This window comes from Leiobunum rupestre, chromosome 4 (assembly GCF_980474605.1).
Source record: "Leiobunum rupestre chromosome 4, qqLeiRupe1.1.hap1, whole genome shotgun sequence".
Classification (NCBI taxonomy): Eukaryota; Metazoa; Arthropoda; class Arachnida; order Opiliones; family Sclerosomatidae; genus Leiobunum; species Leiobunum rupestre.
The window spans coordinates 9264730-9372822 of record NC_143387.1 but is presented as its reverse complement, the minus strand read 5'-3'; the positions used below and the strand labels follow the sequence as shown (position 1 = coordinate 9372822).

General features: G+C 37.1%; 2 protein-coding genes across 2 annotated transcripts; one reads left to right on the top strand and one right to left on the bottom strand.

Annotated features, from left to right (window-relative positions):
* The first annotated feature begins 1556 nt into the window (after positions 1–1556).
* On the top strand, positions 1557–66981 carry LOC149946020 (ATP-binding cassette sub-family C member 1-like). The gene is made up of 25 exons (XM_090171603.1): positions 1557–1646; positions 6269–6445; positions 7847–7960; positions 8509–8646; positions 12669–12812; positions 13144–13202; positions 13537–13665; positions 14624–14815; positions 15599–15773; positions 17309–17563; positions 19323–19526; positions 21017–21163; positions 34479–34566; positions 35213–35400; positions 35487–35663; positions 42427–42594; positions 42666–42868; positions 43136–43241; positions 43307–43831; positions 45156–45355; positions 46338–46464; positions 46593–46841; positions 48921–49246; positions 60681–60875; positions 66384–66981. The coding sequence occupies exons 1-25, from the start codon at positions 1605–1607 to the stop codon at positions 66502–66504; spliced, it is 4449 nt and encodes a 1482-aa protein (XP_090027729.1). The 5' UTR covers positions 1557–1604; the 3' UTR covers positions 66505–66981.
* A 28968-nt stretch (positions 66982–95949) lies between these two features.
* LOC149946019 (uncharacterized) lies at positions 95950–98800 on the bottom strand. The gene is made up of 5 exons (XM_090170708.1): positions 98432–98800; positions 97407–98375; positions 96978–97361; positions 96362–96857; positions 95950–96098 (listed from the first exon to the last, which is right to left on the bottom strand). The coding sequence occupies exons 1-5, from the start codon at positions 98798–98800 to the stop codon at positions 95950–95952; spliced, it is 2367 nt and encodes a 788-aa protein (XP_090026834.1).
* Positions 98801–108093: the final 9293 nt, after the last annotated feature.

The window sequence follows — 108093 nt, the reverse complement described above, 5'->3', positions numbered from 1 at the left end:
AAATGTTATTCCTCAAACCTGTGTTCCAAGGCTTTTGCTATATAGCGTTACATATACATTGCCACTTGTAGTACTTTTATAGCAAATACCTGTATATCTTGGCGATAATTCTTGTACGTTCTGACGCATGTGGCACTTTTTCGGTACTGATAGAATTTAATCTCACTGGAAACTATAATAATTTCAGGTCAGCCGTTTCAAAACAATAATTTATTACTAATTAATTAATTAACTAATTAACCAATTACTTGTCCTTAACCACTTTGTGGTTTTATTTTAAGTAAATCGCCATAGACACGGTTTAAGCTTATTTATTGCAATTATTTATTCATAATCTACAATCAAAGATTATGAAGATACGCACTGCGGTTTTAAGTAATGGCTTAACTAACTGCACTCGATGACCTCTTTTTGTGTTAGGTAAAAGGACTAGAAGTTCACGAATCGGTCATGAGTAGGTTATCAATATGTATATGTATATAAATATATCGTTATAAATAAATATATCAATCGAGTTGGGTTGATGCGTGAATGATTTTTATGCAAAGAGTTTGTATTTTTGAACTTTCCTACAATCTAGAACGTTACTATAGGGCTCGGCGTTCGGATAAGAAATTTTTCGTTCATTTCTTATATATCCATATCCAAAAATTATCCGAATAAAAACTTATTCTTGTCGCGAATAATATCCATAAATAAACAGTCAATCGATTTTTTTTATGATTAATTGAAATTTTGGCGGCTACTTTATCCGAGCTCTGAGAACGTAAGTTTTCTGTAACAGCAGATGTGAATTTTTAAAACGACAAGTTTAATATATTTGTTCCCAAAAGAGCTTAGCTTAAGTATTAAAAAAAATCAATAACAGCCTAGATAGCGTTGCACTAATACATGTTAAATAAAAACTTGTCGAGGTTAACGGTAATAGTTATGATGTAGGGAGCTGTTGGCTCGCGTGGTATGAAGGGCTTGCTTCATAAATATTGTTATAATTTCTTATTAAAGTAAAATTGATCTTAAAAACTATCCGTTTACTTTTCTTTAATAAATGTTTGCGTTTTTTTAACAACATCTATCACTGAATGTCATTGGGCAAAGCCTGATATGATAAGAGAAGTGGTTATGTACTTGAAAATGACTGCATTTGTTGAAAATGGATAAGAAATCAACTAAAAAATAGAAAGATCTAATTCAACATTATGCGACTCACTTTCAATAACCCTGATTGTGTAATTGAAATAACCGTTGATAGCTATAGGTTTTCTATTTACTGCGAATTCTAAGCTTTCAAATAAATATCGGAAGATAACTTCACTGATCCCTTGAAGTTCCCTCTACACGGATATCGTGGAAACACGTACAATACATGTGTTGTTTACAGGATAATGAATTGGCACTTCGACAAGTTCTCCGTCGACGCTTTCGCAAGGCTTGCGCTAGAGTGATCGCTATGTTAACCGTTGTATGAAAAAAATTGGCAAAATATTTGTCTAATCGTTATACTAACGTATTTTGGATTTTAAGCAGATGTAATGCCAAATAATACTTAATTTAAATACTTGATTTGATCATTTTCTGAATATAAGCACGTGCGAAATAAAATAATGTTGGATACTTTGAACAGTTGGTGTGAATCACCATTTTGGGTAAGTTCTCAATTGTTTTCTTCAGCGTTTATTCGTAAAGATTTCATATGTATTAAGGCACAAAATAATATTGAGGATGAACAAATAATTCAGAAAGTATTTTTTTTTAATTTGTGTTGGTGGTGATCTGCTTCTTACGTGTTAAGATCGTTACATCATCTGGATTATGAAGACCCCTTTAAATAATAAATCTGAAATTTAATTGGCAATCAGTAGATCTTTTTAAAACGGACATTATTATTAAAACGCCAAACCGCCCGAAGAAATAATCTAAACCGATTTGGTGTTTTAGAAAGTACATTCACGCGCCAGACGGCGATGAAATAAATTATCCATACAGATGGACGGTTAAGATAGCCATTCACAAAGATATTAAAAATAAGTGATCCGTGTATTTGTGGTTTTAATTAGAAAATAATTGGATTTACTTTGAGTAAGTTACCGAATTGAAAATTTTTCCAGAATTTAAATCCAAATATATAGTTGATTAAGGTGATCTTAAAAGGTAATGTTAACAAGAAGAAACCACTAACGGATTTTGAATTATGATGGTAATAGAACCGTGAATTTTAATAAGAAAAAACGCAGTACTTCATCGGTAACAAAATCTATCTTTCAGCTCTAAAATAAATTAGTATCTGGAAAAAAACCTGAAGGTTAAAATTCGCAAGGTCCTCTGCCCAACACTGCGTCCTAAAATCTCAGCCCATGAACGTAGTGAAATCTAACCATGGGTTCAATAATAATTTTGAATATTCAAATTATTCAGCTAAATAAAAATAACATTGAATATGTATTCAGATTATTCAGCTAAATAAAAATAATATTGAATATGTATTCAGATTATTCAGCTAAATAAAAATAACATTGAATATGTATTCAAATTATTCAGCTAAATAAATATAGTGGGAGTTATGACAAGCTTTTCTTATTTTATGAGAATGTATAGAGTGTTGTCGTCTGAAACCCTGCGACGTTACCATCGTAATTTGCCTATTGATAAAAAACGGTAACTGTCATGGCGGCCACTATTAACAATACAGCTGTGACGTTACAAGTTTTCAAAATCGTATCAGACGACAACACTCTATATTAAATAAAAATCGAAAATACTATTTTAAATTGAAACGTGACGAAGCGTTCTATGGTTTAGGTCTAAATCGTGATGATAAAACATTTGTAGATATAGCGGATACACGAAACCACGGAAAAAACAGGTTCTGTTTGGACGCAATTAAAATATTTGATAAAATATTGTGGTGGGGCTAAAGTTTTTAATCGTCAACTCGACGACGGTTAGACACTGAGACTTATCCTTTGGAACGCCACAATAGGAAGCAAGTGGAAGGTGGTCACCAATTTTTATGCAAATCGAATAAGTAGTTTTTGCTCTAGAGCGGTCTGCAAGAAGAAGAAAGAAGCAGATGAAAGTTTTTTTGACATTTTGGCTATTTTTGAACTACGTCGCATTATTAGCATAACAGCCTTAGATTTATTGTTTTATTGTATGTTTGTCGTATGCACCTGGTTTTTCCAACGGTATATTGCTTGTCTAACTACTGTGAGTGGTTGAGGAGATACAAGGGGCTGAAATTGTCCCTTAGTTGCTTCGGAATAATACTAGCTTGGTCTCGAATAGCTAGTCACTTTCCCGGACCTGACTGTGGGGACTACCGTCCCCTCTGATTTTGATTTTAAAAACAGACGCAAAAAGTTGGGTGCATTACTATTGTCATGGAATTTAATTATTTGGCTGTATCAAGAATTCAATAGTTAATGGAGAAGTTAAGTTAATAGGATTAAGAAACCTGTATTATAAACGGGAAAACGCTGTTATTCGAAAAACTGTCCTAATATTAGTTATAGAATTTCAGACTTTAATTAAAATTATTTGAGAATATTAAACACCATTTCCTAAATATCTTTACACCGCTGAATTTAAATCGAATAGCAAATCACTTACTGACCAAGCAAATGTCGTGTACACCATTTACTGGACGTGATCAGCCCTCGAGCCAAAGACCCAAAATAAAATATTTGCGAATTTCAATTTTTTTTAAAGAAGGGGAAATCAGATATGATAGATGGCGTTGTTTATCGCCCAATTATTCAAAATGGCAGAACAGACTTATGGTAAACCACACTTAAAACAAGAAATTTAGGTCCAGATTAAGATTGTCGTCATTTAAAGCGATTTCTTTCTTAAGGCCTTTGCAAGTCTTAATATAGCCCTATACAGGGTGTTTCAAAAGGTTATGCAAAATTTTAAGGAGTTGTAGAGGGTGAGTTGAGAAGTATGCCTGTTTTTTTCCAAATTACCCTACGATGAGTTAAAAGAGCGCCAGAGATCTTCAAAGTGTGGCCTACTAGCCCCCGGGAGGTTGGCTGCAGCAAGCCTAAAACCAAGCAGCAGGAAAATGCGAACATTAAGGTTTGGGTTCGTGTGATAGGTAAAAAAGGACTTTGTAAATAAATCGACGTAAGCAGCGTAAAAAAGTAAACTTGAACAGTATTTAAAGTCCCTGCTGCTTAGTTTTGCGCTTGAGGTGGCCTACTTCCAGGGGCTAGTAGGCCACACTTGGAACCTCACGGTCGCGCTCTTTAAACTCATCGTAGGAATGGGGGGAAAACACAGGCATACTTCACCCCCTACAACTCCTTAAATCTTTGCATTATCTTTTGTAACACCCTGTATATTCTTCAGGCTAGTCTTAAATCATACACGCTAAGATGGAAATTAAATAATATCTAATAAAGTATTTCCCTAAATTTAACGGAGAAAATAGACAAAGGAGGTTCAGTTATTAACAAGTTGGCAAGCCAAAATATACCTCTCCTCGGTAGAATTGTCCCTAGTGGTATTAATTTCTCGAGATAACCCTTAAAGATATATCTCCGCAATTTAGAGTTATTTGTTAAAAATATTAACCCATTTCTATCCCGCCCGGTATAAAATTTTAATTATAATTAAAATAATTGAGACGAAACGACCAATTTTAATTTATTCAGAATATCATAAGTTAAGTAGTTACAACAGTAAGTTAGACGTACTATAACAATGCACAATTGAATTAAACCCTTTTACAGAACAAGTTTATCAGTTAAATATAATACGAAGCAAATTTTAATGAAAGAAATATCTACAGAGGCTTTTTGGAATTACTCGCTTACGAAATACTTGCCGCATCTTTAACGCTAATTTTATTTCAACACTCGCCCTTGATGAAGATACCGTAGATATCTGGTAGTGGACGACTCGTTCACTTCCTGTTGACGTTGTGACGCATACCACATGAAAAAGACCAATGCCGTCCAATTTCCAATATCATATAATGACTCGCACACCCAAGAAATCATTGACTGCGTTAGAAATCGTAGATATCCAAATATCCACACCAAATGTATTTACAAGAAGCAAAAACCTTACCATCAACAAAGCACAGAGAGCCACTTGACTAACCGCCACCTCTTAAAGCAATTAACGTTAAATTATCTCCTTTGAATTAACAGAACTATATATAGGTCGTTAAGAAAGTGGACCACCCACAGGGTCTACCCTTTAACCCTCTAATCTCGGCTGACTGCGCTAAAACAAGATTTAACCTTTAAAAAATACCAGATTAGGCCTTCATAAATTCATTAATAAAAAAAGACTTTATTACCTATTATGCTTACGATGACTGTCTTAATTTCAGTGAATCTAAGCAGCTATCGGTGGTTCTGTGGTAGAGCGCTCGACTGCCAAGCCGAATGGTCTGGGTTCGAAACTTGGGTGGCGCATTTGTTTTTAATCAATAGAGAAACGCTAAATTAGAATTTCTTCGATGCAATAATTTCAATTTCAATTCTATTTCAATTAAACCAAAATTTCGTACTCTATTAAATACGCTTCCGATAAAGCTGAAGGTCTAATTTTCAATAAGGCGTAACAAGTGTCGGTGGTTCTGTGGTAGAACGTCCGCCTGTCAATCAGGAGGTCTCGGGTTCAAATCCCACCCGATGCGATCGCAAACTGATACTAAGACGAATACCGTGTACAACTAGTGGAAACCCTGCCATTGGACGTTGAGAGGTAGCATTACACTCAGCACTCGGTCCGTCCCAAAGTCATTAAGAAGAAGTTGGAGAGAAAACGCCCATATAAACACAACAGACTCAACATGCACATCCATCAGAACACAAACACAACAAATTCAACACTCACAACCTACGCATAAACATTACAAAAACCGTAATACACCAAACCGTCACGACGGTGAGCGAAAAAACACCAACCAAACCGCAAATGCATCCGTTAACGCTCACCGTCACACGGTGGTTTTGCCAACCCTTTGAGAAACTGCGTAAGCAGTGATTACACTTTGCACTTAAAATGCGAACGCGTTCGCAGTCCTGACAGACAGACCCACCCACAGACCCACCCACAGACCCACAGACAGACACGGTCGTTGTATAACCCCTCCTAGGGGACTTTGTCCCCTCGGAGAGGTAAAAAGGACCTAACTTGTAAACGCCATCTTACAGCTCTTAAAAAATTGAATATGTTGATTTTAAGAAACCGGCGCTAAAAATTCCGTGTTACATATTGATGCTAACCGACATTTTTATATTATCTTATGAAGGATTCGAATTTGACATGGTATACGGATAGTCCAGAATTTACGCCGTGTTTTCTTAACACAGTGTTGGTGTGGATCCCCTGCGCCGTTGTCTTGCTGTTTGCGCCGATACAAATCATTCTCTTATTGCAGTCAAAAGCACGTACCATCAGCTGGACAAAATTATACTCGGCAAAAATTGTATGTATGCAGTTTTTTTTAAATACCCATTTATAGATTTAAACAATCATGCAGAAATATCTTTCATTACAGTACAATTTATAGTTTGGACGTTAAATTATTTTTTCGTAGAAAATCAGAATAGATCCTAAGACTGTGAAAATAAAAAGAAAGGGGATTAAAGAGGTTCTCCCCAGAGTTCTTTGGCTTACTCTTCCATGAGAAAGTGTTGAAGTTAACGGTAATAGCATAAGTAACATAATAACAATAAGTATGACAAATAACGAGATTTACAACCAACCTGATTTTCAAAGTTGTTGCGTAATCAAGATGTTTTCTCAGCACAGAGCCCTCTAGTGTCTAAAATACGCGAGACTTCCGCTAAGCCAAAATATCCGGTTTCCGATAGATAGGCGTAATATTTGGCTAAAATGATAAAAATTTAAACGTTTTTCTCGGCACCACGAGCCCATGTTTTTTTATCACGCATGATTCGCACGTGGGCTTCAAAACAAGCCTCTCGCGACTCCAGAACGTGCTCTCCGATATTAGCTTAAATTTTAATCAAAAATTAGTCATCCAAAACGGTAAGTCGCGAGTCCAAGTCACAGCTTGAAGAGAGTATCAGTGCCGGAAAAAGGTTCGGTTAGAAAACTAGCATTAAAGCAATAGGAAGTGTCATACTTATTGTATTATGTTACTTATGGTAATAGAAAGCGTAGGAAGTTATCTGCTCATGTGTCGTGAAGGGCTAGCAATGATTAAAAGGTATTAAAACTGAGCTAGATGACTTGATGGTGCCTAGCTGTTTATTATTAAAGGGAAAATAACCTTCAATGCAATCCCCTTCATTTTTTTAAATTACCCTGTACAGTGGCGCCAAACATTTTTAAAGTAAAAGGCAAGAACGGCCAGAGCTGCAAACGTTGGTGTTCCACACCAAATACGTGAGGTTATATTCCCTTTAATGAAGAGTAAGTCAATTTCTTCTAATACAATTGAGATAATTTAACACAACTTTTATAATTGAAACTTTATCTTCAAATCTTCTGTTAGCTTTTCTAAGCTTTTAGTATACTGGACCATATTTTGAAAACACCCAACTTGAAACACGTTTTAAATACCTTTTACACTCCAAAAAGCCTTGCTGTTGAATGTTTTAAATAGCTTAGTTATTTTCATGATATTTGAATCTTCGTTGTAAACAGAAAAAAGTCTTTTCTAGGAATCATATTTTTTTATATTTTTAAAATTTTTGTTTAACGCGTATTAGTAATTTATAGTTCAATCACCAAAGGCACTAGTAATATAACGCTATATACACCAATCGAAATGCGGGCTTTTTTCAAACATATATACTGTCCATAAATGAATGATTTTTTTGAGAATATTTATTTTACCGTTTTTTCTTTGGAATTTCAGATAATCGTTTTTATTTTGAACGTTCTATGTTCAGTGGATTTCGTAAACTCTTTATATGAAGGGACTGGTTCTTACATCCGAACATTTGGATCTATTTTAAAATTTGGAACATACGTAAGTTTAAATAAAAAATATCACAAGCGTTCTCATTCTTAAGTTGAATAAAAATAGCAGTCTGCGAAGGTTTTGTCATTAGGAATCTTAAATTAATCGTAACAGGACTTTTGAGAATAACATCATATTCTAGGACTGAATAACAAGCGTTTGTGAAAACGAATGAAAAACGATTTTTAATTTGGGAAATTACAGTTTTTTTTCACGTAGCCTACATGTAATTGTGTTTCGGAAAATGTATTCGTTTATTCTCAAATTTGAAGAGTCAGAAGTTTCTTTGTCATTTTGCATTTGAGTAGTCGTTGATTCTAAAAATAACAAAATAGGACATTTTTTATTAGATAAAAAATGAGGGAAATGATTTATAACATGCAAATTCAAACAATAGAGTATCGGATATGCAAGTTGTTCAAATAAAAACAAATTAAAATCAATTTTGAAAGCAGAAAAATTCATAAACAAACCACCCAATCACTTACAAGGGCTGGAAACCACTTATTGGGAATTTTTTTTTGTTCATTTGATCCGATTCTATTTTTGTCATTAAGGTACTGGTCATTTTGTATTTATTGCTGGAGAGAAGCCGTTCTCTTCAACCTTCCAGTTTGCTCCTCTTTTATTGGTTTATTTCGACAATTTCGGAAACTGTCACCATCAGATGGCGCATAAAAAGCGCGATTGCAGAGGTGAGTTCTTAATCTCTTTTGGAAATAACGATATTTGATTGGTTAATAACATTTGATTATCTTATAAAACTGTTCAAAATATTATATTTAAACTATTATCATTTCTCGAATCAAGGTCATCACTGCGCATGTGTTCGCATTCGATTGACTAGGAAAAACCAGTTCACCTTTAGTAAGAATCGTTTCCTGCGCCCTTTGCGTCACTTTCCACTACTATCGATCTGATTCGATTATTTTCGGCAGGTTACATTTATCCCGTTATCACTATGGTGTCAAAATATTGCTCTATTGATTAGGGAAATTTCCTACTGTAACTGTTCAAAATATCTTCGGTCGTTAGGAATTTTGCCAGAATTTATTTTTCTCGTGACCGCTTCATATTTAAGAATTGTAATCGCTCTACGTCAAACGATTCTGTAACTACTTATTTTTTTAAATTCGGGTCGAATTTGATAAACCGGCTCTTGTAACCCATAAGGGTGGTGGTGCACTGGGAGATGTTAGCTCTGCTCAAGTGGTCCTATCTCCACCTCCGACTTCAGTCAGGTATGGGCTGGAAAATGGGTTTCGGCTCAGGCTAACGGAGAGGATCCGGGAAAACTGGCTGCCTCGGAGGATTGGGTAGCCTACTGTGGGGCGGCGGGTCTCCGTATGAGGGCACGTTGGTCCTGTTTCCCGGCTTTTTGGGGCAACACCGGGTGTCCGGTGCCAGCTGTGCCGGGTTCTGTGGACAGCTGTGTGCCCGTCGTTCCCCTTTAGGAGCTCGTTCTGAAGGGTGTGACTCTCTACCTACGTAGGTAGGGTGTCAGCTGGAGTTGCTATAGCATCCACTCTCTACATCACAGCTGTGCACGAAGTGGAAGCTGGTCGCCCCATTGTTGCACCTCTTGTCTTGAAGAGTGGCTTGCATAGAGCTTGGAGGAGAGAAGTATTCTGGAGTGGAAAAGTCGGGCGCCACCTGCGGCTTTGTAAAATTCCCATCATGCTCTTTTTGGTCGGACGTCATCAAGCCAGAATGATGGCAGATAAAGCTGACGTCCGACCAAAAACCGGTTTAACCGGGGTAGTCTGGGTAATTCTAACAGCAATAGGTGGGAAAGGACGTTAATGCTATGGGATTTTCCACTCCAGAATACTTCCCTCCTCCAAGCATAGAGGGTGAGACCATCAGTAGTAGGGTACTACTACCCATGCTTGATTAGTCATCTGTCCGGGCTTGAGGCATTCTGATGAGACCACCGGTGTCGTAGGCTGTTGATTCGCTTGGAGTACCGATATACAGGGTCTTTTTTTTTTGCTCGGAAAAGTGTTTTTTTTCAAAAACTATTTATAGTACCGATTTCAAATTTGGAAGGTCAATTCTCTATACCGGGGGACATCAGTTTGAGAAATTTGAGCGTTTTCGGAAAACTTTGGGAGATTATTATCAGTGTTAGATAATATTTCGAACAATGCCTCGTTATTCAGTAGCTGAGCGTACCGAGATAGTTGCCATTTACTATGGAGAAGCAGCGCAAAACCTTAGAAGAGTGACTGAAATCTTCGCAGAAAGACATCCAAATGGAGCACCATCTGTAAATACAGTAAGACGAGCAATTCACGATTTGTATCAATTTGGTAACTTGCAACCTAGGTTTCGCGGATTGGGTCAACCGGATTTAGACTTCGAGAACAATGTACTCGCGTACTTTGTGGCATATCCTCGTCACAGTTGCGCGTAAGAATCGCTATCACCCATACAGAGCTACGCTCCACCAAGGACTAATTGACGGAGACCATCAAAGACGTTATGAATTTAGCAACTGGTTACTAAATGCTGTCCAAGAAGATAGACAATTTTTGCGCCATGTTTTGTTCTCCGACGAAGCGTCATTTTCTAGAGATGGGCCCTTTGATCATCAAAACAGCCATCTTTGGTCTGACATCAACCCACATTGGGGTTTTGAATATCATCACCAGGTTCAATTTGAACGGGTCAATGTTTGGGTTGGACTTGTTGGAAACCGTTTGATTGGTCCCTTTTTCCTGCCGACGAACCTCAACGGCCAAAGGTATTTACATTTTCTACAGAACGAACTGAGTGACGCAATCGACGACCTTCCATTGGCTGAAAGACGTCAGTTGTGGTTTCAGCAAGATGGCGCCCCTCCGCATTTTTCCCGGCAAGTAACTGAGCACCTCAACAACGAGTTTCCTGAAAGGTGGATAGGGAGAAATGGTCCAGTGCATTGGGCAGCAAGGTCACCTGACCTAACACCGCTGGATTATTTTCTCTGGGGATTCGTTAAAGCAAAGGTATACGCCACGCCCATTGAAACTAGGGAGGAACTCATTAGACGAATAATCAGTGCTTGCCGAGACGTCACACCAGAAATGGTAGAGAAAGCGTTTGAGAACTTAATTGTCCGCGCACAAACCTGTGTTGCAGCCAATGGTGATATTATTGAAAATGTTTTGTAAAAATTTATGTGAATAAATATCTGCATTTAAAAACCAAACGTGTACATTTTTTCAAGTGTGAAAACTCTACTACGTTTGTATTAGACTTGTTCCCTTTTCAATTATCGTTTCAAACAATCGTAATTTGGCTTCACCAACTTGTAAATTTTTCAAGCTCGAATTTTCACTGATAAATAAGTTGTTTTTCGTCGAGTGAACAATTTTTAAGGGTTTTCGATGACGGCCTACAACTTTATAATAGAAATTTTTTATCTCGCACCTAGTGGTCGTAAAATAATTTTTCAAAATTGCTGAAAAACATTACCGAAAACGCTCAAATTTCTCAAACTGATGTCCCCCGGTATAGAGAATTGACCTTCCAAATTTGAAATCGGTACTATAAATAGTTATTGAAAAAAAACACTTTTCCGAGCAAAAAAAAAGACCCTGTATAACTTTCTGACCACATGCCCGCCCGTTGAAAAGAGATTCAAGAAGATTAATAATAATAATAAGCTCGGCTAATACCCAAGGCACCACCCTAGGCCTAAGTCTTCGAGCGACTTTTAAAGCCTTTAATTCAGGTGGCCGGGTTAAAATGCGTAGGAGGGTGGTGGCAAGCCCTGCAAGCCACGCGAGCCAACAGCTCCCTACACTAACTATTACCGTTAACCTAAACAAGTTTTTATGGAAGGGAAACCGTAGATCTCGGAGGAAAACCCCTTAAACCAGTGGGGAGAGAACTTGCAAACTCAACGCGGAAGGAGTTCTTCCGAGTTTTCACCCAGTGCCACAAGTTGGGATCGAACGCGGCTCCTCTTGCTGCGAGGCGAAAGTGTCAATTATAGGTGGTTTCTTTTCGCTTGCTACAGGATTTCGGAGTAGGGTAAGAAGAGTAAGGTTATGACGTCATTTTACTCCGGTTTTGTGGTGGCGAATAGTTCGAGTCGGAGTAAAAACTTTTTCCAAAATGGCTGCCTGTGGCCTTTTTTCTTTTAAAATTTTTTAAGCGAACCTCATAATTGACAATCTAATAATCAAATCGAGGATTTGGCCAATAGGGGAGATTAATTAAGCCCATGCCACTTGATACTAATAATTGCTGTTATTTTTTCAATCTGTTTTCGTAAAACTAAAATTAGATCAGACAATTTCTTTAGACTTAATATATCTAACTTATAAAACTGCTCAACATTTATGTACTTTTGTACTACTGTAAAAGACATTCAGGTGCTTTCAGGGCCGTGCAGAGGGGGCGCAAGGGGAGAAAAATCCCCAGGCCCGGGCCATATGGGCCCATGAGGGACTGGTAGGGGCCCGTAGCAGTAGGGCCCTTCGAAGAAGTTCAAGGGGGGGGGGGGTGCAAATCAAGATAACACTTGGGAAACGTTCTCAGGGCTAATGGGGGGTGCAATTTGAAGGGGCCCACGAGTAACTTTGACCTCGGTGCCCAGGATACCTAGTTAAATGAGTTATCAATACAATATTACTTCACTTTTGTGGGTATTACGCAATTTGAAATTGATGGAGTTGAAGGATTTTCACAATTCTTGCATAAAGCTTTTACTGGTTTTGTATTTCAGATCGGGACTCGAGATGACATAGCCTTGACACTTCATACGATTCACTTTCCTTTAATTGTTATCATGTTTGTACTTTCTTGTCTTAACGACAAAGAGGCTGATTACATCTACATGAAACAAGAAAATGGTCAAAACGTATTAAAGGTAGTGGTTTCTCTTAAATAAGTTTAATTTTAATCGCGATTTGTTTAACAAGTCCTTTTTACCTATCTCACGAACCCAAACATTAATGTTCGCATTTCCCTGCTGCTTGGTTTTGTGAATGTTGCAGCCTACTCCCATGGGGTAGTAAGCCTAACTTTTTAAGCTCTCAGGCGCTCTTTTAACTCATCGTAGGGAAATGGGGGGAAAAACTGGCATACTTATCAACTCATCCCCTTAAAAATCCTCTAAATTTTTGCATAACTTTTGAAACACCTTTATTAGATTTATTAAAAGCGTTACATTAACTTTTTGATATACATTATCCCTGTAGCAATCGCCGGAAATAACAGCCTCAGCTTTGTCAAGATTGACCTTTTCGTGGCTTACCGAGTAAGTTCATTCTAATTAAATAAATAAATCTATCAATATTCCACATATTTATACTTTGGAATAATATCTATGTTGAGATGATGCATAGGCATTATGGTCGAATTTAAGCCCGGCACGAGATGCCGGGGTTGAATGTTCCCGCGGGGGTTTCAATCGCGACGGAAGATGATTTGGGATGATTTCATTTCCTTAGCGGGAAGGAGCTAACTCTTCGGGCTTGAGAAGGATGGGCAGCTGCGCTTAGAACCGATTCAACGTAGCAATTAACCCTATGTTTAAAAATACGCGTAATTTAAATAAATATCCCGTTCTCTATTTTATATTCCGGTTTCAGATTTATTTGGAGAGGCTATAAATTGCCCATGGCGTCATCCGAGGTATTCGAACTACTTCACTCGGAGAAAACGCTCACAGTGAGTGAGAAATTTGCGAAATGTTGGAAGTATTCCCCAAACGATCACAGGTATGTACATGTTTATAAATCTATAACTATAAGTCTTAAAGTTTGTCATTTTATTTATTTGTTTGTCATGTTCGTTAAAACTCGAGAACGGTTAGCTCTAGAGTCTAGAGCTTTGAAATTTAAACTCAATGTTCAGGGCGGATTAACAACTTAACGCGCTTAATACCTGACATGGTTATTAATCTAATTCAATTTTATTATTTTACTCATAATTCAATTTTATTTTACTCGACTTTGGACTTTCGCCTCTTTGCTTCCCTTATCCAATTTCCGGCTGGTCTCGGCTTTCATTTTTTTTCCTCGACTTCCACCCCTTTGCTTCCCTTATCTAAATCCGGACCTTTTATATATATTTTTGAAACTCCTCTTTTGAAATCCTTGCGCCCGTCCCGACCTTTAAGTTTTTTGAACGGGTTAGTGTGAAATTCGTAGAAGGGGAGTTAGCGTGAAAGAAAGGGACTTTGTAGAAGGGGAGGTTTAGTTGCGATTTTTAAGTAGTTCGCGTGGTACGTATGTTACGTTTTTGCAACGAGGACTTTTTGCTACCCGTTTTACGATTTTGCTACGCGTGTTGCGTTTTTGCTGCAGCGTTTACCTTTCTTACGTACAAATCAGATCTAATTCATTAAAACTAAGACCCCGGGTGAAGCCGGCTATTAAAGCTAGTATTGAATAAATAAAACCTAAATTACAAAAAGGTGACGGAAGAAACATACTTTTGCGTGATCGTTTGAAATGAGGAAATTTCAAGAGCTACAAGAGTTTTGCCACCTGTAGCCTAATAAGAATGATGTACCGAATGAAATGTTTTAAAACGAAAAACCAAGTGGGAGAAGTGTTTTAATTAAGGTTTAACGGTATTTTGTATCACAAAACAAATCCTTATTAATAAAAAAAATTACTTCATATATTATAAACTGCTAGAATAATTAATATTCATTTATATTAAACGTTTCAGTAGGACTCGTTTAGAAAACGAAATGAAAGATTTGCGTTCTCAAACTAATAACGAGAAAGAAGTCGTTTCAACAGAAACTTATAGTACATTATCATCTTCGTTGTTACGAGCCTTTGGATTTCAGCTTTTTCAAACCATCTTTCTCAGAGTGCTCGCCGTTGCACTGCTTCTTATGAATCCACAATTTATTAGGTATGCCATTATTCTTCATAGATTTAAATAAATATAAATAGTAGAAACGTTTATGAGCTATTAAATTTATCACATATAATTTTTTAATTAAAGCTAGATGATATTTATTAACACTCCTTGAATAGGTTTACAACCAGTACACATAAGGTTAAGTAAAGCACTGCTATATTATCTATGACACGTCATAAGCTTTTGCCGTTTCCTAATTGATGCAGTTTGATAAAAGTTCAGTACGATTAGTGAAGATTTCAGTTTGATATTACTGTCTTAAAATATTTGGGCACAATTGAAAAGTGTTGCAAAAAATTAAGGTTTAAAATATTAATATTTTAAGTGACTTCTTCACCCATCGCTAGCCTATATGGAAGCGGAAACATTAACTGAGAAAAAGAAGTAATTTTAATCAATTTTTTAACATGGTAAAATTAGACCAAGTATATGTTAGGTAACGTAGATTTGAAAATTCAAACTGAAACCTAACATTGACCTAACATGTTTAGCTTTACTATCAAATAATTCAGGCACGAATCAAATGTAAAATTGCAGAATTTACCTCAATAGGTCCTTTAATCTCTTGTTATGAATGGTTGTGTTTAAATAATGTTGAACACTTTCATTTCAAAGTAGTAGTTAGTTGCTTTGGTGGAAACAAGTTGAATATGTTACTGTAATACCTCAAAGCAATTTGTTGGAGTTTCCTCTTTACAGTCACCCAACAAATCGGACACATTCCCAGCTAGCCCATTAAGCTGCTGTGAATTATATATTCTTCCTATTTAACAGAATATTGATCGAGTTCGCATCTAGTGACGATCCTATGTGGAAAGGAATCTTCTACGCTTCTCTCATGTTCCTCGTCAATGTCATCCAGTGTATCATTTCCGAGGCCAGTGTGAAAATAACCACTAAATTAGGATTGCAGTTGAAGTCGGCATTGATGTACACTCTCTACCAAAAGGTAAAAGTGTAATTGAATTTTGTGAAGTAAAGTTCCTTTAATTTATTGCTTGAAGATCTCATTTAATGATAAGAGTAACATAATTTGCTCCATTAATTTATTAAAAACTATAGTAACACATCTAATGAAATTTCAGAAAACAAATCACAACCTCAACATTGTTAAAAATTTAATGAAGTGTAAATTATTTAAATTTAACATTTAGAGGAGAAAATTGCAAACATCAGTAACTAACGAAATACATTCACGAAACAACTAAATAAAACGATGTGTTCGCTTTTCCGTTAAGGAAAGCGACTGCTCCAAGTAAAACATAACCTAATTTCTAGAATTTTTCACGACATTTGAAAGAAGAACATTTCTTTTCTATTTTTAATCTGGATAAATTATAGATCAATGAAATTATGATAAATAAAGTTTGACCGTTATTTTTAAATTTAAGAAAAACTGTGTCAATTGGACAGTGAAAAATAATTTATTTCCCAGAAATAAGTACATTTTATTCCTTAACAAAAAAATTGTATTTTGCTTTAGCTTTTCTTTTTTGGAACCTTTTTTTAGGAGAAAGCTATAGGCATATTTGGTTTGTTGGTTATTGGTTAATTCCATAGGGACTGGAACCGTTTGGTCCTTGGAATTTGGCTTAATCTAAAATGGTTTTTACCACAAAACCGAGATCCTTATTTTTGAAAAAATCTATATATACAGTAAGGAAAACTTTTAAGAAAATTCATCTCGACATACATTGAATGATTAGAAGGTTTTACACTCAAATCAAATTTATTTCAAAAGGTTAGAAAAGTTGAGCTCGGAATTATCATCAAAAACCTAAATGTTTTTGAAATTCCTATACATGATTCGGATTCTACGGCTATAAAGATTTCATCTAGGCGCCATTACAAAACCTGTTATTGAATTTCAAGTACAACTCCAACCTTTAATCAATATACAAGAGGTGATAAACAGTTATGCATATATCGTTGATAGATATTTTAAGTAAAAAAACCATCAGAATCTAAGAAAGAATTGTCAAATAAAAGAGCCGTTTATCAAAATTTGTTATGTACTAAGAACAATAGACCTTTCTAAAAGTAACATTGGCCTTCTTGTTTAGATGTATCAGGCGCGTCACTCGTGACGTAGAAGTGACGTTTCACTATGATAGCCTTTAGACGCTAGCATAATCTCTATTAATTTTGTCTTATTCAACTTGTTAAAAAGTTCCACGCGCGTCTTGATATTTTAGCGTAAATGGGTTCGAGCGATTTCGCGCGTGCCCCCTGAAATAAAAAAAAAATGCGCGAGCCTTTTACGCTAAAATATTAAAGAGCGCGTGAAACATTTTAACAAGTTGAACAAGATACGAATTAAAATTCGACGAGTCGCTCTTTTTATAAAGATCTAACCGTCAAAACTGAACTGAACTCCGAAGTATCTCGTGACGAAAGCGATACTTTAAAACAAGTTCAGCAAGCGTAATGACTTTATAGAAAGGCTAATTCATTCATTTGGAAAATTAATTTTAATGCTTGTAGGTACTTCGTATATCGTATACAAATCAAAGAGATCTAACGACGGGCGAAATATTGAACAGCATGACCTTGGACACATCTAAACTAGACCTGCTTGTGAAAAAACTGAACCAAGTTTGGTCCGCGCCTTTTCAAATAGTCTTCGCCTTCTACTTTTTATGGACTGAGATCGGGATGGCGACCGTAGCCGGGTTTTTTATAATGGCCATTTCTTTATCTCTCAATACGGTAATCGGCAAGAAAATTAAACTTTTGCAGGTAAGTTAATTATAGTTTTAACATGAGAATTCAAATATTTGGTTAGAGACCGTATTAGTGGTGTTGGACATAAGGATATTTTTTGTCTTCAGCCTGACTAGTGAGCCTCTTATCTTAATTTAATTTAGAATTCACTGACTAGTGGGAAGTGGGGATAAAAGTGGGGGTATAAAACAAGAAGGACAGCCAACCTTTTGCTTTACGAGTCTGAATTAAAATATTATTATCTCTTTATTATGACTTTGGCCGATCACAATTTTTCCACGACTTAGAGTTTTTGACTATTTTAAAATATTTTCATTGATAATATCATCAAATGATGCCTTAATTGGAGATAGAAATTTTGAATCAGAACTTGTATGAGGTGCAGTGGACTCTCGCGACTCTTAATTTTCTACAAGCATGTTGTGATTTTTTTAAATAACATGGGATTGATGAATGCTGAATTTATTAGTGTTCGGAATTGTTTATTCATTATCCACAAATTTTCCGATTTATTTAAAAAACGTTGGTAAAAATAATATTATTTTAAATTATTTAATTATGTTTTTTACGCAACCAAGCATTTATTTGAATACAAGTGGTATTTATTTAAATAATTGTTTGTTTTATTTAAATAATAGGCTTATTCACTTTCGATTATTTAAACATTTTACAATTTTTATTCAACTATTGGTTATTTAAATAAATATTATTTAAATATAGCCGAGCTTATTTTATTCATGGATAAAAATTAATCGACTGCCGAGCACTAGAATTTATGATATGCGACATTCGCCATTGTTTATGAATATTTAAGTAAATTTTTGACTAGTCAAATTCACTAGTGAGCCCCCAGATTTCAATTAATTTTAGTATTCAGAGCATTTATTTTACTAGCTAAATGCCGTGACTATTGCCTTATGCCCTACTCTGGTTGTGGAGTACTTTCACCTCGCAGAAAAACCAGCCGGGTTCGATCTCAGCATTCGGCACAGACTGAAAATTTGGAATAACACCTTCTGCGTTGAGTTTGCTAGTTATCTCTTTAAAGGTTACAGGGGTTTTTACCTGAGTTCCTCGGTTTTCACTATCCATAATAACTTTTTGAGGTTAACGGTAATAATTAGTGTAGGGAGCTGCGCGATCACAAAGCATGAAGAGCTTGCCACCACTCTCATTGTAGCCACTTGATTTAAAATTCGCTCGATAACCTTGGCTTTATATGATGCCTCGGGTAATTAGCCTAGCTGATAACATTTTTAAAAGGTCTATACTCAAAGAAAATGGGTCCATCTATTAATGAGATTTCTAACTTATTACAAATATTGTTAAGTCTTTGGTAGAAAAAGCCCCTGTTAATCTTTTATATTTATTTGTTACGAATTATTTTATTAAACTTTCTTTTTCCTTTTTATAAACGGCGTTCAATTTAGAGATTACCCGCTTAATGTTTTAAAATATTTTCTCAGTAAACAAATGATACTTACATTTGTTCGAAACAAATTAGTTTCTTAAATTTCACGAATTGGTTTTACCATAAGTGGTATTAGTTAAATGTTCTAAAATTCCTGAACATTTTACTGTACAAATAATTTAAGATAGATATACCGTTTTAATTATATTTCCATGTAAGAAAATTGTGGAGTCAAATTTATATACACTTATAAAAAAAAACATTAAAGATCCTACAGATTTTTTATGAAACACAATATTTACGTGGGTATTATGTTTATGGACTTGTGTTTTGCCGGAATTTAATGAAACTGTTAATTTCTAGCAAGATTTGATGAAAGTCAAAGACAAACGGATAAAAATATTGAGCGAGGTTCTGAATGGAATCCGGGTCTTGAAAATGTACGCTTGGGAGAAATCATTCGAAGACATCATTTTGGAGTTTCGTCGGAAAGAAACTGTTCTACTGCGGAAACTTTTAAACATTACAGCGGGATTTAAGTCAATCTCCATGTTAACGCCAACATTGGTTTGTATATTTCTTTGAAAATCTTTTAAGAGTAGTTAATTCTTATTTTACTACAGACCAACGATGTCTTTCGTTGTTCTTGTAAAAAACTGGTAAACTTGCTTGATATGTGGAGTAGGATTAGTTGCCCTTCAAATTTTAAAATAATTAAAGTGTCCATAATTAAGTAATCATAATACTTTTTTATGCAAATTGAGTCTGGTTATATACGTATATTTCGCGTTTCCTCAATATCTGATGACGGTAGAACAGTCTGACTTAAACGAGCGATAGTGATCTAGCGAAACAGAAAGTTCAAAGTTGAGGAATATTATAGAATTTGACAGTTTCCCTTTAAAGCTGTCGGGATAGCCAGGACTTATTCTTTAATAATATTAAGAATAATCAGAACTGCATTGTCATCAAATTGTAACAAACGTATCTTCGATTATAAAAGGCCTGCCCGCCTGCAATAATCAAATCTTTACGACCAGGACAGCAATGGCTAAAAAGCTTACCTCTTTCACAACTTTTGCGAGTTTGAGTTACCAGTCACAAAAATATATGATTAAAATAAAGCATTGATCTTTTTAATTAGCATGTTCATTAAGTTTGTGACTCCAGTCAAACTTGAAGTTTTATATTTGGCGAAAGGATCATGCAATGTTATCTAGAATGGCGGAAACCGAGTTAAAATACAATTATCGAATATTAAAGTAGTTAAATGAAGTTCGGATGTATTGAGGCAAACAACGACTAGCGTCCTCCTATTCTCTTTCGGCGCCATGAAAACCGACCTAAAGCACGCGCCAGACGCGCGCCACTCCAATTTAATCTGTACAGGGTGTTTCAAAAGGTTATGCAAAAAATTTAAGGAGTTGTAGGGTGTGAGTTGAGAAGTTTGCCTGTTTTTTCCACATTTTTCTACGATGAGTTAAAAGAGCGCCAGAGAGCTTCGAAATGTGGCCTACTAGCCCCTGGAAGTAGGCTGCAACCAGCACAAATCAAGGAGCAGGGAAATGCGATTTCAGGGGTACGATGAATTTGCGAGAAATCGCGGTTAATCACAACTTTAAATACATTTAAGTTTACTTTTTAAATCTGGTTAACTCGATTTTTTTACAAAGTCCTTTTTTACCAATTAAACGAACGTAAACCTTAATGTTCGCATTTCGCTGCTGCTTGGTTTTGCGCTTGTTTAACTCATCGTAGGAAAATGGGGAAAAAAAAGGCATACTTCTCAACTCACCCCCAACAACTCCTTAAAATTTTTGCTTAACGATTTGAAACACCCTGTATAGCTTGTTTTTGCGCCTTCGGTCGTGTGTTTCTGTGGCTGGGGGAGGTATAAGTGCACCGTTCTAAAAGAAATTCTGGTCAATTTTATAAGGTATAAATATTATTAATGTTAAATCGATACTTGTGAACTTTGTAATCGAAGTGATAATTTAATTAGCGTGGCACTGGTCCTTAACTAAGAAATAATAATTTCAATCTTCTTTTTCTTGTAGGTTAGTGTGTCAAGCTTTGCAATTTACTTACTTACAGATGAGACACATTTCCTGACACCTTCCAAAGCATTTGTGTGTCTCCTTTACTTTTCAATGTTGAAAAAACCATTATCAAATTTGCCAGACGTTATAAGCCAATTTATGATTGTAAGTTTATTCAATATGCAGACTACAATAACCAAATAGGCTACTACCCAAGGCACCACCTTAGGTCTAAGTCATCAAGCGAATTTTAAAGCACCATCTCTCTCCAACTATTTTATCTTTGACCTTGACAACCTCTACGAGCTGTGTCCATTTTTATGGAACCGCGTTTGATATTTTGGTGAAATATACACTTAGGTTGTAATAGTGCGCGTATTCCTATAATCTACAGGTAATTGAAGTATAGTCAATAATTAATGGTCAAGGTGATTAATAAAGCCTGGCAATGGCTTTTTATTTGAGGTAAAATTATTCCTTGGTTGTTAATGTTTAGTGGGTTAAATATGTTAAACGATGGGGTGATTGAGATTAAGATTAATATATACAGCGTGATTGAGACATTGATTAATATATACAGGGTGGTTGAGACAATGACTAATATATACAGTGTGGTTGCGAAAACGCTCTTTTTTGACAAAATTCCTCTGGGGTTATTATAGAAAGTTTATAATGTTAATGTACAAGATTTTTCAAAATGTATTACTGGCCTGTTTTCCAGCGACTTATTATCATGGTGGCGATACATTTTCGTTGTGAAATAAATAATTTAGAACGAAAAATGCATGGCAACCCTGTTAAAATAGCATCTGCTTCACGAAATCTTCCGAAAACCACCGCTTGGGGGAAATAGGACTAACGTCAATTAAAGGAAAAGTCCAGGATAAAATAAACTTAATTTAAAATTAAAGGCCCAGTTTTAATTTTTTTTAAATAATTTTCATTTTGTTTAAAAACTTTCAAATAAAATATATTTACGCTTCTAAAATATATAAAAACAACTAGTACGGTGGCGCCATTTTCGTTTAGAGAGCCGGCTGTGACGAAAGTCCTGAATTTGCTTCTCATTGGCTCCGAAAGTTAGAGTTGACGTCAATTTAAAATTCAATTGCATTGGCTCTGAGCCTCTGAATGGTAGAGTTGCAGCAGACGGCTTTTCAATTAGCGAGTGAGTGTATTTGTTACAATTTTATATGGTACTATTTACAATTAACTCGTTTAATAATTATTATAAAGAGCATTGGAATTATGTGCGCTCACCAATTAAGACGTAGAAGAGTATACAGCTGGTTACGAATCAGAATTTTTCACGCCAATTGAGAGGAAAAGGAGCCTAATTGTTGGTTTTCGGAATATCTGGCATTCTCAAACACGATCGCGAGCAGAGCGCACGCGGAGCGAGCGCGTGCATTGGGCCGTGGTTCTAAATAGGTTTATGGTTGATTGGTCAGCTGATATAATATAGCCAATCGCGTAGTGATTTCGGAAACACGTCATACTACATTAAAAACGACTAATAGGTTCGGAAGTATGTCTGTCCACACAAACGGCATAATAATTTAATTTAATTTTAATTTTTGTATTTAAATTGGCATTTAATTGTATCATATATTATTTTTATCGCTGTTTTAAACGATGCTTTTTCACTATAAATAATAATTTAAGCAAGTTGGACTTTTCCTTTAAGAACCATCTATTATTCTGAACCATAGAACATTACTACACGGAGGGAATATTTAAATAAGCCGCTGTTAATATACTGACGTAACAATGAAAAACAACCTCACTGTACAATAGCATACATGTATTAACTATACAGTACTACGGAAAATTGACCTTAGTTAGTATAGTTCAATCAATAGTGGTACTTGATTTCGGGCCATATTATGCTTTCTGCTACATCTAAAACTTTCAACTTAAAATGGTGGAAGAATAATAATATAGTAAAGCAAAGTACATGAAAGTAAATAATATAGTTTGAACAGTTGGACTTAATTAAATATAATATGCGAATAGGATATTTTTTATTGATTTTTTTTACTTACTTGGATATTTTTCTAGGGACCTTTTGAGAGGGCTCGATGGGGCACTCTCTGATTTTTTTGAGGGGCCCAAATTATTTTTGAAGGGGCTGGGCCCCCTCAGACCCCTTGAATTTCATTGTTATTTCTATCATATAGTGATATATAGTTTTAAAATGAATTTGCGGTACAAGATTGAAATGTACATAACGTTTTTATTCAATATTTCGACATTTAAGTATACATAGATTACTGCATTTAATAAGCTAATCTATACTACTTGTTTTTAAGTTTTTAAAAATATTTAAATAGTCCTCCAAAGTCCAAAGAGTCCAAACCACCTGTGGCAATATAAATGTAGCGTATTAAAACATAAAATTTATTATTTAAAGAGTAAATATTTCTAAAAACCTTACTTTTAAATTAATATTTCTGAAGATAAATTCCACTATTTTATTTTAAATTTAACTTTTTTAAAATGTTAGAAAACAAATTCCATTCGCGAGCAAGCAATGAATCCTTCTTTCTTAAGTGGGTTAATAATATATTGAAATATTATGAATAAAAGATATTTCTTACTGAAAGATAACAAGTTGGCAAGCCAAAAAATACCTCTCCTCGGAAGAATTGTCCCTAGTGGTATTAATTTCTCGAGATAACCCTTAAAGATATATCTCCGCAATTTAGAGTTATTTGTTAAAAATGTTATCCCAGTCTATCCCGCCCGATATAAAATTTAGTTATAATTAGAATAATTGAGACGAAACGACCAATTTTAATTTATTCAGAATATCATAAGTTAAGTAGTTACAACAGTGAGTTACACGTACTATAACAATGCACAATTGAATTAAACCCTTTTTACATTACTAGCAAATTTTAATGAAAGAAATAGCTACAGAGGGTATTATAACGACCGTTCGCTTTTTGGTTTATAATTTTAACGGAATCGGGCCGATTTTAATTAAACGATAGATTATCGAAATTTTGTTAAAAGAATATTCCCTAAGGCCGCGCGATAAATTTACGAGAATAATTTCCCGTCGCCGTTATATCGCAAATTTAGTTGATTCGGGATTGCCAGAACTTGCGTGATTAGAAATAAAATGGCAACCAGAATTATGCAAAATTATAAATGTTTATTTTTATTCAGAACAGTGTATGTAACGTTCTAGATTTAACTTTCATCAATAACCCAACAATATATATCCCTCCTACGTAATTGTGCAGAACTGGTACTCAAGTGTGCAAGACTAGATTTGTCTTAGTTCATCGTGATTGAAAAATAAACCAAAACACACTTACACTTAAGTAAATATCATAAATTATACTGAGTAATTTTAACTAAATTCAAACTACCTTACTGTAAACTGTCTTAATTAACAGCTGAGAGCTGTTCGCTACTAATATCTTCCAATCTACTTAATTAGCCTCACAGGTTGAGTTGATAATTTCAAGGGTATAATTAGGTTATTGCAATTCAAAAAATAAAAACAATCAATTTTATCTTACAGCTGACTTGAGTTAGTTCACAATTACTTTAACACTTTCAGTCTTAAACACGCACTGTTCATACACTTAAGTCCATTCGCTCACGTTCCAAACGCGAAACACAATTTAACTCTTTCCTTGACCGAACATACTAATTAAAACCGCAGAGTTACCTCATAACTTTTGACCGACACCAGGACCCCGTCCTGTAGTAGTTCGTCTGACCGCCAAGAACTAAGAAAGACTAAATCTTCTAAATTGGCGGCAACGGCTTTATATACTTCTATTTGGTGTTTTTACACCCGTCAAGATTTGACTAAAGTTCGAAAAATTGAAGAGATTATATTTTTTACCCGGTTTGATTGATAGTTCTCCACACGGTGGCGCTATATTATTACTTTTATATAGTTTCCGCGGGAGTTTTGAATAATTATCCTTTTTCTAAGCGTTATTAAAAGGTAAAAAACCCGCCTTATCATAATGGTTTCTTTACTTTTTAATTTCCTAAAGGAAGCCAATGGCTCGGTGGTAAACTATCTGCATTGTAACGATGCGACCCGAGTTCAATTCCTGAACGCGATCAAATAAAGTAAAATACTCAGATACTTAATTAAATATAATATTAATATAATTTATAAATATTTAATTAAATATAAGATTAATATAATTTATTAATATTTAATTTAATATAAGATTAATATAATTTATAAATATTTCATTAAATATAAGATTAATATAATTTATAAATATTTCATTAAATATAAGATTAATATAATTTATAAATATTTCATTAAATATAAGATTAATATAATTTATAAATATTTCATTAAATATAAGATTAATATAATTTATAAATATTTAAAATGATGTAGAATAAATTATAGTACCTAACGTTATAACTTTGTAAATGACATTCGCCAAAGCTGTTTTTTAGAAAAACATCGTAACTTAACAAGCGTTGGTGGCTGAGTGGTTAGAGTAAATCTCTTGCATGAGGCAGACCCGGGTTCAATTCCCGGCCGGCGCCAAGAAATCGCAAATTGTTACTAAAATGAATACCGTGAACAATTGGTGGAAACCCTGCCATTGGACGTTGAGAGGTTGCATAACACTCACCATTCGGTCCGTCCCAAAGTCATTAAGTAGAAGCTGGAGAGAAAACGCCCGTACAAACACAACATACTCAACATGTGTTTCTTGGTGTCTCGAATACCGGGTTACTGCAAAGCGACGTGGACGACTTTATTTCTCGATAAAGAAGGGGACGAAACCCAGGAATGTCCTTTGCCAGTGGGATGATACTTCGACGACAGGTGGTTTTGGAGGAGGGCCTTTAGTTGACTCGATCTGCTGATAGTTTTTCCATCACGGGGAAAACGTTCTTTGATTTAGGGATGAATTTGGAAATTATACGTGATGGGCATTTCGCCTCTTTTGGGTTGACCGTTAATTATGGGCATTATGCATCTTTTATTTTACTACGTTCTTGGGACATCGCGGACTGAGTCTGGACTGGGTTGGGGGTTCCGTTCCTTGGATCTCTCCTAGTTCCGATTCTGTTCGAACTGTTCTCTCCCTGTTTACTTTTGCGTTCTCTGGTTTGGTTGTTCTTTCATTTAGAGGGGTTGGAAAAGTCCGGTGTCAGAATTGTAGGCTTGGTAGTTGATTTTACTTGCGGTTATACTTTCTCGGGGGTTTGGAATGCGGCGCTATTTTCTATTGGAGGGGTCTCTGTTTCTACCCCTTTGGTTGACTTTCTAGTTTTCGTCCTTGGCAACGAAGTTGGAGGGATTTTTCCATAGCTGAATATAACCTTTCACACTGTCAGCCGTCACATAGTTGGCGTGGAGAAAGAGGGAAATTTCGGATGCTCTTTCTTGTTTAGAACTTCTCGCCTCATGGTGCAATCTGACCTTCTGGGTCGATTTTCTATTTTTTCTTGGCGCCGGATTGTCTATCAGGGGGAAGGTAACACTAAGGTGGGACAATGAATGGATTCGCTAAATTATGGTTTTAAATAAACTTTTCTATTGGATGGGTTTTTTCTGGGACTTTTAAGTGTATTAAAGGATTTTAATTAGTTGGGGATTTTTGATTATATTTGATGTATAGGAAATTACCAAATATATGATTATGGGATACACAAATGAAAAAAAATCTTAATTCTACATTCAACATTCACTAGTGGGATACACAAAATGAAAAACACAAACTTTACATTAATAAACGAAACCAACAATATTTATGCTTACGATTGTATATGTTTTTTTAACTAATGGTTTTAAATGGTTCATATTATTTATTTTATTTATATTTAGGTATATATTTATATAGGCTTGGTTTTTAACTAGATTTAATTTTAATTTTATTGTCGGCTTACTTATTACTATTTACTTATGTGGCTATGATAAAGTGATTTTCGTTATTTTTACCCGTTATGCGGGGCGAATAAATTTAATTGAAGGTTATGAGGATAAAAAAAAAGATCAATGACATCTAAACAATCAGGATTTTTCATCCTCGTCGGATGGCATTTAAAAGTTAAAAAAATATAATATATAAAAAAAACTCATCGCCATATGGCGCCACAGGGTAACTTTCTATATGGAAAACAAGATGTCACTGGCATTTAGGAACACACAATCCTTCCGATGAATTAACTTAATTTTAAATATTTAATTTGATCAAAGGACACCACACACGGCCTATGGAAAAAAACTTTCGGACAATTTTGTTGAAAAATTGAAATTTAAAAATGATGTACTACCGACCTCGGTGAACTAATATACGTTTGGATCATTGAACAAAAATATTTTTTTACCGCTAGGTACCTTCGAAAAAACCGATTTTGCCATTAAAAAACATACTGTTAAGTTTCCAAGATTAGTATCATCTAGTTTAAAAAAATCTATCTTCGCGAGTCCGACGTTACAATATATTGATTAAAACGTTACACAGCCTATAATATTAACTATTTTTCAAACCACTTTTGAATGACACATCCAAAATGAATTTTAAGGCTAAAGCTAGATACGTGACAATTGTGTAAATGAAAAGAAGTTAGTAAACTGTCTAACTGTAGTATTTCTTCTCGTCATTATATTAAATGATTTATAGCTACAGAAATATTTAGGATTTTACCTTTGAAAAAAGGGGTCCGCAAACTACATTACATTGGTGGAGCATTAATTAAAATTATCTAAGCGATAGCTATGACCATGGTTTATCTACATAACTTAGAATTCAAAAGCGATGTATGGGGACCGTTACGAACTGCAAGCCCGCGACCCAAGATAATTATGGCGCTCGACGCCCTATCTATTTATGAATTGTTGAATTTTTTTCTTAAAAATTCGCACTATTTGCGCCTTGGCAGTAGAGCCCATTAGTAGCGCCATCTGCATTCTAATTTTAAGTATTGATAATTAATATATAATTTTTAAAGTACGAAAATATTTTATAACAGCTTTAGTGATGATTAAATTATATTTACATTTAAAATAACAATAATAATTTTTATTAATTAGTTACAACATTTAATTGAAACAAAACACGCGACGATGAAACTCTGATTAGACTAGAGTGAAGCCAGAAATCTTTCAGGGGGTGAACTGAACTGAAGCCAATGATTAGGGGGAAGAAAAGGGGGATGGCAGCTACTATTAAGTAAAAGACTAAATCTAAATAGGAAAATAATAATTAAAAGAAATACTACAATTAAACTCTTTACTAACGTCTAATCACTTAAACAATTGTCACGTACCCAGCTTTAGCCTTAAAATTCATTTTGGATGTGTTTTTCAAAAATGGTCTGAAAAATAGTCAATATCATAGGCTGTGTAACGTTTTAATCATTATATTGTAACGTCGGACTCGCGAAGATAAGATTGTTTTAAATTGGATGAAACTAACCGTGGACAACTTAACAGTATATTTTCAATAGCAAAATCGGTTTCTTCGAAGGTACCTAGCGGAAAAACATATAATTTTTGTTCAATAATCCAAACGTATATTAGTTCACCGTGGTCAGTAGTACATAATTTGTAAATTTAGACAAAATTGGCTGAAAGTTTTTTTTCATAGGCCGTGTGCGGGGTTCTTTCCAATCATCATTGTCCATAAACTTAATAATCCCAAGAGGAATTTTATCGAAAAAGAATTTTTCGACTTACCTGATTTTGGAAATAAAGTAGCGAAACGCGTACACCTCAATTTAAATAAATTTTTCAATAAACCAAATTTTCCGAGTTACCTGGTTTTGGAAATAAAGTACCCAGGTAGCAAAAACACGTGTATTTAAAGTGGAATTTTCGTATTTTTCGTGGATAATACGTGTTTGAAAATTACACACGTGTAGAAAACGTGGAGTCTAGGGTTAATAGCTCACGAAATACAGTTCGTGTAATTTCACACGTGATCTCCTGAGGTCTTAAAGGTTTTTAACTCACGATGGTTTTTTGGTGTGAATTTACACGTGCCCTGAAGGTATGACACTGATCGACCTAGTCTTTGGCGTATGACCAGAAGTAATAAGTGTGACACTCAACGTAACAAATAAGTGTGATCAGAAGTAACAAATAAGTATGATTAGAAGTAACAAATAAGTATTATTAGAAGTAACAAATAGGTATGAAACTGATCGAACTAGTTTTTGTCGTATAACCAGAAGAAATAAGTGTGACACTCAACGGCTGACTAGTAGTAACAAAAAAGTGTGATCAGAAGTAAAATATAAGAGTGATACTGATCGAAGGAATCTTCGATGCTTTCAAAGTATGATTAGGATTAACAAATACGTGTAAATATGTATATATGTGTGACCGTGGATATATTTTGGTTGTGATACCGGCGTTGCAGGTTGCTGTGAATAGCCCAAACAAACTTATCACGTTAGAAAAATTGTGTGTATTCTGACCGTCGTACGTCTTGTTCTTGTCTACTGTTGGAAGCTCTGACCTTTGATATAAATATCTTAACGTTGGAATTCAACGGAAGCCCGAGCGTAAAAGATGTCTGCTGAATAGCGACCGCCATGCAATCATTGGTGAAGAATTTCACTATAAGTTGCAATGGACTGCTCACTTATAGGGCACTGATTGTTTATTAGTTATACTGATATCGGCAGATTTCCAAGGATAGCCAGAGTTCCTACACAGCACTGTTGAGCCCAAAAGGGCGGAACCGGTCTACTGTTGGAAACTCTGGCCTAAAAATTTTGACTTTTATTGAAAAATTCATTTCATTAAAAAATTATTGTGTATAAATATTGGACTAAAATTTATTAATCGCATTTAATATTTAATTTTAGGCGGGTATGTTAAAAAATTTTAAAATGAAAAAGTTGTGGGTGGTTTTAATTAACAATAATGCAATATTTTCATTTATGAATGTAGGAGAATTCCTAGGGTTAAAGAATGGAAGTTCGATGTTCGTTTAATGTTACTACGGTGTTTGAACACGTACAATTAAAGGTGTTATACAGGAACAAATTGTGTGTTCGAACACGTGTATTGAATGGTACCCTAAACGTAATTACGTAAATAACCTGTGTTCAAACACGTGGACGATCAGTATATGATCACGTGAACGATTCGTGTTTAAACACGTAAAAATGGGTGTGTAAGCACGTGCATGGTTCGATTTTAAACACGTGCAAGGTACGTATTTACACACGTAGCGATTGATGAATATACACGTGGACGGTTGGTTTATGTACACGTGGACGGTCGGTGAATACACACGTGGACGGTCGGTGTATGCACACATGCAAAAAACGTTATCAAATCGTGCTGAAACACGTGTTTGAGGGTGACAGGCTCGCCGTTTTCCCCACGTGAACTCCAAACGTGTACCGCACTATCATATTACTCGTGTTTAACACGGGTTTTTTGCTACCTGGGTAACGAAATACGAATTCGTCTTGGGCACAAGCGTTTTTAAATTTTTCTAATAATAAAATTTTTACTCGGGTTTCGGTAACCTTCATGGTACCATTATCAAGAGTGAACCTGGTTTACAACTTTAAAGAGTTTATAAATATTTGTAAAAAGTTTCTTTATATAAGAAGTAAAGTAAGGGGTGTTTAAAAAAATTCCCAACTAGTATGCATAGTCTATTTACATTTATGATTTATTTCATTTTGGCTTTATTAATAAAATAGGATTCAGATTTATTAAGTTTTAAGTGGTTCGAACATTCTTTTTTAAGGGGGACGGCCTTCCATTTGACATTGTGGTGAGTTACAGTTGCGTGGTCTGCTAAGCCGTATAAATGTTTGTTCCGATAAATTTAGTGTAAACGAAGAACTACAGTATCTACGTCTATTGGCAAAAGAAAGAGGCTTTTACCACACCATGGTCGACAAAGCTTTCAGAAAATTTAAACAAAAACCAAATTATCCCAACTCACAACTTTAGAACCCATAACTGAGGATTAAAAATTTTATTCGTTTATCATACTACCTCATTATAACAAGCAGAATAGGATAAATCTTAGAGAATAAACTAAAATGCATAATCGCGTATCAACCCTTAAAGACTTAAAGTTCCCATCTATCTAAAAGACAGTTGCGCAATTAATGAAGCAAATAATTTGTAGATCAAACCGAAAGAAGACTGGAAGAAGTCTAGGAACATATGGCGGAAGTCAAGCACGGTAGGAAAGCGAAATCCGGCTTAGCAGACCATAACCACTAGGCCTATAACTCACCACTATGACAAATGAAAGGACGTCACCCTTAAAAATGAATGTTGGAACCACTTAGGACTTAAAATATCTAAATCATATTTTATTAATAAAGACAAAATGTAAATAAATACATAAAAGTAAATATAGGTCCGGGAATGGACTATGTAAATAATTGAAAGTTGGCAAGCCAAAATATACCTCTCCTCGGAAGAGTTTTTAATTTTCAGTGAAGCGTAACTGTATCCGTGGTTCTGTGGTAGAACGCTCACCTGTCTTGCAAGAGGGCTCGGGTTCAAATCCCAGCCGATTAAAAAATTATACTACACCCAATTACAAAAAGAGGGCGCTTTTGGAAAAACCTTTTCCCTGATTCTAAGAAACTGGGTACGCAGTGATTACCCTTTGCCCCGAAAATGCGAACGCGTTCACAGGCCTGACAGACAGACCCACAGACAGACTGACACGGTGGTTTCATAACCCCTCCTATGGTACAGGGTCCCCTCGGAGAGGTAAAAATGGATTTTTAAACCCCTCACCCCCTACTATACTTAAGTAATCACTTATGTTAAAAAACTTTTCCAAATGTATATAAACTTTATAATGTGGTAAAAGTTTTTTATTATTAAAATTTTTAAAAACGCTTGTGCACAAGACCAATTCGTTGTCTTCATTTTCTATTATAATATATGCGCAAGAAAATGTTAGTTAGTTTAAAACCATTACGAACACGCTAATTTATATTAAGTTTTTGACAAACCAAAATTTTTGAGTTACCTGATTTTGGAAATAAGGCAACCATGTTTTGCCTTGATGGTGCCAGTATCAATTGGTACGAAATTAAAACATCACAATAGTGCGTACGCGGGCTATGAGGCCCCGCGAATTGTTCAGAAATGTAACTTAAAATTAAAATTTCTTAATGAAACCGAAATGATAATTACTAACTAAACATATAATTTTCAACCAAGTCGGTCTTAATTTAAAAAACACGTATGTAGATTTAAAGTGGAAATACGCTCAAAAGGAAAAATTAAAATATTTTGGGCTCTTGATTTAAAAAATTTATAACGGGCTACCGAGGGCATGATATTTCCTTTCGATTGAGATACCCCTGGCCATACTAAGCCTAATTCTTGGCGAGTTATGTGGAACACGGAGTCATCGTCTCTGGATTGTGTGTAAAAACAATATACAAATAGTATAGGTTTCTTTTATACAAATCGTTGTAAAGTTCGTTAAGCATTGGATTAACTCAAGAATGAATATTACACTTCTAAACTTTATTGGAAAACCTTTGAAAATAAAAAGACAAAGCTTTTCTAACTGTCATCTAGGAGGAGCAAACACAACACCCCACACAAGGAGAACGCAACCCGTCAAAAGTCGTGGATTTTATTGTGTACATTTTTCATTGGCTAAACGCTTTAGCGCCTGCTGCCGTTGGAAGGGGAAAATTCGGAAATTGTCTCCCCCCACCCGTAAAACGTTCAGCGTAAAGGCACGTGACGCTCGTCCAATGAAATTCGTACACAACACTGCAAAAAAAGGTTCACTAGTAAATCACTAAAAGTGCGCAACAAAATCGGATCACTATACACCAAGAGATCATATTTGGAATTTAGTACTTCGTGTGTGTAACTAGTGTACTATAGTGATCTACAAGCGTGAATAAAACGTTCTTTAAGCAATTCAAAAAAGTGTACAGGTGAATCACTAAAAGATCACCTGCGCAACAAAATTGGCTCACTTGCTCACTTAAAGCACACGTAGGAAACACATAAGAGAACACTACTGTTTAAGTGTTCTTAGTTGTGTTTTTAGTGTTCCTGAATGATCTTGTAGTGCTTTTTTGGTATTCTGAAAGTGTTTCAGAAATAGTTCGAAATAGAGCACTAAAAGATCACGTGCGCAACAAAATTGGCTCACTTGTTCAATTAAAGAACACACAGGAAACACAGTAGAACACTTAAACAGCAGTGTTCCCTTATTTCTTTAAGTGAACAGGTGAGCCAATTTTGTTGCGCAGGTGATCTTTTAGTGCTCTAATATTGAACGCCACTTCTACAAAGGGGCTGATGTAGTGCATTATTTTGGTCAAGCACGAAAAGAGCTGTTATAGATTCTAATTTTCAGTGTTCAGTAAAATTTATCAACGTGAAGGTTTAGTTTTAGTTAAATGTAAAACTTTATTACATTTTGACAATTGTTTAAAAAAAACTAGGTTTTACCGATATTGTCCCCTACTCACCGTGTAAGGAAATAAATATGTAATAGCAATAGGCCCCTGGCGTAGATTAGATATCTGGCAGCATTATAGCTATCCTCAGTGAGGAAAAATACCACATGTGGCTCTCCTTTTCGTCTACTTTATTAAGTTTACACTATAGTCCTTGGATAAACTAAAAGTTAAGCAGACGATTTTGAATTTACTTGTATCTACTCTTTTCATGCACGGGGCCTATAGACGCCGTGCGTAGAAAAACAGGAATAAGAGTCAGCGCCTACTGTCCGTGTTTGAAAATAAGTGTGTTAGCCATACTGAAACGAACCTAGGTGGCGCCAGCGACGCAGAAGCTTTAGCTTATCTTCTGCTAAGTGGGATCACCGTGTATCTATCGTCTGCTAAGCCCCCTGCTCTCGTAGCTTTGACTTCATTACGTATTTGTATCCTCTACATGTTTTGGATGGCCGCCGAAAGGGGGCATAACGAAAGTTTTCAGTAGCGAATGGGGATAAAACAAAAGTATGAAATTTCAATTCGCTACCGAAATGAGACTAGGTGGCGCAGCCACACTCAAGCTTTAGCGTCTGCTAAGAGGATATATAAACCATTAGATGTTACGCATAGATATAAATTTGAAGTGTTCGAAAAGAGATTATGTGGTGTAGAAAATTTTACAACGTGGTGTTCTCAAAGTGATAATTTAGTGTACCAAACCATTGCTACTAGTGTTCTAAATGTGTTATGCGTTCTTTAAGTGCACCCTGATCACTTTAAGATCACGGATAGGTGAACCGAGATCATTTATAAGCGATATTTTCAAAAGAGTGAACACTCAGAGATCGTAAAAGCACACATGGGAACACTTTGTAGAACATATACAGATCACATGTATGTGCTCCCAATGTGTACAATAGTGATCTAAAGGTGAACGATTTATTTGCAATGAACCCTTCTTTAGCGTGTTTTAAGGCTAGCTGCGTTCTCCTTGTGTTTGTTGCTCCTAGCTGTCATGATGCTTGGAGCCATATTTCTGATACCTAATATCTAAATTTTCAAGGCCCGAGTATCTATTCAAAGGATAAGTAAAGTCTTAAACTGCGAGGAATTTGAAGATTACACATTAAAAAGGACCACCAACCAGAACGGTAGGATTATTATTTACCATGTGCTCAAATTTTATTAGTCCTATTTTCAAATGATGGCATTACACTAATCCAAAACAGATGTCCAAAAAAGAGTTTTTAAGGCCACAATTATGAAACCCTACCATTGGTGGCGTCAGAGAAAGGCTACGCAAACCTTATTTTTATTTTACTGAAGGACCACAAATCGACTTATATCTACTCTAGTAAATGTTTGAGGTACTAACCAAAGCAATTTAATTTTTTATAAAATGAATACAAATCCAAAAGTGGCCTAAAATTAAAAAAGTAGACCACGCATGCTGGTCACGTGAGTCCAGATTTGTTGTTAATTTAAACTCTTCTGGAATCTTTATTTTAATCTGCACGAGTATACTTAAAGTCTGAACTTTATTCATACGAATTTAAATTAATGTTGCGAATAAAGCCCTGGTTACAATGGCGTTTTAATTTCATTGCTTACCGCGAGCGTCTCTTGAAGGAGGCCTCGAAAATGAGGGATTGAGATTCGGTAGATCTGTTATCGCGAGGTTATGAAGATCATGTTTGGCTCAATTTTGGAAAAGAAATTTCAACATCTAGCGTGGCCCTTCAAGTACTTAATCGGGTAAAGTCCCAACAAATGTAATTAAATATATATTTAAATTAGATATTGTCGTTGAAGAAGCTAGCTTTAGATGGAAAAGGGGAATGAAACCCACGTTGAACGAAATCAGCTTTTCCATTCCGAAAGGATCGTTGGTGGCAGTTGTTGGGCCTGTTGGCTGCGGCAAATCCTCCCTTCTAGCGTCTCTACTTTGCGAGATGGACAAAGTTCAGGGACAACTCACAATTGAGGTAAGACTTCAAAATGATTAGGAACATTTATAATAACTAGGGGAGTGCTAAAACTTTATTTTAATGGAGTTACTTATCGTTTTAAGGGAACCGTTGCATACGTGCCTCAACAGCCGTGGATTTTAAACACTTCGTTCAGAGAAAACATATTGTTTCTGAAGCCTTTGGATAAGAAAAGATACCAGGAAGTGATCAAGGCCTGCGCGTTGGAAGTCGACTTGGAAATGATGCCAGCCTACGATAGCACTGAAATAGGCGAAAAAGTAATCCACTCCAGCTAGGCTAGTGCACAAGGTGCCAACATACGTTTACGTCAAATAGCGGCCATGTAATGCCATTCATCCAGGTGAACGGGGTATATTGCGAAGAAGGGTGCTAGACAGACCTTCATGCTGCCCCCACTAAGAGTTCTTCCTGCCTGATAAATGAAAAGATTCGACTGGTAAGGTCAAACGCCAGAACCAAGGAGAATGAGTACAGTGTCCCGACGTCCCTTATACAGGGTGTCCACTAAAAAGCGATCCAGGGAGAATAACTTAAAATTGGTTTTAGTTAGGATTTTGAATTTTTCGGGTCACATAGCACGCCCAGGGGCCCATTGAACGATGAAAAATTCAATGACCTTGAACCATGTCCTCAAGGTCATTCAAAATATATCTCGAGAACCATTGGGTTTAGGGATTTAGTTCCAATTAGAAAAGTGTGCGCTACCACAATTTACATCTAATAAACTTTGACCCGATGTAAATTGACCAATTAGAAGCCGATAAAACGAAGAAAGAAAACAAGTTAGTCATCATGTTCATAATGCTAAGCTGACTACGCGAAAGTGATTATGAATCGGACAGAACTTATACTATGTTCACGAAATTTTAAACTTAAGGGTACTTTTCTTTGGCAATTTTAATAAAAAAATTATTGACCTTGAAGACACGGTTCAAGGTCATTGAAAAATCATCTAGAGAACCGTTAGATTTAGAAACTTGGTTCCAATTAGAACAAGTTGGCAAGCCAAAATATACCACTCCTCGGAAGCATTGTCCCTAGTGGTATTAATCCCTCGAGTTAACCCTTAAAGATATATATCCGCAATTTAGAGTTATTTACTAAAAACGTAATTACAGTTCAATCCCCCCGGTATAAAATTTTAATTATAATTAAAATAATTGAGACGAAACGACCGATTTTAATTTATTAAGAATATCGTAAGTTAAGTAGTTACAACAGTGAGTTAGACGTACTATAACAATGCACAATTGAATTAAACCCTTTTTACAGTAAAAGTTTATCAGTTGAATATAATACGAAGCAAATTTTAATGAAAGAAATATCTAACGACCGTTCGCTTTTTGAATTATAATTTTAACGAAATCGGGCCGATTTTAATTAAACGATAGCTTATCGAAATTTTGTTAAAAGAATATTCCCTGAGGCCGCGCGATAAATTTACGAGAATAATTTCCCGTCGCCGTTATATCGCAAAGTTAGTTGATTCGGGATTGCCAGAACTTTAATGTTGTGGGCGAGTGATTAGAAAATTAAATGGCAACCAGAATTATGCAAAATTATAAATGTTTATTTTTATTCAGAACATTCTATGGAACGTTCTAGATTTAACTTTCTTCAATAACCCAACAATATATATCCCTCCTACATAATTCTACAGAACTGGTACTCAAGTGTCTAAGACTAGATTTGTCTTAGTTCATCGTGATTGAAAAATAAACCAAAACATACTTACACTTAAGTAAATATCATAAATTATACTGAGTAATTTTAACTAAATTCAAACTACCTTACTATAAATTCTTGTCTTAATTAACAGCTGAGAGCTGTTCGCTACTAATTACTTCCAATCTACTTAATTAGCCTCACAGGTTGAGTTGATAATTTCAAGGGTATAATTATGTTATTCCAATTCAAAAAATAAAAACAATCAATTTTATCTTACAGCTGACTTGAGTTAGTTCACAATTACTTTAACACTTTCAGTCTTAAACACGCACTGTTCATACACTTAAGTCCATTCACTCACGTTCCAAACGCGAAACACAATTTAACTTTTTTCTTGACCGAAGACCGAACATCCTAATTAAAACCGCAAAGTTACCTCATAACTTTTGACCGACACCAGGACCCCGTCCTGTAGTAGTTCGTCTGACAGCCAAGAACTAAGAAAGACTAAATCTTCTTTAGTGACGGCAACGGCTTTATATACGTTTATTTGGCGTTTTTAGACCCATCAAGATTTGACTAAAGTTCGAAAAATTGAAGAGATTATATTTTTTACCCGGTTTGATTGATAGTTCTCCACACGGTGGCGCTATCTTATTACTTTGATATAGTTTCCGCGGGAGTTTTGATTAATTATCCTTTTTCTAAGCGTTATTAAAAGGTAAAAAACCTGCCTTATCATAATGGTTTCTTTACTTTTTAAATTCCTAAAGGAAGCCAATGGCTCGGTGGTAAACTATCTGCATTGTAACGATGCGACCCGAGTTCAATTCCTGAACGCGATCAAATTAAGTAAAATACTCAGATACTTAATTAAATATAATATTAATATAATTTATAAATATTTAATTAAATATAAGATTAATATAATTTATTAATATTTAATTTAATATAAGATTAATATAATTTATAAACAATATATACAGATATTGTATTAATCCGTTTAGTTCATAATCATAATGGTTCCTTTACGTGAATATTTTCCCTTAGGAAGTCAATGGCTCGGCGGTGAACTATCCGCATTGTAACAATGCGACCCAAGTTCAATTCCTGATCGCGATCAAATTTTACATTAAAATACTAAATTATTTAATTAAATATAAGATTAATATAATCTATAAATATTTAATTAAATATAAGATTAATAACATTTATAAATATTTAATTAAATATAAGATTAATAACATTTATAAATATTTAATTAAATATAAGATTAATATAATTTATAAATATTTAAATATTTAATTAAATATAAGATTAATATAATTTATAAATATTTAAATATTTAATTAAATATAAGATTAATATAATTTATAAATATTTAAATATTTAATTAAATATAAGATTAATATAATTTATAAATATTTAAATATTTAATTAAATATAAGATTAATATAATTTATAAATATTTAAATATTTAATTAAATATAAGATTAATATAATTTATAAATATTTAATTAAATATAAGATTAATTTAATTTATAAATATTTAAAATGATTTAGAATAGATTATAGTACCTAACGTTATATCTTTGTAAAGGACATTCGCCAAAGCTGTTTTTTAGAAAAACACCGCAAATTAACAAGCGTTGGTGGCTGAGTTGTTAGAGTACATGTCTTGCCGACGCCAAAAAATCGCAACTTGATACTAAGACGAATACCGTGTAAAATTGGTGGACACCCTGCATTGGACGTTGAGAGGTAGCATTGCACTCGGTCCGTCTCAGAGTCATTAAGAAGAAGTTGGAGAGAAAACGCCCATACAAACACAACAGACTCAACACTCACAACCATCATAACACGAACTCAACATTTACGACCTACAACATAACAATAACGAAATATCCGGTGAGCGTTGACGAAAAAAGACTAACCAAACCAAATCCAACCGCAAATCAAACCGTTAACGCTACCGTCACACAGTGGTTTTGCCAACCCTTCGAGAAACTGCGAACGCAGAAATTTCGAGAAATTGCGTACGCAATGATTAACCTTTGCACGGATTATGCGAACGCGTTCGCAGGACAGACACACGGACACACAGACAGACAGACACACAGACAGACAGACAGACGGACCGACACGGTGATTGTATAACCACTCCTACGGGACTTCGTCCCCTCGGAGAGGTAAAAAACAAAATAAACACATACGTAAGGTGTTTATAATCTTCATACCCAAACAAATATTACGTTTATTTTTATCCCGGTTTTACTAGTATTTAAACTTTAGAAATGTAAACGTCAATGGCTCATCGGTAAAACGTCCGCGTTCTAAGAATGTGCCCCGGGTTCAATTCCTGACGACTATCGTATTAACTACAAATTGATCAATTTCCACAATTGAAAATTTTATACATATCAAAAAAATAAAATGGTACAGGGAAAATTAACGTTAATAATAAACTGCTTAAAACACTTTCGCCAAAGCTGTTTTAGAAAAAAACACCGTATCTGAACAAGCGTCGGTGGCTACGTGGTTAGAGTAAATCTCTTGCACGCAGCAGACCCGGGTTCGATTCCCGGCCCGCGCTCACAAATCGCAAATTGATACTAAGACGAATACCGTGTACAATTGGTGGAAACCCTGCCATTGGACGTTGAGAGGTTGCATAACACTCAGCACTCGGTCCGTCCCAAAGTCATTAAGAAGAAGTTGGAGAGAAAACGCCCGTACAAATACAACAGACTTAACATAAACAACCATCATAACACAAACACAACAAACTCAACACCCACAACCGTCATAACACGAACTCAACGTTCACAACCTATGCATAATGATTACAATAACGAAATACCCAATAAAACTGAGTTAAAACCGTCACGACGGTGAGCGAAAAAACACCATGCAAACCAAACCAAACCGCAAATTATTCCGTTAACGCTCACGGTCACACGGTGGTTTTGAGAAGCTGCGAACGCAGATATTTTGAGAAACTGCGTACGCAATGATTAACCTTTTCACGGAAAATGCGAACGCGTTCGCAGGACAGACAGACCCACAGACAGACACGGTGATTGTAATACCCCTCCAGGGTACAAAGTCCCCTCGGAGAGGTAAAAATGTACTTCATCAAATTTTATGTCTATAGAAATTTGAACCGACTGAATTTTATCAGTTGGGAGCCTAAACATTTCACGCCGAAAGCATGTTGGTCATCATGTTCATAATGCTTAATCAGCTACTCTTTAGTTTCCATAACTCGGGCACAACTTAAGTAAAGTGCACTAAATTTTAAACACAAATTCTTTATGTTGAAGGTAATTAAGTACCATTCGGAGAAACGTAAGAGTTAGAAACTTGATTCCAATTAAAACGATGTTGACTATTGCAATTTAAATAAGTTACTTCTATCCGATTCAGTTCAAACAACGATAAGTCGAGAAAATTAACAAGAATTCAAAAACTTCACTGTACTTAATTTGAGTAGAAATTTATCCCAAATTCTACAAAATAAAATCGTTATGAATTTTATCTGTAAATACGATTATTTATTTTGTAGAATTTGGGTTAAATTTCTTCTCAAATTCAGTACAGTGAGGTTTTTGAATTCTTGTTAATTTTCCGACTTATCGTTGTTTGAACTGAATCGGATAGAAGTAACTGATTTAAATTGCAATAGTCAACATCGTTTTAATTGGAATCAAGTTTCTAACTCTTACGTTTCTCCGAATGGTACTTAATGACTTTGAAAGCATAGTTCAAGGTCAACCAAATTTAACTTTTCGATTTGCTTCAACATAAAGAATTTGTGTTTAAAATTTAGTGCACTTTACTTAAGTTGTGCCCGAGTTATGAAAACTAAAGAGTGGCTGATTAAGCATTATGAACATGATGACCAACATGTTTTCGGCGTGAAATGTTTAGGCTCCCAACTGATAAAATTCAGTCGGTTCAAATTTCTATAGACATAAAATTTGATGAAGTACATTTTTCTAATTGGAACCAAGTTTCTAAATCTAACGGTTCTCTAGATGATTTTTCAATGACCTTGAGCCATGTCTTCAAGGTCAATAATTTTTTTTATTAAAATTGCCAAAGAAAAATTCCCTTAAGTTTAAAATTTCGTGAACATAGCATAAGTTCTGTCCGATTCATAATAACTTTCGCGTAGTCAGCTTAGCATTATGAACATGATGACCAACTTGTTTTCTTTCTTCGTTTTATCGGCTTCTACTTGGTCAATTTACATCGGGTCAAAGTTTATTAGATGTAAATTGTGGTAGCGCACACTTTTATAATTGGAACTAAATCCCTAAACCCAATGGTTCTCGAGATAGATTTTGAATGACCTTGAGGACATGGTTCAAGGTCATTGAATTTTTCATCGTTCAATGGGCCCCTGGGCGTGCTATGTGACCCGAAAAATTCAAAATCCTAACTAAAACCAATTTTGAGTTATTCTCCCTGGATCGCTTTTTAGTGGACACCCTGTATAGCGGGCCCATCGGATGACGCTACCGGTCTCCAACCTAGTTGGCTGGAGAAGAAAGCCCGCCATAAAATCTTTGCAGACTCACTGTGGTGCAATAGTAAGCGTCACCGGTAACTTTATACTGCTCTTAACCCTTCGGGTCAGAGGTCGCCAATTTCGGAGAATTCCGAAAGTGGACGACGCGAGCGAGGATGAGTCATCTCAACCTTCCCCAGCAGCGTTTGCCCAAAACAACGAGATAACTCTCCGAAGTAAAGGGAAAGGCTGTTAGGGACAAAGCCTACATTTGCGAATGCAAATGCGGGCTTTACAAGACTTAAGTTTTTTTAAACGTTAAAAAGACTTTTATTATTATTTAACGAAATTAAATAAAAATACCTTTAAATGCGCTAACATTGATATTTTCGTTACAGCTTCAATCTAAATAGTTTCTTATTTTTTACGGTAGTGTTTTACTATACTTTAACGGCTTGTAATTTATTCTACTTTTACACTCAAATTATTTACTTTTCACCCTAATAAATAAATTCACTTATTTAATATACCTACCAAAATACTTTTTTGAAACCGTATTTAAATTAGACCTACCCCTAAAAAGATTTTATTTAGATAAATAGATACAAGCGATAAATGAATAAGATAAGTATAAATAGTTCGGTTTAAAGTAATGGGTTCCTAAAAGCTGCAAATATTAATTGGTATTGCCATAATTCTGCAGAAGTATGTTGTCCCACCAGATTCAAAAATGGCCCTTCTCGGTATAATATTTTTGTTTATAAATGTAGTAAGTATTTAATCTAGTATTTTGAAGGGGGTTAAAGTAGTTTAATAATTGATCCCCTAATTTAATGCAGGGAATCAACTTGAGTGGAGGACAGAAACAGAGGGTGAGTTTAGCCAGAGCAGTGTATCTGGACGACGAGATCTATTTGCTGGATGATCCTTTGGGCGCTGTGGATGCTCACGTCGGTAAACATATCTTCGACCAGGTCATAAGCCCCAATGGATTGCTCAAAGGCAAAGTGAGATTTTTTCTAAGTAGTTTGAAAACAGCGTCATAACGACTACTTGAACATTTGATATTTCTTTGTAGACTCGATTCCTCGTAACGAACAATTTGACATTTCTACCACAAGTAGATCAAATATTTTACATGGAGAGCGGAAGAATCGTCAATAAAGGAACCTTTAATCAAATTATGAACACCGACGGAGCAGCTCACGAATTCTTCAATAATCATATGGATACGAATTCAAAAAGTCCAAAAAACATTCAAAACGATGAAAAACGACATTGGTGAGTGCAATTTTAAAAATACAAAGATAGTTTCAATAGCACAAGCGACCCGCAATTTCAAATCAACCTTTGATTAGTCATAGTCAAAAAGAAATACTAATGAAGCATATAGGGGATTGGGATCAAAACTAAAAAGCGCCCCGACATTTTCATCATCTCTCAGAATAAATAAATACTTTCTTGGTCCAATTGGTGTCTTAATCATCTAAATGATGAGCCCAATTATTGTGTGATACTCTCTTTTTAAAATGTTGTTTTCAATTACAGGGTTACACAGATAAAAGATAAAGTAGCAGGTGAGGTGAAAAAATTAGAAACAGATCAGCAGGAAAAATCGAAAATTATTTGTGAGGAAAAATTAAAAAAAGGCAAAGTAAGATATAATTTCGCTTAATGTTAACGTATGGTATTTTTTAATTTCACCAAATTTATGTTTAGGTGTCCTTCGCAGTGTACCGCGATTACCTCAAAACAGTCGGTGCTTTCTGGATTTCGCTAATCCTTGCTACTGTGATTAGCGACCATTTATGTGCCGTGCTCTCTTCATATTGGTTGGCTTTGTGGAGTGAAGATGCAAACACTGGCAATGCAGTAGATACTGCCTTAAGAGATGTTCGTTTGACAGTTTACGGTGTTTTAGGTTTCGGACAAAGTTTAACTTGGGGCTTAATGAATATAATATTTACGGTAGCAACCCTGCGCGCTTCTCTGGTGTTGCATTCCCTGATGCTGAGCAGTGTCTTTCACTCACCAACAAGCTTCTTCGATACTACACCTACAGGAAGAGTGCTAAATCGTTTCTCCGAGGACATATATATTGTGGACAATGAGCTGCCATTTAATTTACGAGTGTCCCTTTACAGAGTTGTCGAATTCGTTATCTCTGTAGTGGGAGTGTGTTTAGGAATTCCAGCATTTTTTATTCCTGTTATTCTGGTTGTGCCATTATTCATCGTCTTCCAAGTAAGAATAAACACTGTTGTTCAACAAGGAAAAAAAAGTGTGTACCGGCGAACCTGAAAGCATTTCAGGCGGACGAAGAATTTACCTTTTTTGGTCTCCAGTTGCCTCCTCTACTCCCTCGTTGTCTTTCCATCTCTGGCTCCCTCTTCTACCGCTCGATGTGTTTCCCAACTTTTCCTCTCCAGTTGCCTCTATTACTTCCTCGTTGTCTTTCCATCTCCAGTTGCCTCTTCTACCCCTCTATGTATTCCCCAAATTTTCCTCTCCAGTGGCCTCTTTTACTCCTTCATTGTCTTTATCTCCCCGTTGGCCTCTTCTACCCCTCTATGTATCCCCTAATTTTTTCCTCCAGAGGCCTCTTTTCTCCCTCGTTGTCTTTCTCTCTTCGGTGGCCTCTTCTACCCCTCGAGGTCTTGCCCCAACTTTTACTCTCCAATTGCCTCTTCTACTCCCTCGTTGTCTTTCTCTCTCCAGTGCAGTGACAGCGTAAGGGGGGGGGGCGAGGGGGCGCTCTGCCCCAGGTACCAGGGTAGCCAGGGGTGCCATCGGAGAAGCTCGAGGGGATGGGTGCAAATCAGAACTATTATACTTGAAGAAGACGGACCCGTGAAAACGTCTGCATGGTCCTGGGGGGTGTCACAAAACACTGCCGCCACCCCTGGGACCCAGCGTTCTTAAGCCGCCACTGCTCCGGTGGCCTCATCTACCTCTCAATATATTCCCCAAATTTTCCTCTCCAGTTGCCTCTTTTACTTCCTCGTTGTCTTTCTCTCTCTGGTGGCCTCTTCTACCCCTCGATGTCTTTCTCTCTCTGGTGGCCTCTTCTACCCCTCGATGTCTTCCCCAACTTTTCCTCTCCAGTTGCCTCTTTTAGTCCCTCGCTTTCATTTTGTCTCCGGTGGCCTCTTCTACTCCCTCGTTGTCTTTTTTCTTGGGTTGCGGCTTCTGCCCCTTATGGTCGTTGTGACCCCCTCGTTGACTACGTTTGCTGCTAAAAAAATTGGTCTACCAAAGGACGTAGAACTTATCAGATCTCTTAATTTCATGATTTTGTAGTTAGTAATAAATCGAAAGAACATCAGATGTTGAGTGGTCGAATTTTTTAAATGTCATGAAACTCTTTATAGGTTAAATAGCATCTTCGCTAAATCAATCGAAAGTTTCAGTATCAAGTTTAAGTTAAGATCCATTCTACACATGGAAACGTACGATTAATAAAATTTAGGGTACAATGGTTTTCAGCAATTCCGAAATCATAAAATATACAAACAGACTTAAAACTATTTCGTCTTTTGTTTGTCTAATCTATAACCTCTTTTAAAAGCGATTTTACGTCGCTGTAAGTAGACAATTGAAGAGAATTACATCGACAAGACATTCCTTTGTTGTGTCTCACTTCTCGACATCTCTCAGTGGTTTGACAATCATCCGAGCCTGCAGGGCGTTTCCCAGGTTTTTCTCCGAGTGTCGCAATCTAATAGACAACGACGTTGCAGTTTACTATTTAAGGGAAATGACAGCGAGGTAACAAATATCCGAATTAAACTTTTAATATTAAATGTACAATGTGAAAGAAAAAAGAATAATTTTTAATATTTCATAACTAAACAAAATCTCATAACATTATGAAAAATTTGCCATCTTAAATTCGTACCTATTTGAGAATGTTCTAAATGTTTTGATTGATTGAAACTTTTTGTCTTCTACTGACCAATCACAAATACATATTCAAGAATCTTACAGTTTTGCGAACTTTACTCAAAATGTTTTAAAAAGTGAGTTCGAAATTAAACTCGTATACTCCGAAAATTTCGTTATTTTAGATAAAATTTTAAACATATTGAAATAATGGCCTGAGCAAGCAATTGAAACATTATGCATAAAGGGTATTCTTGAAACGGAAAAAGTATTTGCGCAAATATTTTTACACTTTTGAAAAACACGTAACCAAAGTGATGCTAATATTTTCAAATAATTTCACTTTTGATGAAACTGAACTAACAAGGAGACGACCCGAGGTGTAAAACACCGATTTTGTTGAAACTCAGGGGTTTGGTAGACCTTCATGTATCTTGTAAAACCCTAACGTGAAATGTCTCCATAGACAACCCTTTTGCCATGGCAACCAAAAATGTTTTTGACAACACAAAATGGAAATTTTCCCATTGAAAATAACATGGGAATCTGACCAATTTTAAATTTAAATTTTTAAAAATGCTTGAAATAGAAAAAGTTCGAAATTAATTAAAATTTTTAAAGGGGGTACCCTTAAAACTATTCAGATTCCCATGTTATTTTCAATGGGAAAATTTCCATTTTGTGTTGTCAAAAACATTTTTGGTTTCCATGGCAAAACGGTTACCCATTGAATAAATTCCCTTTACGGTTTTTCATGTTATATGAAGGTCTACCAAACCCCCGAGTTTGAACTAAATCGGTGCGTTACACCTCGGGTCGTCTCCTTCTAAGTGAATAAGCTTTAAATGATTTCATTTTGTGGTGACAGTTGGCTGAACATTAGACTGACCATTGTAGGAAGCTTTTTGCTCTACTGCGCAGCAATGTTTACCGTCATTGCTAAAGGAAGACTTTCTCCGGGAGTTGTTGGGTTCCTCATCTCTAACATCAGTCTTGTAAGTAAGAAGAGTAAGAATAATAGACTATAAAACTGGCTATTATCTTAATTTTGAATGCACAATTGTGGGCATGGAAAATATCAACTTAATTTTTCTTAAGAAAGCAAAATTATTTTTAATTATAGGTTATAGATTACATTCCATTATTGGTGACATCTACGATTAAATCCGAAAATGATTGTGTTTCTTTGGAGCGAATTCACGAATACTCTCATTTGTCGTCGGAAGCTCCCTGGGAAACCACCGATCTCGCACTCTCTCCGTCATGGCCAAAAGAGGGCCAAATTGTGTTCCGACATTGCAGCGCTCGATACAGAAAAGGACTGGACCTCGTCTTGAATAACATCTCCTTTGCAATACGGTCCAAGGAAAAGGTAAAATTCGTAGGCATTTTAGTGTATAAGTTTCATGTACCGTGTAGGCGATGTCGCCGTTCTTGTCATTACCCTCGAAACATATATGTAGTAAAATGGTAAGTGATGCAGCGGTCGACGACCACTGTCACTCCATTGGTGGCCCAATTGAAATCGTTGACATCGGAGCCCAAGTAGTTGGCCATCCACCCATTTTAGTGCTTTTTTGCCATTTTGGCTTGGAAACTATATTCATTTTTGAACTTCAGTTCTATTTAGAAGGAAATTCAGTTTTGAGTTAGTCATAGTTAATTGCACTATGATTATGGTTGCATCAAGAAACTTGATTGTCAATTGCCCATTTAGGCAATTCATGGGACCTTAAGTTCTTAATCTTCAATTGATATTAAATTATCTTTAAATCTCCAACCATAAAATCGTCCACAAGGAGATCTACAATCCAATTCTTGATTGTATAAATTGAAAAATGATACATCACTCTTTAGGTGATATTGAATAAATGTGGGCACACGCTGATCTAGCTAATGGCATAATCAGTCGCTTTCCTCGTAAGGGATAGTATAAAAATAATATTGCGCCCACGCGGTCACTGTAGTAATTCGGGCCCTAAAGGCCACAGAAGCTCTGTCCCTCACTCAAAATAACGAATTGAAAGAAAATGATACATCAATCGATAGATGATATCGAATCGTTGCTGACGTTGTCTTTATTTTAAGCCTTTAATGATCAGAAATTGGCCAGTTTCTGTCCCTCACACTGTTAAAGATTGATTTAAAAATGATCAATAGAAAAGTGATGTCAATTCATCACAATCACTTATCAATTTTGAACACTTAAGGCCCAACTTAAGGATCGGAAGGAAAATGATGCATCAATCGTTAGCGATATCGAACTACTACTCTTGCTATATGAAGTTGGGATCTTGCGAACCGCATGTTTAGCATTTGCTAGTGAAATAGGTTTTTGAAATTTTTAAAACATTTTGGAAATTGTATCTATTAAAGTGTCTTACTGGTAGCATTTTATTCTTGCGGTCGAACGACGATAGCCACCATTGGTCTACAAAAAGAGCTACAGATTCGTACAACGCGGTGATATAAAAATATCGGCAGCTTCGGAAATAAAATAAAATAGATGCTATTAGGCCATTCTTGGCGACCGCAATCGTGGATTAAGTAAAAGATTGAGTTGAGGAAACACTATTCGGTGGTGTTAAATATACTCGCTTGAGCTATCGATGCCATTTAACTATTACTTACGGTTTTAGATAATGGCCGCACAAAAATCCATCCCTCTTATTACAAGTCGATGACTAATTCATCTTAAATATTTGCTCGGCCCATGTCATAGGGTTATCGAGTTGCTGCCATATTAGCTGAGTAATGTTAGAAACGAGACCATCGGCTTCTGATATAATTTTTGATTTGTGATGATTTTCCATTATTAATAAATTTCAACATTGGGAGGGTACCGCGGCTACCGTAACTTCTAAGAACAGCCTGGCAATATTCCAGCGGGTACCGAGTCCGCTTCTGCAAAATAAAAGACTAACTTCAAGAGACAAATTTAATTCTGGCTATATCCACCTTACTCCTGATCATGTCGAATTGAAGGAATTCAATATTCCAATACACCTAGATGGGGCAAAGCTGGAACTAAAAGAAAAGAACGTAGTTGCCTTATTCCATCGTTGGGAATAATGCAATGATTCCTGGTGCTCATCACAAACAGGATTCACCAGATAAAACTAAAACGTCAACGTAAGGCCTCCGTTTCCGACATTGCCCAATGAAATTAACTACGCTGAATTCAAAAAGCAAATAACATTTGAAAGAACTCAATTACAATGACGACCTTTATCAATTTAACAACTCTACTCCTTTTCCAGATTATCTCAGTGTGGTCGTAATTATTTTCCACATAATTAAATATTAGAGTCCTAAAATATAACTTAATTATTCACGCAGCTAACAAATATAAAGAGATTCTTGGAGTATTTTTAGATAAATATAAACATTACAACAACCTCAATTTAAAGTTAATTACTATATTTAACTTATAAATAAATTTTACTCGTAGGTTGGCATTGTGGGGCGCACTGGGGCCGGTAAATCATCCATCACTATGGCATTGTTCAGACTGATCGAGCTCTCGTCAGGCCAAATCCTGATCGATGACGTGGACATCGCCCAAGTGGGCCTCTACGACCTCCGCTCCAGACTGACCATCATTCCTCAGGACCCCGTTCTCTTCTCCGGCCCACTAAGACTGAATCTGGATCCTTTCAACAAATACTCGGACCAAGACATCTGGTCGGCTCTGGAGCACTCGCATTTGAAGACATTCATCAAGTCACTGGAAAAAGGATTAGCCCACGAAATAACGGAAGGCGGAAGTAATTTGAGGTTTGTTAAAACGCTAAATATATTTCTGGAATATTTTATTTGTGTAAAATGTTACATATATCTTTCGAGTCAACCCGCTTGCAGAAGCCATTTAAACTGATACATATGTAGGGGTCTCATTTCAAAATGTTTAGTTTGAAACCATCTTCCAAGTACTGTGTTGTTTTGAATGAAATACTAAATTATAATAATTATGTATTTACTACTACTATTAATAATAATAATGATAATAATAATAATAATAATTTCTTGATGCCATGATTTTGTTAACTTAACTTAATTCACAATGAATATTACATCTCCCTAGCCCACATAATCCAAGCTTAAGCGTGGGAGGGACACTTTACATAATTATATATTTGTCTTTGAAGTCAGAACATGACATAAATATATATACAGGGTCTTTTTTTTTGCTCGGAAAAGTGTTTTTTTTTCAAAAACTATTTATAGTACCGATTTCAAATTTGGAAGGTCAATTCTCTATACCGGGGGACATCAGTTTGAGAAATTTGAGCGTTTTCGGTAATGTTTTTCACCCATTTTGAAAAATTATTTTTCGACCACTAGGTGCGAGATAAAAAATTTCTATTATAAAGTTGTAGGCCGTCATCGAAAACCCTTAAAAATTGTTCACTCGACGAAAAACAATTTATTTATCAGTGAAAATTCGAGCTTGAAAAATTTACAAGTTGGTGAAGCCAAATTACGATTGTTTGAAACGATAATTGAAAAGGGAACAAGTCTAATACAAACGTAGTAGAGTTTTCACACTTGAAAAAATGTACACGTTTGGTTTTTAAATGCAGATATTTTATTCACATAAATTTTTACAAAACATTTTCAATAATATCACCATTGGCTGCAACACAGGTTTGTGCGCGGACAATTAAGTTCTCAAACGCTTTCTCTACCATTTCTGGTGTGACGTCTCGGCAAGCACTGATTATTCGTCTAATGAGTTCCTCCCTAGTTTCAATGGGCGTGGCGTATACTGTAACGACATATATACCTTTACCCATTAACCTAATTAATCATTAACTACGTTCTAAAAAGGGGTAAAAAGGGGAAGTCGGTTAAACGTATGTTTACCTTCGCTACATTAATCGAACTAAAAACGACTGGCCCGGGGACTCGCGTCACTTTCACTATTGGGGTGAGCGAGGTTATTAAAATGGTCTAGGGGTATTTTTTATTAAAGTTAGTCTGTCTAGGGGTATGCTTATACTAAAAGATAACAATGGGGTTGAGGTTTGCCAAGTAAAACAAAACATTTAATAAAGATTTAAGAATAACATTGCCCAATGGGCGAAATATAACACACAAGAAAAATAAAAGGGAGGACTACGTCCAATAATGCCAAAGGCGTCATATTAAGGCGCCAGTTAGCCTGAAGCCAAATATAAATCGAAATACAAAATTGATATCATAAATGAAAATAAAAATGTTTTACGATATGGTCCAGAGACGGTGGATGCTGCAGGCTCCTTGATGGAAGAACTGGCGATGTCGGTTAATGCTATGGGATTTTCCACTCCAGAATACTTCCCTCCTCCAAGCATAGAGGGTGAGACCATCAGTAGTAGGGTACTACTACCCATGCTTGATTAGTCATCTGTCCGGGCTTGAGGCATTCTGATGAGACCACCGGTGTCGTAGGCTGTTGATTCGCTTGGAGTACCGATATACAGGGTCTTTTTTTTTGCTCGGAAAAGTGTTTTTTTTTCAAAAACTATTTATAGTACCGATTTCAAATTTGGAAGGTCAATTCTCTATACCGGGGGACATCAGTTTGAGAAATTTGAGCGTTTTCGGTAATGTTTTTCACCAATTTTGAAAAATTATTTTTCGACCACTAGGTGCGAGATAAAAAATTTATATTATAAAGTTGTAGGCCGTCATCGAAAACCCTTAAAAATTGTTCACTCGACGAAAAACAATTTATTTATCAGTGAAAATTCGAGCTTGAAAAATTTACAAGTTGGTGAAGCCAAATTACGATTGTTTGAAACGATAATTGAAACCGAATTACCTAATCCAGTTGAAACTTTGGTTAAAAAAACGACCGGATTTAAAAAACACGAGGCTATAGGTCAATCCTAAACATGCATTGGGTATTTAAAGGAAAACTTTGGGAGATTATTATCAGTGTTTGATAATATTTCGAGCAATGCCTCGTTATTCAGTAGCTGAGCGTACCGAGATAGTTGCCATTTACTATGGAGAAGCAGCGCAAAACCTTAGAAGAGTGACTGAAATCTTCGCAGAAAGACATCCAAATGGAGCACCATCTGTAAATACAGTAAGACGAGCAATTCACGATTTCAATCAATTTGGTAACTTGCAACCTAGGTTTCGCGGATTGGGTCAACCGGATTTAGACTTCGAGAACAATGTACTCGCGTACTTTGTGGCATATCCTCGTCACAGTTGCGCTAACGCCGCTGCTGATTTGGGTTGTTCTGCAAATCGTGTGTGGAAAATTCTTCGTAAGAATCGCTATCACCCATACAGAGCTACGCTCCACCAAGGACTAATTGACGGAGACCATCAAAGACGTTATGAATTTAGCAACTGGTTACTAAATGCTGTCCAAGAAGATAGACAATTTTTGCGCCATGTTTTGTTCTCCGACGAAGCGTCATTTTCTAGAGATGGGCCCTTTAATCATCAAAACAGCCATCTTTGGTCTGACATCAACCCACATTGGGGTTTTGAATATCATCACCAGGTTCAATTTGAACGGGTCAATGTTTGGGTTGGACTTGTTGAAAACCGTTTGATTGGTCCCTTTTTCCTGCCGACGAACCTCAACGGCCAAAGGTATTTACATTTTCTACAGAACGAAGTGAGTGACGCAATCGACGACCTTCCATTGGCTGAAAGACGTCAGTTGTGGTTTCAGCAAGATGGCGCCCCTACGCATTTTTCCCGGCAAGTAACTGAGCACCTCAACAACGAGTTTCCTGAAAGGTGGATAGGGAGAAATGGTCCAGTGCATTGGCCAGCAAGGTCACCTGACCTAACACCGCTGGATTATTTTCTCTGGGGATTCGTTAAAGCAAAGGTATTGTAACGCATAAAATCAATAGCCTTAATATTTAATTTAAACATTCACATTATGTATGTAAAACAATAAGATTAGTAGTATTGAATATTTAAACTTTGGCAATTTACATTTGAGTACTATGTCGTTTTTAGAGGAGAATGGTTGTTTCGCGTTTCTGTGTGTGATTTGCGTGTTTTTTTTTTTTTTTTGCTTATTGCTTTAGGTATGAGTTTTTTTTTTTGTGGTTAGAGAAGATTTGGGTTAAATGAAACTAAGTAAGTGATGATTTTGGAACTGTCTCAATATCTCCTGGGAGTCTTATGCCTTATTTTGGCTTTAACATTTTAGCGATTTTTTTTTACACCTTTTGCGTGTTTGATTTCCCTTTTCCCTTTTGTGGATTATGTTTTGACCTTGCCAGGAAGATAAAGTAATTAACTAATTTTTTTTTAGTACCCAAATCTGAAATCGTTTTGTTTTACGTTGACAGTATAAGTGAAACTGCCCTGTATATGAATATTTATAGTCGCTTTGACGACGAAGACGTATCTTTTTGCAGACAGTCCCGACAAAGACGTTACATTAACCGTACAAATAGCAATATGGTTTCGCGTAGCGCATCACCCGTCCTTAGTGACCCAAATAAGATTGGTAGTTACTCTTTCCCGGGCTTCTCTCAGAGGTCATGATTGGCCCGAATTACGGACGATCTCTAAGACCACGTTGCGACCTGGTTTATATACTCGGACTTAAACATTTTTCAACATAATAGAACTCTGGAAGTCAACCAGAGGAGACGACCTCCAGATATAAAGATCGGAAAGTCTCAAAACTAAAATTGGGACATAGTCCCAGTACGGGTCGCGAAGACCGCTCGTTTTAAAAACGCGTGAACCCGATTTGGCGATAAAGAGTCGCCATGTGTACATAATATGTGAGTGCGTGATTCTCGCTAACCGACATCGCCAGTTCTTCCATCAAGGAGCCTGCAGCATCCACCGTCTCTGGACCATATCGTAAAACATTTTTATTTTCATTTATGATATCAATTTTGTATTTCGATTTATATTTGGCTTCAGGCTAACTGGCGCCTTAATATGACGCCTTTGGCATTATTGGACGTAGTCCTCCCTTTTATTTTTCTTGTGTGTTATATTTCGCCCATTGGGCAATGTTATTCTTAAATCTTTATTAAATGTTTTGTTTTACTTGGCAAACCTCAACCCCATTGTTATCTTTTAGTATAAGCATACCCCTAGACAGACTAACTTTAATAAAAAATACCCCTAGACCATTTTAATAACCTCGCTCACCCCAATAGTGAAAGTGACGCGAGTCCCCGGGCCAGTCGTTTTTAGTTCGATTAATGTAGCGAAGGTAAACATACGTTTAACCGACTTCCCCTTTTTACCCCTTTTTAGAACGTAGTTAATGATTAATTAGGTTAATGGGTAAAGGTATATATGTCGTTACAGTATACGCCACGCCCATTGAAACTAGGGAGGAACTCATTAGACGAATAATCAGTGCTTGCCGAGACGTCACACCAGAAATGGTAGAGAAAGCGTTTGAGAACTTAATTGTCCGCGCACAAACCTGTGTTGCAGCCAATGGTGATATTATTGAAAATGTTTTGTAAAAATTTATGTGAATAAAATATCTGCATTTAAAAACCAAACGTGTACATTTTTTCAAGTGTGAAAACTCTACTACGTTTGTATTAGACTTGTTCCCTTTTCAATTATCGTTTCAAACAATCGTAATTTGGCTTCACCAACTTGTAAATTTTTCAAGCTCGAATTTCCACTGATAAATAAGTTGTTTTTCGTCGAGTGAACAATTTTTAAGGGTTTTCGATGACGGCCTACAACTTTATAATAGAAATTTTTTATCTCGCACCTAGTGGTCGAAAAATAATTTTTCAAAATTAGTGAAAAACATTACCGAAAACGCTCAAATTTCTCAAACTGATGTCCCCCGGTATAGAGAATTGACCTTCCAAATTTGAAATCGGTACTATAAATAGTTTTTGAAAAAAAACACTTTTCCGAGCAAAAAAAAAGACCCTGTATATTTATATACATGAGTATATTATGGCTAACAATCCAATACATAGAGAAAAAATAATAATAATAGCAACGAAAAGAAGAAATATGAAAAATACAATTTATTAATTTGCACATGAAATTAAACTAAACTAAACTTCAGTCACATAGAAAACCACTTGTGACAAGCCAAGCAACCACCTTATGTTTGAACCTATTTTTACTTGCACAATGTTTAATATTATGGTATAAATTATTGTATAGCTTTGGCCCCAGATATATAGCTGGTCTTTGGCCAATTGATTTTTCCATTTTTTCGATATTTAAATTTCCGTCTACAACACAGCGAGTACTATATGTATAAATTGTATACAGCGAATTCTTCTCGATTTTTTAATGTTATCACTAAAATACACTTAGCATACAATTGCCGTACTGTGAATACTTTAAAACCATTGTACAAATTAGACATATGTTCAAGTCTGTTACTCTTTAAATTATATTCCGTCCGTTGCATAATTTCCAACTTGTCTAACAAAGTCTTATTCGCGCCACCCCAGCCAACAATACCATAAGATAAAATCGACTGGACTAGCCCGTAATAGACTATTTTAATGGATGGTAATGGGAGGAAGTTTCGAATTTCATAAAATATAAATAAACACAGGCGTAACTTTTTTAACGTATTATTTATATCAATAGTCCATTTTAAATTGTTATCGATAGTAATACCTAAGTAATTGATATTCGATACCTCCTTCAGATCTTCACATCTAATACCATTATTATTACAAGTATTTATGTCTGGACAGTGATGGAGAACCAGTTTATGATTATGATTAAAAGGTAATTTCCTATTTGAGAAACAAACCTACTTAGTTTTGTCCCCATTTAGTGTAAGAAGTCTTTCATCTAAGGCTCCATGAATATGGTTTACTACAACTTGCGCCATTTTAATGGCCTCTTCCCAAGAATTTCCATGATATAATATTACGGTGTCGTCGGCAAACGATATCAAACGACCGTGAATTTGTATGTTACAAATTTCGTTCACATAAACTAGAAACAGGATAGGACCCAATATAGTTCCCTGAGGGATAACATATGATAGTTGACGTATTTTTAACTTTACAATAGTCGAACGGTCATCCAGATAGCTTTTGAACTAATTTAAAGGTTATCGACAAACTCCACAATTTTCTAATTTTTTATTATTATGGGATGTGATACCAAATCAAGCGCCTTTTTCAGGTCTAAGAAAATACCTATAGTTTTTTTAGATTTATCTGAGGAATTGTAAAGGTCTTTCGAAAGATCAAATATTGCATAATTTGTGCTTCGATTCCGTCGGAAGCCAAGTTGGTTCTTTGAGAGTACGTTATTGCTCTCTAATATATTTTAGCGACATTGGAGATCAAAGAAATTGGTCTATAACTTCCAACACGATCCCTTTTCCCATTTTTAAAAATCGGTACAATAATAGACCTCTTAAAAGCGCCAGGAAAAATACCACATCTTATGGACAAATTTAATATGTACGAAAGAGGGACCGATATTTGTTTTTTTAGCCATTTTAAAGTTTTAACTCCAATGTTATATGGGCCATTTGATTTCGTATTTTTTAGTTATGATATAATATTTTCAATATATTTGGGGGTACTTGGGGAGAGGTATAAACTATTAGAGTTTTCCACATTATTATCACTATATGTATTTAAATAAAAATTAAGGTTCTTGTGATTTTTGTCCAGAATGTTTTGTGCCAATACAGCACCGACTGTTGAAAAGTAGTTATTAAATAAATTAGCCGCTTCTTTTGGGTTATCTTTCACTGATATTGTTACATTATCGTTTTTTATTTTATCAATTGAAATTTTTTCTTTTTTATTTGATTATTTTCCAGATAGTAGTGGGGTCTCGGTTACTTTCATTCAGTTTATTTTTGAAATAGTTATGTTTTATAGTTTTTACTAAAATATTAATTTTATTTCTGTAAGTTTTGTAATTATCTATTAATAACTTATTAAAGGGCTCTTTTTACCTCTCCGAGGGGACTATGTCCCCTAGGAGGGGTTATACAACCAGGGGCGGCGATATAGGGTACGCAGGGTACGCAACTGCGTGGGGGCGCAAGAGGTTTGGGGGCGCATTTTTTCGAGGACTATAAAGTGAGTAAGTCTTATAGTTGGCGCCAAAAGTAGGTAAAGACTGGTTTAAATTTGATGTAGCTTAGTCTTTAAACACGAGTAGTTTATTTAAATGCGTTACGAGTTTTACGCTACTTTATTTTAACTTACTCTTTGAAGAATTAGTTCATAACGCAGGGTACACGCCATTGAATTGGGAATAATACTGCTAGAATTACAATTACCATTTCGGCTCCCATGGTTACGCGGGACCTGTTCTGAGAAGACGATATTCATCTTTATAATTGGGCGGTAGCGCCAAATATATTTTGTAAAGTTATATGATTCGCGCAAAAATTCAATTGCAATATAGTTGCCACCACTAGAGACAGATGCCGCCACGGTTGAACGATTTAGTTTAAAAAGTCTCCATATTGAAAGAAATTGGTCCCGCGCTAGCCGGATTTATTTGTACCTCTATTTATTCCCAACTCAATGGTACACGCCGGAGACTTTATAGATTATCTAGTCGCGTTACGAGATTTACTCTACTTTACTATAAGTTTTACTGCTTAGAGTTAGCTCATAAAGCAGGATACACGATGGACACGTTTTTACTCTATGTTACATTTCTATGTTGGAAAGCTTAAAAGGAGACGGGTTATTTAATTTTAAAAGTAACATACATAGAGATAGAAAATAAGTAGAGGCCCAATGAAATCTGAGGGTTTGTTCCGCGCTGCTATCCCCCTTCACGAGCTATGCGTTATAGGGAAGAAATACGTGGCGCCACAAACGGCCATCTAAGAAACTAAACTCCCTTTGTCGCAACCAGCTTAGCTCTACGACGTCATTGCAAAATCCACGTAACTTCTTAAGACTTGTGTATATAGTTACGTGGATTTTGCTTTCAGGTGACGATTTCTAGTCCCTCCAGAACGGTGTGGTGGCGCTACGTGCTTCTTCCCTATAACGCATGCCACGGAGGGAGATGAAATTTCCATAACAGAAAGCAGCTCTTTTTTCCCCTGTCTGGGCCTCTACTTATTTTCTATCTCTATGGTAACATATAATGTAATATTCCATCATAGTCGATGTAGTTTTGTCTAAGTACCGTCACGTACCCTACATCATTTTTGTTGAACAATGAAAAATGCTAGGAATATATATATATATATATATATATATATATATATATATATATATATATATATGCGCTTATAGAAAGGGGCGCAAAATCATACGCGGCGTGGGGGCGCTACTTACCCAAGCTCCGCCACTGTATACAACCACCGTGTCTGTCTGTGGGTCTATCTGTCAGGCCTGCGAACGCGTTCGCATTTTCGGTGCAAAGTGTAATCACTGCGTACGCAGTTTCTCGAAGGATTGGCAAAACCACCGTGTGACGGTGAGCTTTAGCGGTTGGGTTTGGTTGGTCTTCTTTCGTTAACTCGCACCAGATATTTCGTTATTGTTATGTTGTAGGTCGTTAATGTTGAGCTCGTGTTGTGACTGTTGTGGGTGTTGAGTTTGTGTTATGATTGTTGTGGATGTTGAGTTCGTGTTATGACGGTTGTGAGTGTTGGGTTTGTGTTATGATGGTTGTGGATGTTGAGTCTGTTGTGTTTGTATGGGCGTTTTCTCTCCAACTTCTTCTTAATGACTTTGGGACGGACCGAGTGCAATGCTACCTCTCAACGTCCAATGGCAGGGTTTCCACCAGTTGTACACGGTATTCGTCTTAGTATCATTTTGCGATTTTTTGGCGCCGGCCGGGAATCGAACCCGGGTCTGCCTTGTGCAAGAAACGTACTTTAACCACTCAGCCACCAACGCTTGTTAATTTACGGTGTTTTTCTAAAAAACACCTTTGGCGAATGTCCTTTACAAAGTTATAACGTTAGGTACTATAATTTATTCTACATCATTTTAAATATTTATAAATTAAATCAATCTTATATTTAATTAAATATTTATAAATTATATTAATCTTATATTTAATTAAATATTTATAAATGATATTAATCTTATATTTAATTAAATATATATAGATTATATTAATCTTATATTTAATTAAATATTTATGGATTATATTAATCTTATATTTAATTAAATATTTATAGATTATGTTAATCTTATATTTAATTAAATATTTATAGATTATATTAATCTTATATTTAATTAAATATTTATAGATTATATTAATCTTATATTTAATTAAATATTTTAGTATTTTAATGTAAAATTTGATCGCGATCAGGAATTGAACTCGGGTCGCATTGTTACAATGCGAATAGTTCACCGCCGAGCCATTGACTTCCTTAGGGAAAATATTCAAGTAAAGGAACAATTATGATAAGGCGGGTTTTTTTACTAAACGGATTAATACAATCACTGTATATATTGTTTATTGAATGATAATTATTCAAAACTCCCGCGGAAACTATATCAAAGTAATAATATAGCGCCACCGTGTGGAGAACTATCAATCAAACCGGGTAAAAAATATAATCTCTTCAATTTTTCGAACTTGAGTCAAATCTTGACGGGTCTAAAAAACGCCAAATAAACGTATATAAAGCCGTTGCCGTCAAAATGGAAGATTTAGTCTTTCTTAGTTCTTGGCTGTCTTACGAACTACTACAGGACGGGGTCCTGGGGTCGGTCAAAAGTTATGAGGTAACTTTGTGGTTTTAATTAGTATTTTCGGTCTTCGGTCAAGGAAAGAGTTAAATTGTGTTTCACGTTTGGAACGTGAGCGAATGGACTTAAGTGTATGAACAGTGCGTGTTTAAGACTGAAAGTGTTAAAGTAATTGTGAACTAACTCAAGTCACCTGTAAGATAAAATTCATTGTTTTTATTTTTTGAATTGGAATAACCTAATAATATCCTTGAAATTATCAACTCAACCTGTGAGGCTAATTAAGTAGATTGGAAGTAATTAGTAGTGAACAGCTCTCAGCTGTTAATTAAGACAAGAGTTTATAGTAAGGTAGTTTGAATTTAGTTAAAATTACTCAGTATAATTTATGATATTTACTTAAGTGTAAGTATGTTTGGGTTTATTTTTCAAACACGATGAACTAAGACCACTTCTGTACAATTACGTAGGAGGGATATATATTGTTGGGTTATTGATGAAAGTTAAATCTAGAACGTTCCATAGACTGTTCTGAATAAAAATAAACATTTATAATTTTGCATAATTCTGGTTGCCATTTGATTTTGTAATCACTCGCCCACAACATTGAAGTTCTGGCAATCCCGAATCAACTAAATTGTCGATATAACGGCGACGGGAAATAATTCTCGTAAATTTATCGCGCGGCCTTAGGGAATATTCTTTTTACAAAATTTCGATAAACTATCGTTTAATTAAAATCAGCCCGATTCCCTTAAAATTATAAACCAAAAAGCGAACGGTCGTTGTAGTACCCTCTGTAGATATATCTTTCATTAAAATTTGCTTTGTATTATATTCAACTGACAAACTTGTACCGTAAATATGGTTAAATTCAATTGTGCATTGTTATAGTACGTCTAACTCACTGTTGTAACTACTTAACTGAATATTCTGAATAAATTAAAATTGGTCATTTCGTCTCAATTATTTTAATTATAAATAAAATTTTATACCGGGCGGGATAGAACTGGTATAACATTTTTAACAAGTAACTCTAAATTGCGGAGATATATCTTTAAGGGTTATCTCAAGAAATTAATAGCACTAGGGACAATTCTTCCGAGGAGAGGTATATTTTGGCTTGCCAACTTGTTTAATTTACTATTATACTAGATGAAGTGATTCAATTGGAAACACGTAAAATTCTAGTTTAAGAAAGGAAATAAGAGAGACAATCATGCAAGTGGGCCTCGAAGGTCGCCGCTTACGTTCTTAGTGACGTCAATATGTCCTTGGCATTACCTTTATTGAGAAATGAATAGTTTAATACACAGTATAATCACGTGCTTCGAACAAGTGTACCACATTTGGGTTCCCTGTGGAACTAATACTCGTTTTCGAATGGCGGTTTCACCTGTTTAATAATTTAAAGTGAGGGTTTCAAAATAATCATTGAGACAATTTAATGAAATAAAAAGAATCAATATAAATTTACCAAACGGCAAAGTTGTCTACTACAAAGTTCATTAAGTTCACTTTTGAATCTATTGGGTGTTAATGGTATTGTTATTTGCTTTTTATCTTTGTTTTAGTGTGGGTCAACGCCAATTGGTCTGCTTGGCCCGAGCATTGTTGCGAAACACCACAATTCTCGTCTTGGACGAAGCAACCGCTTCTGTGGACCTGGAAACAGATGAACTGATTCAAATCACCATACGTCAAGAGTTTGCTAATGCCACTGTTTTGACAATTGCCCACAGACTGAACACAATCATTGACTATGACAGGTAAGGAATATTTCTCATTACATCAGAGTAGCGTCGACATATCGTCTTTTTCTATAATCATTGTCTTAATGGGAGTGTCATAAATATTTCATATTACCCCGATTGTTTTCCTTGATTTAAAAAAAATCATATGTTAGGCGTAGTAATTCAAGCACCTCGATTTCAGTTTTATTAAAAGTCTACCCTCAAATATATTTTAGTTACTTTCTAGGATGTGTTCGATTAAAATGTTTTGCAGAACCGTAGCAAGGCCTGGGCGAGGTTGTGAACGTCAAGGGCGCTGGATGTCGAGGGGCGCCATTTTGCACTCTTAAATCTAAAACTGATTGCCATTCAGATGATATCTGAGCCCTTAAATTTTTACTTTTAATTGGAAAAGGATATTAAAGTTATTTAATCAATGGATAGACCAGGCTGGCATACACTCTAAAGATATAAGTAAAAACATAAGACTATGAAAGGTTTCATAGGGACCTCCCGCGTGAGCTTCTCCCTGCCTTCCGCTTCATTACGATAAGTCTCGGAGAGAAATTCGGGGCAAACTGCAGCGCGCCTTGTAGATTTTTCTTGAAGTAAGATTTCGCGCATGCGCCGCGAAGTTTTCCGTTTCCTTATTATTATGAAAGACGTTAGTGTTAGATCAAAGACTATGAAAGCTTGGTTAGAAATGTTCATACGCTTGTCGATTAGATAGTTTTTCAATAGTTATTATTTACATACTTATAAAGTCAAATTTGTATACAACATTTAGAGCTTATTTATAACTATAAACTATAAACAATGCCGAGAAACAAAACCTGCGTACACATAAGGTGTAGAAGTGTGTTGTGCCCTTCTTATTTAATAAGACACTCTTAGTTTAACACAAATAACATTTTAATAGGAACAAACCAAAAACGACATTATTACATCAGCCCGCCGCTTGCTGGCCTGCCAGACCATATCTCCCATTATTACCCGGGGAGATGGCCTAAGATAGTAAATTAAAGTTCAATGTTGAAACCACCAAAGTGGCGCCATCTATCCATACCTGGCTGGGTATGAACATAAAACAAATATGTACAGTTTGTAATGTATATTACAAAGTGACAGTCGATATAACCTAAAAGATCATATGAAAGACATTTACTTCATCCCAATCCCTATATTCAAGAAGGATCCAAAAAAGTGTTTGAATTGGATTAAATGGCTAAATCGCCCTGGTTTTGGAGTAGAAAATGTAACTTACAATACGTTCGTGTGTTCCAAACATTTTCACGGAGGCCATGGACCAACTGAGGAATACCCGAACCCTGTGGACATTGGATAAGAAGACAGACCAAGAAGGGAACGCTTTGGAACCATCAAATATAATAAACAACAAGATAGTCGGGATTTAAATGACTTGAACGTGGGTTCCTATATCAACATATCAAATAGTGTCAGTGATTGTGAAGAATTGAACGACCTTACATTCAGTGATACCCTAGTCTTTGGTGATACAGAAATAAGTGATGATTATGATCATAACTACTCCTTGCATCCTTCAAACTACAGGGAAATTACCTGCACTGCAATGAAGGTAGGCGTAGTTGTTAGGCTAGTGTCACCGCTACCCCAACGCCACCATCGTTATTTAGAGGCAACTCTCGTCCACAAGAGAATTCGGGCTGAAAAAACGCGTTCACTTCGCGCTCCTCTCCCGACATTTTACTCGGTCGCTCCGCGAGTCGTGACCAATTTTCGCTCGTTATTTACAGCGTCAAGAGAAAAACAGCGGAAGAGTGCGCGAACCGTTGGCCTCCTAAACAAGGGGGATCAAAAAAGGGGGAGTTGCTGCATGTTTGTGGATAACTATCGCGGATTTTCTCCACTTAGTGGTTTCTTGTAGCTGACACTCTGAAATCGGAGTTATAACGTTGGCATTGTAGTCCAGGTGTAAATGGTCTTAGGTTATTATCAGAATAAAGTATGCGTATATTGTTAAATTAATCCTTCTTCTTCAATTCATCTACACGTACTGTACACATTTTGCATATTTGAGCCAGATTATCAGAACTCTTCAATGTAGTATTTCCCTCCAATTCATTTTCTAAATCATTTTCTTATAAATCATGGCTTAAATCTTGATCCGACAAATCTAAAACATCGAATTAGATAAATTCTTATATAATGGTTTTAATATTTCATCATTGTATTGTTAAATTTTATTACCATTGTATATTTCTTCATTTCCTTGATTTCCTAGCTCTTCCATTGCACTTTAGTTTGTTTACCCTTACCATGTGGAATCAAAGACTATGAAATCTTTTATAGTGTTTGGTGGAATATTATCATGTGCGCGTATTCCTATCCACCTCCATAGTAGTTGTTACTGCTCTTTGTTAACTGGTCTTTGGTTTGCCCCCAATTTTTAAACCAGCGGCGCCATCTCGCGGTGATTTTATTTTATTCCGAAATCGCTCACGCGGGATGTCCCTGTGAAACCTTTCATAGTCTTTGCATAAATACAATCTTAGCATTTATATACCGCCGTACTGTAAGTAAATATATACAAACCACCAGTGTCGTAGATAGAAAAATTGGTCCTGAATGTTAAGTAATAATTACACCACTGACAATCCACCCGTCTTTGTGGACGACCGAGCTTGTTGACCTATATAAATAACGTGGGTCCCAATACACTGCCACTGTAAACAACTAAAATTTGGTGCCAAAGAGGCTTGGAGTATATGGACTAAATAAATTTAGGATCATCTGAGTCTTCAGTTTATAACTATTGAACTAAATACAAAATATGTAAAAAGAATCATAGTATCAAAGCATCAAACAGAAGTGGAAAATTGTGTATTATTGAAGCAGCGTACACGTAAAGACTCTCCAGCCCCGAAAACTAACTATTGTTCTTGGTTTAAGCCTAAGTTGAGGCTAGAGGCGAGAGAGGGGCTGAAGATCAAGCGAAATACGATGGTGCGAGAGGGTCGGTACAAGTAAAGTCCGACACAAGTGACTTTCCGCTTGACCAAGGTACCGACAGGGCCGTGCTTAGGGGGAGCGAGCAGGGCGGTCGCCCAGGGCCGCTTAAATTTTACCATAGGGATGTATATACCGGAGGGCCGCTACACTCAGTTTCACCCATTCATTTCGCCCGGGGTCGTGAGACCTCTAAGCACGGCCCTGGGTACCAGTGACAAGCCATGTGGCCTTTTTCGGTCGTACCGCGAGAGCTCCGGATACTCAAAGACCGAGGGGTACACCCGCAGACACTAAAGCTTTTCAAAATGTTAGTCACTACCTGTGACGCGTGTGAGGCACACAGATAAGAGTGGCCATTCGTAGGAGTCGTCGCTTAAGACGGGTTCCTTACGATAGCGATGGAAGGGCATTGAGCCAAGCACCGGCCTCTTTGGAGCCCACCGTGAAGAGTCTCACCTTTTCACGATTAGATACCGCTTAAAAGAGGCTCTTCCCACGCCTTTTGATTCCACCGAAATCCGGAGCACTATGATAAATACCCATTGCTGAAGACTGAAAAATCTGGTCACCAGGAAAGGGGAGGATTTGGCTTATTAGTTCTGCTTCAACAAGAAAGCCGGAAAAGCGAGTTTCGAGGCGAATACGGGGTCACCCTTTTCCACGGAGAGCGACGACTTACAATTGTTAGTCTAGGGAACTTCATCCAATAAAGTGATGGTGTCACAACGCCACACAGAGACACTACGCGGGAGATTGGAATATTTGTTTCTGGCTGAAGAAATCTTTGATAATAACGTGCATTGTAGCAGATCTGAGGTCCTTTTAACCGCGAAACTGGGGAATTGAAACCGCATTGAACGGTTGTGGCAAGCCCTGTTACAGCTAGATAACCACTAGGGTCCCTACACGAACTTGAAAATTTACACACGCTTTTATGGAAAGAGGAAACCGAAGTATTCGATTGAATTCCCATTTCTGAAATTGAAAATACATTACTTTTGCTGGGAGTCGAAAGAGCTACCCACTAAGGTTATAGTTGCAGATAAAATTATATTTTGAATTGACGTTTTTAGTCAATTTTCGTGTTTTTACAAACCACATTCTCACTATTGTGATATTTGGATTTTTACTATTTCAATATTAAGACACCACCATCTTTGCCCAAATATTTGACCTCTGACCTTAAAACCTTTAACGATGATATCTGTCATCAACTGCACGTTATTCTGTCAGTGAGCGCCGTTATTTCGGTATCAATTTGAGTGCTCGGGAACCCAGCCATTGGGCATTAACGTTTTAGAATAAAATGTCCCACCATAAGGGGTAGATGGTAAACTAATACATAGTTCTATAAGTGGCATCGTCTCCTCACGGACTCGGTCTCAATTTGAGGCACTTGGGCGCCTAAATGTTGAACCAAAGTGGTCCACGACGTGCCGCGAATAGTAATTTCCCACGAGCTAACCTGGTGAAGTATGTGACATGCGTAACAATAAATGCGTCAGTCCCATATCTGTCGCGAGTTCGGTTTTTCTGAAAGTTATAACTAGAAGGACCGCGAGTTGGTAAAAATAAGTGCGCCAAATTTAGTTATTGTTATTTAACATATATTAAAATTCTTTATACGTGTAACCATAAAAGAGTCCAAACGAGAGATTGGCATATAACACGCCTGAGTCAGGTTTACCAGTGATAGGTGACGCCCCGCACACTAAACGGAAATTAAACTTGCCCATAAAAAAGCCACTGCCAAAATAATATTTTTTCCGAAACGTTTCTTTTCCAATTTTTTAGCCAAATTTTCCAAAAATTAAATGGAATATTTTAAAAATGCGATAATTTTTGGTCAAATAATAACTGAATATAAACAATACATTCAAAACAAGTGTAATATTTACTTTTAGCAGAATTGCGGTCTAATATTAGAGTAGTCTCGCGCAATCTTTACCTCCTGGACTTCGGCGATGGCGCTAACGCCAAGTTTTCCTACAACCTATCCAACGATTTACACATTTTGCGGTATAATTTTTCCCTAGACCGCTGGGTAGCAGCTATTTACCCAAAATCCGCCTCCGACCCAAGTCTGTTTTCCACAAAGTGCTTTGCAAAGGAACCCAATCAGCGAGAAAACAGCTCAGCGGGCAACACTGCGCCTGACTTCTTGTTTGTCTCTCACTGTATTTCCCGTGGCCCCTACCTACCCGTTGGCGTGGTCGTTACACATATCTCGCCCTGATTAATCAGATAGACGAGCAGACTGTATTACACGTTACATTCCCATAAAATTTAAAAATTAAATACAGGGTGTGTAAGGAGTTTTCTTACGATGAGTTAAAAGAGCGGCAGAGAGCTTCAAAGTGTGGCCTACTAACCCCTGGAAGTAGGTTGCAACCAGCGCAAAACCAAGGTTCTGATTTTTGCCATTTTTCATTTGGCAGTTACAAAAACGACTAATTTAAAAAAACCTTTTTCATTACTTAAACTTCACTTTAACACACTAAAATTTGCTCATTTTCTAATTCAAGCACGTTTAATTTTCACAATCTCTTCCAGAGTTTTAGTTCTTGATCATGGAACAGTTGCGGAATTTGATGATCCAAAAAATTTGTTGCAAAGGAAAGAATCAATATTCTATGATCTGGCCAAAAGTGCTAATCTTGTAAAGGAATTTTGACTTGATTTTTATAATCTAAACATCTAACTACACAATCACATTACAATTACTTTCCCGGCTTTTATGTGAAATGGTCCACATCAAGGAACAATTATTAGGGTAAAACGCATGATGGAATTAATAAGTCGATAAAAATAATGGGTTTATATTAAACTTTTGCTATATTTCTTAGTTTATATGGTTTTCGGAAGTATATATAAGAATTCAACCACTTAATTATAAACAACTGAGTATTTCGAAAGTAATAATAGCACATTCTCTTTAAAATATTTCTCTTTTTTGTTAAATTGTCTAATTAATTGAATAAAACTTCTGTGAAACCAAGGTATTTTCATTGAATTACAGCGTTGTTTGACAATTTGTAATCCAAATTATCAAACACAGAATAAATTATTTAGTAATAATGAAGCCCATCTTTGATAATTGACCTCAATTTCTTCTGCAGATTCTTTATAAAAATGTGGTTATTTAAAGTAAATATCGGCAGTGAATTTGGAAATTCTGTATATTTTGTCAAAATAAATTAAAACTGTAAATGTGTGTCTTTTTAAATAATACGAAAACAGGGACTTAAGATGGTAAATGGTTTCATTCGGAGTTATCGAAAAATAAATTGTAATTTTAAATCTACTAATCCATACAATTCCATCAGGGATATTCCATATGAAATGATAAACTCATGCAATCAAAGGCTAATTACAGATTGTATTAAAAAGTTGTTGTTTATTATTAAAATTTTGGGAGAGTGCCTAAAGTAAAAAGTGTTGATAAAAATGTGTAGAGCACTAAGCGTATCCTAATGACATTAACGTGAGTAAGGTAACACTAAAATATGGTTTATTAAGCTAGAGTTTACATGTATTGCGCTTCGCGCTAAAAACAACGAACTGCGGGTTTTCTCTCCCGACAACAAAAACAATAACACATACAAAAGAGAGGGTACAAAGTTCGCTGGTCTCACAAGTCCGGCACAAATAGGATGGTTGATGCGGTCAGTCTATCTGTCCGTACACACACACTAACACTTCCCTTATCGGAATTGTTTAATTCCACGCGTACGCCGAAACGTTCACAGTGCTCTTTCACGTGGGATGCTCCTAAAGGCTTTGTGAACATATCGGCGAGGCTGCTCTCTGTTGAGACGTACTTAAACGCGATCTTCTTTTCTTCTACCATTTTTCTCAAAAAGAAATGTCTAAGTCCAATATGATTACTTCTATCTGAACTGACTTGATTCTTCGCTAAACATATCGCTCCTTGATTATCGACGCCTAATTCGGTGAAAAAACTGTTCAACCAAATTGCTTCTTTGGTAGCTTCGCACATGGATAGGTACTCTTCTACAGTTGATAGTGCATTGGTCTTTTGCTTTCGACTGCACCAAGAAATAGCGGTACTGCCTAACACGAATAGATATCCGCTGTATGACTTTCTCTCGGTTTTGTCTCTTGCCCAATCGGCATCGCAAAATGCGATAAAACCTTCTGAATTCTTCTGAAATATCAATTTGTAGTTCTTTGTTTCTTGAAGATAGCGTAACACGTGTTTCACACGTATCCAGTGCTCTTCTTGGAGTCGTTCATTGAACTGACTGAGGTACGTTGATGCAAATGCTAAATCAGGTCTGGTGGTACTGGCCAGATATAGGATGCTTCCTACGGCTTGTCTATAAGGAATGCTCCTGCTTTTCAACTTCTCTTTTGTCCATTCTTCGTCCGAAAATTTGCTCAGTTTAACGCTGGGGTCAAGGGGTGTTTTCAACCCTCTATACTTCATCATACCAAACGTATCGAGAATTATTTCAATGTACGTCGTTTGGTTTGGAGATATAGATCCGTCTTCTTCCCTATCAATACTAATAGATAGCACGTACCCTGCTAAGCCAAGATCGTGAATTTCGAATGCTTCTTGCAACTTTTTCACAAAGCGTTCGGCAGTCTTGTCATCTTTGGCGATTAGACGGGTGTCGTCTATATAGATGCCCAATACTACATCGTCCTCTAGATTATAGTAGATGCACGGATCGGCTTTTGATCTCGTCAAGTTGGCTGCCTTCAGAAATGCGTCGAAATGACTGTTCCATTCTCGTCCAGACTATTTTAGGCCATATAAACTCTTCTGCAAGTGGCAAACCAAGTCTTCATTTCTTTCTTCAGCAAAAATTTCTGGTTGTTCCATAAAAATGTCTTCTTGGAGCGTGCCATTAAGGTAAGCGGCGGAAACATCTACGTGTCGAATTGTCCAATTCCATTTGACAGCGAGAGCAATTAGAATTCTTAAGCTTTTCATTTTCATGACTGGGGAACACGTATCAATGAAATCTATTCCAGGGGTTTGAGAAAATCCCTTGGCTACAAGCCTCGCTTTGTACCTTTCGAGTGTACTATCTTTGTTAAACTTCTTTCTAAAGACCCATTTTGACCCAATCATTGTCCTTCCTTTAGGTCGTAGTACCAATTTTCAGGTGGCGTTGTTTTTCTGCGTATTCATATCCTCGGTCATTGACTCTGTCCATTTCTCAGCGTCAACTCCAGACATAGCTTCTTTTACTGTAGTTGGATCTGGATTAATTATTTTGCAAGCTATCTTACAGTTGCTCCGTTTCTTCGCTATTCTTTCGGATCTTCTAAGTGGTACTATGTTTTTCGGAATAGTTACTGGCGTACTAGGATGAATCATTAAGTGTACTATCGAAGTTGACTGCTTCCCCTGCAGTGATTCGGTTACTTTATTCTTATCCTTCCTTTGTACTTCAATGATATTCTCTTCGTCAGTTTCCGTTTCCAATTCTTCTTTCCAAAAACGTATTTCATCTGATTTTTCATTCTCCTCAGCGATAATATTTTCTTTCAAAGGATAGACATTTTCTTCAAAAATTAAATCGCGACTAACGAATACTTTGTCCGTTGTAAAGTTCCATAATTTGTAACCTTTCACTTCTTCCGGATAACTTATGAGAACAGCTTCTTCCGGTTTTGGATCTAACTTCGTGCGTTTGTCCAGTTTACTTCTTACTGACCAAACACGACATCCAAAAGTTCTTAGGTGATCCAATTTGGCCACTATTCCGGTCCAAAGTTCTTCTGGTATTTTGTTTTTGATCGCCTTCGAGGGACAGCGATTTCTTAGGTAAGCCGCCGAACTCAGTGCATCTGAACAGAAACTTCTTGGAATTCCAGACTCAAGCAGTTAACATCTTGCCATGTCCATCAGAGTTTGATTTGCCCTTTCCGCGACTCCATTCTGTTGCGGCGTCGCTGGGATTGTTAGTTGGCGTGCTATGCCTTTATTCCTCAGGTAGTCCTCGAATTTATCACTAAGGTATTCTCCTCCGTTATCGGATCTTAAAGTCCCTATTTTAAGTCCTAGGATAGGTTCCGCTCTAGCCTTAATCGCTTTGAATTTGTCGTGAAAAATCGTCAACGAATGTAATGACATATTTGGAGCCGCCCTTCGAAGTAGGCTCTATTTTACCCAGAACATCGGAATGTATCAATTCTAGCGGCCTCGTAGCTCTCGTAGCTTGGTTGGTTGGAAATGGCTTTCTTCTTAATTTGCCTAAGATACAGATTTCGCCAATTTTATCTTCGGATTTTTTCGGATATCCTTCTTTCAGTAAAATATGCAGCGCTTCATTGTGTACATGACCCATTCTTTTGTGACAAACCTCTTGCTTTGATCCTTTTGTAAGTTTGGCTACTCGACTGAAGATTTCTTCGTTGACATTATAAAGTCTGCCTTCGCGAGTTTCAGTTAATATGACTTGGCCATGTTGTTGCTTTATGGTCGCCATTCCTTCTTTAAATTTTAAGGAATAACCAATTTCTTCAATTCTTCCTACAGAAAGGAGATTTCCATCCAAATCCGGTACGTGTAAGACGTTTTTCAATTGAATATTAAACGTTAAATTGTTTATTGTAGTGCGAAATTCCATAGTCCCTTTTACTTCTACACGTATAACGTCTTTATCCGGAACTTCAACTGATGATATAAAATCGGCGCAGAAATAAGCCATATAATCCCTCCGGGAAGACATATGATCCGTCGCTCCACTATCGACGTACCAAATGTTTACGTAAGAGCCCCTCCCTTTTTAGTTTTACATCGAATATACATTCGAAATTACACTATTGCTATGGACGGAATGTCGTTAAGTGTTGTATGTTTGTTTGTTTGTTTGTGGAAAGCGACGGCACGGTAGATGGAGCTGCGAAAAATAATTCCTAATTTTGAAGACACCGGGATTCGAACCGAAATTTCTTGCAGCGTAGTCTCCGAAACCGATGCCTTAATCAAGTGAGCCAGGGCCGGCTCAAGAAATATTTTTCACCCGGGCAAGAGGGGTTTCTGGCGCCCCTCTTGTTTTGAGACTAAATTAAACTACCCCCACCCCCCCCTGTAGTTTGCAGTTTAAAGGGAGGCAAAACAACCGTTTGACGGTGAGCGTTAAAGGATGATTTTGCGGTTGGGTTGGGTTCGGCTGTTTTTTATTTTGGTTAACGCTCACTATCGCGACGGTTTCAATTCAGTTTTATTGGAAAGTTTGTTTTTTGTAATTTTTATGTGTAGTGTGGGAATGTTGAGTTTGTGTTATGGCGGTTGTGGGTGATGTGTTTGTTGTGCATGCGTTTTGTATGCATGGGTGTTTTCCCTCCAACGTCTTCTTATCGACTTTTGGGACGGACCGAGTGCTGAGGGTTACGATAAACGTCTCAACGTCCAAATGGCACGGTTTCCACCAATTGTTTACGGTATTCGTCTTAGTGTCAATTTGCGATCGCATCGGGCGAGATTCGAACCCAAGACTTCCTGTGCGACAGGCGGACATTCTACCAAAGAACCACGGACACTTATTACGCATCATCGAAAATAAGTCATTCAGCTTTATCGGAAGGGTTTATTACAAATTAACAGAGTATTAAATTTCGGTTTTTATTAAAATAGAACGAAATTTCGTGTTCCATTTAAATTATTGAATCGAAGATATTCTAATGTAGCGTCTTCTATGTTGATTAAAAAGAATACGCCACCTAGGTTTCGAACCCGAGCCCTTCTATATGACATGCGAATGTTCTACCACAGTACCACCGATAAATGTTACGCTTCTTTGAAAATTATAAACTCAGCTTAGCGGTTGAGTATATTAATGGTTTTTAAAGTCTACATTTTTTACGTATGACATTTTTAAGGTTAAATCTTGTATTATTAGACTATTGATAGAAACTTCCAGACTGAATATGTACTTAAATGTACTGATGAAGCTTTCCCTTTATTACTAACAGAACATTTTGATGAAAAAACGAATGGAATGTCTTTAAATGATCTTGTGGAACATTGTGAAAAGATTAATATAAGATTTACCGCTGAACAAGCACTTAAGGTAGAAAAGGCCACCAGACTGCAAAGCAATAGCAAATTGTGGAATCACTTTCGAGCCGGAAGGATTACAACTTCCACAGTAATCCCGATAAACCATCACCATCATTAATCTCGGTAATATGCTACCCTAATGCGAATAAGTTTGTCTATATCTTTACAAGCCGAAGCTTGTAAAGAAGCTAAACGAAAAGGTTCCAATATCAAAGACAATATTATATTGGAGTTTGCAAATCGAGGTGGACTTGGCAAAATTAAAATTATGAAAGTTAAATAAAAAACAAATAAATCGATGGTAAACGATATTGCAACAAATCATTTAGAATTTCCCAGCAATTTACTTCCCTAAAATCTTTAACTATAGTTAATGAATATATGCTTGAGATTTCTATGTAGTTGCTTCTCCTTATGTATAACTTACAAGACCTGATTTCTATGCTAGGCAGCTAGTGTGTCGGAACTTTAGTTCAGCCTTGGGGTAAAAGCTTTTTAAATAGTCATTTTTTTACAGCACCCAGAGCTGCCAGTTGGGCTTTTTTACAGCCCAATTTGGCTTCTTTTAAGATTCGTTTTCGGGAGAAAAAAACTTTGGGCGGTTGGGCTAGTTTTGGGCTGCTTTACAAAACATTTAGTCCGTATACGAAAATCGGCTAAAAGGTGGTTGCATTTTGGGTTTTGACCATTTTTCCGAGAAAAAACACGGTCAATCGGCTTAACACGCCTCCGTGATGCCAGCAGGAGAATGGGGGCTGACAAAAAAGGGGTAAGCACTTGGTCTTTTTTTCCACGTGATGGCATCGAAAGTTCAAAACAACCAATCAGCAAATACTGTAGCTGGCGCTCTCTGTGAGTCTCTTAGGATAACGTTTTTCAAAGTATGAAATAAAACAAACAAATATAAATAAAGTAAGTGAAACTATCAAACGATTTTGCACCAGCTATACGTGTTAAGGAAATGTGTGGTAAGTTTAACTACCCTTTCACTTGAAATTAATTTAAACAATATCTAATACACTATTTTGCTATTAAAAATAAACTAAAATAAACTGAAAGAGTTTGTTCAGAAATTGATACTAGTGTTTAACTAAAAGAAATAGCGTTTAACAAAAAATTGTCTTATATATGGTAAAAATAATAGCATGTTTCTTAAATATTTTTATTATTAGTTAAAAAAAATATAAGTTATATTTACAGGTATAGTGATTCACGATTAGAATTTTGTTATCAATGATCGTTATCTAGTTATCTAATCTCATTGTATGCCATTTCTTATCTTGATAAATTTACGTTTCACGGATATTTAAAATATCAATCTGTCAAAACCCGTATAATACATTGGAACGTAAAATTGCTTAGTGCCGAAAATTCTCGATTGTGGTAGCCATTATCACATTACAACGTGGTTCTTGTTATGGAACTAATGACAATAAGCTATAAACTTGGCTTATCTTTGATAAAAACGTCTCTCATTCCAAAGAACTTGTATATTTATCGAGAATGTACTTGCCCTTTTAGATATTTTGGAGGAAAAGGCCCTCTGAAATTTATGCTTATTTACTTAAATATTCCATTTCACTCTATCCTTAACCTAAGCAGTGTTTATCCTTTATATTGAAATATAGCATATGATGTTTTTTTATATTGACAATATTCAGATTATGAATAGACTCGGTTCGAGTAAAACGTACGTGTTTGTCTCCTTTGAATATATTCCAAATGGGTCGAAACAAATATATTCAGTGTCCAAGTTGCGAGAAACGAATACGTAGCTATAGATTAAGAACCCATAAATGTAAACGTACATCGTGTACAACGTGCAATAAATCGTTTAAATTACAACTGAGTCGACATATTAGACGTTGCAGTCTAAACCCTCACAAAGTAAACTTAGGCGAAGTAGAAGCGGAAATTGATAAACAACGAGTCCGCGCAGAAGCCGTTGCTCGATCAGGACTACCATCCCATCTCACAAATGGTTGTATAAAAAAATGATAAGAAAGAATAATAAAATTGTTGATTTAAAACAGAAAAGGTATATCTGTCGATTGTTTGAGTTTTCTTAAATTTATATCATATACATTTCTACATGGTTTTTTTTTTCATTGTAATAAAGTCTCTAACACTTATGAATAGATAATTGTATAATTGATTTACACATTATTAGAGTTAGAAATTTAGTCTTAGCAATTTACACTTTGCCTGTTTCTTAGGCCCGAGGTTTGCTTTTAAAACATTAATGCAATTAAGTTAAAAATATAAACACAAAGCATCTAATTTAATTATTTTTAACTGAATTGAAAACCTTGATATACAATTTCAAATGGAGGTAACGTTTACAGTACAAATGCATAATTTAATAAAGCAATTCTAATTTTATTTTAATACTTATATTTAATGAAATAGGAAAAATGTATTTCTAAAACCCTATTTTGTAACTCAAAAGGAACTTAAAGAAACAGAAAGAGTTTCACATGTGGTGTTTGTTATGGAACCAATGACAATAAGCTATAAACTTGGCTTATCTTTGATAAAAAAAACGTCTCTTTTTCCCCAAGAACATGTTTTTTTATCGAGAATGTACTAGCTCTATTAGATATTTTGGAGGAAGGACGAACTAAAATTTATGCTTGTTTACGAAATTAATTAGCGTATTTAAAAAAACATTTATTCTTAACAAATGCATTCATGTTAGGATATGATTTATGGAAAATGTACTTTCATGGGTTATGTTTAGAAATTTAGTCCTAGCTATTTACACTTTACAGGTTTTTAGGTCTAGCTTTAATTTTTTACGTATTGGAAAATGTATTTCAGCGTATTATAAGTAAAATTTTAGTCTTAACAAAGTCCACTAGTTAGGAAATGGTTTATGGATAGGAAAATATTTATAAATACTAAAGACAGAAGCAGAAACTAGGAGATCAGAGGAAAAAGAACCAAAGCGATCGAAAATAATAATAATAATAAAGCCTTTAAATACGTTTTGTGTTCTTTATTGCATACTATTACCATAATTTAGTTTGAGCTTACAAATTAATTAATAATTTCATGTCTTTTTGTTGAAACACTTCTACAGGCGCACATAGGCCCTAAATAGGCGTAAATAGGACTAAAATAGAATAACGTACTTAAAATGAACTGGTAAAAAACCAGTAAGCATCGAATATATTTCCAAATTAATTAATATTTTCATACAATAAACTAAAAACTTGGCTTATCTTTGATAAAAACGTCTCTTATTCCCAAGAACTGGTTTATTTTTCGAGAATGTGCTAGCTCGATTAGATCTAATGGTGGTAAGACGCCCTAACATTTATGCATAGGGGCTCGTGACGTACCGATTCTCACGTGACTCGTTCATTTTTCCGTGCGCGCGTACGAATGATAAGATAACTGAACTTTGACTTAGCGAGATCATTGTTTTATTTGACGCTACAATCGGAAAGGTTTGAGTAGAATTTCTGTCTTGTTCCATGTTACATTTTCAGCCTTTTGGAGCGTTCATTGTACATACAAAGTAAATATTTTTCATGAATATTTATTGTAATAGACAGTATTTGAACTTTAAGTAGTAGTAGACTATCTATTTTAGACAATTAGTTTATTGAAAAAGCGTTTAAAATGAGAATGGTATTTTGAAAACGTTTCTACCGTAAAATTGTAGTTCGCAAAATGGTATTAATAGTATACGAATTTAATGTAAATTGCTATTAATTGTATTGTTTTCTAGGATATGATTGCATCAAAAACTCTCGAGAGGAATCTACAATGATATTTTTTTCAAGTGGGTTAATTATGTGGCGTCAAACAAAAGGTTCCACTTTAGATATTAAACTGGGTTAATTATGTGACGTCAACAACGGGTTTTTTTCAAGTGGGTAAAATTATGTGATGTCAATGGGTATCATTAGTTGCAGATTTGATCACGTGATAATTATTAGTTCGGAAATATCTCGTTAGAGGTCATCCTGATAAAGCGTCAGTGGGTTTTTTTTTTATCCTCTGGTACTTAAGATATGACGTCAGTGTTTTCCACTGGTACTTAAGATATGACGTCAGTGTAGTCATGGGTATAAACTCTTAGTTGCAGTTATCTTAAGAGTCTTATCTACACGTCACATAGCGTTCTTTCTTTCATTCAGTTCTAGGGAATTGTCATTGAAGGTTACGCAGTTTTTGCTCCGCTTTCAGCCGTTCGTCAGCTCTATTTTACGGCATAGGCTTAAGGATTTCCGACCGTCAAAGAGAAAAAAAGAAAGTTTCTATTTTCATGCATTCTTTTATATATTGAAAATATATTTTAACGAGACCGAAAATTAGACCTAAATTAGGTCCTGTAGTGGGGTAAGATTAGCGTAGAAAGTAAGTTACTATTTTTATTTTGTAGTATATATATATTAGACAATTTTCCAAACAATTTGCATATTGAAAAAGCGTTTATATTGATAATTGTAGCACAGAAAATTAACCATATTGAGAAAATTTGGTTTAGTAGGCTTAGTGATGAATTTAGGCTTAGCATGTAGGCTATAGAAACTAGCTATATGAAACTATAGAACATATTTTGTCGAGATCAGCTATGTAAAATGAAACGTATCGACTTGAACGTTTCGTCCCTGGAAAAACCCACAAGTCACTAAAGAGAAACTAGCGAAGGCTGGATTCTACTACATTCAACGTGGAGATGATGAACGATGTTACAAGTGCCATGGATTACCGTTCAAGGATTGGTGAGGGGAAAAAGGGGGAAGGAAATCTTGGCGATTATATTCCGGCGATTGGGGAGGGGGAAGGAAGCAGTGAGAAAATCTTGGATATTATATTTCGGCGATTGGGGAGGGGGGAAAAAGCAGAAAAATCTTGGCGATTATATTCCGGCGATTGGGGAGGGGGGAGCAGAGAGAATCTTGGCGATTACCGTTCAGCGATTGGTGAGGGGAAAAAAGGGGGAAGGAAATCTTGGCGATTACATTCCGGCGATTGGGGAGGGGGAAGGATGCAGAGAGAAAATCTTGGACATTATTTTTCGGCGATTGGGGAGGGGGGAAAAGCAGAAAAATCTTGGCGATTATATTCCGGCGATTGGGGAGGGGGGAGCAGAGAATCTTGGCGATTACCGTTCAGCGATTGGTGAGGGGGAAAAGGGGGAAGGAAATCTTGGCGATTACATTCCGGCGATTGGGGAGGGGGAAGGATGCAGAGAGAAAATCTTGGACATTATTTTTCGGCGATTGGGGAGGGGGGAAAAAGCAGAAAAATCTTGGCGATTATATTCCGGCGATTGGGGAGGGGGGAGCAGAGAATCTTGGCGATTACCGTTCAGCGATTGGTGAGGGGGAAAAGGGGGGAAGGAAATCTTGGCGATTACATTCCGGCGATTGGGGAGGGGGAAGGATGCAGAGATAAAATCTTGGACATTATTTTTCGGCGATTGGGGAGGGGGGAAAAAGCAGAAAAATCTTGGCGATTATATTCCGGCGATTGGGGAGGGGGAGCAGAGAATCTTGGCGATTACCGTTCAGCGATTGGTGAGGGGGAAAAGGGGGAAGGAAACCTTGGCGATTACATTCCGGCGATTGGGGAGGGGGAAGGATGCAGAGAGAAAATCTTGGGCATTATTTTTCGGCGATTGGGGAGGGGGGAAAAAGCAGAAAAATCTTGGCGATTATATTCCGGCGATTGGGGAGGGGGAAGGATGCAGAGAGAAAATCTTGGGCATTATTTTTCGGCGATTGGGGAGGGGGGAAAAAGCAGAAAAATCTTGGCGATTATATTCCGGCGATTGGGGAGGGGGAAGGATGCAGAGAGAAAATCTTGGGCATTATTTTTCGGCGATTGGGGAGGGGGGAAAAAGCAGAAAAATCTTGGCGATTATATTCCGGCGATTGGGGAGGGGGAAGGATGCAGAGAGAAAATCTTGGGCATTATTTTTCGGCGATTGGGGAGGGGGGAAAAAGCAGAAAAATCTTGGCGATTATATTCCGGCGATTGGGGAGGGGGGAGCAGAGAATCTTGGCGATTACCGTTCAGCGATTGGTGAGGGGGAAGAGGGGGAAGGAAATCTTGGCGATTACATTCCGGCGATTGGGGAGGGGGAAGGATGCAGAGAGAAAATCTTGGACATTATTTTTCGGCGATTGGGGAGGGGGGAAAAAGCAGAAAAATCTTGGCGATTATATTCCGGCGATTGGGGAGGGGGAAGGATGCAGAGAGAAAATCTTGGACATTATTTTTCGGCGATTGGGGAGGGGGGAAAAAGCAGAAAAATCTTGGCGATTATATTCCGGCGATTGGGGAGGGGGAGCAGAGAATCTTGGCGATTACCGTTCAGCGATTGGTGAGGGGGAAAAGGGGGAAGGAAATCTTGGCGATTACATTCCGGCGATTGGGGAGGGGGAAGGATGCAGAGAGAAAATCTTGGGCATTATTTTTCGGCTATTGGGGAGGGGGGAAAAAGCAGAAAAATCTTGGCGATTATATTCCGGCGATTGGGGAGGGGGAGCAGAGAATCTTGGCGATTACCGTTCAGCGATTGGTGAGGGGGAAAAGGGGGAAGGAAATCTTGGCGATTACATTCCGGCGATTGGGGAGGGGGAAGGATGCAGAGAGAAAATCTTGGGCATTATTTTTCGGCTATTGGGGAGGGGGGAAAAAGCAGAAAAATCTTGGCGATTATATTCCGGCGATTGGGGAGGGGGGAGCAGAGAATCTTGGCGATTACCGTTCAGCGATTGGTGAGGGGGAAAAGGGGGAAGGAAATCTTGGCGATTACATTCCGGCGATTGGGGAGGGGGAAGAATGCAGAGAGAAAATCTTGGACATTATTTTTCGGCGATTGGGGAGGGGGTAAAAAGCAGAAAAATCTTGGCGATTATATTCCGGCGATTGGGGAGGGGGGAGCAGATAATCTTGGCGATTACCGTTCAGCGATTGGTGAGGGGGAAAAGGGTAAGGAAATCTTGGCGATTACATTCCGGCGATTGGGGAGGGGGAAGGATGCAGAGAGAAAATCTTGGACATTATTTTTCGGCGATTGGGGAGGGGGGAAAAAGCAGAAAAATCTTGGCGATTATATACCGGCGATTGGGGAGGGGGAAGGATGCAGAGAGAAAATCTTGGACATTATTTTTCGGCGATTGGGGAGGGGGGGAAAAGCAGAAAAATCTTGGCGATTATATTCCGGCGATTGGGGAGGGGGGAGCAGAGAATCTTGGCGATTACCGTTCAGCGATTGGTGAGGGGGAAAAGGGGGAAGGAAATCTTGGCGATTACATTCCGGCGATTGGGGAGGGGGAAGGATGCAGAGAGAAAATCTTGGACATTATTTTTCGGCGATTGGGGAGGGGGGAAAAGCAGAAAAATCTTGGCGATTATATTCCGGCGGTTGGGGAGGGGGGAGCAGAGAATCTTGGCGATTACCGTTCAGCGATTGGTGAGGGGGAAAAGGGGGAAGGAAATCTTGGCGATTACATTCCGGCGATTGGGGAGGGGGAAGGATGCAGAGAGAAAATCTTGGACATTATTTTTCGGCGATTGGGGAGGGGGGAAAAAGCAGAAAAATCTTGGCGATTATATTCCGGCGATTGGGGAGGGGGGAGCAGTGAATCTTGGCGATTACCGTTCAGCGATTGGTGAGGGGGAAAAGGGGGAAGGAAATCTTGGCGATTACATTCCGGCGATTGGGGAGGGGGAAGGATGCAGAGAGAAAATCTTGGACATTATTTTTCGGCGATTGGGGAGGGGGGGAAAAGCAGAAAAATCTTGGCGATTATATTCCGGCGATTGGGGAGGGGGGAGCAGAGAATCTTGGCGATTACCGTTCAGCGATTGGTGAGGGGGAAAAGGGGGAAGGAAATCTTGGCGATTACATTCCGGCGATTGGGGAGGGGGAAGGATGCAGAGAGAAAATCTTGGACATTATTTTTCGGCGATTGGGGAGGGGGGAAAAAGCAGAAAAATCTTGGCGATTATATTCCGGCGATTGGGGAGGGGGAGCAGAGAATCTTGGCGATTACCGTTCAGCGATTGGTGAGGGGGAAAAGGGGGAAGGAAATCTTGGCGATTACATTCCGGCGATTGGGGAGGGGGAAGGATGCAGAGAGAAAATCTTGGACATTATTTTTCGGCGATTGGGGAGGGGGAAAAAGCAGAAAAATCTTGGCGATTATATTCCGGCGATTGGGGAGGGGGGAGCAGAGAATCTTGGCGATTACCGTTCAGCGATTGGTGAGGGGGAAAAGGGGGAAGGAAATCTTGGAGATTACATTCCGGCGATTGGGGAGGGGGAAGGATGCAGAGAGAAAATCTTGGACATTATTTTTCGGCGATTGGGGAGGGGGGAAAAAGCAGAAAAATCTTGGCGATTATATTCCGGCGATTGGGGAGGGGGAAGGATGCAGAGAGAAAATCTTGGACATTATTTTTCGGCGATTGGGGAGGGGGGAAAAAGCAGAAACATCTTGGCGATTATATTCCGGCGATTGGGGAGGGGGGAGCAGAGAATCTTGGCGATTACCGTTCAGCGATTGGTGAGGGGGAAAAGGGGGAAGGAAATCTTGGCGATTACATTCCGGCGATTGGGGAGGGGGAAGGATGCAGAGAGAAAATCTTGGACATTATTTTTCGGCGATTGGGGAGGGGGGAAAAAGCAGAAAAATCTTGGCGATTATATTCCGGCGATTGGGGAGGGGGGAGCAGAGAGAATCTTGGCGATTACCGTTCAGCGATTGTGATAAGATATCAGACTGGTTATCTCAAGTGCGGAACGATAATCCTTCTCTCTATCTCCTATAGAAATTAAAACTATTTTTATAAATTTTAAACAGATTACCAAATTTAACGTAGAAAATGAACACTGAAATAATAACGAACAACCGATATTCTCTATCACGCGTCTATCTGCCTTTCAATTTTATAAGGTGCTGTCAGAGCTGCCAGACATAAAATTACTTCTACATTGAATACTGCATTCTCTATTTGTTTGTTTTATTTCATACTTTGAAAAACGTTATCCTAAGAGACTCACAGAGAGAGCCAGCTACAGTAATTGCTCATTGGTTGTTTTGAACTTTCGATGCCATCACGTGGAAAAAAAGACCAAGTGCTTACCCCTTTTTGTCAGCCCCCATTCTCCTGCTGGCATCACGGAGGCGTGTTAAGCCGATTGACCGTGTTTTTTCTCGGAAAAATGGTCAAAACCCAAAATGCAACCACCTTTTAGCCGATTTTCGTATACGGACTAAATGTTTTGTAAAGCAGCCCAAAACTAGCCCAACCGCCCAAAGTTTTTTTCTCCCGAAAACGAATCTTAAAAGAAGCCAAATTGGGCTGTATAAAAGCCCAACTGGCAGCTCTGGGTGCTGTAAAAAAATGACTATTTAAAAAGCTTTTACCCCAAGGCTGAACTAAAGTTCCGACACACTAGCTGCCTAGCATAGAAATCAGGTCTTGTAAGTTATACATAAGGAGAAGCAACTACATAGAAATCTCAAGCATATATTCATTAACTATAGTTAATGATTTTAGGGAAGTAAATTGCTGGGAAATTCTAAATGATTTGTTGCAATATCGTTTACCATCGATTTATTAGTTTTTTAATTAACTTTCATAATTTTCATTTTGCCAAGTCCACCTCGATTTGCAAACTCTACAAAGCTTTGGGGGGAGCCTCCCCCCTGCCCCCCCCGAAGGTATGTCCCCGAGAGACGGGTTCTATTTCATCTTCGGGCTCGTGGTCTACGTTTAAATTCTAGACTTGAGTTTGTTTACTCGCACGCTTGTTCTTGGAGAACTCGTACCAAGCTACAATCTCAGCTAAGCAAATATTATTAAGGTCGTCAGGCCTGACCGAGTATCGCTCGATGAGGCCTGTCGCATAAATATCTGTACTATTTTCAGCGAGTTCCTCTAATTCAGAAACTGATTTTAAAATATGCACCCTTTATTCGGGGGGACTTGTGTTTACATCGATAGACGAGCGGCTAGATCTAGAAACGGGCATTTGTAAAACACCATAAGACGCTTCTTGCTCGCTTATTTCTTGGGCATTCATAGACTTATTCCCAATATAATATTGTCTTTGATATTGGAACCTTTTCGTTAAGCTTCTTTACAAGCTTCGGCCTGTAAAGATATAGACAAACTTATTCGCATTAGGGTAGCATATTACCGAGATTAATGATGGTGATGGTTTATCGGGATTACTGTGGAAGTTGTAATCCTTCCGGCTCGAAAGTGATTCCACAATTTGCTATTGCTTTGCACTCTGGTGGCCTTTTCTACCTTAAGTGCTTGTTCAGCGGTAAATCTTATATTAATCTTTTCACAATGTTCCACAAGATCATTTAAAGACATTCCATTCGTTTTTTCATCAAAATGTTCTGTTAGTAATAAAGGAAAAGCTTCATCAGTACATTTAGGTACATATTCAGTCTGGAAGTTTCTATCAATACTAAAATAATACAAGATTTAACCTTAAAAATTTCATACGTAAAAAATGTAGACTTTAAAAACCATTAATATACTCAACCGCTAAGCTGAGTTTATAATTTTCAAAGAAGCGTAACATGTATCGGTGGTAACCCCTTTGTGTTTATTTGTTAGTGGAGGTGCCAGTGTAGGGAAATCGGTGCTTATTAACGCAATTTACGAAGCAGTGTCCAAATATTTTTACAAAAAACCAGGAGTTGATAATTCCAGTGTTATTGTTTTGAAAACAGCTTATACAGGGAAAGCTGCTTTTAACATAGGCGGCACAACTTTTCACGCTGCCTTTAGCCTGCCCACGGCGCAATATAGCGGAAAAATGGCACGTTTGCAATCAGAAGCTTTGAGTAAAATGCGAGCGGTATACAATAACTTGAAATTATTGATTATTGATGAAATTTCAATGGCTGGAGTCAAAACAATTAACCAAGTTTACGACAGAGCCCAAGATATCATGGGCTCGCAACAGACTTTCGGGGGTCTTTCTGTACTAGTGGTAGGCGATTTCCGTCAGTTGCCGCCTGTAATGGACAAACCGATTTTCCAATCTCCTCGCTCCACTTACGGCGTTTCAATTGATAGTCCGTGCTGGGAAGATTTCCAATTCTTCGAATTGACTGAAATTATGCAACAGAAAAATGATAAACCGTTTGCTGAAGCTTTGAACCGAATGGCTGTTGGCGCATTGACAGTTCAGCAGTGACGCCGCCAGCAATAGGCACGAGTAGGCACGTGCCTACGTGGAAAACTAGAGGGGGCCCCAAATTTATTAAAAAAAGGGGCCCTATTTTTTCATATTGGTAAATTTTCCGTAGCCGAATTAATAGAGAAATTGCTGAAAAAAATCAAACTTGTGACTATCAACTAATGCACATATTTTATGGGTTTATATTTACTCCATTTAAAAAGGATAATACCCATTGCATATTACCAGGGGGTAAGCGCGTAAGCAAAAACGCAACGGGTGCCTTAAGCGGCCGTCACTTCTCCTACCACTGAGGGGGAGTTACGCGCGTGGCTAGACGAAACACGAAATCGCACAGGTGCGACATAGAAAAATAAACAAACAACAAGCTATCTTGTGACTAGATTTAGGGCTTGTATATAGTTCTCTTCGCTATATTTTGACGACTATTTTGAAATGACCGTCAGTGGCAGAGATGTAGACATGTAGTGTATTATTTCAAAGAAAAAAAGGGTGACTCACTTTCTCTTTTTTGTCTGTTTTTAGGTTTGTAGAGCCTATTTCAAAAATCCTTTACCATTTTCATATATCTTCATTTTCCAGTCTGTTTTCGTACGATAAAGTAGCAATTTAGAACTCGTGATCATAGTTGAATTATATACATATAAATATTGTAAAATAGTGTGGGATTAAATTAATTTTGAGACCTCGTTTAAGATAACCTAGTTTGAAATGAGTTTGAGAAAAACCCCGTCTGGTTTCCAAAAGCGGAGAAAGAGCAAAATGGAAGATACTCTAATTAAGAGCCAATCTGGATCTATTAAACGATATTTTGAGTCCACTATAATGACTAGCGATGCCGTTCAATCTCGTGATTGTTTCGAAGTTAGGTAATAAGCTCTGAAATAGTTTTTTCCCTGCTTCGTGGGTGCGTGCTTACAGCAGCCTACTTCCAGGGGGTAGTAGGTCAAACTATGAAGCCCTCTAGCGCTCTTTAAACTCGTCGCAGAGAAACGCGACAAAAACCTGCATACTTCTCAGCTCATGCCCTACAACCACCAGAAATTTCTGTACTGACTATTGAATCACCCTGTATATAAGTTGACAAAGTAACTTTGTTAGTTATAGTAGTAGTATAGTTTCAGATGGTTATTCATACCAGCGAAAACACATGTTTTAAATTCAAAAATAACTATAGCTAATGTTTAATGTTTATAATAGTTATTTTTATCTCCTTATATAATAATGCATAAATATTTTCACACATAGTAAGTTTTATTTACATTTTTGAAAGCATTTCAATTTTTAATGGGCCTTGGCTGTATCACTCGGCGATTTCCAAAGATGGTTATTAGTCTTTAGTCACGTAATAATTTACTATGGCGAAACAGACCATTATTAAAAAATTGCATTAGGTAAATAGGTAGTGTCATACTTATGTTTATTATGTTACTTAAGGTTAAAGTAAATATATTAAAAATTGGTGGGCAAGAGGGGGCCCCAAATTGTAGTGGCCACGTGGGAAACAATCCTGGCGGCGTCACTGCGCAAGGAATTTATAAAAAGAACCGCATTAAGTAATCTTCGATTGCAATAACAAAATGCACAAAGTAAATAAATGAAAATCATTTAAATAAATAGATACATAAATAAATATATAAATAAGAAAGTAAAATAAATGAAGCTTACAGGGTGAAATCTGTTGTGAGAATTACGAAAGCCAATGCCTGCGCACTGTTTTGAAAAGTGGCCATAAAATTTAGTTAAGTTACAAATTCGCATTTCACTTCCAGTCAAAACTGCATTTTGGTATGGTATGTTAGGAGTTTTCATCCCAGTTTACACAGTGAGTCCTATCAGAAATACATGAACCGAAATTATCAGCGAACAAATATTTATCGGGCGGCAATTTCCCCGTGCGACAGGGGAGGGTTAAATAGCGAGGCCTTGTTAATTTTCCGCCTCCCGCGACTACAGGGAAAATTTCGAATGCACCACGGGTAACTAGACCGCCATCTAGTGAGGCTAAGAGAAATTATTTCATCGAAGAAAATCGTGAGAAACGTGGTCTGCAAACCTAGGCTTAGCCCAAGTTAGCCATGTTTTGTTTTTGATAGCGGTCAGTGGAACTGTGGAACGCGGTAGCTGCAGCTAAAAGTAAATAAATTTAAACCTTTTTAACTATTCTTACCAGACCATTTATGTATGAAAGAACAGAGAAATACTTAGTTTTATTAGAATTAGAAAATATACAAATTACTTAATGGAGCTACTTAAGATATATGAAACTCAGATAAAAATATTTAGGCCTGCAGTAGCAAAGAATATGGGAAGACCAAAGAAACAGAAGGCTACGGAAGAAGAAGAAACTGAAATAAACCACGATAAAAGAGCTAGTAGAAATAAGAAATAATTATGATTTCGTTTACTAGTAAGGCTACCTTACGTTGCTATTTAGTTTTATATTTCAAATAAAACAAATACAATTATTTTAACAAAATAATACAAATATTTATTGTTTATTATTCTTAACGTAGTCAGTCTAGTTTTTGAGCGATTCTTTCCTTGGACGTTGCTTCTAATAGTGACAGCCTTTCTTCCACTGACACATGATGCACTTGTCATTTTTCCCCAGCAGCATATTTTATTTATTTGTTTTTCGTGAAAGTTTCGCTCGGCCGTCGCCAGGTAGCGTATTCAAACCTTCGCCGCGGAGGTGGGGAGGTTCGCTTTACGAGGAGGGGATGGCACGCGGCCACTAAGGTGGGGGAAAACGGGGAACTTGCCTCCCGTGTTAGAGGAATAGGACGCTGATAATTTCGGTGGTCCTATAGTAGGAACGTTTTAGAACAAATCAATTGCTAATCCGTTAGTAAATTTGCATAAAACAGTAAAAATAGGAGCTTCTTTAGTTCTTTTTAACCCAAAAGTAAAACAATGTAAAATCGTTGGTCCACCATAAAATCTGCAGTCCCCGCTCCCTTTAAAGCAATCTGCTACGATCAAGGCATCGTTTTTCATCATAACCATTATTTTAACATTTCTTTTCTCTGGCCATTTTTACGAACAAACGATTTGGAAACCTTTTAAATGGGAGTCCAATCTAAAGCAGTTTCCATCATTGTACTGAGCGAACGACTTTTCGAACGTAAAACTTGCCCAACTCTAATTTGTTCAAAATGCATCCAAATCCTTAAAGGAACTGTATCTCCTTTTTTGTTTTATCTTGGAGTAGAGAAGTTGACTGGAGGGTAAAAGAAAGTAGGAAGTCTTTCAGGCTCAACGTTACCCAGAATCCTTTGCTCCGCAGTAGGGGCGCCTTAAGCGTCGCCCTCAATTGGGTTTTTATTAAAACAAAATTTTAAACGTTCTGTCGTCGTGGAGTAGTTTAGGATGGATGAATTTTTTTGATTTCCGTTTGTATTAGTTTTTTATATAATGGATTGTTTTAGTTTAAAACATTTTGGATATCAACATGATCACACATACAGTAAATTTTCAAAAAAATTCAAAAAATTAAGGTAAATCTTGTTATATTATCTAATGTTGTATTGAAAAACCAAGGCCTAACAAGTTATTTATCTCTTTAATATATGAAAATTATTAATAGAAGGTGACAAACTGACAATGTTGAGAGAAAATCTATACCAAAAAGGAAATCATCCAACACAACGGTTCCAATTGCTATGAAATATTTAAAAGGAAGCCTGGAAAATAAAATTACCTTTTCGTCGTTAGAGTTTAGGTAAAACGTTGGCCCCTACCAAAACGCAGTGCATGCCGGGAGGGCTTAGGCAGCGTGAATGGGGGAAGACACCTTCTATTAATAATTTTCATAATGGTCTGTTTCGCCATAGTAAATTATTATGTGACTAAAGACTAATAACCATCAGCGAATTCCTCTTAGTCTTTGGAAATCGCCGAGTGATACAGCCAAGGCCCATTAAAAATTGAAATGCTTTCAAAAATGTAAATAAAACTTACTATGTGTGAAAATATTTATGCATTATTATATAAGGAGATAAAAATAACTATTATAAACATTAAACATTAGCTATAGTTATTTTTGAATTTAAAACATGTGTTTTCGCTGGTATGAATAACCATCTGAAACTATACTACTACTATAACTAACAAAGTTACTTTGTCAACTTATATACAGGGTGATTCAATAGTCAGTACAGAAATTTCTGGTGGTTGTAGGGCATGAGCTGAGAAGTATGCAGGTTTTTGTCGCGTTTCTCTGCGACGAGTTTAAAGAGCGCTAGAGGGCTTCATAGTTTGACCTACTACCCCCTGGAAGTAGGCTGCTGTAAGCACGCACCCACGAAGCAGGGAAAAAACTATTTCAGAGCTTATTACCTAACTTCGAAACAATCACGAGATTGAACGGCATCGCTAGTCATTATAGTGGACTCAAAATATCGTTTAATAGATCCAGATTGGCTCTTAATTAGAGTATCTTCCATTTTGCTCTTTCTCCGCTTTTGGAAACCAGACGGGGTTTTTCTCAAACTCATTTCAAACTAGGTTATCTTAAACGAGGTCTCAAAATTAATTTAATCCCACACTATTTTACAATATTTATATGTTTATAATTCAACTATGATCACGAGTTCTAAATTGCTACTTTATCGTACGAAAACAGACTGGAAAATGAAGATATATGCAAATGGTAAAGGATTTTTGAAATAGGCTCTACAAACCTAAAAACAGACAAAAAAGAGAAAGTGAGTCACCCTTTTTTTCTTTGAAATAATACACTACATGTCTACATCTCTGCCACTGACGGTCATTTCAAAGTAGTCGTCAAAATATAGCGAAGAGAACTATATACAAGCCCTAAATCTAGTCACAAGATAGCTTGTTGTTTGTTTATTTTTCTATGTCACATCTGTGCGATTTCGTGTTTCGTCTAGCCACGCGCGTAACTCCCCCTCAGTGGTAGGAGAAGTGACGGCCGCTTAAGGCACCCGTTGCGTTTTTGCTTACGCGCTTACCCCCTGGTATTATACAATGGGTATTATCCTTTTTAAATGGAGTAAATATAAACCCATAAAATATGTGCATTAGTTGATTTCTCTATTAATTCCGCTACGGAAAATTTACCAATATGAAAAAATAGGGCCCCTTTTTTTAATAAATTTGGGGCCCCCTCTAGTTTTCCACGTAGGCACGTGCCTACTCGTGCCTATTGCTGGCGGCGCCACTGTATATTAGGGTAATAATAATTCACAAGGAGTGTACTTCCGGGCAGTATCTAGTCTTGATGATAGTCTTTCTGTTAAATTAGTACTAAGCCTCACAGTAAGTTTACCCCTTAACGACGAATGTAGAATTCGCTTCATTACTCCAAGACAAACAAGAGGCATTTAATCGAACGGAAACTGAATAATAATGTCAATATTTAGAAGCGTTAAAGTGGAAGGGTCTCCCGCCAGATGATGTTCTTCATGTAATTGAGATCTAAATGACTCATTGGTGCGAAGGGTATATAATTCGAGAAACAAGGTTCTGTGATTATGGCGTATACCTTTTACATTACATTTATCACAAGCGAAGAAACCTGTATGACCCTTAGTTCTTTTAATAAGTGTACGCGCAGTTGTATCTAAAATGAAGGGTCCTAGCAAGTTACAAGAAAAATTCTTATTGCCATAAGCTAAACCATTCTCATCTAAATCCTGTAAATCTAAAATAACGGGTTTTAAAAATTCATATTAGTCCCACAATAAAAGGATAAAAGGATAAGAGGTCGAGGCGTTTTAAGCAGAGTCCTTTAGTCTGAAGTCAAATTATGACCCTTGGTTTTGAGAATGGATAACAAATCATCGTAGTGTGGGTAACTTTATGGTAAATTGGGGTAAGGTCATTATGGTTGTCATCACTGTCTATTACAGACTCGGTATCATCATCGCTGGATATTGCCAAATCACTTACACTGCAATTTAAAATATCTTGGTCCCTGACTCGGTTCTCATCGCTATCACTATTCATAATGTCATCACTAGATCCACATTCAATATCATCCCTCAATAAATCCCCGATAAGATGACTCTCTCCACCCCCATCATCCCTCAATAAATCCCCGATAAGATGACTCTCTCCACCCCCATCATCCCTCAATAAATCCCCGATAAGATGACTCTCTCCACCCCCATCATCCCTCAATAAATCCCCGATAAGATGACTCTCTCCACCCCCATCATCCCTCAATAAATCCCCGATAAGATGACTCTCTCCACCCCCATCATCCCTCAATAAATCCCCGATAAGATGACTCTCTCCACCCCCATCATCCCTCAATAAATCCCCGATAAGATGACTCTCTCCACCCCCATCATCCCTCAATAAATCCCCGATAAGATGACTCTCTCCACCCCCATCATCCCTCAATAAATCCCCGATAAGATGACTCTCTCCATCCCCATCATCCCTCAATAAATCCCCGATAAGATGACTCTCTCCACCCCCATCATCCCTCAATAAATCCCCGATAAGATGACTCTCTCCATCCCCATCATCCCTCAATAAATCCCCGATAAGATGACTCTCTCCACCCCCATCATCCCTCAATAAATCCCCGATAAGATGACTCTCTCCACCCCCATCATCCCTCAATAAATCCCCGATAAGATGACTCTCTCCACCCCCATCATCCCTCAATAAATCCCCGATAAGATGACTCTCTCCACCCCCATCATCCCTCAATAAATCCCCGATAAGATGACTCTCTCCACCCCCATCATCCCTCAATAAATCCCCGATAAGATGACTCTCTCCATCCCCATCATCCCTCAATAAATCCCCGATAAGATGACTCTCTCCACCCCCATCATCCCTCAATAAATCCCCGATAAGATGACTCTCTCCACCCCCATCATCCCTCAATAAATCCCCGATAAGATGACTCTCTCCACCCCCATCATCCCTCAATAAATCCCCGATAAGATGACTCTCTCCACCCCCATCATCCCTCAATAAATCCCCGATAAGATGACTCTCTCCACCCCCATCATCCCTCAATAAATCCCCGATAAGATGACTCTCTCCACCCCCATCATCCCTCAATAAATCCCCGATAAGATGACTCTCTCCACCCCCATCATCCCTCAATAAATCCCCGATAAGATGACTCTCTCCACCCCCATCATCCCTCAATAAATCCCCGATAAGATGACTCTCTCCACCCCCATCATCCCTCAATAAATCCCCGATAAGATGACTCTCTCCACCCCCATCATCCCTCAATAAATCCCCGATAAGATGACTCTCTCCACCCCCATCATCCCTCAATAAATCCCCGATAAGATGACTCTCTCCACCCCCATCATCCCTCAATAAATCCCCGATAAGATGACTCTCTCCACCCCCATCATCCCTCAATAAATCCCCGATAAGATGACTCTCTCCACCCCCATCATCCCTCAATAAATCCCCGATAAGATGACTCTCTCCACCCCCATCATCCCTCAATAAATCCCCGATAAGATGACTCTCTCCACCCCCATCATCCCTCAATAAATCCCCGATAAGATGACTCTCTCCACCCCCATCATCCCTCAATAAATCCCCGATAAGATGACTCTCTCCACCCCCATCATCCCTCAATAAATCCCCGATAAGATGACTCTCTCCATCCCCATCATCCCTCAATAAATCCCCGATAAGATGACTCTCTCCACCCCCATCATCCCTCAATAAATCCCCGATAAGATGACTCTCTCCATCCCCATCATCCCTCAATAAATCCCCGATAAGATGACTCTCTCCACCCCCATCATCCCTCAATAAATCCCCGATAAGATGACTCTCTCCACCCCCATCATCCCTCAATAAATCCCCGATAAGATGACTCTCTCCACCCCCATCATCCCTCAATAAATCCCCGATAAGATGACTCTCTCCACCCCCATCATCCCTCAATAAATCCCCGATAAGATGACTCTCTCCACCCCCATCATCCCTCAATAAATCCCCGATAAGATGACTCTCTCCATCCCCATCATCCCTCAATAAATCCCCGATAAGATGACTCTCTCCACCCCCATCATCCCTCAATAAATCCCCGATAAGATGACTCTCTCCACCCCCATCATCCCTCAATAAATCCCCGATAAGATGACTCTCTCCACCCCCATCATCCCTCAATAAATCCCCGATAAGATGACTCTCTCCACCCCCATCATCCCTCAATAAATCCCCGATAAGATGACTCTCTCCACCCCCATCATCCCTCAATAAATCCCCGATAAGATGACTCTCTCCATCCCCATCATCCCTCAATAAATCCCCGATAAGATGACTCTCTCCACCCCCATCATCCCTCAATAAATCCCCGATAAGATGACTCTCTCCATCCCCATCATCCCTCAATAAATCCCCGATAAGATGACTCTCTCCATCCCCATCATCCCTCAATAAATCCCCGATAAGATGACTCTCTCCATCCCCATCATCCCTCAATAAATCCCCGATAAGATGACTCTCTCCACCCCCATCATCCCTCAATAAATCCCCGATAAGATGACTCTCTCCACCCCCATCATCCCTCAATAAATCCCCGATAAGATGACTCTCTCCATCCCCATCATCCCTCAATAAATCCCCGATAAGATGACTCTCTCCACCCCCATCATCCCTCAATAAATCCCCGATGATATAACTCTCTCCATCCCCATCATCCCTCAATAAATCCCCGATGACATGACTCTCTCCAGCCCGAACTTCATCCCCAAAGTTAACCCTGCCTACATCTAAATCGCTATTATGATCTTCAATCCCAATGATAGAATTATCACTAGCCCTTTCGCGATGATCTCTATTTGTCCCACTATCACTTTCTATATCGTCACTATATTTTTCATGGGATTGACCTGGTTCAGCTTGAGGTTAATTTGTATGTTTTCCCAAAATATCAGGATGTTGCAGTACTTAACTTATACACTCTGATGTTTTTCTTATCTTTTGTCTAGAGTTGAGTTCATCAATACGCTTGTAAGAATCCCTCCGACCGTCACCCTGCCCCTCCATGCATGCATGTAAAAATGTACACTACGATACCAAGCCTTAGTTAACGAACACGCGTAGCTATTGGCTAGTAAAAACAGAAAACCCACTTTCTTGCCCTCCTTTGTTTAAGATAAAATGCTCATTTATAAAATTTACGACTTGAAACTGATATAATAAAAAAATGTTAAGATATTTACCAAAACTATTAAATTCGAAAGCACATCAAATCAAAACCAGCTCCAATGGCGCCCAGTCCGACAAAGACAAATGCATTAATAAAGCTATTCGTTCGTTAGAATCGTAATGTTTCAGCGTCACTCCAGGTGGCGTGGCGGTTGGATAACACTTTTTAAAATTTTTAACAGTTAAAAATTAATAAAAAATAATTTAATTCAATGAAAATAATTTAGTTAAATTTCTGTGTTTTATAGATGGAGCGACATTTCAATGAACGCGCGTAATTTTTTTTGGCAACCGAAAAGTGGATAGTTGAAACAGGGGTTATAGTTTCTATGACGCCAAAAATTACATTGCCGACTATATTTCGTATACAATTTTGAACAGTCAACTCTGCCGACTATATTTCGTATTCGTATACAATTTTAAACAGTCGACCCTCTCGACTATATTTCGTATTCAATTTTAAACAGTCGACCCTGCCGAGTATATTTCGTACACAAATGGAAATGTTTCTAAAAAAATCCAATTTTGTTTATTTTTTTCCTACCGAAAACAGGTGTGAATTTAGTGGTACTTTAAGAATTTGGTTTTTCGGACTATAATTTTATTGTTATTTTTTTAGTCGGTTACGAGTCGGTAGTGCCGACAGTACTCTTAACCGACTTTTTTTTCGGAATAGTCGTGCTACAGGGGTGTGTCAGTAAACCCATATTCACATGCTTCTAATTTCCTATGCAAGTCCATAATTCTTGCTAGGTAAATCTGAATCTTTTCATCTATCTTCTTATTTACATTAAAGAGGTCTCTTAATAATTGTAATATATGTAAAAGACCATACTTCGTGTGCATGTCGGCTAATGTTGTCCATGCTTCTGATGCTCTTTGGTGAATTCCAATGTCATCCAAGAAGTTATCTTCAACCAACAAGAAAAGGAAAGATATAGCCTTATCGTTGTTCTTCTTCTCGGCAATTGACATTGCAGGTCCATAGCCAGGGTCTACAGCTTCCCATAAGCCCTTACTTATGAGAATAGACCGCGAATGGTAGTTCGCTTTGTCCGACGACAATCGAGCTATCTTGAATTCGTCTCCTTGGGTAGCCATCTTATTTATCTAAGTGTTTGGGGCGTTTCCCTTCTCGTTATAACTTATATTACGTTCACGTAGTCTGGCTTTGAAGCGAGATCCGTTAGGTAATAAAGGGGAAGGGAAAATAGGAGTTGGTCGGAACAATGACGAAATTCAAATCATAAAGTAAAGATTTTTAATAGACACTTTCAATATATAATCAAATAATAAAACACAATAATATAATTTAGAACTTACACTTATCGCGGCTAGGGTCACCTCGAATTGGTGATATTATGGGGAAAACACGTTTAGATTCGACTTATGGTCGGGGAAATATGGCTAGCTAGATTACGGTACTCGGTTTGAAAAGTTAAGAATGAGTTCTATTTTTTCTTCTTGGGGAATCTGAATATAACCATTTCGGGACTTTATAATTTTTAGGCGAGGTATTCTATGCAATTTTCCATTCTCTAAAGGGGGTCATGGAAATACACTTTTAACAACCAATAAGGGGCCGCTGAAAGAAATTATGGGGGAGGGGGAGAGATTTGAACAAGTTTCTAGGGATGAGACTCAGTGGCGACGGATTCGACGGAATGTTTGTTTGAGCCTAGTTGATGGGGAATAGGTAAATATCAACGTTACAATTTGATGGTTTCGGGTTGGGGGTCTTCACTTTCTTGGGATGCTCTTTTCCGATGTCTCGAAATTGTGGGGATGTTTGCAGACTACGAGGACGACTTTGTTTCTCGACAAAGAAGGGATGAAACCAGGGTTGTAACTAGCAAATGGTAGATTTCGACGACGGATGGAAAGGACTCCCTTTCTGGGGATTATGCCCGACCGGAAGTTATTCTCGCTAATGCTGAAAGTTCTTATTTTAGGGTTTCTTAAGATTGGAATTGCGCTTTGTGCCGATTGGCCTCTTTTCTTGGGGATTTATTTGGGCCTTGTTGTGTTTATTGCTAATAAAGAAACTAATACTTAGATGAATATAGATTTAATTATGACCAATAATAATAGTTGCAATTAGACTGGAGATACCGACAATACACAGCCGCTCGCTTACCGGCTTCACACGAGGGCGGGGTGGGGTAAAAGCAGGTCGTTGACCTTAAAAGTTATGATGTATGGGTCCCGTATCGCCCTCTATCGATGACTATCAAAATTATAAAATATTGAATTTCAAATTCGACATTACCTCCCTCCGAAATGTTTTAAGGTAAAGGTTTATAGAAAATATAGTTGTTAGGGATCTGACATACAATTAGTCTGGCTGGTAACGAGTTGGTGGTTTCCGGCTTCTGTCGGATCTTCGTAACTGCACGGAAGGAACATCATTTGCACTGTGTGGCGACCGGAAAGAAACTGCAGGTCGGCACGGTGATGATGTTGCTCTAGGAGGATGTGACAAGGATGTTGGCGAGGAGCACGGTGCTCTACAGATTAGTGATCTCGAGGAGCCAGGGAGTGTTGCTTGAAATGGTGGCTCTTCGGAGAAGTATGTACGGGAACGTTTTTTTACGGTTGTAGCAGTGGAAGAATCGGGAATGTGCTGATGAGTATGGTGTGAATCGAAACTGTCTATAAATAGCTTTCTCAACGGGTTTCGGTGACGTCTAATAGTGCCTGCGGTAGTGTGAATCAGAAACATCATATTGCCTACGCATTTGATGATCTAACCTTTAAACCAAGAGGGGCCTTTTCCAAAGTTTCTAGCGAATACATAATCGTTTGGTTTAAATAATTGAGAGTCCTATATCGGCGATTTTGGAGAACTTGTTGGAGTGTTTGGTGAACTTGGTGAGTCTTGATCGTGCCTTTAAGTAGGATTAAATAAATCAATTCTTGGACGAATTCTTCTGCCAAACATAAGCTCTGATGGAGAAAAACAAGTAGAAGTTGGAGTTCTACGGTAATTAATGAGGATTCTTGATATACGTAAAGGAAGCGGATCTTTGTGGAATGTCTCTAAGCCACGACCAATAATTTCTGTTTCAACGGATGTTTCTTTAAAGACGACTTCACAGATGATAAGGGGCTGAGGTCAAGTGTGTAATTCCATTATTGTTCATGAAGTTTGGAAACTTTTGACTGGAAAAGCAGGTACCATTATCGGTAACGAGCGTTTCTATAATGCCGTAACGAGCGATGTTACTTCGGAGGACGTCAATGACTGCTTCGGTGGATGTTGTAGGGGTGATAGCTATTTCTATCCACTTTGAGAAAGAATCGACAATAATTAATAGGAACTTCCCTTCCACAGGACCGGCAAAATTGGCGTGCACGCGCTGCCACGGCATACGAGGCATCGGCCAATTGTAAAATTCTTTGGCGGGCATGGGGGCGTACTGGCAGAGAACTTCGCAATGGCGCGATAAGTCTTCAATGTACCTATCAAGTTTAGGCCACCAAACGGAACGGCGCGCTATTGCCTTCATAGCAACAATACCTTGATGCGTGCTATGTTATTCCAGGAGCACTTCACGTCGTAGGCTTTGGGGAATAACTACGTTATTGCCAATCAAGAGTATGTCTTTTAACAAAGATAACCTAAAACGTCTGTTGAAAAAAGGTCGTAGCTTAGGGTTATGCTTTGTCGTCTCAGGCCAACCTGAAAGGGTTTAACGCTGAAGCTAAATTAGAATGGTGTCCTCAGCAGTAGCTTGCTGAATACGTCGCCAGTTTATGGGGCCATTTTCAATAGTTGAGATGAACAAGACATGTTCTTGAGGTAGTGGTGGTTCTTGTTTATCTGTAGGTAGAGGTAGTCGACTAAGGGCATCTGCGTTGGAGTGAGAAATTCCCTTTCTATATATTATTGTGTAATCGTACGCAGATAGCATAAGCGACCAACGTTGTAATCGAACTGCAGCCAGCGTCGGAGTAGGTTTATCTTCTGAAAAGATGGTTACCAAAGGCTGATGATCAGTGATAAGTGTGAATTTTCTACCTTAAAGGTATTCCTTGAAACACGTTCCACCAAAAACTAAAGCCAAGGCTTCCCGCTCTATTTGGTATAGTTTCTTTCTGTGAGGCTCAGAGTACGTGACGCAAATGCAATCGGAGCTTCTTGACCGTCGATGACATGAGATATAACTGCTCCAGTGCCTACTGGCGATGCGTCACACGCAAGATGAACTGGTTTTGTGCCATCAAAATGAACGAGTAGGTCGGAATTCTTAAGGGATAGTTTTGCTTTCTGGAAAGCGTCTTCGTGGGAGTCCTCCCAAATCCAGGGTTGAAATTTTGATAAGAGGGAGTATAGAGGTTCAAGCTGTGTAGAGTTGTTAGGTAGAAATGTCGCGTAATAGTTCAGTAATCCTAAAAATGATTTAAGTTCGGTAACAGATTTTGGTGAAGGAGCTTCCAGAATGGCTTTGAGCTTGCCTTCTTGATGTCGTAGACCATTGGCACAGTGGCGTAGCGAGGGGGGAGCGGAGGGGCGGGCCGCCCCGGGCGCCACCATTAGGAGGGCGGCAAAATTGCCCCTTTTTACAAGGATGATTTTGGCACGTTCATCCCTTCTACTTCGCCTCTCTTCCTATCCTCATTGGAATTATGATTCCGCCCCAGGCGACAATGGCCCACGCTACGCCACTGCATTGGCATCAAGTCTGTGTCCGAGAAAGTCTATTGACAATTTTAGAAATTGACATTTTACCTTGTTTAACTTTAAACCAGCATTTCTGATTATAGACAAGACCTCATCTAGATTCGTTAAATGAGCTTCAATAGAGGGACCGCCAATAAGAATGTCGTCCTGAAATGGTGAGACGTTAGGGTGATATTTAAGTAAGATTTCCATATGTCTTTGGAAAATTGCCGAGGATGACGAAATACCTAATGGTAGTCTATTGTATGTATGAAGTCCTTTGGTTGTATTGATTACTACAAGCGACTTTGATTCATCATCTAGAAGTAGCTGATTGTAGGCTTCTTTAAGATCCAGTCTAGTAAAAACGACACTGCCGGCAAGCTTTGAGAAAATATCTTCCGTTTTGGGTAGAGGGTATTTTTCAGGGTTGATGACCTTGTTGGCAGTGACCTTGTAGTCACCACATATTTTGATTCCGCCGTTGTTTTTTTAAACCGGCACTATAGGCGCGGCATAGTCAGAATAGGGAACTGGTGTAATAATATTTTCACGTTCCAGTCTAGAAAGTTCATCTTCAACTCGTGATTTAAGTGCATACGCAATTGTGCGAGCCTTAAAAAATCTAGGATGGGCGTCAGGTTTGACATAAAGCTTAACTTTGATTCCTCCCAAACAACCAATACCGGGTGAAAATAATTCAACATAGTTATCTAATATTTTCTCTAGTTGAGCATTGGCGCCATCTCTAGTGTGAGAAGTTTGTTGAATTTCTTGATTGCGAACTTCAATTGTCGGTAGAATCTTTAAGGTTGAAAATATATATGAACGGCCACATAAATTGGGACCAGGCCGGTTGAAAATTAAAATAGGTAAGGTGCTGGTTTCGGTACCGTATTTGACTGTGACCAATGTTTGGCCAAGAGTGCGTACTGCATGGCCAGTGAAGGAAGTTAATTTATCTTCGACTGGTTGAAGGTTTGAAATATGAGGGATTAGCTTCTGATAGTCTGACGAGATCATAGAATGGCCAGATCCTGTATCGATTGGAATATCATTAATACTGCATTGGATATAAATTGGATATGGCGGTTTCGTTATTGCAAAATCTTCAATTACGTGCTTGGGTTGGTCGATGTGATACAGTCCATAATCATTTACTTCAGGAGGTTCTTCGTTATATGGAATGCTGGCTTGCGTTTGAGTGTGATCGCTATTAGGAACAAATTGACTAGAATACGGATCGTAGGGTGATGAGCAAATTGTGTATAAATCATATGACTGATGGCCAACTTGTTGATTTGTATCTATATGATGAGAATGTCCTCGGTGGAAGTTAGTTGAATGCGAGGAAAGTCGTTGAAAATTTCCACCTCGATTTGGATGTTGGTATTGTCCGGAAAACGGTGTTGATGGTTGAGTGAATATCGCCTTCCAACACGACACGCCTTTTTGATATGGCCAGATCTTGAACAATTATAACAAGTAGACGACTTGAAAGGGCAGTTCCACTCTTCATGTGCGGTCTCGGTACATCTTATGCAAGGCTTGAATTGCTTTTGGTTAAAAATTGGATTATTTTTATTATGTGAGGTTGTCGCCTGGGTAGTATATTGACTGCCTTGATTATTATCTTGCCTTCTGGATCGACCACTGTCTTGAAAATTTTGTGATAGTTTACTTTTTGAATTGGATCCGTGAGATTTTTGAGTAATTGGCATTTTATTGACAGATGCTGAATCGTGTTGATTCCTCAAACTGTTGGCATCACGAACTGCGGATTCTAGAGAATGAGCCCACGCAACCGTTCTGGTTAAATCTAGGTCTTCTTCAAATAAACGTTTTTGAATACTATCGTCATTTATACCGCAAATCAACCTATCCTTGATCATCTCTTCCAATGAGATTCCAAAATTGCAATATTCTGTCAGCCTTCGCAATTCCGCAAGATATTGCTACATTGTTTCCCCAGATTTTCTGTCACGCTTATAAAAATTGTATCTTTCGACTATCTGTCTTGGTGCAGGACTGAAGTGGATTGACAAAGCCTGTATTAACTCTGTATATGTCTTCGTGTTGGGTTACGCAGGGGCGACTAGGTTGCGTAATAAGGCATATGTTTCCATGCCTATGACTGAAACGAGAATAGCTCTTTTCATTATTTGTACCTCAGCGTTAAGCGTGGGATCTGCGTTATCCTTTTTTTTACAAGCCAAGAAATGTTCTTCTAGACGTTCGTGACAGTGTCCATTGCTCGCTTGTTGGATCAAATTCGTCAAAATGTGACTGCTGAGAAGGGCCCATTGTTGGAATATTATGTAATAGATTGTGATGTCGGTGCTTGAATTTTACGTGAATCTCGCAATCATGACGCTATTGCTACGCTTAACGATGGCCAAGGCTCTGCGCGTGTTTTCGAATGTCTTTTGTTTGTTTTAGGCTTATCTGGTTGATTGATATCGTCGATATAATCTGCTATGTTGACTTAAATCCCGTTTCCGTCGCCAATTGTTGTGTTTACTGCTTAATAAAGAAACTATTACTTAGATGAATATAGATTTAATTATGACTAATAATAATAGTTGCAATTAGACTGGAGGTACCGACAATACATAGCCGCTCGCTTACCGGCTTCACACGAGGGTGGGGTGGGGTAAAAGCAGGTCATTGACCTTACCAGTTTTGATCTATCACAATTATAAAATATTGAATTTCAAATATGACAGGCCTTTTGCCTCTTTTATGCCGACTAGGGGTTATCGCGGAACGGAGTCCGAACTGGGGTATCTCTTAGGGCTAACCATTGAGGTAAGGTTGTCTTCCTCCGAGCAACGGAGTTCTGACTTATCTGTCTTTTTGGGGCTTGCTCTCTGCTTTTGTTGTTTACCATTTGGGGGGGGGGGGTTGCCAGAAAAAGAGGGTGCTGGCTGTGTAGGTTTGGGTGTGTCACTTGCTTTTGGTTTTGGTTTTGCACTGACGTCGAATTTCTTCCATGTCTTTTATTTTGGGGTCTGTTGCTGTCCTTTTTGAAAATCCCACCGCCGCTTCATTAAGCTTAAGCTTATCCTTTCTCTCTCTCGTCTTTGGGGTGACGAACGAATATTTTCCTGGTCCCTGGGCATCTGGATCGGTAAGTTGGCTGTTACCGATACAGTATAGTTTTTGACAGGGTGCTGTTGGGGTCTTTTTCGACTAGTTAAGGTCCGTGGTGCAATCAACCTTCGACTTGTTATTCTCGATTTCTTTGGCGCCATGGCGGCGGGGATGAGGAAGGTGTGAAATGGTGGACAATGGGAAAGGATTTTAACCAATCCAAGGCTAATGAATTCCTTAAAAAGGAGTTTTTTAACTTAGGCAATTTAATTTAACCTTAAAGGATAATGTATTGGGATAGCTTGCGAAAGCGGTTTTCTGGGCATATCAAACGTCAAAAAGTTATAAAGGGCATAAGGGGTTTTGCGGTTAAGCTGAAGTTATTAATAATGTAAATAATACCCTAATTTTAAGAGTATCGGTTACCTGCTTCAAATATTCCGTTAATTATTCTGTAAACATTAATCGAAGACAAAAGTCCAATATTAAACACGAAACCAATAGACATGACCAAACAAATCCAATGACAATTATATCTAGACTACATTTCAGGGTTTAATCACATTAATTTTAATAATTTTGGGTGAGGTAATAAAGTTTTACTAAGTATTAAGTTAGTAATATTGGTCTTGAATTGTTCCTTTAAAATAATATGACATAAAAACTATCAAAAAAATTCTTTTATATTTGGTTTGGTTTCTGATTTGAGGTAGTGTACCTTATGGCATAAGGTGTTTATGGGGGGTACCATTCCTAAACAATATGAGAAAATAACGTTAGTTTTTTTTTCTTCTTTTATCCCTTTTATATGGGGAAATCAAGTTTTATTGGAAGAAGGGAAAAAACAACATACACAAAAATACTTAAAAAAAAATTAAAATTAGATAAAACTATCAAAACTATTATTTTTAGAATGAACTATTTTTCAGTAAGATAGGGGCTAATTACGATCCCCGAAGGAAAGTCGTGGGATTTAACAACACTTATCAAAGTGTACTTCTGTTTCAAATTGTCTAGCACTTCACAATTTGAAACTTTAACAAAAAGTGTAGATATTGTTTAACCTGAACATTGTTTTTTTATCAATGAAATGCTATATCTTAAAAATACTTTGAAAATTATAATTTGAGTAATTATTATGACAGATTTACCAGGATCTGACTCTATGAGTTCGCTTTATTAGGCTTATATGATACGACTCTTTAACTTTAACTTTTAATCAACGGAACTAAATAAAGCACTAGAGTAGAGTGTTAGTGCTAAAGAAATCATACTTAAACCCCATTGTATTTATTTTGATAAAGATTTCACTTTAAAAACACAGGTTTTCAATCAAATTTATATTTTTTATTAAATTTTATTGAGCTATATTTCCTGAAAGGACATATGGCTTGGTTATCATTCCGGCGCTAATTTCCAACTATTAAAATTTAATTTAAAACCAAACACTAATATTATTAAATGAATTTATATTCATATAAAGGGATACTTTAATACAAGCCTTTTAATAGTGAAAGTTTTAAATAAAATTAATTAAAATCCGTTTTTAAAACTCTGCCTTGGGTATTAGCCTAGCTGATATTATTTTAGTATGGTCGTATTGCTAACCCTCTTATGACGTCATAGGGTGAAAAATTCCCAATTTCTTATTTGCTACGATAAATTAGATTTTTTCGAAGTATTTTAAAGTTTCCAATAGTCCGCTATGAAATCTCAAATATACTCATTTTCACTACAATTTACGTCTCTGAAAATTATTATAGTTCAATGATACGTTCATCACTATCACAAAATTTACAGTCAAATCGGCTTTTCGCTAAGCCTTTGTATCGTCAATCAAAATTCCTATTATCTGGTCCGCTAGATGGCGCCATGGGCTTCAAAGTTTGCGATTTATAATTGCAAAGCGTTATATCAACGTGAAAACTCTAATCGAGAGCAGGCAATGACCGTAAAAGCTACTGGTGCTATGCAATTTAATTCTTCATAATTCATTCCCTCCCCCAACGCAAGTTTCTATGATCATTTTAGTGTTAATAATAAAATAATTTCAAACTTTGAATATTAGTTCATACTCTAAATTAAGTGGAAATCAAGTCAATTTCACCAGCATTTTGGTATTCGAAAAGGAGTAATAATTTTTGTATTCCCGACTTTGTTCAGAGCATTTGTTGCTCAACCCTTAAGATTTTTTTAATCTTAAAATGGGCGAACCAACTCATAACCATTCAATTGGACAATTTTTAAATCATTTATTTTTCTGAGAATGGTGTAAGATAAATGGTTTGAGTTAGTTTTATTTCAATAAATAGGTAATAGTCATCGTCCTCGATATTTATAGGAGCTTATAGATTCGGTTTTCATATCATTTAATACATTTTCAAACGAGATTTGTTTTTGGTGAAGAAAGATTTAGAAAGAACTGGAATTGTTTTTTCATTATAAAAGGTTGGCTGATTTCAATAAGTTTGAATTAAACAATAATTAAAATCAAGATTTATACCAAAAGCTTTTTATATAATAATCATTGATTTAAGTCACACACTGTATGGACTAATAAAAAACAGCGAAAATAGGGTTTTAAACAAATAATACAGCAGACTAAAATATTAAATAGTAATTAAATTTAATTAAAAATGTTTTGTACGTAGCTAGTATATTTGATTTAGTCAAGGGTCCAATGTAATTTACTTCGGAAATCGTGCCAAGTTTATTTTTTTGGTTGGCATATGTTAATATGTCCCTTAGTAATCAATTAAGACTTGTCGTAAAATTTACAAATAATTTTAAGTATTAATTTAAATCAATTTAAATTTTCGCAAAAATCGAAAAAATGTTGCAGATGTCATGTGTATCTTGGACTGAGAGCATATACCCTGGTTCGCTTTTACAGCTTTAATTGTAGCATCTATTCAAGATACGAGGAACTTAAAAAAACTTGTTATAAAAATAAAACGAAGGCGCCAAATATCGTTCAAATACTTAAATTTATTTACGTTTACAACTAAAATTTTAAATTTAAATACATTTTAAATTTTAAACAAATTTATTAATTAAAATTTACAAGGCATATCACTTTTTCAAGTTTTATCACTTTTAATTTTGACAAGGTTTACTTTTTATACTAACAAAATTTAATCATTAACGTGCCAATATTTAATTACTTAAAAAACTGAGGAATCAAATAACCATTAATTAAATTTAACTAAATGTTATTGACTAGATGTAAACTTTAAAATAAAATTTACTTTAATTATATTGTAAAAAATTTGTAAAAGCAGAACGAAAATTGTTTATAAGATGTTGTCTTCAAGTTCTAAAACTAGAGAATTGGAGCGATTTTTACAGGTATCTCTACAGCTACAAAGGTCCGGGCATGGTAAGCCATTCTTAGTGCATCCGAAAGCTCTGGTTTTGCAACCACATTTACGTAGAGCAAGTAGGGCTTCCGGTGCGGGTGGTAATTTGCAACCAAGAGGTTTGAAACTTTCTTCCGCAGTTTTAATCCAACCATACTCAGTTGGTGATGGGATAATTGGCATGGGCATGTCAGACTTTTTTATGAATAACGTATGAAAATACGCTCTTTCGGTATGTGGTACTAATGTCGACCAGGTCGGTGGAAGTTGCCTAACCTCCTTACCTAACTTAGCAAGCATATGCCAACGAAGATCTCTCAGTGATTCTAGTTTTGAGACACTATTTCGATATAGGTGACATACATATCTTTCCTATTGCTTAAAGGTTTCAGCTGGAATAATATTTGATGATCCAAATCCCGCGAACGCGTCTAAAATGCCTCGATCGCTGGCGATAAAGGTTTTAAAGGTCGATTTAAGTCCTTTCGTTGTGAAACATCCAGTACTGTCGCAGCCTTTGAAAGCGTACCAACCTATTAAATCTAAAGCCTTTTCTACTCCCAAACGATAGTACAGCTCACTGATCTTCAGTCTTTCGCCTTTGTTTCTAATGATACAGGTTTTAAATGGCAGGTTATTAAAGTGTCCGATTATAAAAACCAATACATCCGTGTCCAATGAATAGATGTCGAGTTGGGTATCAGGTTCCTTCTTGGCCACATCCAAAGCGTGTAAAATAATTTGTTGGTCAGCCTCTTCGAGACTGTGAGTTCCTAGTCGCATTTCTTGAATAGCTACTACATCATCGAGTATACCATTAGCCACTAACTCGTTGTGATAGGATACAAGTATTACCTTTTGACTATCTTTCTAACGTTCAAGAATTTTGTGCGCGAGATACTCGGTCAACTCGGACTTGGTTTTCGGGTGGACGAGGAACGCTTTGACATTTTTAATTTTGGTATTGTCGTTGACATGGAAATGCACGGCTTAATTTTTTCCGATTCGTATAACTCGAGTTCTTTCCTTCAACGAGCCTTCTACATAGACATCAAACAAAATTCTAATTTCTTCATAATTCGAAGTGAAGTTAAGAGAAGCACATTGTGAAAAACTAAATGAAAAGAGAATTAAAACGGTTTTAAATTCAATGAAATTTGATCCACTTTATTTACAAATATATCGGCAAATTGCAAAGCGTTTGTAATACCTTTTGCGCTTTGACACGATTGCACCCTAAACACATGGCGTCCATAATCAAAACTGTTTTCTTGCAAGGCGTGTTACATTCTGATAATTCAATGGGTAGATCTAAAGCGAGGACCTCCGATACGAACTCGTGTTTTCCAGACAGCAAATAAAGCATTTTACCATCTGTGTTAAAATTAGAAGGCGGACAAACATGAAATTCGTATTTTCCGATGGCATCTTTCGCAACTAAATCTGGACGTGTTTTCGCTACCACCAACAGTCTTGAGATGAGATTACGCTCTTGCCTTAAAGTAACTAGCTGTTCGTTGACTTTCGTGCTAACTACTACTCCGGCGCTTTTGAAGAACTTGTATTGGTTTCTCTTGAGAGTATCCCAAAAGCCTACACTACGATCAACAAGTCGTTCTTTTATAAACCTTGTCAACGCCAATTTCCCCAAATTATCTCTGTTTAGTGTGTCGTTGGAAATGTCAATGGAGGGTATAGCAAATGTTACTAAATTATGCAAATCTTGCTTAGCAAATGGGTTTCCATTCGTCGATAACACCAATGACAGCTTCGTGGCGGTTTTGGACATTCCTAAGCCTTTTCCACCGAAGCTTTCATGGTGTAACGAGGAAGTCTTCTTGGGGCCGATTCCAAGCTGCTCTTTGTACTCTTCAATCATGGAGTTTAGAAGTGGGGCTACGATAAAATACTTATCCAACGCAGCAAAATTTAAAGTGATTCCGATTACACCTCCTCTAATTTTCATTTTTTGTGCTCTTGCTCTATGGCGTGGTAGGGGTTTATCGATGTAAAGGGTATTGTATTTTTTGTTATCACGAAATTTCCGTCTTTTAAGAATTCCCATGATAATGGATCTAATAATAATAAATAATAATAATAATCAGCTAGGCTAGCTCCTTCATATCGGCTATATAAAGTGGAGCCCAACGGGCGTAATGTGACTGGTCATGAGCGTGGAAGTATACGCACATATCTTCAAAAGCTGACAGGTGAAGGTCCCAATTAGAGCTTCAAGTGGCGGAAATAAATGAAAGTAAATTTAGAACTTGTTCAATATAATTTTGAAGAAAATGTCCATTTCCGTTTCTGTCCATCGATGCCGTTCTGAGCTTATCGAAGATTTCATAACTTTGTAAAGCTGTCTGCGCTGAAACGACATTGCCTTTTAGAGACTCTTGATCATCGTTCTCTTTAAATGATTTTAGAAGGTCTTCATTAATATTTTCCACCATTCGCTTTTCTTCATCCGAAAGAGCATTTGCTATTAATAGTCTGTATAAAGCGAGTTGAGTAATTATATGAGCTTCCAGACCTCTATAAACATGTTGGCCCTCTATAATTTGTCTGAAAGTTGCCGCTCCGTAGATTCCTGCCACCTCCCAAGCTGTGTCCAGACCACTTCCTTCTATGTATTTGCCAAGACATTTCAGTGATGCTATTATAATGTGAAGCCCACCAAGACGAATTATCCAATTTTGTTTATAGTTTGGCAGTTTAACTGCACGATCGTATAGATCTCCATCTAGAGTAACTATGGCTCTGCATGCGGTACCAGTAACAACAGCGTTGATTTCTTATGCGTGCGACAAAATAGTTTTTAAAACGGACCACTCGGTTGGACTTCTAGTGTATAAACATTTCCGACATCACATTGTTTGAGAGATTCCGAAATTTTCGATTGAAAAGCGGCCCAGGTCGGTATTTTATTCCCCCTTCTCTGGTTTATGATGAATTTCTTTTTCGTGGCATTCTTCATTGGTGTCGTTTCGATTTTCTTGAAAGTCTTCCTCGGTGTCGTCATCCTGCGGTAAGTCTATGGAGGTTTCAATTTAATCGGTACCTGTGCAATCTGAGATTTGATTGTTAAGAGATAACAGAAGAAGCCAGATTATAGTTGTATCGTATTCTTTGTCACTCGAGATATCATTTCAGCCAAAACAAACGGGACTGGAATGAGATATTACTGGATTTAAAGGCTTATTGAAATGCAAATAATTTATTTGAACATTTTCAGGCAAAGATTTTCTATTTCCCTCGCTTGAAAAATGAACTCTTACGCCTAACGATGGTGCAACTGTGTTTATTATCTGAGCAACTAATAGATCTGCACCATGAAAGGAACTGGCGTCGCTGCCAAAATCAATGTTATCCGAAGCAAAAATAGGGCGAACTCCTCTTTTTACAAATGGTGGAACTAGTACGCCACTGGATTGTGCCTTAGCTATATTTGTAGTCATCCTTTGGATGTATTGGTAAGCCGAAGAAAGGTTTAAATTAAAAAAATAGATTCAAATCGTCCTTTGACCTGTTCTTCTGGTACAGCATCAACGCATTTCCGACAGTCAGTGGCGTTTCACGGTTAACTTTGAAACCGGATCTTGTAGTTGGTTTATAGTTCACTTGCCGTTTCGTTTTGAAAGAAGAAATAACGTGCTGCGCTAATATTTGCGAGGTAATAAAAGCTTCCTGGTTTCTTTTCCCGGTGAGGCTGTCTTGAACACCCACCGTGATCCACTCCCTTAGCTGACGAATTTTAATCGTAGTTTTAAAATTTGAAAATGAGCCTTCGAACTTCCATTCTTCCATTTCACACAGTTCCTTTATTATACCTGCGGCAACGCGCATGACATCTGTCATTTCGCTTTCTACATTTTCAGAGTTATAGTATTCTTCCAGAATAAGGTTCCTTGTACTGGAACAACATACCTCTTCTGGTTTTGGCCCCCTCTTCAAAAATTCTAAATCATTGATATTTTCTTGCAGCAAAGGTTTTATATAACGCTTAAAATCGTAATTTGTAGGGTATTTTACATTTTTTTCATCGAGTAGAGACTTGTAACGGTCACTCAAGATGCTCATGTCTGTATGTGGTTTACTACAACAATCAGTCGGAGTTAAATCGTGTTTGACAATATTAATGAATTCCAAATTGCTGATCGCCTTCTCAGTTGCAGATTCCCTGTCAATCGTAGTAGAGACTTTCAAAATATTATCCACATTTCGCGTTTCATGTCGAAGGCAATTTCTGTGATATCGCGTATCTTGAGCAAACGCATCCTTGTTTTCTTCTAAAAACGCTAATCTAGCGCGGACTTTTACTAGGACTTTTAATAAGGATAAAGTTTTTCCCCATATCATCTGACCTAACCACGAATGATTAAGTTTTTTAACGTCTTGACAGAACACGCAAAGTGTAGCGTCGAAAGAACTCCTTGATCTTTTCTGAGTTTTGGCTTCGGTTTCATACATCGATGAATGTTCCCTTTTGGGTGGTCTTCCTCTCTTCCTTTGGTTTACATTATTAACAGCGTTTTGTACTTGATTCTCATAATGCTTCAGGTTCTGATTTGCACAAATCAATTTGTAGCATTTTCGGTGGTATAAGAGAGCAATACCGTCGGAGAAAGTAGTTGATTTAATTCTTTCGTGTGAGTCCAAATGTTTTCCCACAGATTTCCATCGCGTCGAGAAACTTTTAATTTTATCCAAGGATTCTTTAATTAAACTTGAAA

Coding starts and splice junctions, on each gene's coding strand:
- LOC149946020 (XM_090171603.1), top strand. CDS start 1,605: ATGTTGGATACTTTGAACAGTTGGTGTGAATCACCATTTTGG. Junction 42,595..42,665: donor ATGGATTGCTCAAAGGCAAA/GTGAGATTTTTT, acceptor ATTTCTTTGTAG/ACTCGATTCCTCGTAACGAA. Junction 42,869..43,135: donor AACGATGAAAAACGACATTG/GTGAGTGCAATT, acceptor TTTCAATTACAG/GGTTACACAGATAAAAGATA.
- LOC149946019 (XM_090170708.1), bottom strand. CDS start 98,800: ATGATCAAGGATAGGTTGATTTGCGGTATAAATGACGATAGTATTCAA. Junction 97,362..97,406: donor ATGCCGCGCCTATAGTGCCG/GTTTAAAAAAAC, acceptor GGTGACTACAAG/GTCACTGCCAACAAGGTCAT. Junction 96,858..96,977: donor CTGGTTTAAAGTTAAACAAG/GTAAAATGTCAA, acceptor CAATGAGGATAG/GAAGAGAGGCGAAGTAGAAG.